Source organism: Macrotis lagotis, chromosome 1, assembly GCF_037893015.1.
Source record: "Macrotis lagotis isolate mMagLag1 chromosome 1, bilby.v1.9.chrom.fasta, whole genome shotgun sequence".
In the NCBI taxonomy this organism is placed as follows: Eukaryota; Metazoa; Chordata; class Mammalia; order Peramelemorphia; family Peramelidae; genus Macrotis; species Macrotis lagotis.
In genome coordinates, this window is record NC_133658.1 from 799628920 (window position 1) to 799765350 (window position 136431).

General features: G+C 39.2%; 1 protein-coding gene and 1 pseudogene across 1 annotated transcript; one reads left to right on the top strand and one right to left on the bottom strand.

Moving 5' to 3' along the window:
• Positions 1 to 22187: 22187 nt before the first annotated feature.
• On the bottom strand, positions 22188 to 118321 carry CHRDL2 (chordin like 2). Its single transcript, XM_074216868.1, has 12 exons — positions 118224 to 118321; positions 117373 to 117471; positions 100902 to 101014; positions 85438 to 85531; positions 83217 to 83359; positions 59128 to 59221; positions 50385 to 50440; positions 44939 to 45107; positions 43001 to 43195; positions 37257 to 37427; positions 28565 to 28657; positions 22188 to 25752 (listed from the first exon to the last, which is right to left on the bottom strand). Exons 2-12 carry the CDS (start codon positions 117452 to 117454, stop codon positions 25673 to 25675), a joined length of 1290 nt encoding a protein of 429 aa, XP_074072969.1. The 5' UTR covers positions 117455 to 117471; positions 118224 to 118321; the 3' UTR covers positions 22188 to 25672.
• LOC141510232 (putative E3 ubiquitin-protein ligase TRIML1 pseudogene) lies at positions 63172 to 69252 on the top strand (annotated as a pseudogene).
• Positions 118322 to 136431: the final 18110 nt, after the last annotated feature.

Below are 136431 nucleotides of genomic sequence, written 5' to 3' on the forward strand. Positions count from 1 at the left end.
ATTAGATTTAGAGTAAAGAGACCTGAGTTAAAACCTTGCCAATGATATTTACTAGTTGTGTGGCCATGTGTAAGTCACATTGTGTCTCTGAGATTCAAATTCCTCATCTATAATGTGGGAATAATAATCCTTGCACAAACTACCTCATATCACTTAGCTTGAGGAAAAAGAATCTTTAAGTTTTCTATAAATAGGATCTGTGGTTATTGTGACCAGGGTCTATAACCTCAGTAGTCTCTATGTGGTCATTGAAATTCACATTGTAAATAAAGAGAAGAGTCCACCTAAAATCACAGCCCACATTTTAAGATTCCATTGTCCTTCTCTACTAGCCTGGGATGTCTATAAAGGCAACTGTCTTCATATTCTAGGCACTCTTAAAGGCTTGTTGAATTAATATTAATAGTTAGCATTTACATGGTGTTTTGAGATTTACAAGTGCTGTACATAGCTTGACAAATGCTAAGTCATTCTTGATTGCACTGTCAATTATTAATGTCAAATAAGGCATAAAACTGTAAGGCATATGCTTGCCAAAGGTGTCTGTTATTGTAATGGAAGATAACTAAAAGAGAATCCAAGTGTAAGTGGAATTCCCTACATATTCATTCATTTATTCAATCCACCCACCCATCCATCCATCCATCATCCATCCATCCATCTATCCATCCATCCATCCATTCATCCATCCATCCATCCATCCATCCACTATCTGCTGAAGCTCCAGGCACTTTGCTATACCAAAACAAAATAAAACAGAACTTGCCCTACAGGGTATGGGTTGGAAAGGGTGCTGGATCTGACATCAGGAAACCAGAGTTAGAATTCTTGTGGTTCCTAGCTGATCAATTCCCAAACAAATCCCTTTCTCCTTTCTGTGCTTCCTCAGCTTTTTTTCCTGCAAAATGGTGGAGATGGGGGGAGGATTTACCCCTCTGTATAACTTCCTAAGTTCCTCCCATCTCTAAATCCTCTGATTCTATAATTTCTCCCCATTCCTCCTGGAGTCAGAACAGGACCCTGAGGAAAAAAGATGGTGCATCCCAGTAATAGAGACTCTAAGGGTTCAGAGAACAAGTCTCATAGGACATTACAGGGTAGGGCCAGATTAGAGCAAGTCTCTAGGCTTGAGATACATCAGTGGCCCCTCCAGCTCTTGATTTAATTCAATCCTCTGTTGAGTACCAGTTTCCAAGTCATTCATGTCTATTTTACAAATAAATTATTGATGTTTGGAGAGCTCTAAGCTAAGAGAAAACAGTTAATATGATCTCCTACACTCAGGGAGTTTTCTTACCCTAGTGATAATTTAAGATTTGAACTTATTTTAAATGCCATAATCATTAAGAAGTGCTTAATGAAGGGAACTCAATAAACTTCTCCAAATACACCTGTTTAGAAATTAAATTATACTGGTTGCATCAAGCCCTGGGACTTTGCAGAGTCTCTTAAATATGCTTAACTATTCACACAGAAAAAAAGTCAAGTAGAGAAAAGAGTGCCTTTGGCCAGGTAATGACATATAGTCATAGACAGCCTGTAGAGGTAGTCCATTAGTGTTTCTACCCTGGACAATCACTTCAGATAGATAATTTGGGGGTCAGAATTGAATAAGAGGAGGTAGTTTAAGCTACATTGACTTTGAAAAATTGCATCATTTCCCTAAAGACCCAAATCTTCTCCTGAAACAAAGATCCATCTTATTAACATTTTCTGGTGATGCTATATGGGAATGAATCATAGAATACCAAACTCTCTGAAAAATAAAAATTGCAGCTCTAAGGCAAGGCTGAGAGATAAGCATGATTAGACATATCAGGAATTAAAAACCAAAAAAAAAAAAACAAAATGAGGGAGAACACCAAAGAGACATGTGATCAGAAAAGGAAATGGTGTTTCAAAAACTATGACCATCAAAAGTAATAATGTAGACAAAGAGCCTTATTAAATGTTAAAGTATTGTACAAATGTGAACTGTTGTAGTTATTTCTTTGTCTGCCCAATGTCTATGTCTCTTCATTAGATTACATATTCCTTGAGGGTAGGGTCATATCCATCTTTATATCTCTGACATTAGACATGAGACCTTGAACACACATACTAGTCATTCTTTAAAGGGCAGTTGCCAGGCTGCCCCTCCAAAGGGATTAATTCTCCATGGCTAAGCTCTATGGGCCAGAAATAAGCTATTCTCAAGCCTCTAGAGTCCTGGGCTATCTATCCCCATCAGCATCTCAAGAGACATGATGGTCAAGGTGGTGGTCATGGTTTGATTTGCCCAGCACATGCTAACTTCTGTCTTTCCCTCATAATGCTCATTCTCTTCTCCATGAGAGTTACTTCTTCAGATGATGACTATGAGGTCATGAATGAAGTCCCCATCCTAGAAGGTCTTCAAGCAGAAGCTAAGTGGTCTTAGTAAGGCATGCTTTAGTAGGGATTTCATCCCTTTCACTGAACAGTGAGTGGCACAGTGGATAGAACCTTGGAATCAGGAAGACTCATCATTCAAATCTGATCCTGGGCAAGTCACTTAATTTTTCTCCACCTTTTCACTCAGCTTCTGACTCTCTTCTAGACTACCTTGCCCCATTTGAGTATCTTCCTCCATCCCTTAGTCACCTTCCAGTTCCCTTGTAGATATTGTTTTCTCCCATTAGACTGTAAGCTCCTAGAGGGCAGGACCCCACTTTATTTCTTTTTAGTTTTTTTTGCAAGGCAGTGGGATTAAGTGACTTGCCCAAGGTCACACAGTTACGGAATTATTAATGTCTGAGGTTGGATTTGAACTCAGATCCTCCTGACTCCGGGCCCAGTGCTCTATCCACTGCACTACCTAGCTGCCCCAAGGACCCCACTTTTTGTTTGTATTTGTATTCCCTGTGCTTGACCATTAAGCATATAGTAAGTGCTTAATGAATATTTTATTTGCTCTAATAATCTGATTTAATCTAAATCTGGTCTAATCTCTTGGTCCCTTAACTATAAAATGAGGAAATTAAACTAGATTGCTTCCAAGGCCCCTTTCAGTTCTAGATCTAAGATCTTATGAACCTTGTTCTACTACACTCAGACAGAGACTCTCTGGGGACAGGGGCCATGTTGTCTCCTCCCACGGGGCCATTCATGGGGTTTGGCATCCCCCAGGGATGCTCATGACCAGGCGGGAGTGGAGGGAATGAGAGACTGGCTGACAGGCTGACAGATGGAGCCCCGTGGGGGAGCAGGGCGGTCCAGTTAGAAGGGCTATTTGTGCCAGGTGGGTATATGGAGCCTGGGCACCTCCAGCCAGGGCTATTTTTAGAAGTTGTGTTTGCAGGTTTGTATTAATAGTGCCTCTGTCCGTGGGCTTGGCTCCCAGAGGCAGAGAGAGAGAGAGAGAGAGAGAGAGAGAGAGAGAGAGAGAGAGAGAGAGAGAGAGACTTTCTTAGCCCTTCCTCTTCAGCACAGGTGGCAAAAATCAGCTCTGTCCTCCATCCTAGACAGAAGGGCCTTGGGTCAGAACCCTAAATTCTATGTGAGTGAGAGGAGGAGGGAAGGAGACAGTTTCCCCACTTCCATGCACCCCCTGCCCGATGGATCAGAATGAACCCTAATCTTGGCCTTGGACCTAGACTGCACTCTGACTTCAGAACTAGACTGAGTCCTAAACCTGACCCTGTCTCTGAACCTAACCCAGACCTTGGCTCAGGGCTGCTGTTTTTTGTTGTTTGTTTGTTTGTTTTTTAGGGTTGAGTTTTGAACCTGGACATAGACTGAGCCTTAGACTGAGCTCTCATCCTAGGCAGAGATCAAGCTCTAACCTATCTCTCTAAATAAAAACCCTAGATTGAGCCCCTGATCTGGACTTTCTAACTCACACCATAGAATATCATGTAAATGTTTATATATATATGATGCAGTGTGACACAAGAAGTATGTATGTGTGATTTCAAACACACTGGATGAGAATAGGAATGACTTGGGAATAATAATAGCTCCACCTTCCTAGGGTTGCTGTGAGGATCAAATGAAATGATATTTGTAAAGTAGTTAGCACAGTGAGGCGTTCTAGAAATATTAGCCATCTTTATTATCCAGGATTCTTACAAAGGATGGTACCTTAATAGAGAAGGTCTGGAAGTATAAGGAAAAGTGGCATCATATTTATTTTTAAAACAGAAAAATCAAGGTCCATAGAAGTTGAACCACTTAGCTAAGGAGTGTGCAACAACTTAAGGTCAGATAGGAACCCAGAATTTCACTGTCTCTCCTGATAGTTTTCAATTTGCCCAGAAAGGACTTCCATAGCCAAGGGCAGACACACCTCACCTTCACCTTTCCAAAATAGAGTTTAAGATCTAAACAAATATACTTAAGGAGCATCTAAGAGGGTGCAGTGGGTAGAGTGCCTTGAAGTCAGGAGAACCTGAGTTCAAATCCTGATTCAGATACTTATTAGCTATGTAACCTTGAGCAAGTTACTTAACCCCGAGAGCCTCACATCAAGGGCCATCTCCAGTCATCCTGACATATCTGACTACTGGACTCAGATGGCTCTGTAGGAGTAAGTGAGGCTGATGACTTAGCATAACTCCTCCTCACTCAAATCCAATTCAGATGCTCCCTGATGTCATGGTCTTCTTTAATAGTGAAGGACAAACATCACTTCCCATTCTTCCTCCAGAACAGCAGACAGACATTATCATCTGTGATGCCCCTATTAGGGAATATAGAATCTCACCCCATCCTAGCTCTACCCCAGGGGCATTACTGTATCAGAGATGACTACTACCCCATCTTAGATCTCTGTCAGTGAGAATGCTAGAATTTCCAAGCTGAAAGGTACCTCAGTCTAGTCTAATATCCTTCTCATTACAGGCATCTTGTCTCCAGCAATCCCAAGAGGATGTCATCCAGTCTTTTGTTGAACACCTCTAGGGACAGGGAGGACACTACCTTGTGAGACATACGTTTCACATTCTGATTGTTAGGAGGTTCCCTGTCATTCCCCATTGATCCTGATTGTTCCCTCTGGGTCTATCAGAACAAGTTCATTTCCCAAACCTTCAAAACATTTGAAGACAACTTTTACTTCTCTTCTTGGGGCTTCAGTTTATTTGTATAAGACTAAAAGGATTTTTAAGGTCTTGTGCAGTTCTAAATCCCATGACTGACAAACACAATGACCATCACCCACCCCCACATCTTCTTTTCCTCAGTTTCTTTGGGCAATTCTTGTTGTTTCTGGGCCACCTGATTGATTTTCTCTGGATTTGTTTCAACTCATTTTCAGAATTTCAGAACATAAAGACCCAAAAGGACCTAGAAGGTCTTCTTGTCCAGTTTTCACATTTTGCACAGAAAGGAACAGAGAGAGGAAATAATTTTTTCAAGCTCCCTAGCAGTGATATTAAAGCCAGGTCTCCCAACTCTAAGCTCAGGGCTCTCTACATTGATCTTCAGGATGGTGTAGTGAATAGAGTGCTGGGCCTGGAGTCAGGAAGACTTGAGTTTAAATTTGGCCTCAGACACCTACCAGCTGTGTGACCCTGGGCAAGTCACTTAAACTTTGTTTTGATTTCTTCAGTTGTAAAATGTGTGTGTGTGTGTGTGTGTGTGTGTGTGTGTATGAAAATCAAATAAGAGAATATTTCTAGGGGCTTATCACAGGGCTATCACATAGTAGGCACTTAATTAAGGCTTGTTTCCTTCTTTCCTAAAATAGTCCTAGAACTGGACCTAATACCCCATGGGGTGGGGAAGGTGTGCAGCCTGGCCAGTGGCCTTACACCCTTGCCAGCCCTCTTACCCTGCCCCCCACACACTCAGCTTTTGCTTTTTGAGTAAAAATAAACAGGTCCAACAAGCTGGCCCTGTTCTCCCCCCTCACAGCCCGCTGCCCCCCGTCAGCGCCCACAGATCCAGTTGCAGGCCCGGCCAGGCTGGCTGGCTGGTGGTAGTGGCGGAGGAGGGGGGTGGAGAGGCTGGGGCGTCTGGGTCCAGGCCATCGATTCCCAGAGCTGCTGTCAAAGCCAGCTTTGTCCCTGGCCTCAGCTCCCCCCCAAGTCCCCGAGGCCCATGCGATTTTAATTAGCGTCTGGTTACAGACTGGGCAGATGTGGAATCCACAGGGCGGGAGAGCCCCAAGCGAATCAAAGCCCCCCTTCTTCCAGGGGGCAGGGAGCAAGAACCTCACAGGGCCCCCCATCTCTCAGTTCCTCACTTTCCTCCTCACCACATGGCTCCCACATATTCCCTATCTCTTTTATCTTTCTCCCCAAGATACCCACCCTGTAATCCCTTAGATCCCCTCATAATCCACTAAACCCACTCCTCACAAAGCCCCTCCATCCCTGACACAAACTCTAGGGAGACCAGTAAACCACTAACATCCCCCAACCATGACTTCTTCCCACACCCCATAATTCCCCACCCTCCTTCTCTCCACAGCCCCTGCATTTCCCCACATCCCCCCAATATCAATCCCTCCTCCACACAGTTCCATGATCCCCCAACATTTCTTCCAGTTCCTTCCCTGTTCTCCCCTATATCTTATAGGTACTATATATATATATATATATATATATATATATATATATATATATATATATTTCATTTTATCTTTATGAAAAACTACTCCCCCTGGGGCCCCCAAGAAGTCCCCATTTCCCTGTCTGCTTCAGATTGTAAAACTGTTTAGGGAATGGGGAACTGTGAAGAGGCTGAAAGAGGGCAAACTTACAGGTAAACTCCAATTGGATGATGAAGTAGTACTCCTGCCCTCGAGGAGCCTTTGGTGTGCCTTGGGAGGGAGAACCAGTGGCTTAAACCCTTGAACAGTTGGGGGAGATTGGTGTACTTCTACCACCCAAAGAACCCAGGCATCCAGGGAAACAGAAATCTGGCAGACACTCAGCATAGGGCAGGGGAGCGGGGGGAGGGATGGAGTTTGTGGTGAGGGACATAAAAATGAAACCCAATCTCCATGTTTCTCCTGGTCTCCATCTCAGCTTCCTGTCTTGCTCTCCTCACCAATCATTCCTCTCAGGGACTGAGAGAAAGAGAGAGTCTCCGTCCTCTTACTAACTCTAATCCTCATCCCCCTCTTTGGGTTCCCATTTTCCCTTAGAGAATCACAGAATCTCAGAGTTAAGGGGACTCTTGAAGGCCGTTTAGTTCTCCCTTTATGACTTATCCTACAAGTGGTCAATCAACCATTTCTTAAAGAGCTGTGTGAGTGAAAAACCTATCACATTCTGAGGAAGCCCAATCCATTTCTGGATATGTCTAATAGCTTATATCTGTCTCCTTGCAACTTCCAGCCATTGTTCCTTCTTCTGAACTCTGGGGTCATGAAGCACAACTAATCTCTTTGCTGTCTTTCAAATATTCAGCGTTAGCCACTACATCTTCCCCGATCTGATCCTGATGTGGAATGTACATGAGGTCTTCAGTCTTCTTGATTTCTCTAGTTTGTCAATGTCCTTCCTAAAATGTGCCATTGAGTTTTCTTTCTTCTGTTTGGATCTGAGTCTTCTCTTACAACATATTCAATATCGATCTATGTTTGGTATGTTATAAATATAGATCCTATATCATACTGGTTTCTGTCAGGGAGAGGGAGGAGGAAAGAAGGGAAGAAGAAAAATTGTAAAACTCAAAACCTTACAAAAAAATTGGTCTAAGCTACCATTGTATGTAGTTGGAAAAACAAATAATGAAATGTTTAAATTAAAAAATAAAAAATGTACCACTGAGGTCTGAATGTGATAACTTTAGGTGATTTGATTAGAATAGACTACAGTGGGATTTTCTAGAGCTATCTAATTGATTTGCCTTAAGACACAACTAAAGATCACATTAGCTGTCTTACTCTTCCCCCATATGAGACTGTTAACTCATGGTGATTTTGCAGTCCACTAAAACCCATAAATATTTTTCATATACATTGCTGTCTAGGTATGCCCCTTCCAACTTGTATTTCTAAATTTACATGAATCTCCATTAAATAATTTTTTATCTTTTTAAAAATAAGTTTTTATTGATTTCTTCTGTTTCTTATGTCACCATGGTTATCATCAATATCCTTTCCCTTTCACATCCCAGAAACCTATCTCACAGAACAAAGAGTATGTTTTTAGAAGAAAAAGTCAGCCCAATTGAATCAATACATTAAAAAAGTCTGAAAACATGTGTGATATGTAACTCCTGAGGACCTCCAACCTCCATGAAGATGTGGGTTTAGGGTATCCTCTTCATATCTCTTCATTTGATTTCATCTTGTACTTTATAATTTTATTAAATTTACTTTCATTATTTTGGTGTGTGATTGTTCTTTCCATTTATGTTGTTGTCATTAGTTTATGTTTCTTTTTTATTATTCTTATTTCATTTTTTTATCAAATCATGTAGAAATTTCCATGATTCTCTATATTCATCTTATATACTACTTCTCAGAGCTTGATAATATTTCATTACATTCATATATCATAATTTGTTTGGCCTTTCTCTAATCAATAGGCATCTTCTTTGTTTCTAATCTTTGATATGATGAAAAATGCTTCTATAAATATTTTACTGTATATGGGAATTTTTCTCCTCATTAGAACTCTCTTGGCATATAAGAATGTGTATTAGGTATATAGTCCTGTCATGGAGTTTCTGTTCATAGGGAATGGACATCTTATCCACTTTGTTTGCATAATTCCAAATTGCCATCCTCAGTAAATGTTGTCTTGACCAATACTCTAGTCTGCCAAGATTTTTTTGGTTCCTGACTGGATCATCCAGTATAGCTATCCCTCTTAGTTTCATGACATCTGCAAACTTTAGACTTCTGAAAATTTGATAAGTACAAGTTGGAAAGGGGATAACTAGACAGCAATAATTATTATGCCAAGGAATTGTGTTAGAGAAACAAAGTCAGAGAAACAAAGACAAAAACAAAGCAGTTTTAGCTCTCAAGATTATATTTTATGAGAAGGAGAGGAAGGACGAATCTACCACATGGATAGGTAAATAACTGCAAAATATATTCATTGCAATCCGAAGTAACTTTTTAAAAAAATAGTGATTGATAGTTTGATTCGACATCACCTACATTTCTCACCATATACCTTCTTCACCCTCCCCCCACCAACCACCCCTTATATTTATAAAAATAAAAACAAAACAAAAGAAAAGCAAGTTAAGAAAAACTAACTAACATTCAGTTAATTAATCAACAAATATTAATGAATGGCTATGGGCCAGGTACTGGGGTTAACACTGGGATATGAAGAAAGGCAAAAATTCAGTCCCTGTTCTCAGTGAGCTCATAGTCTAAATGCTATACAAACATGAATATAGAAATAGACATATACAGAGTAAATGGAAGCTCATCTTAGGCAGAAAAGTCATTAGCAATGGGAGAGGAGTGGAGGGGTGGAGCTCGGAAAGGTCTTGTGAAGAGATAGGATTTCAGCTGAGGCTTGAAGACAAGAGGCAGAGGCATACCATTGTTGATGATCATCCTTCATTCATAAAGAGGACCATGGAAAAGAGTAAAGTGTAAAGAGACTGAAAAGGTAGAAAGGGACAAAGTTGGGAAGAACTTTAAAAGCCAAATAGAGGAATTTATATTTAATTCTAGAGGTGTTAGGCAACCACTGGAGTTTATTGAGTAGATCAGACATGAACTTTAGGAAAATAAATTTGACAACTAAGTGAGAGTGGATGGGAGAGGATGCAGGGGTCCAAGTCAAAGGCTATCCAGGCAAGTGGTTATGGGTTTTACCCAGGGTCAGAACAAGGTGAGTGGAAAGGAGATGTATGCAAAAGATGTTGTGCAGGTAAAAATGACAGATTGGTTATGTGGAATGAATGTGATGAGGAGTTGAGGATGGGATCAAAGTGGGTGACTTTGGTGACTGAGAGGATTATGGTACCCTCAATAGTAGTAATAGGAAAGTTGGTAAGAAAGAAGGGTTTTCAGGGAAATATAAATTGTGTTTTGGACATGTTGAGTTTGGATGTGTTGAGTTGGACAAATAGGAAATACAATTTAAGATGTCCAAAAGGCAGTTGATGATGAGAGACTGAAGCTCAGGTATTGGATATATCAATTTGGGTTGTTACTGTTGTTCTTTGCAATCAAAGAAGATCATGACATATTTAAAAAGGATGATAGTTGAAACTATGTGAGCTGATGAGAAAACCAAGTGAGAACATAGAAAGGGAAAAAAAAATTTGGATTAGTCCAGGGCCTTGGAGAATGCTCATCATTAGTTGGGGAGAACTGGAGGAAGATGTAGCAAAGTAAACTAAGAAGAGTAAATATTAGAGGAGGTCCATGAGATAACAATGTCATGAAAAATCTAGAGAAGAGAGAATAACCTGTATCATCTATCTGTCTAATATATGATTTATCATGGAGATTATTATATCCTGTAGATATTTTAACTCAATATGTCCAAAACTGAATTCATTATAACCATAAGAGAGTCTTCTGTATACATTTTTTTAGGTTTTTTTTTTTTTTGCAAGGCAATGGGGTTAAGCGGCTTGCCCAAGGCCACACAGCTAGGTAATTATTAAGTGTCTGAGGCCAGATTTGAACCCAGGTACTCCTGACTTGAGGGAGGGTGCTCTATCCACTGCTCAACCTAGCCACCCCTTCTGTATACTTTTACCTAAGAAACAATTCATTCTCTTTCCTTGGTTGTCTGATTCTTCAAATTCCAAATGGAAACTGAGATGACCCTTTGGAAACATTGAAGGCCCCCAGTTTATCAGCCAATCAATTAATTAACATGTATTTATTTATTAAGTGTTTACCATGTAACAGGCAATATACATATAAAGAATGAAATTATCCTTATTCTCAATGGATTTACATTTTAATGACTATTAAACTTTGGTCCAAAGTACTATGATTTGGGCAAATGACCCTGTCCCATAGGTAGAATGGCTTAAGCCCCAGGGAAACCTTGGACTTTACCCTAGTGTTTCAAAAGTCTCTCATGTCCTAGGTATACATCTTTAAGTGGCTCAGAGTAACTAGGTGGGATGGTAGCTTTCAAGCATATCCTAAATTTAGGCAGGACAAAAGGTCCCTTATTGCCCCAATCCTTTACATCCTAACAGTGTTACTAACAACGGTCTGATGATCACCTAACTTCTTGTCTATTCCCATGTTTCAAAAAACCACCTCCCCAACTTTTCATGGTCTTGTCCTCTCCTATTCCTACCATCCTTAGAGTGCATATTTGCACAGACAGCTGGATTTGCCTGGATGGCCAATGGAGTTGTCTCAATCTCCCTCTCAAATTTCACTAGTTGGTCTGTACAGTCTTACTATGGTGGGGGAGGCCCATAGAAAAATCCTGACACCATTCAAGTGGGGCTCTGCTGCCTCAACCAGTAACTAATGTTCCTGACACAAGATGGTCATATCACCAGACTGCAGTGGGGACATTACCTCTTTATTCCTGGAATTTATTCCTCTCTAAAATTCAGACCAAGATAATATTAGCTTTCTTAGTTATCACATCATGCTATTGATTTATGTTGAATTTGTAAGTTACTAAAAGTTCCAATATCCTTTTCAGAGAAGCTGCTCTAAATTTGCCCTCCCCTCACCCTTGTACTTGTGAAGGTTACTTTTTGAACCCCGTAAGACTTTTACATTGATTCCTGTTAAATTAGTTGAATTGGACCAGGTATAAACAGAAGAGATCCAAACTGTAGGAAATAAAAATTCTGAAGTCAATGAGGATAAATAACCAAGACCTGGGAAAAACCTTGAACTTCATCAATGTCCATCAGTGGAGGACATGAACAAGAGTCCATGGATGATTCAACATGGATGGGTTGTGATCTAGATCATTATAGGGAATGTTTACATTGAAAAGATCATACGTTGGTTTGAATATTTTCAGTAAAAAAAAACAAACAACTATCTAATGCTTAGTATTATCCAACAAGGGAATGAGCTGCCTCTAATAGAAGATTCCCCCTTGTTGGAGGTTTCCAGGTAAAAGTTAATCACCATCTGTGTGGCATGTTGTAGAGGGGGGTTTCTGATCTAGATTGTGAGTGGAGACTGATATCCCTTCCAACTCAGAAATTTTGGAATTCTTCATATACTTATGGTGCCAGCATCTCTTTCATTGAACCTCCACCTCCATTTTCTCACTGATCCTCTTATCTCCTTAATAGGCTCTCATCCTTTCACTGAGCCTTATCCCCTCACTTATCCTCTTATCACTACTTCCAAAAGATATATTTGTAAACAGCTTAGTACAGTGTTTAGAACAAAGTAGAAGTTTCAAATTCCCACCCCACCCCACTAATAGAAGAAAAGTGCATCTGTTCTCTGGAACCAAGATTGATCATAGAAAAGTAATTTGGGTTTCACTATCTTTCAGTATAGTATTTGTTCACATTGGTGAAATTCTTGTGGATAACATTCTGTGGTTCTTCTCTCTGCATCAGTTCATAAAAGTCTTCCCAAGTTTCTTTTCATTGTTCACATTCAGCATTCCCTCCTTATATGAAGTAATAATTCAATCCATTCACATGCCACAATTTATTCATCCAGTTCTCACTTAATAATAATAGTGAACATTTAAATGACATGTGAGATTTGCTAAATGTATACAGACATCTCATTTTATTCTTATTATAAACCTGAGAGGTAGGTACTATTATTATGCACATTTTATTGATAAGGAAACTGGGGCAGATAGAGGTTATGGGACATAGATAGTAATTCCCAGGTCACAGATAGTAAGTATCTCAGGCTGGAATTGAACTCAAATATTCATAACTCCAGATCATCTTAGCTAGACATGGCTAGACTAGACTTAGATTCAGAAACCTTGGTGTCAAATTCTGTTTCTGATAATTTTCTAATTATGTGATCCTGTTATTACTTAATGTTTTATTTTCTCATAAAAACCATTGCTATGAATATTTTAGTGTGCATGGAATCTTTTTTCCTGTCTTTGACATCGTTGAGGTAGGTGACTTGTAATGATATGGCTAGAGATTTAAAGGTGGAAGGGCCCTTTAAGAGATCACTTAGCTCAATCTTCTCATTTTACCATTGAGGAAACTGGTCAAGAGGGATGAAAATGACTTGCACACTGTTGTAAGCAGTAGATATAGTTATCTGACTCCAAATAGCTTATTGAATTTTTTAATATAATTTCAAGTTGTTTTCCAAATCAAATCAATTCATTCATCTATCAATAGTCACAGATTTAGAGCTGGCAGGTCATCAAGTCATTTTAGAGAAGAAGAAATTGAGGTTAAGAAAAAAAGGTTAAATGATCGCCCAGTGTCACATAGCTAGTAAGTGTCAGAGGTGAGATTCGAATACAGATCTTTCTGACTACAAGTATTATCCATTACTTCAAGCTGTGTCTAATGTATCATACAGATCTTGAAACAGTCTCTCTTCTGTCTTCCTTCTTCCCTTCCTCCTTCCTTAGCTGACCTCAACTGGCTTTTGTTCCCCTGAACATTCTCTGTGGGATAACAGGTGTTGCTTTGATCCCCCAGTGCCAGTTTGACATCATACCCTTGGCTTGAGGGGGCAGAATCAATTTGCCCTGGAGCTTGGGTTAAGGGATAACCCTAAACTGACCAGACCAGAAGCTAGGAATCATACTGTGGCCAGCTGACCTCCTCTCTTCCTTCCCACCCCAATTTTGTAGTCCACAACTTCCCAAGCCTTGTGAGTCTTTCCTAGGAGAAATAGGAAAAAAGCTGCCAGAACTTAAACTACTGACCCTATATCAGACAGAATGGAGGGAAAAGATCATTAATCTAGGAGTCCTGGGTCAACTCCTGACAATTTTATGATCACTTCGCTGAATTCTTCCTGTTTCTTCTTCCATAGTAGAGATAGTAATAATTTTGCTATTTATTTCATAGGGACATTGTAATTAAATAGTTTATAGACTGAGTCTAAGTATTGGAAATATGATTCATGAAATGGTGAGCCCCTGGGAATAGGTTTAATTGGATTCTGTCTCTTAGACATTCTCAAATGCAAAATTCCTGTTCTGGAGAGATAGCATGTCATGGAAGGAAGTTGTGGGCATGAAGAATAAGTCTGGGCTCTAGCTTCCTCATCTGTACCATAAAAGGTTTGAATTAGAGAAGCTATAATGTTCCTTCAGGCTGTAACATAGGATCTAGAACTGAGAGGGATTCTAGAATTTTATGTTCTGGGCTCTAAAGTCCCTTTTCATTCAGTCTTCCAAGGCTAAGAGCTCCTTCCAGTTTTGACATTCTGTGTACATTTGTAATCAATGTGGTGATGCATTACTGGTCTCTAGCTCTTATACAACATTGGAAGCATGGCAGATGGCTCTCAGAAGTTTAGAAGGTCAGTATTAGATGGGATCATAGAACAAAGAATATAGAATGTTAGAAGTGGAAGGAACTTTCAAAGCCAGAATTTTAGGGTTGGTAGAAGCCTTAGAACAGAGTTCATAGAACTTCAGAAGTCAAAAAGGGCTCACACTCAGGGACTTGTTGCAAAGCCTATCTTGACTCTCATCTGTGACTCCATGAAACTTTAATATATGCAATGGCCATACTCTATAAAAAAAACTCAGGAGATGGGCTAAGCCAGGTGTGGGGGGGATTGACAGTTCTCAAACCTGTCATCAAGTTGGGAGGATGTCTATCCCAAACGTGTAAAGACTTTCTCCAGCGGAATGGGCAATGAAAACAGCTTGTTCCAATAGCCACGAAGATAGCTGAACCAGGTATTGTAGAGCAAGTAGAGCTTAATCAGACATTTGAAGACACCAAAGTCATCCACTGCACCCTGGACCATTGACAGTCATCTTGACTTTGGCTTTGACTCTGGGAGAGAATAAAGATGATGACACAACTCTGCCTCACTTAAATACAATTCATGTTCAAGTTGAGACATTACCTTTGATATTGTTAGTTCCTTTCAAAAATGAAGGATAATCAACAACATACTTCTTACTATTCCCCTTTAATATAATGTCTTCCTCATTAGAATGTAAACTCCCTGAAGGGAGGAACTGTCTTGCTTCCTGGGATTGGTATTCCTGGCTTTTGCATTAAATATATATATATATATATATATATATATATATATATTTAATAAATGCTTAATAAATATTCTCTGCCTCTGTCTTCTGTTTTCTTCTTCTTCTTCTTCTTCTTCTTCTTCTCTCTCTCTTTCTTTCTCTTCCTCCTCTTTCTGGGTTTCATCTCTTCATGTCTAAAATGAGACAACTGGCCCAAATGATCTTTAAAATCCCTTCTAATTCTAACATTCTATATTTTGAGATTTATTGTAGAACTGACATGCTAATTTCTAAGGTCCCTTCCATCTCTGACATTCTAGGTTCTTAGATCCAACATAGTGGGGGATTGGATTGGACAGCACTGTGGATTTGAAGTCAGTTTAAATTCTGAGTCAGCATATAGGACTTGAGCTTGAGCAACTTACTGCTCTAGGCTGTCCTCAATTTTCTCAACTGTAAATGAGAGATTTGAGAGAAATTATACCTCAAATCCCTTTCAGCTTTAAATCTATGATGTTATGAGTCTATGAAGAGCTGCTATTGTGTTTGGACTGGGCCCTGGGCATTTCCCTCACCCTAGACTGGCCACAAACCACAGCCGAGGCCTAGGCTTCTTGGAAATGCTGCTGTTCTTCATATCCCTTCTACCCCCAGGGATGTGGGGGACCAGGACAGGGATGTCATTTTGGAAAAGTCCAGGAAGAAAAGGAACACCCTCAAAAGATGAACAGAAGCTATTGATTTGACCTCAGAGTTCTGTTTTAGTAGACAGTCAGGGTAATTTAGAATCTTCTTAGAGAGTGATTGTAAAGGCTGGAGTGATTGATATGAACATTGGAATGATCTGAGTATCAGACTTGAATTTCTCTGTTTCTGGATATCATAGGAATCTAGATTTGGAAGAGAACTTAAAGGGCATTGAATCAAATGTGAGATTTTACCAAAGAAGCAAGTCAACATGTAAGTTTTTGCTTAAATAGTTCTGTGAGGGAGAGCTTGCTATGGCACTCCAGAGGCAATCCATTGCCCTTTGGACAGTTCTCATTGTTAGAATGTTTTTCCTTACACTGATCCCAAACCTGACCTGCCATGACATCTCTTTTATATAACTAGTACTCCTAGCTCTCTTCTTTAGCCAAAATGAGATAGAGACTAGACAAGTGAATTCATTGTTACAGGGAACTCATGGGTGAGTTTCTATTGTAAATTGATAATTTATATTATTTAAACTCTCTATATATGCCTAGAGCAGAAAAACCAAGCTATTTGCTCCTATGTGTCAGAGATAATATCTCAACTAGAGTTCCAACTAAAATCCTATCTCCTATGGGAAGCTTTCCCCAGCCCCTCTTAATTCCAGTGCTTCCCTTCTGTTATTTCCTATTTATTTTGGAATGAGCTGTCTTTGTACATATTTGATTCTTCAGTCTAGTGTTCCCATTGAAAGAGGACATAGAATATTCCTTGTAAAGCCATCATAGATCTTAACAGATAGATAAACTATTTATTAAATGTTTAAATTATTAAATTAAATTATGATTATTATCAAAATATTTATTAAATCCTAAATATTGGGAATATAAATACAAGCAAAAAGAGAGTCCCTGACCTCAAGGAATTTACATTCTAATGGAGGAATACAATATGTAAAATGGAACTAAAAAGAGCATGAGGGGCAAAGTGAAGAAGTCTGGAGTATCACTTGTAAAGTGTTCACAAGCTACTACTTTACTTTAATGTCTTAAAACTTTGCCAGGAATTGAAATCAAACTCCTCAGGCTATGAATTCTACTCTCTTCCCTACTTTTTTTTGAGAATTGAAAAAACATTTGTCATTTTTTAGTCCTGTGATAACTGTCCTATTCTCTTTGATCTTTAAAAAGTCATTGATAATAGCGTACTTGGCAACCACAACTACCAGTTCTTCTAGGATCCTGAGATGCAACTCATCTGAGACAGATAGCTTGAACTCATTGAGTTTTAGATATAGTGCTTTTACCATCTCCTCACAAACTTTGGACTTCAACTGATTATTCAATATTATTTTAACCTATCCTTACCGGCCCAAATATTGTCTTCTTTGATTAAATACAATAAAAAAAATAAAAAAAATAGGGGCTGGGCTCAATCCATCCAATTTCTTTTTCAGATTCTTCTGGTCTTGAGGGGTAGCAACTATTCTCTTGATCAGCTTACTGCCTTTCTCTGAGTCTGAGAAAGTGCAATTAGGGTTAGTTTAAAATCCTCATAATACTATGAATGTTGGATCATAAGCCTCTTAGACTGCCACTTTTCCTTATTGACTGAGAATGGATCTGGAAATGGAATTGAGGACCAATGTTGCTTGTTCAGGGAACCAAGGTAAGCACATCTTAAAATGGGTCTAGTCTTGTATGAAGGAAGAGTGACATTCTCTAGGAACTAGAGGGAAGCAGACACTCTGGATCCAAAGAAAATTTGGATAATCAAATTAGGTTCCAGGGAACCTTAGTCCATGCCAGTCTCCCCAAACTACTTTCTAAAGTTACTTGGATACCGGATCTGATTCACTCAATCCAAACAGAAGCTTTTTTATCCCAGTCTTGATCCTCCTGGGACTCTGTAACATTTCTTACATTTGATCATTTCTATCTATTCCTGATCATTCTACTCCCTTGGATTTGGAGGTACTATACAATCCTGTTTCTCCTCCCACCTCTCTACCTGATTTTTTTTTTTGCTATGAAATGCCCTTTAGAGAGATCTTTTCCCCCCAGGCTAGAAGGAATGGGCTGACTCTTAGCTAAGCTCTCTGAGACCTGGAGTTGTTGCTCAGCTTCCTAGCCAAGGCAACAAGATTGTAGAGCAATTACTCAGCCCAATTACTCAGGCCATGGCTCACAGGCTTAAATGTCAGCAGGCTCTCAGCCCTCCAACACTACCCTGGTCCCTGCCTCATCCCAGACATCTCCATCTCTCCCAAACTTCCCATAGGATTGAGCAATCTCTCTAAAGCTTCAACTTCTTAGCTAGGAAAAGATGAGTGAAAACTCCAAGTCCCCTAGAGCATAGACAAGGGAGCATTCTCCATTGAGAGAAGAAAGATTTGACCCAGAGAGAATATTACATTCATTTCCATTGCTAACAACTCATCCTTCTCCCCTAACCTCTTTTTGTGTTTGTTTGTTTTTTGAAAGGCAATGGGGTTAAGTGACATGTGCAAGGTCACTCAACTAGTGTCTGAGTGTCTGAGACTGGATTGTGAACTCAGGTTCTCCTGACTCCAGGGCCAGTGCTTTATCCACTGTACCACCTAGCTGCCCCTCCCCTAACCTCTTGAAGCATATCCTTCATGACTATCCTCTCTTCTTTCTTCACCTGTCTCTTGGCAATCTTATTCATTCCTACTTCTCTTCTTTAACTATCTACCTCTGTGTACATATACTGATCTTCCTTCTGAGTTTGAGACTCACATCTCTAACTTTCTACAGTACATCCATCTTCACTTGCATGGCTGACAAGGTGATCAAAACCTACCTTTTGCTCTGTACCCTAAATCTGCCCCCTCCATTCTGTTTTTTCCATAAACCACTGGTGACCACATTCATATTAAAAAACTCAAGATGGTTATTGCCTCTTCCTTTGTCTTTTCTGAGTTCTGGTTTCCTCCTCTGTAGAAAGGGAGGGGCTGTGTATATATATTTCAAGAAAATAATCTTAAAGTATGCAGGGTACTTGCATCATCCCTGGGAGAAGGGTATTATAAATGGCATTGTCTTCATTTTGGAGATTTTGAAATTTGGAGAAGTAAGGCAATTTTCTCAGTGTCATATCACTTGTGGTATGCTGAGTCAGAATTCAAAACCATCTCTACTGACTGCAGGTTCAGCATTTACAGATCACAACTCAGCAATCTCATACCTGGAATGCTCTCCCTCCTGTTCTCTAAATCTTGGCTTCCCTGGCTTCCTTCAAGTCCTAGCTCAAACCTTACCTTCTACAGGAAACCTTTGCCAATCCCTCTTCATTCTAATACCTTCTCTCTGTTGATTATTCCAGTTTATCCTTTATAAAACTTGTTTGTATAAAGTTGTTTACTTGTCACCTATAAGACTGTGAGCTTCTTGAGACTGCGACTGTTAGCTTTTCTTTGTATCTTCAGCACTTAACTCTGAGTCTGACACCAAGTAGGCACTTAATAAATGTTTATTGACTGATCAATTGTATTTTAACCCTCTTCAGAGTAAAAAAAATGATTGTTCATTCCATTTTATATCCTCTGAAAAAATGAATGTAGAGAGATGTTCAATAAATATAGAATGATTAGAAATATATATGGTGAGAGGGGGCAGAACCAAGATGGCAGTATGGAGGAATTCCCAGAAACTCTCCTCCAAAATGCTCTAAATATCTTAAAATTATGACTAACCAAATTCTAGAGTGACAGAACCCACAGAAAGGTCAAGTGAAACAATTTTTCAAGACCATTTGGAAGATCTGCAGGAAGACTGTTCCACCTGGATTGGAAGAAGCCACAGCACAACTAGGGCTATTCCACGCTGGAACTCCAGTCTTCCAGGATCAGCCCAAAGGCAAATTGGGTCCCTGGATGCATTGGATTCATGGCAGCAGGAGCAGTTTCCAGACCTTCTAACCCAGGGATCACCAAGAACATCTTGGAAGGTCAGTGGAAAAACTCTGACAGAATGAGTGGGAACCCAGTGCATCTCAGGCCTCAGTGCAGACCCAGCCCTGGAAAACAGAAGCAGGTCTGCAGAAACACCCAGCAGCTGCTTCCAGAGTACTCAGTCCACAGATGGTAAGGGGTGGGTGGAGACTGTCAAGTTCTCTCCCCTATCCCTGAATAAAACTCATATGCTTTGTCCATATTCAGACCCCTGGTTGCAGTCTGAGGTCCCCTATTGCCACAGAGCAGGAACATTCCTCACAGCTCCAGGGAAGAGGGAAGTGTTTGTGGTCTTCCACAGATCAGAGCACAGGTAGGAGAGTAGTCGGAATCTCTCATAAGACCCTGAAGGAATTGAGATGGAGGGATCCCAAAAACACTCAAAAACTTTGAAAGTCATTAAAACTTGGTCATAGGCTGGGGAAATGAGTAAACAGGAAAAAAAAAGAATCTCACCATAGATAATTACTTTGGTTCCATGGAAGATCAAAACACACACTCAGAAGATAACAAAGTCAAAGCTTTTGTATCCAAAGCCTCTAAGAAAAATAAGGATTTTCTCCAGGCTATGGAAGAACTCAAAAAATATTTGAAAATCAAGTAAGGATATAGAGGAAAAATTGGGAAGAGAAATGAGAGCAATGCAGGAAAATCATGAAAATCAAGTTGGCAGCTTGGTGAAGGAGATATAAAAAACGCCAAAGAAAACAACATGTTAAAAACCAGTTTAGGTCAAATGGAAAAGCAGTCCAAAAGGCCAATGAGGAGAAGAATGCCTTAAAAAGGCAGAACTGGCCAGATGGAAAAGGAGATAAGAAAACTCTCTGAAGAAAACAACTCCTTCAAATATAGAATGGAGATAAGGAAAGATGATGAGTTTATGAGAAACCAAGAAACAATAAAACAATGAAAATTTAAAGAAAATGTGAAATATCTCTTTGGAAAAAAAACTGACCTGGAAAATAGATCCAGAAGAGACAATTTAAAAATTATTGATCTACCTGAACATCATGACCAGGAAAATAGCCTTGACTTCATTTTTAAAGAATTTTCCCAGGAAAATTGTCCTGATATCCTAGAAGCAGAGGGAAAAATAGAAAGCTCACCTCCTGAAAAGGATCTCTACCCCCCCCCAAAACAATCCCCAGAATATTATAGCCAAATTCCAGAACTCCCAAGTCAAAGAGAAAATATTACAAGCAACCAGAAAGAAACAATCCAAATATCATGGTACTTCAGTCAGTATTACATAGGACTTAGCAGTGTCTACATTAAGGGCTCACAGGGCTTGGAATATAATTTTCTGAAAGTCAAAAGAGCTTGGATTACAATCAAGAATCAACTACCCAGCAAAACTGAACATCTTCTTTTTGGGGGAAAAGATGGACATTCAATAAAATAGGGGAATTTCAAACTTTCTTGTTGAAACAACTAGAGCTGAGAAGAAAGTTTGATCTCCAAGTACAGGATTCAGGAAAAGCATAGAGAGGGTGGTTGGGAAGGGCAAATTCTGAGGGATTTTATGATGCTGAACTGCTTGTGTTCCTGCATGGGAAGATGAAACTGATAACTCATCTGAACCTTCTCATTTATTAAAGCAGTTAGAAAAAGCATATATAGATAAGGCACAGGAGGGAGTTGAATATAAAGGTATATATTATAAAGATGAAGTCAAAGGAATGTACGGAGAAAGGTAAAAGAGGTAGAATGGGCTAAGATATTTCACATAAAAGAGTCAAGAAAAAGTTTTTTGCAATAGGGTGGAAGGCAAGGGGAATGAGTGAGCCTTCATTCTCATTGAAAATGACAGAGAGGAAACAACATACACACTCAATAGAGCATAGAAATCTATCTTACCCTAGAGGAAAAAGGAGAGGAAGTGGATGGGAGAAAGGGGAAGCTCATGGGAAAGAGTAGTCAGATATAATACACTTTTTTGTTTTCGTTTTTGCAAGATGGGTGGCTTGCCCAGGGTCACATGACTGGGTGTCAGGGGCCAGATTTGGGCTCAGGTTCGCCTGACTCCAGGGCAGGTGCTCAGTCCACTGTACCACTAGGCTTCCCCACAACATACTTTTGAGGAGGGACAAATTGGAAGGAGATAGAGAGAATAGAATAAATGGGAGTAAGGAGGAATAGATGGAGGGAAAGACAGTTAGCAATAGCAACTGTGGGGAAAAAAAAATTGAAGCAGCTTCTCTGACAGACTTATGATAAAGAATGTTATCCATCCCAGGGACAGAACTGATGTTATCTGAACACAGACTGAAGTACAATTTCTTTTCCTTTTTTCTCACTTTATTTTTCATGAGGTTTCTTTGTCTTTATGGGTGGAGAGGTGATTATGTTTGCTTTTACAACAAGACTATTTTAATAATGTATAAATAAATAAGTAAATAAATTTTAAAAATATATATATATACATACATAAATACATATAAAAAAGAAATATGTATGCTGTCTGATTCTTTCTACTTGAAGTTATTTAAAACTAGAATGCTTAAGTGAAGTAATTCCTCAAAGTCTGGCTAGAATGAATCCCTAGACACCAAAGGTCTTCAAATGGATTGGATGACTATTTCTGGGAGATTTTGGAGATGGGAGTCATACTTTGGATGACCTTTGAAGTTCCTTTCAATTCTGAGATTCTATGACTTTATTAACGGCATTGTTTCAGAGCATCTAATCACTAAAATCAGTAATCACTAAAAATCAGCATGGCTTCATCAAGAACAGGTCATGTCTATTCAAGCTATAATTAGGAATTTTTGCATCCAAGGTAAAATCACTGCAAACTGTGATCAGGAAAAGCAGTGCTGGGGATGAAGATGGGGGTAGAGGATAGGGTTTTTGGCTTGGTTTTTTTTCCCGTGTTAAATTTTACCTTCTTAGACTCTTGTTTTAGTCACTGTTCATTTGTTTTTCAGTTGTATCTGAAATAGGGTCTTCAGGACCCCATTTAGGGTTTTCTTAGGAAACATACTGAAGTGGTTTGCCATTTCCTTCTTCAGCACAGTTTACAGATAAGAAACTTGAAACAAACGAGATTAAGTGACTTCTCCAGGGACACAAAACTAGTGTCTGATTCCAGATTTGAATTCAGGAAGACAAGTCTACCTGACTGTAGGTCTGGCACTCTATACACTATGCTACCAGGTTTTAGCCTGCTAACATCTTTTTGGATTTGCACTCTGCCATACAACATATTAGCTATCTCTCATAGGTTTGTGTCATTGATGAACACACTATCTGTACCTTTATCTTGGGCAAATCATTTAACTCTGACTGCCTCACATACAGGGCCATCTCTAGCTTATCCTGATCCATATTTGGCTACTGGACCCAGATAGCTCCAAAGGAGAAAGTGAGGTTGGTGACTTAGTACAGCATTCCTCACTCAAATTCAATTCATATGTATGTCATGGCATTTGATGTCATGGTCTTCTTTTTTTTTTTTGCAAGTCAAATGTTATATATTTTCTTTTTTTTAGGGTTTTTAGGGTTTTTTTTGCAAAGCAAATGGGGTTAAGTGGCTTGCCCAAAGCCACACAGCTAGGTAATTATTAAGTGTCTGAGGCCAGATTTGAACTCAGGTACTCTTGACTCCAGGGCTGGTGCTCTATCCACTGTGCCAGATGTCATGGTCTTCTTCAAGAAGAATAGAAAAACATCATCATCATCATCCTCATCCTCCTCCTCCTCCAAGGTGTAAGAATAGTAATGTGCACAGGCCAGGTAAAATTCCACTTCCCAAAGAACTCTTTCCAAGCTGACTTCTCATCATTAATTGACTAGTCCTTGGGTCCAGATGTTCAATGATTTTTATTTATTTTTAAAAATTTTTAATTAAGCAATGGGGTTAAGGGACTTGCCCAGAGCCACACAACTAGGCAATTTTTAAGTGTCTGAGACTGGATTTGAACTTAGGTCCTCCTGACTCCAGGGCTACTGCTCTATCCAATGCACCACTTAGCTGCCTGTTCAATGAATTTTAAATCTATCTACCAAAGTACATGACTTTCCAGCCCATATCCTTACATCTTGTCCACAAGAGTAAAAAAAGAAAATTTTCAACTACTTTGTTAAAATCTATGCAGAACATATATGTGTGTGTGTGTGTGTGTGTGTGTGTGTGTGTGTGTAGAGAGAGAGTATTCCCTTAATCTACCAGTTTAGTAATCCTATCAAAAAAGGAAATGAAATTAGTCTGGAAGGGAAAGGAGTTCATTAAGAACTCCCGAAATTGATCTTCCCTTACTCTGCCATGACCTACTCTTTTTTTTTTTAGGTTTTTGCAAGGCAATGGGGTTAAGTGGCTTGCTCAAGGCCACACAGCTAGGTAATTATTAAGGATCTGAGGCCGGATTTGAACTCAGGTACTCCTGACTCCAGGGCTGGTGCTCTATTCACTACACCACCTAGTTGCTCCTCATGACTTACTCTTGATGAAAGCAATATGACTCTTTGTGATCACTACTTCCTTATCTATTATTTAAGAAATATATTCTAGACTTTTGCCAGGAATCCCCCTGGCCTAGAGTTTGCTGTCTCCCCCTCCTTCTATAACTGACCAAGAAATTAGACTAGATGATCTTTGAACTTCCTTTCCAGTTCTTAGATTTCATAATTCATCACTACCACTCACTATCACCCAGAACCTAAAAATCTCTAACTTGAGTCACTGATTCTCGGAAGAAGACAATGAAAGGAACTGTATTGGAGAATAACTGATGAAGAGAGTGTCAATTGAGCACATTCCAGCTCTGACAATTCTTTTGTTGGGCTGTGACTTCTGGGAAGAAAGAAGCTAGCTGTCTTCAAGCTTTCACTCTGAAAAAATGATTTGACCTGTTCTTCTTGAACCTAAAGCTAGAGTTGGCAGAAGGCAAATTTCAGCTCTGATAGAAGGAAAATTTTTATGGGTCACCTTGAGAAGGAGTAGGTCTAGGATGTCTTCCCAAAGAGTCTAGATGATAACCAATTGGGGATGTTGGTTGGGGATAATTCTTTTTTAAGGATTATTTGGTATCTTGAGCTTCATTCCAACATTGAGATTGTGACTCTGTAATTGAATGGTCTTTAAGATCTTTCCCATCCTATGTTTTAAGGTTCCTCAGCTCTGACATTCCACATTCTAAGAATCTTCCCACCTGTGACATTCTACATTCTATGTTCTGAAGTTTCTTCTAGCTTCAATATCCTATGTTCCATGCTCTAAAATTCCTCTCGTCTCTGATATATTCTAATTATCTCCCCAGTTCTAACATTCCATATGATCTCTTTCAGATCTCATCATCTTATGTTCCATGACAGCTCTGACATGCCACAAACTTATATTCTACGTTTTTTCCTAGTTCTAACATCCTATACTCCATGTTCTAAGATCCCTCCAGTCCTAACATCCTATATTCCATTTTCTTTTTAAAAATTTTTCTTTTATTTTTTCCAATTACAATTACATGTAAAGATAGTTTTCAACTTTCATTTTTTTTAAGATTTTGAGTTCCATATTTTTCTTCCTCCTTCCCTTCCCACGATAGCAAGTAATCTTATAAAGGTTATGCATGTGTAATCATGTTTAACATATTTCCATATTAGTTATGTTGTGAGAAAAGCTGTTTTTCATTTTCTAATCTTTCCAGTTCTAATATTGTAAATGCATATACCAAGATTTCCCCACCTCTAACATCTTTATATTCCATATTCTAAAGTCTCTCTTAACTGTGGATGTTTTATGTTCTAAGAAACTTCTTAGCTCTGACATGCCATGTTCAGTGTTTCAGGATCCCTTCCAGCTTTGATGACCTACAGTTTTCTCACAATGCATTCAAACAGGGTCTAGGATGAGGCTTTTGAACAAATACTAACTCTCCTTAGTGCCAGTCTCTATGATAATGCAACTTCTTTATTAATATATATATATATAATTATATAGATTTCATATATGCAAATATCTAAGGCTCTATTATAAGGTCTTGGTCTCTTTGTCTGGGCTGGCTGTCACCTTCAGCTCTGCGGCCTGGGCTCGGAAGACATTCCAGTGACCTAGAAGGAAGAAATTGAATACATTTAATTAACTTACTATGGATAGAGCCCTTTGCTTGACCCTGGGGTGGGGGGAGGATTCTGTTCATATAAGTCATGACTTATATGAACTCTTACTCCAAGAGGCTCTGTCTCCAAGAAGCTCAGTCCAGTAGGAAAGAATGGAGAAGAGAGGAGGCTTGGTGGAAGGCTGGTTGGAGGGTAGGATAGAATTTGGGAGTTTGGAGTCCTTTTACATTCCTGGATCCAGATAGTGCCTGTGTGGCTATGGATTCAAACTCTTCTTCAAAGTCATACATGAATTTGAGGCATTATCTGGATTCCAAGATAGTGGGAAAAGGAATGGATTGGTTTTTAGATCTGGTCAGAATGTCCACTAACTGTTTTGGAAAAATCATTTTTTCTCTAAAGCAGAATGGAGTTGTAAAAGGAAAACTGGATTGACAGAGTGCCCAATTTCAAAACCTGGCTCTTTTATATACTATATTGTGAGCTGGGAAATTTCCTGGATTTCTCTGGGCTTCCTCCAGTGTAAAATGGAGCTCATCATTTTTCACCAGACATGGCATGCTCATAGGATGGTTGTGACAATCAGATGAAGAAATGTATGTTGGTTTTCCTGAAAATTCCTCTCTTCTTGTGACATCCCCAGCTTGTCCCTTTAGGTTTGCACTACCTCAGGTATGTTTGCTTCTCTTTAACCAATGAAAAACAACATGAATACATTCCATTGGTATGATTTGAGGACTTCCCTCCTATCTCTCCAAAGGTTTCTGAAGATGTTCCAGAAAGAGGGTTAGCTAGTAGATAAGAGCAGCCCTTGGGGTCAGGAGACATGGATTTATGTTCTAATTGCTTCTGTTAGCCTGTATATCTATAGGTATGTATGTAAATTATATATATATGTATATAGAAATATATTTATGTGTATATGCATATCTATACATACATATTTGTTTAGTTTTATTGATATAGGAATCCCCTGGTATAGAAACTTCCTCCACTTATGTAGATTGGTAATTCATTTATAACTTTTGGTCTTAGAGATCCTTGGGTCATTGAGAGTAATTTGCCAGGGTCATAATCTTAAGCACTAAGCTTCACTACTCTGAATCAGTTTCCCCATCTATTAAATGAGAATAATAGTTCCCTCCCAGGGCTGCTGTGGGTTAAATATTTGTAATGCTTACATGGCCATTTGAATGGGAGTTATTATCATTCCTTTTCATAGGTTCCTCCACTGACTATCTCCTTCCCCCTCTTCTTGGCATTACCGCTTAGCTTCATCAATTCCACATTCCTTTTCTAGGTAGCTAGGTGGTATAGTGGATAGAATCTTACTTCAGACATTTACTAAACGTGTGTGACCCTAGGCTAGTCACTTAACTTCTGTTTGCCTCAGTTTCCTCCAGTTTTGTTGTGAGGATGAAACAAGATAAAATTTATGAATCACTTTACAAACATTAAAGTGCTGGCTTTGATTAGACATCTCCTCATTTCCCACCAGGCTGTATTCGTTCTAGATTTTTTCAACCTCACCATCCTCCTGGGCTGCATATGTGCCCCGTTCTTGTTTTTCAGTTTTCCTTTGTGTGTTTCCCCTATTATATTGTAACTTCCTTGAGAGCAGGGAACTGTCTTTTTTTATATTTGTATTCTCATAGTTAGCATGGTATCTAGCAAAGAGTAGGTGCTTAATAAATGTTTATTAAACTATTATTAATGGTCAACTAGTATTTACTGACTGACTGACTGACTGACTGACTGACTGACTGTCTTCTTATAGGATTTGCAGTTGGGAAAGACCTTAGAGGTTATCTAGTCTAAAACCTCATTTTATAGAAGAGGGATCTGATACTCAATTTAGTGAGTTGCCCAAGGTCATACAAGAACTTATTTATATTTAAAATCTTTTGCTTTCTCCTCTACCAGCCAGAACCCCTCCTCTGGCTATGCCTCAGGGTTAAAACCTTTCTGTCACTTAAAAATGTGGACTCCTTTCATTGAGAAATCCCTGGCTGGGGCCTTCTTCTGGATCTCTGTGTTGAGAACTAATGTCAAGTCCAGTGACCCATTCATCCCTCCAACCTCTTCACCAGCCACCTGGGACTTCTCCAAGAAGAAGGTGTGCTCTCCCCCTTTAGTCCTGCTTATTCTCTCATCCTAACATCCTGCCACCTGGACAGCCCTACTCCCATCCTTGACCAAGAGAATTACAGAGCTCAGCTTCCTCCAGGAAGGCTTCTTTGATTTATCCCATTTGCCTGAGATCCTTTCCTTTGGTTCTCTAAACTGTTTGCATTTTGTGATCATATATGGGTACTGGAGCAGTTAGATAGCATAGTGGATGGAGCACAGAACCTGGAGTCAGGACCACTCATCTTCTTAAGTTCAAATCTAGCCTCAGACACTTACTATCTTTGGGACCTTAGACAAGTCATTACCCTTTTCGTCTCAGTTTTCTCATCTATAAAATGGACTGGAGAAGGAATTGGCAAATCACTCTAGTATTTTTGCCAAGAAAACCTCAAATTAGGTCATGAAGAGTTATACATGACTGAAACAACTCAAAAACAAATAAAAATGGAATGAAGATTACAAAGCTCTAGTTCCCTCAGGGCAGGGGCTAGATATGCCTTCTTAGAGTGGAAGTCCTCTGAGCTAGTGACCTTATCTTCCTTCTCAGACCAAGAGTTCCCCAATGGTAGGTGATTTCTAGAGAGCAGGGGTCCTGTCTCTAGGAGCTTCTTGAGTGTAGGAGTTGTGTTTTTGCCTCGGACTGGGAAGGTCCTAAGACCAGGCACTTGCTCACCTTCATTTGTCCGAGTGATGAGCCGGAAGTTTTGTGCCTCTTCTTTGAATTCTTGCTTCCGAACTTTCTTGATCTGAATCAGATGAAAAATTCCTGGGGACAGAGATGCTACATTCAACCCACCAACAAGAATTAAAGACTATTGTGTGCCAGTCTCCTGTTTCCAGTCATCTATCCATCCATTCAACAAAGATTATTAAGTGAACAGAGCACTGAACAAGTCCCTGAGAGAGATACACAGTTTAGATAAGTTGTGGTTCCTACCTCATGAAGGAATGACATATGAAATGATTAATATACATTAGATGATAAGTGCATTAGAGTTTCAAGAAGCTTGGGAATTTTAAAAGCATTGCACAATTTCCCAAAGGCAATCTAGCCTGCTCTCTTCCTCCTCTTCAATTCTGGACCCAGTTCATTGTCCTTCTGCAGTTTGTCCAAAATATTTGTACTCATGTATAACCTATATCAGATTACTCACTGTCATAGGGAGAGGGAAGAGAAGGGAGGGAGGTAGAAAAATGTGGAATTCAAAAGCTTACAAAAAGATGAATGTTGAAAATGATCTTTGCATGTAATTGAAAAAATAAAATAACTTTAAAAATATTTGTACTCATGGACCATCTCTTTGAATTGTCCATTGATATGCACAGAACTATAAGCATTTTTCATCTATTAATTTGTCATTTATGGATTAGGCTTCTCCCTAAAATAAGGCCCATTTTTAAAAAATCAAGAGTATTTTCATGAAACCATATGGCTAAAAGTCATGGAATATTGCAACCTGGAGAATTAAAATGTCTACTCATCCAAAAGGCAATGAAGAGAAGTAAGTGTATGCAAATATTGCCAAAATATTGCACAAGAGTCAGCAGCCATCTCTCCAGAAAAAAATGGATGCATATATATGTATATTTTATATATCTGTACATAGGTATAAGTTTATTACCAATTTTACTGATATAATGGATTTACCACAAATAAGTCACAAATAATAATAAAATGTATAATTTTTGTTGGTAAGTTCCCATTGATCCTCACAAATGCTTTCACTGATTTCTACTGAACTCTTATAGCCATAGTCCACTTATGGTCGTAACCCACTATGCTTTTCACAAAAGTTTACTGTCATTAAATCTGATCTGTGATCTACTGTTAAACTATTTTTATCTTTGTATAAATCATATTCCTTAAACTAGAACCTCTAAGCATCCATATTACTGATTATAATAGTACTGTATTTTTAGCTTTTAAACATTGTTTAACTGGGCACTATCTAAAAAATGCCCCAAATTGTTCAAATCAGTTTCATGTTTTAAGATTTCACTTAAATGACATCTTTTTTTTCATCAGCCATTCATGGTAAAGTTAATTCTTCATGAGGCCAAATAGATGATGCTAATAAATCAAAATAATTAAAAATTCTTTCATGATTATTTCTGTCCAATAAAAGATATAAGTTCATGGGTTGAATTATATTTTGTAGTTCAATATTCATATGAAGAGCATTAAAGTTACTGTTTTTATTCATTAGAATGTCTTTAATCTTATCTGACAAGTCTTCAATTTGAGATTCATATCAATTTTTAAATTTTTCCAAAGCTCCATACTGTGTTTAATTTTTGTGCCTTTTGAATGTTAGCAGAAACCTCTTGCAATAAATTAATATTAGCTAATCTCTCTGAAGAAGAAATGATGATGAGGATGATGATGATGCACATATGATACAGATTATGTAACTTTTACAAAAGTAGTAACTTGTAAACTATGGGAAGTCTATCTTGACCCCAGTTCTTGACCAACTTTAATAATTTCATTTTCCATTTCTTTAGCTAATTTTCTAGCTTTTATATTGGTGATAAATAGAATAAATATTAGTTAGAAATATTTTAATATGATTAATTTGTTTTATCTCAAATATTGTTTCATCAAGTGATGATATAAACAGAACTATGACTTTAGGATGATTTTCTAGCAACTTTGTAACTGTTCCAGACTTTCTTCCCAGCATTGTGTTAGTGTCATCAGAACAAAATGCAATTAGGTTCACTTTCAAATATTTGTTATTAAAGACACAATCATTTAAAGTAGACAAAAATGTATTAAAATACACTTTGCTTTGGCTGACATCAATCCTTTTAAAGCAAGAAATAACATTACTAGTGCAAGAGCTGACTGAATTGTGCTTTGACTGTGTTTAAGAATTGACTCACAAAATTCTTGAAAATTTAATAATGAGTTTTGCAAGCTGGTATGAACTAACTCCAGTATAACACTGAGCTTAAAGGATGCCATCAGGGAGAACGTAGGACTGGAAAAGAAGGTGGACCAGTTATGGATTGAGAGAGTGAGATCCAGTGAGTGATCTGTTTGATATCCATTGGTATCCATTTAGTATTGGTATCCATTGGTAGCCCATTGGTATCCATTTAGTGTCAATGGTGCTAAAAATGCTCCAATTTATACTGGAATAAGCTCATATTGAGTAGCTAGGTGACCAGACCTGGAGTCAAGAAGACCTGAGTTCAAATATGGCATCAGATACTTACTAGCTGTGTGACTCTGAGCAAGACACTTCACTCTGTTTGACTCAATTTTCTCATTTGCAAAATGAACATTCTAGTACCTTTGTCAAGAAAACTCCAAATGGGGTCATGAAGAGTTGGACACAACTGAAATAAGACTGAATAGTAACAAAAAGCTCATGTCAGCTAAAGGTGCTTATAGATGTCAGATTTGATTCCAGAAATCATAGAGAATCATTAGAATTGACTGAAATAAGAAATGATATATGCTTAAGGAATACCACTTTGGAAATTGCATGGAAGATGAGAGAGACTTGAGTCAGGAGATCAATTAGGGCAGCCCAGTCAAGTTAAAGATCAGGAAACTGAGACTAAGAGAAGGACAATGACTAGGTCTCATAGGTTATAAATGGCAAAAGTAATATCTGGACCCAGTTTAACTCTTCTATTCAATGGATCCTTATATATCATGGTGGCAAATTCTTTACCATCCTGATTATTCCCTTCTGGCTATATATCTATCTGTCAATGTCTGTCCCTATAGGATTCTAGTCCTTTAGTATTGAGGAAGACTACCAACCAACCAAGTGACTGGTGGTATGAATTGCACAATTTTGTTTAAAAAGTGTAGGTATATGCCTGACAAGGCGTCCTGCTCACTTGTCTTTAGCAGAATCATTCCACCCTGTGTCCAGATTTATAGGAAACAGGACAATTGAAGATGGTCTGGCTACTGCAGGAGTCTATTGACCTTAAATAGGTTTCACTTGCTCCTGTCTCAGCGAAACAAAGGATTCAGAAATAGACACAATACTCCTGCTAAGAGTTTACAGGTGGTCTGGGGACCTGCCTTGTTTGAGACAGAGACCCTATTATTTGTCAGCCTCATTTTCTTTACTGAATACAAGGCAGACCTTTAGTAGTTTGTTTAAAACTACTAAATGATGAATAAATGGATGAACTGTGGGTTATCTGCCTCCCTCCTCCCCCACTCTCAGTACTCCAGAGGTCAAACTGAAGGTACCAATGTCAAGTAGGACCTAACTTCTACCCCAGATCCACAACTTTTATATAGCTCCTGTGAGGCATCATACGGCACCTAGAAAAAACAACAGCAACAATTCCTTTTCCTGCAGCTCTATGAGATTTACAAAGTACTTTCCTCATAATGGCTTGATGAAGAAATGAAGGTAAGGATTATTTTCCTCATTTTATAGTTGAGAAAATTAGGGGAAGTGACTGCCAGATGCTTATCATAGGGATGAAACCCCAGTAACTGCTCAATATGGACTGCCTTCATCTCCATTTCACCCTTCTCTTACCCTATCATTTTTCCTTTCTTTGTACTCATCACCTCTTCCTTGAGCCTCATTACCTCTTCATTCTTGTACAAAGTACTTTGTACACCATCTCTTCATTTTCCCTTCTTACTCAACTTCCCCTCCCTTTGTACTCATCATCTCTTCCTTTAGCATCATCATTGTCCTCCCCAGGGCTCAGTTCTTGTAACACTAGTTTTGAAACTCTGCATCCTGTAAGCCAAATATGCAGCCTACAGGCATGTGGTTCTTATCTTAGAATCTGGGGCTAGGACCAGGGACTGACCAGGAGGTAGGTGGGACTTTAGTCAGATTAAGAGATATTCAAAAACCTTGAGTCTAGATTCATGGAAATTATAGGGGATGGAAGTAAAGGAAGAGAAGGCTTAGAAAGGAAGATGAGTGGAGGAGTGAGCCCCGGATTTCAGTGGGGGAGTCCTGGATTCTTATCTGTGAGACATGGGGCTAATTATACCAGTTTAGTTTTCTCATCTCTAAAATGGGATCAAAACAGGTAATGGACATAAACCACTTTGTAAATCTTCAAGATTTTATAGAAAAGCTGCATTAGCTTATCTCTGTCTTCTTAGTGTGTGTGTGTGTGTGTGTGTGTGTGTGTGTGTGTGTGTGTGTTTCCCCCTTTTTAGTTAAAGGGTACCTGTGACTTAGACTATATTTCCAGTTCATCATAGATTCACAGCCCCAGAGACTTTCAAAAGGTATATATCTCACCCAGAGCAGGATTCTATTTTGACTGTGAACTCACTCCTTCTTGTAGTATCCCATTCAATTGTAGGACAGAGCTAATGGTTAAAAGTCTTTCCTTTTATACAGCAAGAAGCTATCTTTCTGAGACTTCCTCTGTTCCCCTGCCTCCACAACTGATTTTGGTTCTGCCTCCAAATGTCACACAGGAGGAAAGGGGATGCAACCATTTCAGTCATACTAATGTAAATCTCTAGGATTCCCTCCTTCCTACACCCTTCCTCCATCCATCCTATGTACACAGCAGCCTGATTCTATCTTCCCAAATTGTCTCTTGCTCTACAGGAACACAGGATTCTTCTGTTTCCAGGGACTCTTGAATCCTTCTAACTCATGTTAACCCTTTAGATATTTGAAGACAGATATTTTGTCTCCCACCCCCCACCAAGATTTCTCTTTTTTCCATTCTTTGAAATAAAGTTTCAAATGTTCTCCTGGTTCACATTTTCTATAGGATGCAAGATGAGCTCCTCAGACTCTATCTCTGTCTCCCCAGCTTTATTTCCTAACTAGCCCAATGTCTCACAGATAAAAAGTGGCAGGAGCAACATCAGCCATATTGTGTCCTGAACAAACCAGACTCACTCCTACATTTCCTCACATCTTCTCTCCCACTTAGAACATCCTCCCCTTTCTTCTCTGCCTCTTCAAAATAACCATATAATCTCATAATTGGGAGGCACTTCAGCAAATGTTTAGACCAGTGTGTCCCTGAATAGGAATTCCCTCTTCTTCATGGACTTCAAGTGATCACCCTCTTCTCTTGGATGCTCTCTCCTCCCCAGGATTCCATGACACTGCTTATCCTACCTGTCTGACCTCTCCTCAGCTTCCTCTAGTAATGCCCTAGCCCCTCATTATGCAGCTATTTCTCTATCTCACTATCTCTCTGTGAAAGATACCCAGATTTTTTTTATCCAACCATGTTGAATTCAATATTCAAAACAAAACACATAATCATTTATTTATTTTTGCAAGGCAATAGGGTTAAGTGGCTTGCCCAAGACCACACAGCTAGGTAATTATTAAGTGTCTAAGGCCGGATTTGAACTCAGGTACTTCTGACTCCAGGGCTGGTGCTCTATCCACTGTGTCACCTAGCTGCCCCAACACATAATCATTTATCTAAAATGCACTTGACTTCTAAACTTCCCTGTTTTTGTTGAGGGTATCATCCTTCCCTCACTCAGGTTTGCAACCTCATTGTCATTGTTGCCTCCTCCTCACTCTCACTCATCCCATAAATCTGATCTGTCATCACATATAGATTCTACTTCACAATAATTCCTCTTTCAGTCCCCTTCTCTCCATTCATACAGTCACCAACCAAATTCATCACTTCTATCTAATTTGTCTCCCTCCTTCAGGTCTCTTCCCACTCCAGTCTGTTCTCCACACAGCTGCCAAGGTGGTTTTCCCTAAAGCAGGTCTGACCATGTCACCTTCCCTTACTCAATGAACTCCAGTGACTTCCTATCAACTTCAAGATTCAACAGACAATCCTTTGGCATTCATAGCCTGGCCTGACTTAGCTTTCTGGTCCATTTATTCTAGAATCCAGCCATGCTGGTCTATATATGGTTCCTCACCCATGACACTATGTCTCTGATCTCTATGTCTTTGTACAACTGTTTGGAATGACTGGAATGTTTTCACTCCTGTCTTCAACTCTCAGCTTCCCCTATCATTAACATTCAACTCAAATGCCATGTTTTGCAAGAAGTCATCTGTCAGAGACCTCCCTTCTAGGGTTACCTTTGATCTGTTCTGTATGCATCTTATATCTTTTCTCCTCTATTAGAATGAAATGTAAGATCCTTGAGGGCAGGAGTTGTTTTTGCCTTCTTTGCCTCCCTAGTACTTAGCATGATGTCTGCCTCATGGAAGCACTTTAACAAATGGTTGTTGATTGATTGGTTTTCCAGTCTGTGCTCTAAGCTCCATCTCCCTAGGGGAACTCAGCACTCCCTAGGGAGCTTATTCTTTGTACATCCCTAATCATTGGGAATCTTTGTGTTAGGTTAAGTTGAAATCTACTTCTCTGCAGTTTCTCTGCCCATTTGCCTTCTGAGATCAAGCTGTGAAAGTAAATCTACATCAAGCCTCCAAAAAAGTTCAATTCCTTGGGCAAGTCATTTAACCCTGATTGCCTCACATCCAGGGCCATCTATAGGCATCCTGATTCCTATCTGGCCACTGGACCCATATTACTCAGCACAGTACCCCCTCACTCAAATCCAATTCATGTGCTTGTCAGGGTATCACCTCCCTGACGTGGTTATCTTCGAGTGAAGGACGAATAACAGCAAAGAATCTCCTCTCCTCCATGAATCCTTCCTTGACTACTTCAACTGACACCAGTTTCTCTCTCTGCTAAGCCCCTATGGTATTCCACTTTCTGTACCCATCATTTATCTCTGGGCATTGATTTTCCCAGATTTTCCTTCTAGTGGCTTTAATCAAATAATGACGGAACATACGTTTTCTGTGTTCTTACTTTTCTAATAACTCACTAACTAGGTGAATGATTTGTTAAAATCTTTGTTCTTTTGTGTTTTTTGCAAGGCAAATGGGGTTAAGTGGCTTGTCCAAGGCCACACAGCTAGGTAATTATTAAGTGTCTTGAGACTGGATTTGAGCCCAGGTACTCCTGACTCCAGAGCCGGTGCTTTATCCACTGCGCCACCTAGCCGCCCCCATTGTTAAAATCTTTGAGTGCAGAATCTATGTCTTACTTTATATTCCTGTTCCCTGAAAGATAAGAAAGGAGGGTTGCCCACAATGAATTCAATTCACTTGCCCCAGAATTATATCCCAGCATCTTAAAGAAATTGGCAGGTGCAATTACTGAGTGACTACTAGATATCAGAGAATGGGAGAATTGTCTGCCAGAGAGATAATGGCTTTAAAATACAAAATGAGGGATGCATTTCTGGATTTGGCCAATGTTGGAATTTGTTGTGCTGGACTAAGCACATTTATCATTAGGAATTTTTTTTTTTACTATTTAATTGACAGGAGATGGGGGGAGAGGGAAGGTAGTAAGAGAAAGATATAAAGTACAAAAAATAAAATAAAATGTTATCCAAAAAAAGAGAGAATGGGAGAAATGCTTTAAGACTGAAAACAATCAAGTCTTGAATTTCAAAACAGGAACATTGGAACCTGCAAACTACAGGTTTATGGGTTTGACTTTGCTCAATATCTTGAGAAATTCTAGAATGTATTTTTAAAGAGATCTTTTGCAAGCACTTAGAAAGGCAAGCAGTAATAACAAAGAGCCAACATGACATTGTCATGGTAGGTCATGGCAGACTAACTTCACTTCTATTTTTGGCAATGTATCAATAGGCCAAGGGAATGGTATAGGATTTCACAAAAGAATCAAAGCCCCTCTTTCCTTATGGATAAAGTGGAGAAATGTGGACTTATTGGTCCAGTTATGTGGATTTAGAATGAGTAGAATAGAAGGACCCCAAAGTAGTCATTAATAGCTCAAAGTCAGCTTGGAAAGAGGTCTAAGGAAAAAAAATAATTCAGGGATCCAATACTTGTCATTTTTATAAATGACATATAAATAGCATAACTGTTATTCTTCTATTTTCAGATGGCACAACACCATATTGAAGATCCAAAGGATTTGATGGCATAGAACTATCTAGGCTGAATTTGTGATAAAATATAACAGGAATAAATGTAAAGGTTACAAAACCAAAGGCTCAAAGAGTTGGAAGGAACTTCGGTGATCTATTCTAAACAATAATTGAATAGCAATCCTCTATACAACATCCTGGACAACAGAGATACAATTTATATTGGATGTTTGATTATAAAGTAAACTTCATAAGATAGCATCACTTTTGACATTTGGATAATAATAATCACCACAGATAAATATTCTAAGTGCCCAGAAAGCATGATGTTACTGGTCCATGGGGAAAAAGAAACTTTCAGTGGGCCTCTTCAAATTCTTTAAGTCTATGATTCTAAAATTATATGATCCCATGTTCCTATGAATCTATGATTTTAAAGTTCTATTATTTTATGAAAGTAGAACTAGGACTACTGACAATAGTTACTCACCTTTTACCAGCTTCCATATATAAATCTCCACATAGTCTGAGGCTTCCTGCTCCAGGGCAATTCTCCGTAAACTTTCAGGGCTTGGAGAAACAAGGGTATGGACAAGTACTTGACTGGGCCCTATTGGGCATCTGGTGGTACTGACCTCATCACTGGGGTTGGTCCTGTCCTCTGGAAGAGTAAAGAATTTGTTAGTTCTCCTGCTCTCTTATCAAGCTTTACCTAGAGGGTTGGTCCTAGACATGATAGGAGAAAGTAATTTCCTTGGAGGTGTGATGACAAGGCTACTACTCAAAAGCCCAGAAATACTTCCTGGGACTGGACAGGCACTCTTAATTGTTTTTTTCTTTTTGGTTAATTTTTTTAAAGTTTTTGCTAGGCAATGGGGTTAAGTGGCTTGCCCAAGGCCACACAGTTAGGTAATTATTAAGTGTCTGAGACCGGATTTGAACCCAGGTACTCCTGACTCCAGGGCCAGTGCTTTATCCACTGCGCCACCTAGCCGCCCCCTCTTAATTGTTTAAAATTGTCTCTTCATTTTCCAAATTGTAATTTTTTTCCTTAAACTTTGGACAAGAAAACCTGAGTTATAAATTATGATACTTGTAATTATAATGATGTAAATTATGATTATTTATGAGAAATAATGATATTTACTGAGAAAGAATATAAAATACATAATGAAAAATAATGATACTTGTACTAAGACCCTCCTCAGTGCCCCACTAAGACATGGAGGTGACCCTGGGATCTACAAGGCAAGGAAAGTCTATAAGTTTTAGCAGATTCTACCTAGTTAAAAAGATCCAAAAAGATGCTGACAAATTAGGATTGTGGTAACAAATTAAAATAGAAATGAATTCCTGCAGATGTATATTGACTTAGAAAGCCATCATCAACATTATCTTTGTTTTATTGTATTTTATTTATAGTATTAAATATTTTTCAGTTGCTTTTTAATATGGTTTGGGCCACACAGCTTCATTGGGTCCATGGGCTGTATCTTTGATATCTCTGAGACAGAGCATTGTAATGAATATAATAATGAAGTTAAATAGGAATAATGTAAACCCAGACTTGGGTTCAAAAAATTGACTTCACAAATATAAGCTGGACAGGCAGGGCTGTAGAGTGTGTTTGAAAAAGATCTGGAAGTGTTAGTGGATCATGTGCTCATTAGGAGACAACAGTGAAAAATATGGTGGTCAGACAAGCTAATGTGATTGAGGGCTACATTGAGAAGCATAGCATGGGGGGGATGATTCACTATACTCAGTCATGGTAAGACTATACCTGGAGTACTGTGTTTTCCTACCCATTAAATTTTAGAAAGGACATTGATAAGCTGGAAAACATCTGAGGGAGGGAAACTAGGGAAACATTGAGTTCATACTATTTGAGGAGTGGTTGAAAGAACTGAAGATATTAACTTAGAAAAGAGAAGATGCAGTATAATAGTGGTCTTCCACTATTTTTTTGTAAGTCAGGTCCAAACATGGAGTATTTCCATAACACTCTCCTCATCAGTGGAGAGAATTATGACTTGACATTACAAGCTTCCACGAAGAGCTAGAGCTTTTGGAAAGAAGATTCTTTTTCATTTGTACTCCAAGGGAAGTCTCTAGGGGAGGTAAGCTGGAAAGATGTTAAGGCTCTAGTTTTCCAAAACCTACATGTCTTCCTTTCAAAATCTATTTTATTTTTCTCAGGGAAAATCTAGAACTGCATATCCTTTCTTGCAGCACAAACTTAGAAGACTGTCTCTCCTCTCCAAAGGATTACCAAGGAAACAAATTATATTAAGATACAGTTATTAAAATATTTTTTAAAAAGAGTCCATGGACCCCAAGTTAAGAACTTCTATACAATAATTCTCTCTATAACACTTCCTTCAGAGAAGAAAGGAGACTAGAAGCAGAGACACCCAGAATTTTATAGATGGACAAAAATCTGAGAAAAGACCCAATGGTAAAGTCCACACAATCTATTGATTATACACAAATATACAAGATTTAGGTAAAAAGAAAGAGGAAATAGATGTCCTAATACAAAAAGACAAACAGGTATCATGTGTACTTGATGGAATGAAACATGTATCTGAAATAAATCTTTGGGTTAATGTTTCTTATCCAAAATAAACAGAGTAGGTGTGTGAAGTAAGATATTACGAAGATGGAATCAAAGTGGGGCAATGAACCATAGGAGGGTAAAATGGTGGAGAAGATTTAGATAATGTTCAAAGTAGGAAGAAATAAAAAATGATTCTATCAGTGGAGTATACTACAGACTTTCTGGAGCAAAAAAAGGAAATAGATGAGATATTTGGGAAACAAGTCCTACAAAATGCTAGTTACCCAAAAGACCATCAAAAATAGTGAATAATGAGCAAATTCATTTGTCCAAGAAGAGAGCAAATAGAAAACAGATTATAGCATATCAGACAATTTATTCATAGTGAATGATTTTTCCTACTGGATGGTCTCACCTGGCACCAATATATGGTATTATAGTGTTGGGGAACTTCAGTTATCCAGATATTTGCTGAAGTTCTAAGAGCAGAGCAATTAATAACTTTGTGATACCTTAATGATAATTTTATCTTTCTTTCTTTTTTTTAAGACTTTTGCTAGGCAATGGGGTTAAGTGGCTTGCCCAAGGCCACAAGACTAGGTAATTATTGTCTGAGGTCGGATTTGAACCCAGGTACTCCTGACTCCAAGGTCGGTGCTCTATTCACTGTGCCACCTAGCTGCCCAGTTTTATCTTCCTTAAGATGGGAGAGTTAACAAAAATGGAATTTTATTCTGAATCTGATGTTAAAGTGAAGATGATAGGAACTTTGAGAGGGAGAAGTAACCCCTTCCTCTTAGAGTTTGCAATAGAGGAAGAAAATAAAGTTAGATGTGTTCTTAGATTTGGGGAGAGCAGATATCAAAGGATTCAGATGAATAAATAAAATGAGATGCCATGGATTTTCCCCCAAAGAGAGAGTCAGCTGAGGAGGGCAGAAATTCAGATGATATAAAAGGAACTGAAAACTGGAAGTTGTCAGAAGAAACCACTGTGGATGTACAGAGAATGCACCATCCAACTTAACTTTTAAAAGTATATATGGAAAATATAGAAGCCATGGGTGGGTAACACAGAATCAAAATTTAGAGTTGGAAGGGACTTCAAGGTCAATGAGTCCAACTTCATTATTTTGATCTGTTTTGTGGAAAAATGCCTAAAACATCCTAGGCACTTAATTGACTTTTGTTGATTGATTTATCGGATGAAAAAAGGAAAGATGTGGTTAAATTACAATATAGATTAGGTGTATCTGTAATGGGGTCAAGGATCAACTTCAGAAAGGAACTATTAATGATAAATTAATAGGAAGTCACAGTGGAGTGTCCTGAGCTGCACTTAGATAAAGAAATGGATTTAGATAAAGAAATGGATAGCATGCTCATAGAATATGCAGGAACTGAGCTGGACTTAGATAAAGACATAGATCACATGCTCATAGAATGTGCAGAAGTCCCAAAGTTGGGATATTAGCAAATGTTTAGTTCTATGTGTCAGAGTTTACCAAGAATATTGATTAGTTGAATGGTATCCCAAGAAGTGTAACCATGATTGCAAAGGGAAGTAACTATCAGCTGGAAGAAGTGGAGGAGACTTGGAAGGGGCATGACAGCTGGCTTCAAGGATGTTACACGGATGAGACTTGGTTGTTGTTTTTCTTCTTTGGCCTCAGAGGGTAGAACCAGGAGCAATTCATGGAAGTTGCAGAGAGACAGAATTGGCTTTGATATCAGGAAAAACTTCCAAATAGAAGTATCCAAAAGTGAAATGAGATGCAGTGGATTCCTTTTGACTGGAGCTCTTTGGGCAATAACTGAATGAAATGACCACTTTTGTTGCATATGGAGATTAGATGAGATGGTCATGGAGGCCCTTTGCATCTGAGAAATTTTGTGATTCTGTGAGAACTGGACATTCAGATACAGATTTTGTTCCAAGTGAGAAATGAGGAATTCCCAACAAGTGATCATCTAATCTTCATTTCAATAATTCCAGGGAGAGGGAGCTCACTTGTTTTGGTTAGCTCTGACTGCTAGGAAATTTTTCCTTAAATTTAAATCAAAATCTGTTTCCTCTAAGTTCAGGGCTGTAGGGTGGCATGGAAAAAATACTGTCCAGAAAGGAAAGAGAAGTTGGTTCTTGTTCTAGCTCTGTCTCTGGTGGTCTCTCCAGGTACACTTGGGTCAATTTCCTTCTCCAATTTTCAGTTTCTCTTTCTGTATAATAGGGGTGATCTTTATTTTCTATTTATTTTTGTTTTGTTATTGGAAGCAATTAGGGTTAAGTGACTTTTCCAGCTTGTAAGTGTCTGAGATTGAATCAGGTTCTGCTGATTACAGGGTCTGTCCTTTATCTACTGCACCACCTAGCTTCCCAGGAGTGATCTTTAAAGTTCTTTCTTGCCCTCACATTATATGTTTGGATCTAAAATGAGTGCCATCTAGCCCATTTTAAAAACATTTTGTTTTTTATTTAAGGCACTGGGGTTAAGTGACTTGCCCAAGGTCACACAGCTAGGCAATTAATTTAAGTGTTTGAGCTATATTTGAACTCAGGCCCTCTTGACTCCAGGGCCTGTGATCTATCCACTGCACCACCTAGCTGCCCCCCATCTAGCCCATTTTGAGAGCCTTTCTCCTCATGCTCCCTGGGACTACAGCCTTTTAGGAAGTGCTTTCTTATATCTGCTGATGTTTCCAATCCATATTCCTTTGTTCTATCCTTGGTGGAAATGGAATATAGTCAGCTACCCTTTTGTCTAGTGTGGGGATCAGAGTAAGATTCCAAGAACCATGCTAAGGGTCAAGAAACCTGGATTTTGCTCCTTGTGATGTCCCTAATTAGCCATATGACTTTGGATAAATCACTTCCCCCTCAATGAGTCTCATTTCCCTCTTTTAGATAATCTTGAATGCTCCTTCCAGCTTTAAGATTCTAATTATTCTAAGATTCTAGAATTTTATTCTCCTAGGAGTTCATAATTTTATTCCTTTAATATATATACACCTGTTTATTTATGTATATTTGCATGGAAGTTGTTGAAGACAGGGGGCTGTCTTTGTCTTTCTTTGTATTCCCTGGGCTTAACACAGTGCTTGGGACAGGTGTTTAATGAATGTTGTTGATTTGAATTCCAAGATTCAGAGGCTCTGTGGTCCTGTGATTCTGAGTCTATGATTCTAGGAGTTTATGACATTTTCATAGCATGGCAAGGTTTTCAAAAGATGTATTACTTCCTTTGATCACATGATATTCTCATCTCATTTGGACCTCACAAGAATCCTGTGAGAAGTGGCGGAGAGCTGGGTGGTGCAATGCATAGGGTACTAGTACTGAAGCCAGGAGTACTTGAGTTCAAATCCAGATTCAGACACGTTTACTAGTTGTATGACCTTGGGCAAGTCACTTAACCACAATTGCCTACCAAAAAACAAAACAAGAAACCCAGCCCTGTGAGGTAGGCACTACAGGTAAGGAAGAAACAACATCTTAGAGAGGAGAACATGACACATAGCCAAAGCAAGCTTTGAACCTCGTTCTCTCCTGGCTGTAGGTAGGTCCAGGTTTCTTTTCCTAGTGTCTATGGCTTTTAGAGTTCTGAGTCTCTGGCAGCCTTAGCTGGTATCTGGGTACCTACATGTCTCCCACCTCCCACCTCCTCCCCCACCCAGTACCTGGGCAGATCTTGCAGCATTTCCCTTCTACCTTCTCTGGGTAGAGGCAGCCATACTCCCTGGGGCAGGTCACCCGCTGGCAGTCTTGACGACCATCTTGACAGGTACAAATGATACAAGGCAGGGGCCCGAAGGAACGGAAGGCCGGGTGCCACACCTCCCCATGGGAATACGTCTTCCCATTGTACATGCAGGCTGGAGGGGAGAGAGGCCTGAAGTCAGAGATGGGCAGCTCAGGGATGGGGAGAAAGAGGGAGGAAGATTTGATTCTGTCTCTGGGGAACTCTTCAGTCTGAATGGGAGAAATCATCTTCAAGTCAGAGATTCCTAATTTCTTTTTGCTTCATGGCCTCCTTTAGCAGTCTATGAAAACTTATAGACTACTTCTCAGAATGTGTCATTTTTTTTTTTTAGGTTTTTGCAAGGCAAATGAGGTTAAGTGATTTGCCCAAGGCCACACAGTTAGGTAAGAATGTGTACTTTTTTTGAATGCATAAAATAAAAAAGTTTTTAAAAATGGATCACAAAAAATTAATTAAAATGAAATATAGTTATATAAATATATGTTTTAAAATATAAATTCAAGGACCCTTATCTGGGTCTCAGTGCTTTTTGGCTTACTTTGTGACTATTTCTTTTGTGGCAGACTTGTTCAGTTTCTAATGCAGATCTGGATTCAGGAAAAGAAAACACTTTTGAAAATCACTATTGTACCATAATGGAACAAGCTACCTTGGAAGAGAGGAAGCTTCCAAGCAGCAATTAGTTAAAGTTCTATCAGGGAAGTTTATGGAGGGCTTTCTGGAACTAGGATGTATCTGACCTCTGAGATATCTCCCAGTCCTAAAAGTCTGTGATTCTGCATCTTCCTTTTAACTCATCATCTAATTTCCTTTGAATCTCCCTGATTTGTCTTAGAACTTAAGGATGATTTCCCCAGATGCTTAAGAGAAACGTCATTGGTTTCTAAGCCCTGAGAAGGTTCATTGTGAAACCAAAAGCCTAAGAAATATCCCTACTTTCTTTATCTATCCTGCTCATAGTTCAGTACCTTGATCCACCATCAATGATTAAAATCAGTCAATGGCAGAATGAGAGGCTGTTGGGAACTTAGAATTACAGCATGACAGAAACGCCAAAACTGAAAATCATAGACTCTTGGATGAATAAAACATCGGAGTAGCACTATGATAATCACAGAATATTGAAATATCAGATTTGCTGAATATTATTATTACAGAATCTCTGAATCTTAAATTCATAGAATCTTAGATTTGTGGATGGGGGCTTGGAGTGTGATATCAACCCTCCCTCCCGGTAAGTGGACCCAGCCCTTCCTTGTAGAAGAATACCCTTCTGTATGGATCAAAGAAGGATTGTGTCATGGAAAAAGTCCCAGAGGTGTCAAGGAGGGCTGGATTCTTATCAGAGATCAAACTTAAAGTGCCAAATAAATTCAAACAAGCTGTGTTCACTTTGGTAGTTTCTACATCTGTGAAATGAGTTAGTTGAACTGAATGATTTTAAGGATTTCTTTTCAGATCTCTCATTCTATGTTCTAAGGTCTCCTCTAGCTCTCACATTCTATATTCTAAAGTCCCTCCCAGCTCTAACATTCTATATTCTAAGGTGCCTCCTAGCTCTGACATTCTGTGTCCTAAAGATCCATCTCAGTTTTGCCATTTGACATTCTAAGGCCCCTCCCAATTCTAGTATTTGGGGTTCTAAAGTTCCTTCTACCTCTGGCATACTATGTTTAAAGTTCTTCCCAGCTCTGACATTCTCTGTTCTAAAGTTACTTCTGTTTCTGACATTCTCTGTTCTAAGACCCCCTTCTGGCTCTGACAGTCTAAGCTCTAAATCCCCTTTCATTCTAACAGTCTAGGACTCTGACTCCCTAATCTGTGTACTTACTCTCAGAGTCATGTTGGATCTTACCTTTCTTATGTTTCTCTTTGAGGACTATCTTGACAGTGGTGCTGCCACTCCCCTTCTGTCCAAAATGTCTGGGAATGAAGCCCAGGGAAGAGCTGAGGCCTGTGGGCGCTGTGGTTCCTGGTGCCCGTCTGCTCCCACTCTGGCTAGCACATGGGTCCTGGGAGTGCCTCTGCAAACAAAAAATACAGGGCAGATTCAAGAGAGGACAAGAGTCTGAGGCCAGATGGAGACCTCAGAAAGGCAGCTAAAATGAGATCCTAAGAAAGGCTTCCCCAATTTGCGAAGAGAACAGCTTCTGGAAAGAGTTGGAAGATCATCTGCCACAAATTCCTGGGCATCTGGAGGGATGAGGTGGGGAGCGGAGGAGAGGAGGGGTAATCTCCTAGTACTATGAGGAATCACCAGGTAAGAACATCACTTTTTTGTAACACTGCAAAGTTCTTCATTTTCCATGACTCCCCTTCTCATATTCTTTGTTCAAGACCACATGAATTTCTCTCTGCTCCCTGAACTAAACCAGTTCACAATCCTCCTCCTACCAAGAACGGATTTATCTCCCATCCCTACTCCTTTCTTGTCTGTTGAAGTCTCTTCTTTCCTTCAGCTCAAGTATTGCTACTCCCACCCCCAATTTGCTAGACCGTCCCAGCTCTGAAGTTCTTTGGGGTTTTTTTCTTTTTTTAAAACAAATTCAATTTTATTTAATTTTCAGTTCCAGTTTCTCTTTCTCCCACCACTCCTTCCTCACCCATTGAGGAAGTAAGAAAAGCAAAAACCATTACAAATACAGTCAAGAAAAACAAATTCCTGAGGGGCGGTTAGGTGGCGCAGTGGATAAAGCACCGGTCCTGGAGTCAGGAGTACCTGGGTTCAAGTCCGGTCTCAGACACTTAATAATTACCTAGCTGTGTGGCCTTGGGCAAGCCACTTAACCCCATTTGCCTTGCAAAAACCTAAATTCCTTCATTAGCGATATATAAGAAAGCTTCAGTCATATTCTGAGTCCATCACCTTTCTCTGGAGGTGTGTAGCATGTTTCATCATGAGTCCTCTGGAACTATGGATAGTTCCATTTTTGATCAGAGTTCCTAAGTCTTTCAAAGTTGTTGGTCTTTACAGGGTTCTTATTTTATAAATTCTTCTCCTGGTTCTGATTGCTTCATTTTATATCAGTTCATACAAATTTTCACAAGTTTTTCTAAAACCATCCCCATTTCTTACAGTACAATAGCATTCCATCACATACATATACTGTAACTTGTTTGGCTATTCCTCAATTGATGAGCATGAAGTTTTTTGTTTTAAGGTAGGTCTTTCTAGCTTTGATATTCTGTGTTCTAAGGGCCCTCCCAGTTCTGACATTCTTTGTTCTAAGGTCTTTCCATTCTGGTAGTCTATGACTCTGATTCCTCAGTCCTTGTACTTAATCCTTTTTTCTTGATCCCCTCACATCTTTCTTTTTTTTTAAGGTTTTTGTAAGGCAAATGGGGTTAAGTGGTTTGCCCAAGGCCACACAGCTAGGTAATTATTAAGTGTCTGAGACCGGACTTGAACCCAGGTACTCCTGACTCCAGGGCCGGTGCTTTATCCACTATGCCACCTAACCGCCCCATCCCCTCACATCTTAACCCAATCATCCTTTGAGTGATCCTTCTCCTCAAATCTTTTTTAGAAATCTGTATAAATTTCTTCCTTGTAGTCTATTTTATTTTGTCCACTTTTTATAATCCCCTATTAGATTGTAAGCTCCTTGAAAGCAGGGACTATGTTCAATTTCATTATTCTATTCAATCTTTACAACAACTTGATGAGGCAGATAGGACTAGTATTATTATCACCATTTTACAGATAAAGCTGAGGTTCAGAGATTTATCAAGTGTTACCTACTTAGAAGATTTCAGAGCTGGATCTAGACTTAAGGCATCTAGCTCCAAATCTGGTCCTCTTTCCAATATACCATCCCATCCCATGGGAGGCAACCAAGGGTTACCACAAAAGCCTCCGTTTGATCCAGGACCTAGAACTAAGAAGGACTTGAGGGGTTAAAGTCTCTGATATTGTTGTTCAGCTGTTTCAGTCATGACCAATTCATTGTCAACCTATTTGGGCTTTTCTTTCTTTTTAAAAAAAAAATAATTAATTTATTTTCCAATTACACACAAAAGTAGCTTTCAACATTCATCCTTTTTCATTTGGGTTTTTTTTTTGGCAAAGTTCCAGGAGTTGTTTGCCATTTCCTCCTCTAGTTCATTTTACAGATGAGAAAACTGAGGCAAAAAGAGTTAAGTGACTTGCTCAGGGTCATATAAACATTAAGTGTTTGACTCTAGCCTTGGGCTCAGGAAGATGAGTCTTTCTGACTCCAGGGTTGGCAATCTACCCATTATTCCACCAAGCTACCCCCCAGTCAATATGGGTCCATCAAGTATGGGCTTGCCCAGATCCCAGTAGAGGGATCAAATGACCTCTGCCCTCCCCAGACAAACTATATATACATATATATATATATATATATATATATATATATGTATGGCATACAGTTTGTACTAATTAAGTGTTTATTTTTTGACTGACTGACCAAGCAGAGGGAGATGTCACTTCAGAACCCTGTACTACATGATCCTGTACTAGATTATACTAGACTTTTCAATGTCAAGCTGAAAGTATGTGTAGTAGATCCAGACTCAGGGAGCTCAAGATAATGTGTTGGAGACAATTTTACTACTGGTTGTCCAGGCACAAGCAGGGTTCATTTCATATAGAGAAGGGGAAGAAGTTGCCCTGGGGCCAAACATGCTCATATTCCTGACTTTTACAGTCATTGAGCTTCAAAGACACGCTATGAAAGGGAGGGAAGGAAGGCAAAGAGAAATGACTAAGGAAATGGAGCTGAGGAGGGGTGGGGAGAAGAGAAGGGACCAGAATGTAAAGTATACTAGAAGTCAACACATTCAGCCCCCTCCCTTTAGCCAACAGGGTCTTTGCATCATTCTAGATTGGAAAGGAATTAGCCATAGAATCTGAATCTTAGACTGTCAGAGATGAAATAGTCCTTGAATCAAAGAAGATGCCATAGACATAGAATACCTTTTCAGATCCGCAGATGATGTGAAGTTGGGAGGGGCATTAATACCATGGAGGACGAAATCTAACCCCAAATAAGTTTGAGAGGCTAGAAAATTGGGCTGACTCCAAGAAGCTGGAATTTAATAAGGTTAAATGTAAAGTCTTAGTCATAGATTCACAAAATTGACTTCATGGGTATAAGATGGAGGAGACGTGTTTAGACGGCAGTATGTCCAGGGGTTGGAACTGGCCAGCTCAAACTGACTCATGAGAGCTGATTGTTAAAGTTTCATTGTGAACCTTTATATATCAGAAAGCTGAGCTTGATTTAAGGTTTTGCTGATTGTCTAGGCATAAGAAAGCAATGGAGGAAAAAATTATACTGATTAAACTTAAAAGTATATGGTGGGGTTTTTTTTGGAGTCCCAGTTGTTAAACGTTTTCCAAAAAAACCCAAAATATATCTGAAAAAGATCTCAGAATTTTTATTGGTTAATATGAGTCAGCAGTATAATATAGCAGGGGAAAAATGAACCTGATCATGGACTGCGTGAAGAAAAACCTAGCTTTGTCCCTCTTTATGCAGTCATGGTCAGTTCGTAATTAAAGTATTGTATTCAGTTCTAGGAGTCACCATCTAAGAAATTAGGATAAGGAAGAATCTATGCCAGATGAGGATCCATTAAAGGAAGTAGGCATATTTACTCTGTTAACAAAAAAGATTAAAGGGAGATATGATAGGTGTCTTCAAGTATATGGATAGGTGTCTTCTCTCTTAGAGAAAAGGAATAGAGCTCTTGAATTACATTTTGACCTCAGAGTTAGCAAAAACAGAAGTGGGTGGACTTTGTAGAGGGACAAATTTAGGTTGAATGTCAGAAAGATTTCCTGACAGGGAGATCCCAAAGTAGAATGAGCTGCCTTGAGGGGCAAAGCACCCCCATTGGGGGTCTTCAAAGATAAGCTGAGTGATAAATGATGGACCGTGTTGTTATAGGGATGGGCTGCTGGCTTCCCTTCCAATTCTGAAGTCATTCTGTGATTCTGTGAATATAAAATGGCAGAATTGGTAGAGTGAGGTGATGGAGTCCAGCTCCTTCATTTACTGAAGAGGAGACTAAGGAGCAGAGAGGGGCAATGACTTGCTCCAGATTGTAAAGCCAATGAATGACAGACACCTGACTGAAACCCAGGAGCCTAGACTTGGGGTGTAGTGATAAATGTTTAGGAACTAGCTCTCTAAAAATGCTGGACATACTTTTAAGTATAGTCAGCACTATTAACAATACCAACAGCTATTATTTATATAGCTCTTACTCTAGACAAAGCACTATTCTAGGTACCTTACAAATACCTCATTTGATTTTAACAACAAGCCTGGGAAGTAGAGGCATTTATTATCATCTTTTTTATAAATGATGAAACTGAGGCAAACAGAGTTAAGTGATGCTGCCCAGAACCACTAAGCTAGGAAGTATCTGAGACTGGATTTGAACTCAGATCTTCCTGGTTGCAGAATCAGCTTTATCCATAGAGCTAACTACTCTACCTCAATTCTTTCATTTTACAGATGAAGATGAGAATAAGTGATTTGCCCAATATAGGTGGGACAGGAAAGTGGAGCAGTGGATAGAGAGCTGGACCTGAATTCAAATCCAGCCTCAGACACTTCCTAGCTATGTGACCCTTAATCCTGTTTGCCTCAGTTTCCTCAGAGTTGGAGAAGGAAATGGCAAACGACTCCAGTAATTTGTCTAAAAGCCTCAAATGGAGTCATAAAGTGTCAGATACTACTAAAATGACTAAATACCAACACACACAGATGATAATAATAATAATAGTAAATAATAATTCCATTTGACTTGAAGCTTTTTTTTTTATAGCAGAGATCATAGTTTTCAGGTTAGTCTTTCCAGAGCCAAACCCTTGTTTGGTTGCTTATATTTTTTCGTCCAGATTTTGCTGCAATTTCATTGGTGTAAGGTACATCCAGTGAGGAAATTGCCTTCACAAATACAGGTCTACAAATGGTAGTCATAAGGGAAACTGAAAATATCCAGGGCATGACTCGAACATGGGTCTTCAATAAACCATGATACCTCTACTTAATCAATGCTTGTTGAATTAAATTGGTTTTAAGCCAAATGAACAGGATTTTGTCTTTTTGTGACTGTGGTTGGACAAAAGAAATGAGGGAAAGGGAAGAGGTAGAGACAGATTCTTAGTGTCTCAGAGGCAGGTGAGAGAGAAGAGCGAAGTGGAAAGAGTAGTGGGTTTTAAAGAGGGTGAGGAACAAGATTGTGCTTAGAAGTGAACTCCTCTCCCTCTTTTCCAGGCAAGACCACATCGGGGATGAGCATAGGAAAGATCAATCACTTACCACTCCCCGGTATAACTGCAGGGTCTCCTCTTCAGCTGATCTCTCATATGAGCCGTCTAGAAAACCAAGGTGAAACAGACTCACTGGTGTTGAGCATACACACTGGATTGTTCCTGGAATACTCTTTAGGCATAATTTTTAAAAGGTTTTTTCTTTTTAAAAAATAAGCAATCTTACCTTTTCAATGGGTAAGGGAGGAGATAGAGAAAGGGAGATAATTTAAAACTTTTCTGAAAATAAAGTTAAAAATAACCATTCTCCCATTGAAGAAAAAAAGAAATGATATCACTGGATCAGATTATGTCCCAAAAGTTTAGTGAATTTTCAGCCTAATTTCTAATTCACAGATCCATCAACACAACATTAGAATTGTTGCTTTTCTGCGGTCTCTCCAATATTTTTGGACATGTATTGTCCCTTCAACTGTCATTTCCTCACAACTCTCACTCAGATCTCATCCACAACCCTCCCTTTTCCCCTGCCTGCTCTGCTGGGCTAGAAAAATTAAGAGTCCTGTGGAGGTTTTCCAAGGCTAAAATTATTCCATCTTTGGGGAATCTAGGTCAATGGAGCACTGGCCCTGGAGTCAGAACAGCCTGAGTTCAAATTTGGCCTTAGACACTTAATAATTACCTTGGGCAAGTCACTTAACCCCACTGCCTTGCAAAAAAAAATTATGCCATCTTCCCCCTTTAGTACTTGAGAACCAAGTTTGAACATGTTTCTACATCTTCCGTTTCTGTCTCTTCCCCTTATCTCTCAGAAAAGACTGTATCTGAGCTGTGGGCAAAATGATAATTTGAAAGAAATGAAAAGGCATAATGAGGTGGTCTTCCAGAGGAGGAGGAAATGATAAAGAGAATTAATTGCTGAAAAAGAGCTGACAAGATTCCTCGGAAGTAACTTCCCTATCTTAAAGTCTATGGGAGATTAGGAGTAAGTGAAATAGAGTCTGACCTGAAAAAACCTAGATTTGGAGATAATACATTTCAAAGTGTTCTGAAGGCATAGAGGCAGGATCCTGTGATTTAAAATACTTCAGGGTCCCAAGAAGGATGGGTAGTTTTCAATAACAAAATTCTGAGAAATGATTCCAATGAAGAGCCATAAGCAGGAACTGTTTAATGAGACCATGTGGGTGCCCAGCTTAGCAACTTGAGATTTAGAAAAGACATGTGCATTTCTCTTGAACTGGAAAATAAAAGAAGTTGTTGTAGCCTATTTTATCATGCATCCAAAGGCAACAAGAACCATCATTTTATGGGCCATCTGGTTGACTTTCATTGCTGTGCTTATGATAGGTTTGCAAAAGGACCAGTATGAAAATAATTTTAATTCAACTAACAAATGCCAACATCTGTTACAGAGATTGAAGAATTAGAGAAAGTCTATGAAGAACTTGGTAATCTCCTTCAAAGTATATCAATATATAGTTTCATGTGGTATAATAACTTGAATGAAAAGTTGGGCACAGAAGAGTATGGCAAGAAAAATTAATGGAAAATAAGGTTCAGGAATAAGAAATGTGATAATCTAAAAGCTTGTAGACTATACAGAGGCTTCATACTTTTGTACCACAAATGCCTTCTCTGGGAAAAAGAAACCCCAGGCATGGTAAGTACCAAATATCACAAAAAGTGAAATTATCTTTTAACAAATAAGAAAAAAAATGATTACTGATGTGGAAATTCTTTCCAAATTAGCTATTTGGCTTATTAGAGCAAATGTCAAATTTTTAGCATCAAATTAAGGAAATAAAAATTGAGATAACTTTTATCTGACCTATTCTTAAAAAATGTTGTTGCCTAAAAATGGGAAATAGATAAAAGAACAAACTTCAATATCTATTCTTATAATTTCTTAATGAAATTTAAGCTGCATACATCACTTCTCATAATGAGATTAAAAAGGCTTCGAAAATCCCTCTGTCAACCAACACTTGAGTTTCTTTCCAAGCAAAGATATATGGCAGCCAAGGGCAACATTGATTTGGAATATAAATTCATTATAAACTCTTATAGGGGAGGATGGTGGAAGATTGTGAGTAGCATAAAATGGTAAGAACAAGGAGAGTGAAAAATATATTTAAATGAAATATGGAGAAACTGAAGCATGCCAAGTCTTTTTGAGGGCATTTGAATATGAAACTGGACCAAGCAAAAACAATCAGAAGAAAAATAGAGTGGTAAGGAGGATACCCTCTGAAAAAATTAAGTTGTGTCACCAGAAAGTCAATTGAGAGGTTGATGGAGTGTGTGAGCCAAATGCAATATATTATAAATTAATTGGAAGAAGAAGTTGACTAATGGATGTCTTCAGAGGGATCTAAGACCAAAAATAAAACAAACTTGTTATGTATGGAGATGGAGGGAGGATTGATGGATGACCTAGCACATCAAGATACCTAGAGAAAAGTCACTAGCTTGTTGAGTTGGACCTCTTTCTTGGAATTTATGAGAGGACATTAACAGGAATCACCCAAAATGGATAGATATAGATTGGTTGTGATTTGGATTTTTTTGAGGGAGTATCCTTATTGAGGAGATCACAGACCCAGAGAAGTTAATCCCAAAGATGGATACACATAGTAAGACAGGTTAACAGAAGATCAATACAAAAGATTAGCACAACTCTATGAGAATAGTGTCAGTAGTAGTAAAGTTCAAAATGAGCTGAGGTTCACAAGAAATGCAAAAGACAATGAAAATGGCTTTGAAAAAAACAAATAACTTTGAACAATTTAAGAAATGTGATCAATGTATTGGGTAACCATGATTCTAGAGAACTGATGATTCACAAAGCGATGCATTAAAGTGACAGAATGAAACATACATTTTTAGGTACAGACTTTGTGTTCCTAGACTTGTAAATAATAAAATGAAAACAGTTAATGGGGAACTGAAATGTAGGGTAAGCCTGGAGTTAGTATGGGAATATCAAACTGCCTTCAGCCAGACCAAATCAGGCCAAGAGAGATGATATCTCATGGCACTGAAAAAACTGGTAGATATGATTGTGGACCAATTTGATGATCTCTGAAAAATTATGGAGAACATGAGAAGACTGGATTCCTCACATATTAGGCACGGAAATGGGCAAAGTTTATCCCTATTTTTACAAGTAGGAAGAAGAAATGGGTTAGTAAGCTTGACTGCCATTCTTGGCAGAATTTCCTAATGTAAAAGGAGGCTCTGTGAAAGGAAGGCTCTTGAAAAGGAAGTGTATGATCCAGCATGAGTTCATTTAAAAAAAATCCTTATCATGTTTTGGTTACTATATTGGTAGTTGAGAAGAATACTATTCAATTCAATGCTATAAGCATTTAAATGCTTTGCTAGGGGTTGAAGATATAAAGACTTGGGAAATAAATCTTCAAGGAGCTTACATTATGTTGGGGACAGACTAGGGATGATGATGGGATGTGGGTAGGTCGATAGATGTTAGGTAGATAGATAGATAGATAGATAGATAGATAGATAGATAGATAGATATAGTATACAGATTAGACTCAGAGAAGGTATAACACAGAGTTGTGGTACACTCAGGTGTATCTCAGGGTCATTGGCTCCAAATTCAATGAAATCCCAGCTTCTACTATATCATAAGCCTCCATAAAATGAAGGGTTTGGACTAGGTGACTCCTGAGTAAATATAATACTATGTGTAGATTAATTTCAAAAGGTGAAGAATACTGACAATTTGGGGGATCAGGAAAGGCCTCATGTAAAAATTGGTATTATACCAAGCTTTGAAGAAAACAAAGGATTCTGCAAAAGGGAGTGAGGACAGAGATCATTCAGACATGGAGGGCAATTTATGTAAAGATGGAATTGGGAATAATCATGGTCTATCTGGATTTCATCAAGGTATTTGATAAACTCTCTCCTTACTGTGAGCATGATAGAGAAATGTATATAAGGTTGGGTGAATTGAAAAGTGATTGAATGAATGACCAGATTAATAGGCCAAGGGATTATGGATCAATTGTTGACCTGGAGGAACCCCCTTGGTTAGATCTCAAAGGATATATCCTTAGCTCTGTTCTAAACAACTTTTTTTTTTATCAATAATTTGCATGAAAACCAAATATCATGCTTGTCAAATTTGAGTATGACATGGGAAAGAAAAAGAAAGAGAAGGGGGGAGCATTTATTTTATCTCATTTGACAAGAAGTTAGGAAGGTTAGCTATATTGGATGCCAAAATTAGGGCCTAAAATAGACAGCTTGAGAAATGGGCTGAATGAATTGCACCATGTACTTGGTTGGACAACACAGTCCATATAAAAGTCTTAGTGGACCTCAGGCTTGGTGATGTCTACATTGACATATGTTAACTGAAAAGGTTAAACCATATAGTCTACAGGTAATTGTTAACCTGAGTATCCCCTGGTCAGAGCATAATTCATATCATTGTATTCTGGGGCCATCTTTTAGGAATGACTTTGATAAGTTAAAGCACATTCAGGGATGGGAGATCAGAATGAGGAAGAGACAAGAGAATGTTAGATAAGGATCAGTTGAAAAAGTTAGAGATGTTTAGTCTGGAAAGGGGACAACTTAATGGGGTGTCTGAGAGCTGTCTTCAAGTAGTGGAAGAAGGTTGAGTCTTCTTCTGAATTATTCCAGGGCAACAGATTTTGGCTCAGTATTAGGAGTTCTGTAATAACCAGACTCATCTAGAAGCAAAATGGGATGTTAGGGAAGATGGTAAAAGCTTTATCCCTGGAGGGTTATGCACAGAGAATTCATGGCTACCTGTGAGTATAATATAAAGGGTATTCCTGCCTGGGAACAGGTGGATTGGTGGCTTTCTCATCTGACTGATAATTTTTGATTCCATAGTCTATGATGTAAGATCTCATTTGGGCTAGGCAAATGTGAGGGGCCCCACAAGATGCATCCATTATCTCAAATAGGCCTATCTCATTAGGATCAGAGCCAGGGACAAATTTATATTACCAACTTAGAGGCAACTAATCATAATGTAGCTCCTAGCTCTGACATTTATATTCTGGGGTTCCCTTTAGCTTTAGTCTATATTTTAAAGTCCTTGCCAGCACTACCATCCTATGATTTAATATCCTGTACTGTCGTACTCCACCTCTCCCATTCTAAGATTCTGCCCTGACAATCCCAATGGCAAATAAAGTCTCAAGGGCAAAAATGGTGAAAAAGTCCCTCTTGAGCACGTGTCAGATAACAGCTCCACACCATCCTCTAGTGGTAGCCCCATGTACTGCAAACTCTGACTTCAGCCCCTCCCTCCTGGGCCACTTCTTGAATCCATCATTATGATGGATCTGAGGAAGCCTATCATTCCGTAGCTAACATGATCTCAAACCTAAGCTTAACCTGGTTTAATAAAAGCATCCATTGAGGCCCAGCTCATGAATAACCTCCTCCAAGAAGTCTTCTCTGATCACCCCTACACACCTGATCTAGGCCAAACAGTTCAGTTAATCTATTTCTAATTGTTCAGGGTGTTGGAATGTACTTATGTGAAAGAGCCAGAGAGTTATATGAAAAGGAGAGTGTTTGTGTGCACGAGATTGGATGCAAGAGAGAGAGAGAGAGAGAGTGAATTGCTTTGGTATGGCATGGAAAGTCTGAGGCTAGATTGGAAAATAGGGATTCTGGGCAAGTCCCTTCATAATATTTCCTCATCTGTAAAATGGGGGTGTTATTTGTACCACTTACCTTCTTGAGATATTATAGCCTGATCTTAATGATGGAGAATTAACTCTCTCTATAATTCAGTTTGATGACCACAGACCACCAAAGGGGATAGAGTGAGGTAAAAAAAGAATATGGTATAGTAGAAATATCCCTAGGCTAGGGAGGATGGGAACAACAGGAGACTTGTGTTCTTTTCTTGGCTATGCCACTGATTTGTCTGAATTTTTGATCATTAAATTGATAACCCTTATTTCTATTGTTCTTTATAGTTAGCAAACTTTGTGAAGTAGATATTAGTATGACTATTTTACAGATGAGGAAACTAAGGCTCAGAGAAAGTATATCATGCAGACTTGTGGACTCAATCTAGGGTACAGTAGCTCCAAATTCAATGAAATCCTAACTTCTATTATATCATGAGCCTCCATAAAATGTTTCTATAAAATGAGGGGTTTGGATTAAGTGACTTCTTCAGGCTCTTCTATCTCTAGTTTGTCCCCATTCTCATCCCTCCTTTAAAAAAGAAAAGAGAATCAAACCTTTAAACTCCCTAATCCTAACATATATCTGAATTCTGTGTTCAGTCCTGGAGCCATACTTTAGTAGTGACTCTAAACTTGAACACATCCAGAGTAGGCTGATCAAAATAGAGAGTAAACTTGACATGATTTCATTTGAGGATCATTTAAAATTCTAGAATTAAGAGGCCCATGAGTTTGTCTTCAATTCTTGGCAACATTGATTAATGGGATGTTGAGTAGAAGAACCATGACTTAACCTAGGACAGATCATTTCAGACTAACCTTTCTTTTCCTGACTATGTACCTCAACTGGTGTATAAATCAGGGGTCAACCATAGACATAGGCTATCTAGATTTTAGCAATGCAATTGAGAAAGTCTCTCACTGTATTATAATAGAAAAGATGGAGAGGCATGACCCAGATGATGATGCAATTAACTGGTTTGCAACTAGTTGAATGAGCAGACCCAAAGAGAGGTTAACAAGGGATCAATGTCAGTTTGGAAGAAGGTTGCTATTGGAGTGCCTTCTATGGATCTGGTCCTATCCTGTTTAACGATTTTATCAATGACTTGGATATAATCTTAGGGGACCTGTTTATCAAAACTGCAGGGAGAAATAACCAGAAGGGTCAGGGTCCAAATACCTGGACAGGCTGGAATATCAAACCTAACCTAAAGATTGAAGATAAAATAAAATAGGAATAAAGGTAAAGTTGCAAGTTGCACTTGGGTTCAAAAAACTCAACTTCCCAAGTATAAGATAGAAGAGGCATAAACCTAAGTTCATCTGAAAAAGATCTAGAGATACAAAAAAGTCACTAAGTTAATAACAGCAAGCATCTATGTGGTGCTTGAAGGTTTGCAAATGCTTTACATGGGTTACCTCTTTTGAATCTCACAAAAACCCTATGAAATTTCTATTATAATCCCCCTTCTACAGATGAGGAAGCTGAGGCTGGAAAAAGGCTAAATGGCTCACTTGTTTTTACATAACTAAATATTTCAAGGAGGATTTGAAGGTCTTCCTGACTCCAAGTCAACACTTTCTGTACTATATCACTTAAGCTACCTAAATTGTTTGTACCAGTGAACAAACTACTAAGCAAGGAAGTGAGGAACCTAAAGTGAAACCAACATTAAAGAATGGCCAAAATCTAACGATCTGTAATGACAAATATCCACCCTAGAAAACTGACAGCATGATCTACCTCACTGCTCTCATTTGAGAGGCAGGTAATGGGGAGAGAATGCTGGCTGGGTTGCCAGATGTGATAGATCTGTCTATTGGATTTATCTAACTTATTCTTAGTTATAGTGAGAGAGTGGATTAATAGAAGTATAACAGGAAAGGACTGTAGTGTAAAAACAGAAGGCACCAATAACACAATCTTAAAAGTCTTGGGTTCAGGGGCGGCTAGGTGGCGCAGTGGATAAAGCACCAGCCCTGGAGTCAGGAGTACCTGGGTTCAAATCCAGTCTCAGACACTTAATAATTATCTAGCTGTGTGGCCTTGGGCAAGCCACTTAACCCCATTTGCCTTGCAAAAACCTAAAAAAAAAGTCTTGGGTTCTTAGTAAACTGCAAACTCTGGATGAATCAACCAGAGTCAAGAAAGCTAAGGCAGAATTCTTTCCTCCTGTATTGAGAGAGACATAGTATCTGAGACTAGGAAGTAAGAGTGCTGCTGTGTTCTGTCCTCATTAGACTGTGGCTGGAGAATGGGGTGTTATATTTAAAGAAGGATATCGATAAGCTGGAGAATATCCAGAGGGTTAACCAGGATGAAATGGGGTCTTGAGATTTTATCATAGGAGGATTGATTCAAGGAACTGGAAATGTTTTGCTTGGAGAAGACTTAGGGGAGACATGAGAGCTGTCATCTTGTAATTAAAGGACCACCACATGGAAGAGTGATTGAATCTTTTCAACTTGAACCCAAAAAGGGCAGAATTAAAATGAAAGGGGGTAAGTTGAAAGAAAGGGAAAATTTGGGTTTGACATGAGAAAATAAACTTTCTAACAATTATCTCTATCCAAAAGTAGCCTTTAGGTTAGCAGACTGCCCCTCACTGGAGATCTTTAAAGGAAAAGGCAGGTATACCTTTGGTAGGTTATAGAAGTGATTCGTATTGAAGAATAGTTGGGATAGACTACTTCTAACTCTGTGATTCTGTAACAATTTATATTTTAAGATCCCTCCTAATTCTAGCATTCTATGTTATAATGTTCTTTCCTTCTCTAACATCCTATGTTCTAAAATTCTTTCTAGCTCTATCATTCTATGTTCTAATGTCCCTTACAACTCTAATACTCTGTGCCGTTTAGGTACTCCTAGCTCTGATATTGTTGGTTCTAAGGTCCCTTCCAACTATGATGTTTTATATTCTGAGATCCTTCCCAGCTCTGACATCATGTGTTTCTAAGGTCTCTCCCAGTATAACACTCTATGTTCTAAGGTCCCTTCAGAATTTTTATTCCATATTCAGAGACTCTTGTAGCACTGATGTTCTGGGGAAACTGCATAGGCAGGCTTTGACTTACCTTTGCAGGTATGACAACAGGAATCCGGCACAGGGACAGGTGTGGGGCAGCTGGTTTCAGGACAAGTCATGAGGCCACAGTAGATTTGACCTTCCTGGGAAAGAGAACAGGGAACAAGTTCAATAATTGGGCTTGTTGCTTTGGAGACTAGGCACAGAATGTCAACCCTGGAATGGATTTTATACATAGAACATAGAATGTTCTCCCATTCTGGAAAGGACCTTTGAACAAAGAATACAGAATGTTGGTGTTGGAAAGGAGACAAGAGCTCCTCTAGGATACTGAGGAAGTCAGAGGAAAGCAGAGGAGGGTAAGTGGCTATAGGGCTAAATTTAAGGTCAGAAAAATCCAAGGTCAAGTTCTATTCATTATTTTTCATTATTTGACTGCAAGTCACAACCTTTGTGATTTTTAGCTTATTTGACTGTAAAGAGTGAGGATGGACTTACCTTCCTACCTTATAGGAGTTATAACAAAGCTCCGATTAATAAGTAGTAACTGTGTAGTTCTTTAATTTTTTAAAATATAGATATTAACACAATTGATCTTCACAACAACCTTGGCAGGAGAATCTCATTATTGACCCCATTTTATAGAAAAGGAAAATGTAAGTAAAGTATCTGGCTCAGAATCAGTGCCTAATGAATGCCTGTTGATTTGACTTCATTCTGGGTTGCTCAGAAATACACATCTAGTTAGCATCTGAGTCCTATTTGTCTTGCCTAGGGTTTAATTTATTAACTAATTATTATTAGTTATTAGTTGATTTATTGAGAGTCAAGATTCAAATTCAGGGCTTCCTGATTCTAAGTCCAATATTCTAGCCAAATCGTCATCTAGTTGCCTTGTGTTATCATCTACCATCGCTCCAATGGGATCATGGGTAGAAAGGACTACATGGGTCAGTTATGAAAATGGGTTTTATAAAAAATTTCTGTCCTGATTGGATTCAGTGACCTTCATGTAAGAAGTCAAGGATGCAGAGAGGTGTCTTATTGAAGAGGGTGGTTAGGAGACCATATCAGAAATCTGGAGACTTGGATACTTAATCTTATTTCTCCCACTAACTTGTTTTATGACCTGGACAAGACATTTCCCTATTAGGGACCTTAAGTCTCTTAAGGAAGGAGAGTGGATGTCATGACCTCTATGGTACCTGCATACTCTGGTGACCTGATATTTCTGTCAAAGTTATGAAGGAATTTTGACTCTTCCCCTAGGAATTAGAATAATTTTAAGCTTAGAAAGTTCTGACTTCTCAGCAACTCTATTGGGTAGGAAGCTTGATTATTTTTTAAGCACCCTATTTTGTAGATGAGAAAATTGAGGTTCAAAGGAGTTATGTGATTTGCTCATGGTCATAGAGCCAATAAATGTCAAAGATAGAATTCAAACCCAGGTCTCCTAACTGCAGACCAAATATACTTTTCAATATACTATGCTATCTCAAAAATAATCTCTGTTTATCTAAAAAATACAAGTAACTTTCATTTACATGTTTAAGTAAAGTTATACATTACTGTCTTTGATTGCCACAAAAGATAACAGGATATGGATTTTGACTTCCATTTCACATAGGGGAAATGAAGACTCAGAACCACAGCTCAAAGCCAGATTTCTCTTTGTCCTACAAGAGACTACCTTCCAATTGTACTCATGTCTAGCTCCCTATTCTGAAATCACATTGAATAAATACATTATATTACACTATGATTCCTTTCATATATTAGAAAGTTGATCCTTGTTGTTCTAGAATCCCTCTGCCTTTACTGTCCCTCCAGGCTCTTCCCAGCTCTGACATTCTGTGTTCTAAGGACTCTCCCAGTTCGGAGATTCTATGTTCTAAAGACCTCCCAATTCTGATTTTCTGTGTTCTAAAGGCCTTTCCAGCTCTGACATTTTGTGTTCTAAGGACCCTCCCAATTCTGACATTTTGTGCTCTAAGATCCTTTCCAGATCTGACATTCTGAGTTCTATGTGTTCTCCAAGATCTGACATTCTGGTGTCTAAGGGCTCTTCTAGGTCTGACATTCTGTGTTCTAAGGGCTATCCCAGGTCTGACATTCTATGTTCTATGGTTTTTTTTCAGATATGACATTCTGTGTTCTATGGGCTCTCCCAGGTCTGACATTCTGTGTACTAAGGGCTCTCCCTAAATCTGACATTGTCTGTACTAAGGGGTCTCCCAGGTCTGACATTCTATATACTAAGGACTCTCCCAGGTCTGACATTCTGTGTTCTATGAGTTCTCCTAGATATGACATTCTGTGTTCTTTGGGCTCTCCCAGGTCTGACATTCCATGTTCTAAGGGCTTCCCCAGGTCTGACATTCCATGTTCTAAGGGTTATCCCAGGTTTGACATTCTGTGTACTAAGTACCCTCCCAAACTGACATTCTGTTGTTCTAAAGGCCCTCCCAATGCTGACATCTATGTTCTATGTTCTGAAGTCCATTCTAACTCTGCTATTTTCTATTCTAAGGTACCTTCAAGCTGATATTTTTTGTTCTAGATATTAAGGTCCTTTCCAGCTCTGATATTCTATGGGCTAAATTAAAAAAAATCACCAAGTGCCCTCATCCAAATCTGTGGTTTCTTCTCATCTGAGGGGCAGCTTACAGGTGTGAAATTATGGTGTGTGTGGGCATGAGTTGTGTGTATACAAAGTGATCTATTTCACCAGCCTGGGACGTGCTGAGCAGGGCAGAACCAGGGAATATTTAGATTGGTAAGGTTTCCGAGGCCAGGAGAGACCATACTCAGCAGTTTTCACCTCTCTCCTTTCCCAAGGCGCTGGAACAGCTCTCTAAGCAAAGCCACCACAGTCTCCTCATCCAGCCGCCTTCCTGGCCCCACAGACCCTCCAGATCTGGGGAGACTCAGCACAACAGTAGGTTGTGTGTGTGTGCCAGTGGGCTGCCCATTCTGGAAGGGCAGAACTATGGCACTGCTAGGTCCTCAGGCTCTGGTGGACTCAGGGGGTCTGAAAGTAGGTCACTCCTAGAGGCTGCCCCTGCTCCCGGTTCAGTGAGCATTTGGGGACATTTGAAGAAAACAGACAGCAGGATATGGTGGAAAAAATCACTGGATCAGGAATCAGAAGAGCTGGGTTTGAATCCCAGGGCCTGTTTGCCTCCTCTTCCCATTCCAACCAACCCCAGTAAATAGCTGTCAAAGAGAAGGGCCAATGTCCTGAAGTAGACAAAGCCTTAGGCTATGGCTTCTGATATCTGGGGGACTTATTTCATCACTGATTTGCTGTGTGTCTTTCCTTCTTAAAGGAATCCTTAATAGGGAATTGGAAGGAAAGAAAGAAAGAAGAAAGGGAAGGAAGGAGATATGGAAGGAGGGAGAAAAAGAAGGAAGAAAGGAAAGAAGGAAGAAAGGGAAATAAGGAGAGAGGGAAAGAGGAGGAAGGAAGGAAGGAAGGGAAGAAGGAAGAAAGGAAGGGAGGAAGGAAATATTTATTAAGTGCCTACCATGGGCTAGGTACTGCTAAACACTTTACAAATAATATCTCAGTTAATTCTCACTATACCAATGGGAGATAGGTATTATTATTATTATTATCCCCATTTTACAATTGAGGAAACTGAGGCAGAGAACAGATAAGTGGCTTGTGCAGAGTCACTAATAAGTTTCTGAAGCTGGATTTGAATTCAGGTTTTCCTGCCTCCAAGCATAGTGGCTCTCTCCCATTGTTTCATTCAACTTTACCTAAGGGGAGACCAGGTGGAGATGACAGTTACTGTCAAGTATGTGTAAAGCCACATTTCCTCAATTGAAAAATGACTGGGCTAGATCAGATGAACTCAAGGGTGCTTTTTAGCTTCAAATCTTGGATCCTTGGATCTTTAGAAATCATTCACTGCTTTATGCAAAACTGTACTAGGTGCTAACAGAAGCACTGGGTTTGAATCTTGCCTCACATTACTAAGATACTCTCAGTGCAGTGTGAGAGGCAGCCTCAGAGATATGAGCTTGAACCTCACTTTTGGGCATAACTGTGTGTGAGCATGTGCCTCCTCCCCTAGCCCCCTTGAGCATGAAGGTGAGAACCATAGGGGTTCAAAACCTGGAGTCTGTCTGTTTTTAAAAAAAAATAGTTTGGGGGAGTAGAGCCAAGATGATGGTGAGAAGGCAGGAATTTCCCTGAGTTTTTCCCTTGGAAAAATGTTAATCAAACATCTAAATGAATTCTAGAGTAACAGAAAGCACAAAAAGACAGAGTGGACCAATTTTCCATTTTACAATATCTTGGAAAGATTTCAGGAAAGGTCTGTCTCACTTGGGTAAGGGGGGAGCATGATCCAGTGCAGGTGGGTTCTCAGAAAGCAGTGGGAGACTCAGCCTCAGCACAGATCAGCAATTACTGCCCCTAGGTCTTGTTTCAGCAGACCAGCAGCACAGTAAGCCAAGTGAGAGGCCTCCAGGTCCAATGTAGAAGAGTTATGGGTCCTGGAGCCCTAGCTCAATAAGCGTGATTAGGCCAGGCAATATCACTAACAGCTGATGACCCAGCATGAAAAAAGTCAGAGAGCAGGCCTCTGACTTCCAGCCTAAAAAGCTTGGGACAGTTCCTCCTGTGGCACAGGAGCAAAGCTCAACTTTAAAAACCACAAATTAAAATAAATAGGAATAAGAAAAAAATCCCTAACCATAGAAAACTATGGTGATCAAGAAAGATCAAAACATTATCTGAGAAGAGGACATTGGAAAAAGACCTAAAAGTGAAGCCCCAGAGGGGAATATGAATTGGTCTCAATCTCAAAAAGTCCACAGGGAAGAGCTCAAAAAGGATTTTAAAAATAATGTAGAAATATGAGAAAAAGAAATGAGAGGTATACAAGAGAGTCAGCAGCTTGGAAGAGGAAGCATAAAAATTGACAGAAAATAACTCCTACAAAAACAAAATTGGTCAAATGAAAAAAGAAAAAACTCTTTAAAAAATAGAATTGTGCAAATGGAAAAGGAGATGCAAAAGCTATCTAATGAAAATAATTCCTTAAAAATTAGAGTTGGACAAATGGAAGCTAATGACTTTATGAGACATCAATAATCAGTTAAGCAAAATTTTTTTTAAAAAGGGAAAACAGAAGAAAATGTAAAATACCTCATCGATTAAAAACATCTGACTTGGAAAATAGATTCAGATAATTTAAGACTTTTTGGACTACCTGAAAGCCATGATCAAAAAAAAAAAGAACCTAGTCAACATCTTTCAAGAAATCCTCAAGGAAAACTACTCTGATATCTTAGAAACAGAGGGTAAAATGGTAATTGAAAGAATCCACCAATCACTTCCCCAAACTAAGGAAATTCCAGAATTATCAGGTCAAGGAGAAAATACTGTAGACAGCTAGAAAGAAACAATTCAAATATCAGGTAGCCAGGATTATGAAGGACTAGATAGTTTCAACATTAAAGGATCTGAAGGCCTGGAATATGATACTCCAAAGAGCAAAGGAGCTTGGATTACAACCAAGAATCAACTACATTGAAAAACTAAGCATACTATTTCAGAGGGAAAGATGGATATTCAACAAAATAGGGGACTTTGAAACATTCCAGATAAAAAAATCAGAGCTAAATAAAAAATGAAACCTTCAAGTAAAAGACTCAAGAGTGGCTAGGTGGCACAGTGGATAGAGCACCAGCCCTGGAGTCAGGAGGACCTGAGTTCAAATCCGACCTCAGACACTTAATAATTACCTAGCTGTGTCATAAGAGGAATTTGGTAGAACTCCTTCGCTATTCTTCCAAATAGTTCATATAGTATTAGAATTAATGTTCTTTAAATGAATTCATTTGTGTATCCATCTGGCTCTAAGATATTTTCTTAGATAATTCATTGATGACTTGTTCAACTTCTTTTTTTTTTTTAAATGGGGTTAAGTATTTTTTTTCTTCTTCTGTTAATTTGGGCACAAGCCACTTAACTCCATTTCCTAGCTGTTCTGGCAGTATCTATTTAAAACCATCAGAAAGCATTATATATAATGGGGATAAACTAAAAGCATTCTCAATAAGTTTAGGGGTAAAAACAAGGATGCCCATTTTCACCACTACTATTCAATATTGTGTTAGAAATGTTGACTTTAGGAATGAGAGAAGAAATTGAAATTGAAGGAATTAGAATAGACAAAAAGGGAAATAAAACTCTCATTCTTTGCAGATGATATGATGTTATACTTAAACAATTAACAAATTTACCAAAATTGCTGGATATAAAATAAATCATTAGAATTTCTATATATTATCTAGCAGCAAGAGAGAGAAATAGTAGTTTCATTAAAAGTAGTATAGACAAGGAGTGGCTAGGTGGCACAGTGGATAGAGCACCGGCCCTGGAATCAGGAGTACCTGAGTTCAAATTTGACCTCAGACACTTAATAATTACCTAACTGTGTGGCCTTGGACAAAACACTTAACCCCATTGCCTTGCAAAAAAATTTAAAAAATATCAATGGAATTAATGAAAAAAATTGCAAAGGAAAGTGATTTAGCAGTCCCAGAGCTAAGATTATATTATAAAGCAACAGTCATCAAAACTATTTGGTAATGCTTTAGAGATGAAGTGGTGCATCAGTGGAACAGATCAGGTACAAGAAAAATAGTAGTAAATGACTACAGTAATCTACTGTTAGATAAACCTAAAGACTCCAAGCTTCTAGGCTAAGAATGCACTATTTGACAAAAACTACTGGGACAGCTGGAAAATAGTCTGGCAGAAACTAGGCATAGACCAATATCTCTTGTCATTTACCAAAATAAAGTCAGAAATGGATAGATGATCTAGGCATAAAGGGTGATACCATCAACCAATTAGGAGAACAAGGAATAATTAACCTGTCAGATCTGTGGAGAGGGGAGAAGTTTATGACTAAACAAGAGTTAGAAAACATCAAGCAAAATGGATAATTTTGATAACATTAAATTTAAAAGTTTTCACACAAATAAAAGCAATGTAACCAAGATTAGAAAGAATGTGGGAAACTGAGAAACATTTTTTACAACTAGTATTTCTGATAAAGGACTCTTTTCTAAAATATATCAAGAACTGAGAAAAAATTATAAGATTACAAGTCATTCCCCAATTAATAAAATGATCGAAGTATGGACAGGCAGTTTTCAGATGAAGAAATTAAAGCTATTTATAGTCATATGAAAAAATCCTCCAAATCATTATTGATTTGAGAAATGTAAATTAAAACAACTCTGAGGTACCACCTCATACCTGTCTGATTGGCTAAACTGAAAGAAAAGAAAAGTGATTAATGTTAGAGAGGATGTAGGAAAACTGATTACCAATGTACTAATGAAGTGTGAACTAATCCAGCCATTATGGAAAGCAATTTGGAACTATGCCCAAATGGCAATAAAACTGCATATACACTTTAATTAATAGTACTTCTAGGTCTGAAATCCCAAGGAGATCATTAAGGAAGGAAAAAAGACTCATATGTACAAAAATATGCATAGCACCTCTTGGATGAACAATGTGGTATATGAATGGGATGAATACTATTGTTCTATAAGAAATCAGGAGCAGGGGGATTTCAGAAAAATATGGAAAGACTTACAGAAACTAATGCTGAGTGAAATGAGCAGAACCAGGAGAACATTGCTCATAGTACTGTGTGATGATAAACAATGATAGACTTAGCTCTTCTCAGCAATACAGTAATCAAAGACAATTCTAAAAGACTTTGTAATGGATGATGCCTTCCATATCCAGGGGAAAAACTATGGCATCTGAATGCAGAATAAAACATACAATTTTCCCTTTTAAAATTTTTTTGTTTTTTTCTTTCTCATGGGTTTCCTCCCTCTTTTGATTCTTCTTTTACAACATGGCTAATATGGAAATATGTTAAACATGAATTTATAGATATAATCCATATCAGATTACTTGCCATCATGGGGAGGGGTGGGGGAAGGAAGGGGGTAGGAAAATGTGGAACTCAAAATCTTAAAAAAAATCAATGTTGAAAACTATCTTTACATGTAATTGGATAAAATGAAATAAAATAAAAACTTAGGACATCAGGGGAAAAATGTCTATAGTGAAACTCGAATCTTTGTACACTCATACTGAACTGATGACTTAAGGGGCAAGACAACTCTGACTTGAAATGCCTAGGTAATTCACCACTGTGAATTATTATATAACCCATTACTGTGGCCCAAAACAGGAAAAAAGAGGAACCATTATGTGGTCATAAAATTCTCATCTTTTGTAGGCAGAGTAAAGTGAAAGGCAAAACTCTTTAAATGATCCCAATAATTCAATCCTAAAAAGATTTAGCATGCTCTATCCTAAGAAGAATATCTGAGAAATAAGGAATCAAAGAAAAAATTATAATTCAAGAATAAGATAATTCTGGCCTAAAGGACCAAGGTGTGAACACCATTGTTGAGTTGCAGCACATTGGTATACAAAAACATGAGAACTCAGCCCTATACCAGAGATAGGAAGCACTATCGAGAAAAAGGAGTTTTCACCTTTTGTGGGTGGTATAAAGGGAGGGGCTAACCAAAGAAAGACATATAAAAAAAGAGCCCAACAACTCAGTCCAAAAATCTTTTGCTGTGAGAGCTCAAGAGAAAGAGCTAGTGCTATTTATCCTGAGAGGAATATTGGAGAACAGAGGCTGAGGACTAGGAACATGGATGTCAAAAGCTTACTTGAAAGCCTCAAGGCAGATCTCATGTGCTCCATCTGCTTGGGCTACCTCACTGACCCAGTGACTGTCAAATGTGGCCACAGCTTTTGCAGAGAGTGTCTTCTTCAGTGCAAGATGGGAGCTGATGCAACATTAATCTGTCCAGAGTGCAGAGGAGTTACAATATCCAACCATTTGATACCCAACAAGGGTCTGCAGAATCTTTCTATCACTGGCAAAATAATCATATCTCATTTACTTCAGAGTGTGGTGGGCCTGACCACCTGTGATCAACATGGGGAAAAAGAGAAATTCTTCTGTGAGGAAGACCAGAGAGCTCTCTGTGAATCTTGTTCATTAGCCCCAGAGCACAAGGAACACCGTGTCCTCCTCTTGGAAAAGGCTGCCAGTGAGTGCAAGGCCAAGCTTCAAGAGACATTGGAAATTTTATCTCATAAAAAGAAAGATTTTCTGTATGAATTGAATTATGAGAGAATGAAGGAAATACAATGTAAGGAGGATGTAGAGGTTTTGAAACAATCAGTTTTATCTGAATATGAGAAAATGTATCATTTCTTATGGGATGAAGAAAAGCTACAAATGAGAAAACTGGACCAGGAAAGGATAGTCAACTTGATCAAATTCAAGAAGAGCAAGGCCGAACTATCACAACAAATCCAAGCTCTGCAACAAATGGCATTAGAAATAAAGAAGAATTTGACCAAGGGGCCCTTGGAAATGCTCCAGGATATGAAGGACATCTTGAAAAGGACTGAAGCCCTGCTACTTCCAGATCCAGACTGTGCTTTCCCAAACTGGCTAACTTGCCGAATCACTGGTTTGGGGGAAATCCTTATGAATTTCCAAAGGGATCTGACTCTGGATCCTGAAACAGCTGATCCCCATCTCATTCTGTCTGAAGATTTGAAGAGTGTCAAATATGATGTCTCACAGGACCAAAAAGGCAAACAAAAGAGATTTGACTATGCTCTTACAGTTTTAGGTGCCCAGAGATTTACCTCAGGGAAACACTACTGGGAAGTAGAAGTGGTAGATAAGACAGGATGGGAAGTGGGACTCTGTAAAGAATCAGTCAAAGGGAAGCGGAAATTCTCCAACTTACCTGGGGATGCTTGTACCTTATTATGCTTCAAATCTGGAAACTATTTCTGTCACTGGACCTCATGCAAGGTCTTTCATTTAAAACAACCTGTACATAAAGTGGGCATTTTTTTGGATTATGAAAAGGGACATATAGCATTTTATGATGCCAAAGATAGATCCTGTATCTATAGTCCCCCAAACATAGTCTTTCAAGAACCTCTTCGCCCTTGCTTTTCTCCTTGCCTTCCTAATGAAGAAATTACTCCTGGATCACTCACTATTTGCCCTAGGAGCAAGCAGTAGAACCACATCAATGATAATAATTACTACAGGAGACTCAATGATGAGTGACTGAAAACCACACTTAAAAATGACTTTGTATTCATTTATATCCATGTTGAACTAGACAATAAAGTTTTATGTGATTATCAAAACCAATGAGAATGAATTCTTTGTATACATATACATACATATATATATATATATACATATATATATAATCTTTTTATTCAGAAAAAAAGGAAAAAATACTTTGTTAACCGCAAATTTCTGTGTATTTGGTTTCCTATACCAATCCCAGGTAGTTTATTTTATGCATTTAAAAACATTCTTCTGAGATGGAATTCTCCAGATGGACAAAAGGACCCTGGACACAAAAAAGTTAAGGACTTTTGTGGAGAAAACAATGTACCAAGAGTAGAGAACCCCAGGTTTCACAACCAGTTCAGCAGCTACTAGACATATATCTCAGTTTCCTCATCTGTAAACTTCAGATATTAATACCTGCCTTCCCTACTTGTGGTTCTTTTAAAGAGAAAACCTTTGAGTGCTATAAACTTGAGTTGACATTATTAGAGCTAATGAAAGAAAGTAAGAGTCCTCTATCTGAAAAAAAGGGTAGAAGGCAGAAAGGATGAACTATATGACCTTCAGGGGGTAATGTGAGTTTTTTTGATAGTGGAGACTGATCATTGTTTTCAGTATTCTGAGATGGGCTTGAAATGATAGCATAAAGTATCCTGGATAGCTAGAAGGCAGAACTCCCTCACCTCTTAATTTAGCAGTACGTAATTTTTGGTGTCCTGGCTCCCTTTAGGAATCTAGGAAAGTCTATGCACCCCTTTGAAATCATGCTTTTATATAACTGAAGGAAATGCTGAATTTCAGTTAGAGGCAAGTGCTATTAAAATGTCATTTCTCCTCTCCATTCAAGGTCATGATCCACCTTCAGTATCTCTTCATGGATCCCAGGTTAAGAACTGCTGATCTAGAGGTTAAAAAAGCTCCTTGTAAAGAGGAAATTTTCATTTTTGTCTTAGAATCTCCTGTACAGAGCTTGGGGTATGGTATATATGTCAAGTGTTATAAAATTAAAATGAACAAGGAGAATTGTGCCCTCATGTTCTCTGAAACTTTTGTTAAATGGGTTAGGGGGTTGGGTTTGGGCAGGGAATTCCATTGGTTTGGAACTGAATTACAGTTAGAGGGATGTCTGAATGAAAACCATAGCCAGGTCATAACCTATAAATTTTCATTTGGTTTTAAAGAGGAAGGTTATTTGGGAAAAACTTCTGCCTTCCTTATAGCCAAGGTGGCTCACTGAGAGGAGGTGTCTTTCTGGAGGTCATTCAGACTTTGGATCAGCATACTTTGATTAAGCACCAGTCATGTACCTTGGCCCTGGGCTAAGGGCTAGGGATGCAAAGAAAAGCCAAAACATGGTCTCTTCCCTCAAGAAGCTCATACTTTAATGGAGGAATATGTAAATATGTAAATAATATACAAGATATATACAGAATAAATGGAAGGTAATTCTAGAGGGTGGGGGTGAGGGGGTTGGGGAACTGGGAAAGCCCTCCTAGGAAGTGAGATGAAGCTAGGGAAATCAGTTGGCAGAGGTGGGAAGGGAGAGCTTTCCAGGTATGAGGGTGCTAAGTCATGCAATGGTTAAATAGAATATTGTGTTCAAGGAACAACAAGAAGACTAGGGAGCCTGGATCAGAAGAATATATTGCTGCTGGAGCAGTTGGAGTGGAGAGATCAGAGAGAGAGACAGCTGTGGTTCATTTGGGTGATGAAATCATCAGACTCTGACTCAAGAGAGTAAGAAAAGACAAAACTTAATTCACAGATGGCACAATTTACTACAAAAGTTTCACAGGTTACTACATGAGTTCACAAATTACCAAAAAAGTTCACAAGTTAGGTTCTTTAAAAAAGTAAAGAAGGTGAATTTTTAAGAAGACAGTAAAGTTAATCAAAAGTTACAAGCTGGACTGAGGAAGAAAAGCAAAGACAGTTTAAGAAAGAGAAACGAGAAAGAGCCAAAATATTAACTTGGCTTAGATCATCATGGATATAGCCTCATGGAGCTGGGATCACATGGGGAAAGGAAGGAGAAAAGAATGCTGCCCACTCAAGTGGGAGGAAAGGTGTTTAAGGAGCGGTTAACATGTGAAGTAGAATCTACTGCACATACTCTAAGGGTGATCCTTAATTAACACCTGGTGTGAGGCAGCATCCTCTAAATAGGAGGCTATTTAACCTGAGAGGAATATTGGAGAACAGAGGCCGAGGACTAGGAACATGGATGTCAAAAGCTTACTTGAAAACCTCAAGGCAGATCTCATGTGCTCCATCTGCTTGGGCTACCTCACTGACCCAGTGACTGTCAAATGTGGCCACAGCTTTTGCAGAGAGTGTCTTCTTCAGTGCAAGATGGGAGCTGATGCAACATTAATCTGTCCAGAGTGCAGAGGAGTTACAATATCCAGCCATTTGATACCCAACAAGGGTCTGCAGAATCTTTCTATCACTGGCAAAATAATCATATCTCATTTACTTCAGAGTGTGGTGGGCCTGACCACCTGTGATCAACATGGGGAAAAAGAGAAATTCTTCTGTGAGGAAGACCAGAGAGCTCTCTGTGAATCTTGTTCATTAGCCCCAGAGCACAAGGATCACCATGTCCTCCTCTTGGAAAAGACTGCCAGTGAGTGCAAGGCCAAGCTTCAGGGGGCATGGAAAATTTTATCTCATGAAAAGAAAGATTTTCTATATGAATTGAATAATGAGAGAATGAAGGAAATACAATGTAAGGAGGATGTAGAGGTTTTGAAACCAAGGTCAGGCATATGAGCAATTATAGTTAAGTCCAGAATGTTTTAGGATTAAAGACATAGGGATCTAAATAGGGTTAACAAAAGCCAATACAGAAGGGTAAAACACTTTACCTGTACAGAAAAAAATGATAAGATTTGTTTACAATATAAAAAGAAAATTATACTATTTTTTCTGTGATGAATTACCTTGCTTCAGTAAGAAGGGGTATAAAGTGGGAGTAAAGAGGAAAAAGGGGTAGCTAGTGGTACAGTAGATAAAATATGGGGCCTGGAGTCAGGGAGACTTGAATTCAAATTTGCCTTGTATACTTACTAGTTATATGACCCTGAGCAAGTCCCTTCACCCTGTTTGCCTCAGTTTCCTTCTGTAAAATGAGCTGGAGAAGGAAATGACAAACCACTTTAGGATCTCTGCCAATAAAACGCCAAATGGTGTCATGAATAATTAGATGTGACTGAAAAACAACTGAACAATAAAGCATAGGAAAACTAAAAAGGTGGAAGCTGGGCAAGGATTCTTCTTTGCTCAGAAAAGGTGCTCCTTAAGGGCAGGAGCTACATCCCCACCTCAGAGATCTCTGAAGTTAAGGGCTATCTATGTCTCTGTAATTACTTGTGTTTTGTCCCCAGTGACTGTTTGCTTAACTGGTATTTGGGGGGTTCACTTTTGAATGCTTCCCTTCTGCTCAGCTAAGAAAGTTACTAAATACCTACCTGCCTTTGGAAGAATTAGAGCTAGAATCCAGACAGTCTGCAGAGAAACATGCTGGGTTGGCAGAAAAGTTCTCATCCAGCTCTTGGCCCTGGGCTCTCAGCTGAGGATGTCTGTGAATGGCTATTGTATGTATGTTACAAGTACTGGAAGGAAATTTTGAGCACTGATCCATGGGGGAAAAGGCAGGATGCAAAGGGCTTGGCTGGCAAGGGAAAGGGAGCAGGCAGGCACCAGAGGAGGAAGGGCTTGTGGGGCCAACTGAACAATGGAGAATAATAATGATGATGATGATCATTGCTGACATTTCTACAGTGATTTAAAGTTCCCCAAGTATTTTCATCTCTTTTCTCTTTTTGATCCTCACAACAGTCCTGCTGAGGTGGGTAGTAGCATTAGGATTGTTACTCCTATTTCATTGATGAGGAGACTGAGGGACAGAGGGGTGTCTTGCTTAGGGTCATATGGTCAGTCAAGCAATAGAGCTGGAGTTCAAGCCTGGAACATAAAGATGCAGAAGTGGGAAGCTGAGACTCACAGCAGTTAAATGATGGGTCCATAGACACTTAGGTGGCAGGAAGCAAAGATAGGTTTCAGACTCAAGCCTCAGGGCTCCTACTCCATGGACCTAACCTGGTCAAATCAATCCTGATTGTGTAATTAATAGTAGCACCTGCTTTATTATAGGCACTATGCTAAAGGCTTAACAAATATGATTTCATTTTATCCTCACAACAACTCTAGTAGGTAGGTACCATTAATATCTCTATTTTGCAGTTGAGAAAACTGAGGTGAAGTGATTTGTCCATGGTCACACAGTAGCAAGTGACTGAGGCAGCTAGGTAGACTATAGATGGAGTGCAGGGTCTAGAGTCAGGAAGACTTGAGTTCAAATTTTGTCTCAGACACTATTATCTGTGTGACCCTGGCTAGCCATTTAACTCTTTTTGTCTCAGTTTTCTCATCTGTAAAATGAGCTGGAGAAGGAAATGGCAGACCATTCCAGTGTCTTTTCCAAGAAAACCCCAATTATCACCATAAAGAATTGGACATGACTGAAAGTAACCAAAGCAAGTAATTGAGGCTGGATTTGAATTTAGATCTTTTTGATTGCAGATCTAATGATTTATCCATTGAGTTACTAGACACCTTGGCCTATCAAAGCCTATTTCTGTGCATGATGTTTGATACTGTGGCTGCACAATCTGTGGGAAAGAGGAGACTCCACTAGATAATTCTGTCTCTTCTGTTCATCCTTCAACACAGAGTTAATTTGGTCTTACTCCTCTAAGAGGGATGAGAATGTGAGGGCAGTGGGTGGGACAGAATAAAATAAGCACATGTCCTTGTTAATATACTTGGTAAATGAAAATTATCTTCTTTTATCAACTGTTTGGGATAGTTGCTTTTAAGGTTATCTCCTTTTTGTAAAGAAGGAAACCAAAGCCCAGAGAGGTTAAATGATTTAACTAGGGTCACACAGCTTACAATGGTCAGACCTAAGTCTAGTGTTCTCTTCAATATGCCATAATGCTGGGGGTAAAGCCAAGATGGTGAAGAGAAGTCTAGAAGTTGCCTGAGCTCTTCCCAATTTCCCTCAGAAACAACATTTAATCAAGTCCCTCAATAAACTTTAGAGCGAAAGATCCTACAAACAGATGAAGTGAATTTCTAGCTTAAGATAATTTAGAAGAATTTTAGGAAATGTCTGTCTCACTTAGATAAAAGTGGAACAATGCCCAGTGCAGATGGTGTTTGCAAGCCAGTGCAAGTCTCTTAGCCATAGCACTGATCAGCAACCAAGGTCCCTCAGTCTTGGATCACCTGGCCAGTGGTAGAGCAGGCCAGCTGTGAGGCCTCCAACCCCAGCACAAAAGGCAAACTGCCAGCCCAGAACACTAGCAGAACAGGTATGACTAAACTGGGTCACCTCAGCACAATAGGCAAGCTGTGAACCCTGAAGGCTCTGGTGCAGAAAACCATTGACCAGGCCCCTGGATCCTAGCAAAAGAAGCTTGGGACTGTGGCCCCTTGCCCTAGGTTATAGAACTCAAAAATGCAAAAATGAGCAAAAAACAAGAAAAGAGCTCTGTACATAGAATGTTACTACGGTGATAGGAAAGCTCAAAACACAAACTCATGAACACAACAATGTCAATACAACAATATCTCCATGGAAAGTATCAAAGAGGAATGTGAATAGATCTTAAACCCCAAACGTCTTTTTAGAGGAGCTCAAAAAGGAATTTTAAAAATCAAATAAGAGAGGTAGAAGAAAATTTGGGAAATGAGAATTATGTAAGAGAGAGTCAGCAACCTAGAAAAGGAAGGACAAAAATTGATTAAACAAAACAATTCATTAAGGCATACAATTGTTCAAATGAAAAAGGAGGTACAAAAGCTAACTGGAAGGGGCAGCTAGGTGGTGCAGTGGGTAGAGCACCAGCCCTGGAGTCAGGAGTACCTGAGTTCAAATACAGCCTAGGACACTTAATAATTAACCTAGCTGTGTGGCCTTGGGCAAGCCACTTAACCCCATTGCCTTGCCAAAAAAAACAAACAAAAAAAGATTTATTGAATAAGCTCAAAATTATGAAAAAATAAGAGCCTGGAGAGTATTTTTGAAGAAATCAAAGAAAACTGCTTTAATAGCCTAAAACCAGAAGGCAAAAATAGTGGTTGAAAGAATTCATTGATTACCTCCTAAAATAATAATAAAATGAATATTCTAAGAATATTCAAACCAAATCCCAAAATTATCAAATCAAGGAGAAAATATTATAAGTAGACAGAAAGAAACATTACCCACATATCAAAGAGTCACAGTTAAGATTACACAAGATTTAGCAGTTTCTACATTAAAGGAGTGGAAGGCTTAAAATAGATATTCTGAAAGGCAAAGGAGCTTGGATTGCAACCAAGCGTCAACTACAGTAAATGTCAGCATAATCTTTCAGCAGGGGAAAAATGGACATTCAATGCAGCTTTCAAACTATCCTGATGAAAAGTCCAGAGATGAACAAAAATATAGTCTTCAAATACAAGCCTGAAGAAAAACATTAAAAGGTAAATAAGAAAGAAAAAATAGGGGGCAGCTAGGTGGCACAGTGAATAGAACACCAGCCTTGGAGTCAGGAGTACCTGGGTTCAAATCTGACCTCAGACACTTAATAATTACCTAGATGTGTGGCCTTGGGCAAGCCACTTAACCTCATTGCCTTGAAAAATCTAAAAAAAATGCTTTTCAATAAGGCTAAGCTGTTTACATCTCTACAAAGGAAGATGATACCTGTAACTCTTCAGAACTGTATCTCTATTAGAGCAGTCCGAAGAAATAGACATAGACAGAGGATATGAGCATAAGTTTACATTGAAAGATATAAAAAAGGATTGTACTGGGAGAAAAGGAGAGAGACAGAATAGGTTAAATTACATCATATGGAGAGGCTCAAGAGACCTATTGCAGTAGAGAGAAAGAACAGAAGGGATGAGCATTGTTTGAACCTTACTCCATCAGTAGTGACTCCAAGAGGGGATAACATACATACACATGGGTTGGGTATAGAAATTTATCTTGCCCTTTAGGGAAGTAGGTGGAAAAAGGAAATGGGGGGAGGGTACTGATAGAAGGGAGGGCAGATTGAGGGAGGTGGTGGTCAGAAACAAAACACTTATTAGGAGGGATAAGGAGAAAGAGGAAAGTATAAGGTGAGAAATAGGATAAAGGAAAATACACAGTAAATATAACTATGAATGTAAATGAGATGAACTCTTCCATAAAACAAGCAGATAACAGAGTGGGTTAAAAACTAAAATCCTATGAGAAACACATTTGAAGCAAAGAGATATACACAGAAAAAATGATAAGAGACTGGAGCATTATTTATTATACTTCAGCTGAAGTAAAAAAAGCAGCAGTAGCCATCAAGATCTCAGATAAAGCAAAAGCAAAAATAAGTCTAATTAAAAGCAACAAAGAAGGAAACTACATATTGCTAAAAGGAATCATAGACAATGAAGTATTATGAATACTAAACATATATGTACCAAGTGATATAACATTCAAATTTTTAGAGGAAAAAGTTAAGTGAGTAATAGGAAGAAATAATAAGCAAAACTGGCATCAGCCTTCCCCTCTCAGAACTAGATAAATCTAACCACAAAATAAACAAGAAAGAAGTTAGGATGTGAATATAATTTTTCAAAGTAAGATATGATAGACCTTTAGAGAAGACTGAATAGGAATAGAAAAGAATAAAACTTTTTCTCAGCAATACATGGCATCTACCCAAAAACTGATCACATATCAGGGCATCAAAATCTCATAATCAAATGCAGAAAGGAAGAAATATTAAAAGTATCATTTTCAGATCAAGATGCAATAAAATTATATGTATTAAAGGGAAATGAGAAGATAGAATAAAATTAAATGGAAATTAAATAATTCCAAAGAACGAGTGGGTCAAACTACAAATCATGAAAGCAATCAATAATTTCATTAAAGAGAACAATAATGAAGCAACATGCCAAAATTGATAGGATGCAGCCAAATAAGTTCTTAGGGGAAATTTTATATCTCTAAATGCATATATGAATAAAATAGAGAAACAGGAAATCAATTAATTCAGCATGTAACCAAAAAAGCTAGAAAAAGAACAAATTAACCTCCCCAATTAAATACCAAATTAGAAATTCTGAAAATAAAAAAAGGATAAATTTGAAAGCACGAAAACTTTTGAACTAATAAATGAAAAAATGATAAAGTAATAAAGTGAAAAAATCCAACAATAACCATAAAAAAGACAAACCTTTGGTTAATTACCAAGTGTCAAAAAAGAAAAGGATGAATTCAACACCAATTAAGAGGAAATTAAAGCAATAATTAGGAACTATTTTGCCTAAAAGTATGTCAATAAATCTGACAATTTAAGTTAAATGGATGAATATTTTAAAAATATAAATTGTCCAAATTAACAGAAGAAAAAAAATACTCAACCCCATTTTAAAAAAAGAAGTTGAATAAGTCATCAATTAATTGGTCTTAGATAAGAAAATATCTTAGAGCCAGATGGATACACAAATGAATTCATTTAAAGAACAATTAATTATAATACTATATAAACTATTTGGAAGAATAGTGAAGGAATTCTACCAAATTCCTCTTATGACACAAATATGTTTGAAATAGAGAAAGAAAATTATAGACCAATTTCCCTATTGAATATTGATGCAAAATTTTTACAAAATTAGCAGTGATTACAGAAATTTACCAGTAGGATAATTTGCTATTATCAGATAGAATTAGACCATTATACTATTTATACTATTAGGTCAGATACCAGAAACTGAGGTCTTCTCTTGAGCTATACTGCCAAGCATTCAAATGTTACTACTAAGAGTGTATCCAAGATGGGCTGGTCATGTAGTTAAAATGTCAAACATACACTTACCTAAAAGACTATTTTATGAAGAACTCACACAGGACAAGTGCTCACAAGTGGGTCAGAAGAAGTGACACAAGGACACTCTAAAGATCTCTCTTAAGAACTTTAGAACTGATTAGGCAGCATGGGAAACACTGACACAGGACCACCCAACATGGTGTGCCCACTTCAGAGATAGTACTGTGCTCTATGAGCCAGGCAGAATTGAAGCAGCTCAAAGGAAATGTGAGATATCTATGTTTAGAGTAAGCATCCCAGGTGTCACATGGACCATTTGTGGCTGATCTGTGGTAGAGCATTCTGAGATCATATTGGTTTGATCAGCCACAGTCGGACTGTTGGACACATGGCAATTTGTCTCTAACATGGTCAGTTAGATGGTGATATTACTTTGATAACAAAAGACAAGAACCTAATACCAGGAATATAGGGCTTGTTCAATATTAGTAAAACTCAGCATAATTGACTATAACAAGAACAACAAAACTAACAAATCAAATGATTATCTCAATAGATTCAGAAAAATCTTTTGATAAAATATAGCACCTATTCCTATTAAAAACACTAGAGAGCACAGGATAAATGGAATTTTCCTAAAATGATAAGTAATATAAAAACCATCAGTAAGCAATTCACGTAACAGGGATAAACTAGAATTTTTCCCCAATAAGAGCAGTGGTGAAACAAAGATGCCCATTATCAACACTGTTATTCAATATTATACTAAAAATATTAGCTTTGGTAATAAGAGAACAAAAAAATTGAAAGAATTAAAATAGGTGATGAAGAAACAAGACTAACACTTTTTGCAGATGATATAATGGTATACTTAGAAAATCCTAGAGAATCAACTAAAACAACTACTTGAAACAATTAACAACTTTAACAAAGTTGCCACATAAATCATCATCATTTCTGTTTATTACCAACAAAGTCCAGCAGCAAGGAATAGAGAAAGAAACTCCATTTAAAATCTAACAGTAGATAATGTAAAATATTTTGGAGTATACCTGCCAGGACACACTCAGGAACTATATGAACACAATTACAAAACACATTTCCTAAAAATAAAAACAGATTTAAACAATTGGAAAAATAGCAATTGTTCACAAGAAGCTTGAACTAATATAATAAAAATGACATTCTACCTAAATTAATCTGCTTATTCAGTGCCATTCCAATTAAACAACCAAAAAATTATTTTTTAAAACAACCAAAAAATTATTTTTAAAACTAGAAAAAATAATAATAAAATTCACCTGGAAGAACAAACGATAGAGAATATCAAGGGAATTAATAAAAAATGCAAAGGAAGGTGGTCTGGCCACTTCAGATATAAAACTTTATTATGAAATGGAAGTCATGGAAATTATTTAGTAATAGCTAAGAAATAAAGTAGTAGATAAATGGAATAGGTTAGGTTCAGAAGATATAGTAGTAAATGGCCATAATAATTTACTATTTGCTAAAACCAAAGACTAGTTTAAGAATTCACTTTTTGACAAAAACTGCTGGGAAAACTGGCAAATAGGTGACAGAAACTAGGCATAGAACAACTATAGATATGTGTACATATATACATACACACATATATATATATATATGTGTGTGTGTGTGTGTGTGTATCAAGACAAAGGCAAAATGGTACATGATTTAAACATAAAGGGTGATAACCTAAGAGAATTATGAAAGCAAAGAATAGTTTACCTGTCAGATCTAAAGAGAAGGGAAGAATTTATGACCAAATAAGAGAAAGAGAGAACATTATCAAATGCAAAATGGATAATTTTGATTACATTAAAGTAAAAATGTTTTACACAAACAAAGGCAATGCAACCAAGATTAAAAGGAAAGCAGAAAGATGGTAAATAATTTTTTTTCAGTCAGCATTTCTAATTAAGGCCTTATTTCTCAAATATTTAGACAACTGAATCAAAATTATAAGAATACAAATATTTCCCAACTGATAGATGGTCAAAGAATATGAAAAGTTTTCAAATTAAGAAATGAAGCTATCTACAGTTCTATGAAAAATACTCAAAATCACTATTGATGAGAAAAATACAAATTTAAAAAATGATGAGGTACCATCTCACACCTATCAGATTGGATTAAATGACAAAAAAAGAAAATGAAAAATGTTGGTGAAGATGTGGAAAAATTGGAACACTAATGCATTGTTAGTGGAGTTGTAAACTGATCCAACTATTCTGGAAAGCAATTTATAGACCAAAGATGTATAACACTGGGCACACCCAAAGACATATAAAACTGGGCACACCCTTTGATACAGCAATATCACTACTAGATTTGTATCATAAAAAAGGGAAAAGGACAAACATATACAAAAATATTCATAACAGCTCTTTTTGTTGTGGCAAAGAAATGGAAATTGAGGCATGTCCATCAATTAGGGAATGACTGAATAAGTTGTGGTATATGAATGCAATGGAATACTATTGTGCTATAAGAAATGATAAGCAGACAGATTTCAGAAAAACCTGGAAAGACTTACATGAACTGATAATGAGTGAAGGGAGCAGAACTAGGAAAACATTATACACAGTAACAGCAACATTTTAAGGTGATCAACTATGATAGACTTAGCTCTCCTCAGCAATACAATGATCCAGGACAATTCCAAAAGATTCATGATGGAAAACACTATCCACATCCAGAGAAAGATCTCTGAATGAAGATTGAAGCATACTATTTTTACTTGTTTTTTTCTTTCTTGTGGTTTTTTTCTTTTTGTTCTGATTCTTCTTTTTCAACATGATTAATGTGAAAATATGCTTAACTCAATTGTACATGTAGAATCTATATCAGATTGCTTGCTGTCTTGCGGAGGGGGGGAAGAAGGAAGGGATGGAAAAATTTTGAACTCTAAATATTACAATTGTAATTGGAAAAAATAAAGTATTATTAAATGGGGAAAATATATACTGTGAGAGATGGTCTTCAATGAAGTTTCATATAGTATCAGGATTTCACCTTAGGAGGCAGATTCCCAAGTACTTAATGTTACCTTAACAGTTACTTTTTTATCTCTTTCCATGGCCTTTGTGTTCATATATAGAAAGAAAACATTCTTATGCAGGTGTTAACCTTCAAGTGAAGCTCCCTCTTATCACTGGGTCACTGAGAAAGTACAAAGAAAAATATATCTGGTTTCCATAGCACTGTGCTTCTTGGAAAATGAAGTAATTTTAAGTAAAATTAAATTGACTCTTTTTTTGATCGGATATCTCTGAATTTGGTCAGAGGAAATGTATAATGAGTAAAACATCACTTTTAATAGTGTAAGGATTAGCTATCAATAATTATGGTAATAAGGAATTGAAAATTATAACTTTCCTATAGGATAAAGATCAGTTATGAATAATTTGGATAATGAGGATTGAATTTGCTTTGCACCCATTGGGTAATAGTACAAAGATTGTGAGCTTGTCTTATCAGACAATGGTAAGAATTTAGACAGAATAATTTAGAGATAGGATTATTATTACTATAAAAACGAGCTGCAAGTTTTTATTTTGGGACACTCCCTGGTCAATGCTGCTTTAGCAGCAGGGGACTGGGTCCCTCTTCTCATGAGAAGAAATAAAGACCTTTCCTGCTTCCTGACTCAGACTCCAAACTCTTGATTCCTATGGGAGTCTTTATCTCATACATATTCCATACTGCTTTTCCAATGAATAATAATAATAACTGTGGTAGAGTATTCCAAGTTCATATTGGTTTGTTCAGTCACAATCAGACACATTGTAATTTCTTTTTTTTTTTAAGGTTTTTGCAAGGCAATGGGGTTAAGTGGCTTGCCCAAGGACACACAGCAGTTAGGTAATTATTAAGTGTCTGAGGCTGGATTTGAACTCAGGTACTCCTGACTCCAGGGCTGGTGCTCTATCCACTGTGCCACCTAGCCACCCCTGTAATTTATTTCTAAAACAGTGATGTCCACTCGTACAAAAATATTTATAGCAGCCCTTTTTGTGGGGGCAAAGAATTGAAAATTAAGTGAATGCCCTTCAGTTGGGGAATGGCTTAACAAATTGTGGTATAGGTGTGTCATGGAACACTATTGTGTGATTAGAAACCAGGAGGGATGGGAATTCAGGGAAGCCTGGAAGGGTTTGCATGAACTGATGCTGAGTGAGATGAGCAAAACCAGAAAAACACCGTACATCCTAACAGCAACATGGGAGTGATGATCAACCTTAATGGACTTGCTCATTCCATCAGTGCACAATCAGGCACAATTTTGGGACATCTGCAATGGAGAATACCATCTGTATTTAGAAAAAGAATTGTAGGGTTCAAACAAATACCAAAGACTATTACCTTTAATTTTAAAAAATCCATTATCTTATTATGTAATCTTGCTATCTCTTTTATTTTTTTCTTCTTAAAGATATGATTTCTCTCTCAACACATTCAATTTAGATTAATGTATAGCATGGAAAAAAAGGTAAAGAGTAAGACTGCCTTCTGTGGGAGGGGTAGGGGAGGGAAGCAAGATTAGGGGAAAAATTATAAAATTCAAAATAAATAAAATCTTTTTAAAAATTAAAAAAGAATTAAAAATAGTGATGCCATTTTGGTCTTTGATAATGAAGGACAAGAATCAGATAGTGCTTTAAGGTCTTATTCATCAGTAATCTCATTTGATCCTTATTAAAAACTCTAGGAGACAGGTGCTATTATCAATTCCATTTTTACAAATGAGCAAACTGAGGCTGAGAGAAAAAAGTGATTTACTCAGAGTCACCTACAGCTAGGAAGTGTCTGAGGTTAGACTGAAACTCAGGTGGTGTCAACATCTCCTTCCTTTTACATCATCCCTGGCAATTGTATCTTCTCCTCCCTCTTGCCCTTATTGGAAGAGTATAGTCTTCCCCATTATATTATAAGTTCCTTTAGGGTATGGACTGCCTTTTTACCTTTATCTATATCACCTGTGCTAAGCACAGTAACTGATACATAGTAGATAATTTATAAATATTTATTACTTGATTGGAAGGTATCAAGGAAAAACTTACTGAGCAGCTGCAAAAGACACATTGGTTGGTCTGACGGGAGGGAAAGAGCTCTTGGGTAGTGAATGTATCCCCTTGTTGGTAGGTGGTCCCATTGTATTGACATGACTTCAGGGGAGCCCGGAGACCCGAAGGTGTGTGAGGTTCTTCAGAGATATAACAGAAAAGAAGGGAAAGAAAAGGCAAATGAAAATTCCTTCCAATTTGAGACATTAACCAGTCATCCCAGAGAGCCTCCAGCTTTGATGAACCAGCATCTCCTTCCTTTCCAGTGTTCCAGCAAGCTCCTTTTGTCCCCCATCTTCCAGGATAACCAGCTTCACCAGGATTGGCCCTTCCCTGTCCCACCTTGCTTGACTCCAGAGTCAATCTGGCTGTGCTTACTCCCTTGCAGAAATGAAACTTCCCACCATGATGCTGACTTCTATGTATAAATTTTAGCAACCAGTACTAGATGAGAAGTTCCATGAGGATGGGAAGTGTTTTATTTAAATCTTCTATCTCCTTTAGGATCAAGTTTTCTGCACACAGAAAGCACTTACTGTTTGTTGAATATAATAAGTTTGAATAGTAGGACCACTGATCTGAAGGGTGAACACAAGATATTCCATGTTCCAAGGTCCCATCTTTCAGGGGTCTTTCTTCTTCCTCAACCTAGGCAGCCTGCAGAACCCCCACCCTCCACCCCCCAGGAAATGATGATGATTTGAAAAAAAGGCAATTAGTGTTTTGTTTTACTCCTGTGTCTAGACATGACCAAGGGGAGACCTTAGAGAGTATCAGATTCTACCCCTTACTTTACAAATGATAGATTAAGACACAGAGAGTTCAAATGATTTTTTTCAAGGTCTCACATGTAACAGGGTCAGAATTTGAGCTCAGTTCCCCTGACTCTAAACTCAACTCTCTTTTACATTGTATCAGTGGCTTCTGTTACTATATCATTTTAATATTTACAAGATAGTTTTCTCACCAAAATATTGAGAGGGAGGTATTGTACACATTATTATTGCTCTCCTATTTTACAGATAAGGAAACTGAGGTTTGGGTGAAGGTTACATGATTTCCCCGTATCAGAGCCATGACTTGGACCCAAGTTTCTCCAGGGTCCAAGTCCATCACCCTTCCCGTGATAACACATGGTCATTACAAAAAGTAGTCCCATACATACATTTCTCTTCTTCCCTCCCCATGTCCTTCAAATACTTGAAAAAAACTCATATCATCAATTTTTTTTCAGTGCCTAAACATTCCCAGTTTCCCAATCCCAACCTGGTCTCCAGTCTCCTCCTTATCATATCTGATCCCTTCTGGACATGCTCCATATTATCAATGTCCTTCCTAAAATGGATCCAAAAATGACATTAAAATGTGGTCTGATCATGGCACAGAACAACAAGACCACCACTCTTCTGTCCTGAATGCTATGACTCTCTGGATAGAGCCAAAGCACATGTTAGTTTTGGGGGTCTGCCACATCATGTTACTGACTCATATTAGACTTGTGATTTAATTATACCCCTCCAGATCCTTTTCATAGGTTTTGTTCTTAAATTACACTTCCAGCTATCTAATTCTAAGACAGTGGATTACTCTACATGATGGATTTTAGTGTCGCCTCTTCTCTGATCCCTGCCATCTCTTAGAATCTATGTCTAGAAGGACCTAAATATGTACCCCTAACACAGGAATTCCTTTAATCGTCTAAAGAGAACATTATCCAGTCTCTGTTTTGATATTTTCAATGTCAGGGATTTCTCTCCTTGTTGAAGGAGACCATTCTATTGGTGGATAACTTTTATTGTCAGGTCATTTTTCCTTATGGTGAACTGAAATTGCCCTCTCTGAAACTGTTTTTCCCATGCTGTTGTGCTGTGTTCTGCCCTCTGAGGTCACACAGGGAGGCCAGTTGGAGGAAGAGAAGTGAGCTGAGGAATTAAGAGGAAAGAGAGGTGCAGAGGGGTGGGGGGGGAAGAGAAGTGAAATTAGGAGAGTGGTGGGATTGGAAGAATTTGAGAGAGGAGACTATGGGTTGAGGGAGAAGAAACTGGAATACAGAAAGGGAAAGACATGGACTAGGTTAAGAAGCATAAGATTAGAGGGAGAGGAGATGAGTAAGAGGCTGGCTAGAGAGAATTAGAAGGAAGGGAGGAAGGAAGGGGGATGGATTTGGGGAAGAGAAAGCCTAGAGCCAGCAGGGAAGGGGAAATGTGAAGCTACTTACCCACACACCGGGGACAGCATTGCTGAGGCTCCGTCACAGGCTGAGGACAGTGCACCGGTGGGCAGTGAAGGCGATAACAGCTCACATGGGCACTCTATGGAAAGGAAAGAGCGGGCTCAGGAGGTTGGTACCTCACAGAGCTCTGGACAGGGTAGGAGAGAATTTGGGTTGGCATTGTGTTCAGAATTATGACAGAAGAAAATCTTAAGGTTAAGAAGTCTCAAGAATTAGAGAGTGTTAAATTGTCAGAGTTAGGAGAGGCCTTAGGTCACAGAATGTTAACATGGAGAATGACTTTGGGATGTACAATGTCAGAATTGGAAGAAGCCTTGGCCAATGCCCCACTCTGCTTCAACTCACAATATCCTCCCTAGAAATTATTCTTTCCTCCCCCCAAAACCTACAACCTGCAGCCAAATGTTAATTCATCCAAAACATTTGCTCCAGGAGCCCTGGGTTCTAGTCTAAAATTTAAATGATAGCATTTAAATTTGAGCAAGTCATTCCCTTTCTCTGAATTTATGATTTCCTTTACTGAGTAAATTGGATTAGAAGAATTTTAAATTAGTTTTACATCCTATCTCTGGAAATCCTTTCCCAATGACATTCGAGTACTCTGTGTTCTAAGGCTTCTGGAATCCCCATTCATTCACATTCATAGAAGTACAAATTTGTTCACAATGTCATTCAACTTCAATCAGTTCCTGATAGAAGCAATGCTGTCTTTTTATTCTTCCTTAATTGATTCCTTAGGAGGAGGCAGTAAGGTGTCTTGATGAACTGTGCCTGAATTAGGAAGACCTGAGTTCAAATTTGACTTCAGATTCTCACTAGCTGTGTGACCCTGGGCAGGTTACAGGTTACTTAACTTCTATTTGCCTTAATACACTAGACAAGGAAATGTTAAACCACTCCAGTATCTTTGCCAAGAAAAATCCATGGACAGTATTGATGTGTTATAGTCCACAGGGTCACAAAGAGTTGGATGTGACTGAACAATAACAATTGATTACCAATCTTATTCCTCACAGAAGCTATTCTCAAACTTCTCTTCTTTCTACAAGTCTTCCGCACCTCTCCTTTCTCCTTCTCTTTCATCTATGGGTTACTTACTCTACTGAGAAAATTGGAGCTTTTGGATATGAGCACCCTCTTTTTCCGTTCTCTCTCTTTTTTTTTAAGTTTTTGCAAGGCAAATGGGTTAAGTGGCTTGCCCAAGGCCACACAGCTAGGTAATTATTAAGTGTCTGAGGCTGGATCTAAACTCAGGTACTCCTGACTCCAAGGCTGGTGCTCTATACTCTGTGCCACCTAGCTACCCCTCCATTCTCTTAATCTTAAAATTCCTGGGTAGCATTCTTTATTCCTTCTTCTTTTCCTCTCAGGCTCTAAAAAGAAGTCCTTCTCCATGCAGCTCCTCTACCTGTACACTTAATCCAATCTCCTACTATCAACTGCAGCAGAATTCCTCAATTATCTGCTCTTATATCTTCAACTTTTCTCTATTATCTAGTTCTTTTCCTACTGGCTTCAAACATGCTCAAGTCTTCTGAATCCTTAAAAATCCTTCCCTACACCCTCCCATCCCTTCAAACTATCATCCAATACCTCTTCTTCCATTCTCAGTCAAATCCCTAGAAAAAAATTATCTAAACTCCTTGGAATCTGACTTCCATCTTCATCATTGAACTGAAACTGTTCTCTTCAAAGTTAGTAATGATCTGTTAATTTCTCAATCCTCATCCGTTATGACTGAATTTGACTTTTTTGGTTTTCAGCTCTTCTCTCCTGATTGTTCTTTTATCTTTATGACCAATATTTCTTTTTTGTTTATAAAAGAAAGATTTTATTTATTTTGAATTTTACAGTTTTCCTCCTAATCTTTCTTCCCTCCCTCCACTCCCCACAGAAGGCAGTCTGTTACATTGTTTCCATGGTATACGTTGATCTAAGTTTAGTATGATGAGAGAGAAATTCATATCCCTAAGGAAGAAAAACAATGTATAAAAGATAGAAAAATTACATAATAAGATAATGTTTTTTCTTAAATTAAAGGTAATAGTCTTTGGTATGACCAATATTTCTAATACTCCTTTGCTGATCATGTCCCCTAGGTTCTGTCTTAAACTTACATCCTTCCAAAGTTCTGTCTTAAACTTACTTCTCTCTCTCTCTCTCTCTCTCTCTCTCTCTCTGTCTCTCTTACCCCCTCTCTTTCCCCAAGGATTCATATCAGTTCCCATGGGTTTAGGTATTACTCCTTTGCAGATGACTTCCAGATTTATATATTCAGCTCCAGTCTCACCCTTGAGTTTAATTTCCATGTCACCAATTAACCATCAGACATTTATAACTGTATATCCCAGAGATATCTCAAGCTCACCATGCCCCAAGCTGAATTCATTAACTTCCTCCAAAAGAACCCTACCCTCTTCCAAACCTCTTTTTTTTGAAGGCACCACCATCCTTCCAGTCTCCATGTCTGTAACCTCAGCATTACTTTGTACTCTTTTTTCCTCACCAACCTATCCAATCAATGCCAAATACTATCATTTCTTCCTCCTCAACATTTCTTTTACCTGATTCCTCATCTCCACTCACATAGCTACCAGATACTTACTTGTTGTGTGACCTTAGGCAAGTCACTTAAACCTATTTGCCTCAGTTTCCTCATGTGTAAAATGAGCTGGAAAAGGAAATAACAGACCACTCCAGTATCTTTGTCAAAAAAAAATTAAACTAAAGGCAGTCACAAAGAGACATGATTGAAATGACTGAACAACATAAGTATTGAGTAACTGTTGGAACTCTTTAAATGAGATCTTTTCAGAGACAGGTAGGTAGCCTCTCAGGAAGACCTGAGTTCCATGCTAGCCTCAGACACCTACTAGCTGTGAGATCCTGGGCAAGTCACTTAGCTTCTGTTTAAAGGGGATAATAATAGCGCTTACCTCCTATAGTTTTTGTGAGGATCAAATGATATAATAGTTATAAAACACACAATACAGTGACAGGCACATAATAATTTCTATGTAAATGCTAGCTATTATTATGATTATTTGTCCAACAACCCACAATTAACAAACTGAGAACATGATGCATGGCAACACTGACATTTCCTCTTTAAAGGAAAACATAAGACATAAAAAATTGCAGTTAAATGGAGGGATAGTTCTAGGTTGATCCTGGAGCATCAAATAAAGTCCCTGGTGGGACTGGTTTCATTCAACACCAAAGGGCAGAAGGAAATATCCTTTCATGGAAATGGAGTCCTTAGGCATCTTGTTTTGAAGTGCTTGAAATAGGCATGAGCAAAAAGATCACCATGAAGACAAGTAAGCATGCTTTATTGAAGAAATAGAGAAAATCTAGGAAGACTGTAAGATCATCAATGTCAAGTCAACATTCATATTCATACTCTGTAACATCAACTTAAAGATGGATACAAGTAAGGAAAATGAAAAATATATTGAAAGATGAGATTTGGGATTAAGAAATCAAAATTATGAAAGATCTATTTAATTCTCAGTAGGTACCTACATAGAGATCTTGAATATTTTCTTTTAGAAATCTTTCCTCTTCAGATTTTGTGACACTTTACTGGTTCTCCTCCTACCCAACTGGTCACTCCTTCTTAATCCCCCCTTTTCCCTGGCTCTTCAGGTCATATCTACTAATTATGGATGTCCCCCTATAGATCTATCCTTGGGTCCTCTCTTCTCCCTCTATATTGTCTCTATATACCCTCTGATCTAGTTCTACATCAGCTACATAGTGGGGGAAACAGGAGGAAAGGTTAACTCGAGTACCTGATGAAGTTGTCCAAAATCATTAATTGCTCATTATTAATATGAACTCTTAAAACTGTTGATCATCATCTGAGAAGTAGTTATGTGGAGCAGTGGATAAGAGAGTCAGACCTGAAGTCAGAAAGACCCAGTTCAAATCTGATCTCAGACTTACTATATACATATATTTTTCCTTCTTTCTCAAAGACCATAACATCAGGGGAGGTGATACTGTAAGTACATGAATTAGATTAAAGTGGGGGGAGTGCTGTGCCAAGTCACTAGTTGTGAGATCTTAGATAAGTCACTCAAATCTGTTTGCCTCAATTTCCTCATCTGTAAAATAAGCTAGAGAAGGAAAAGATACTACAGTATCTTTGCCAAGAAAACCCTAAAAAGGGTCACAAAGAGTCGTACACAACTAAACAACAAAAAAGGTAAGATCATCATCCTGAATGTATTTGTGAGTGATTATAGAGTTAGAAAAATGGAATGGGGATGTACAAGAAAGAATGAGTATAGGCAGTTATTGAATTTGAGAGTAGAACACTAGTGAGAGTAAGAGAGGAAAGACATTCATCTGCAAATCACAGGAGCTGATTCTTGGGAATAGAATATGAGGGAATGAATGAAAGATAGGAAGAATGTATAGTTATAGACCCTTGAAATTGGAGTTAATTTTGTATTTAGAGTGACTGAATAAAATTTGAGTTTTGAGGACCTTGGATTCTAGGGCTAGGTAGAGGCAGGATAATATCCTCTCTGGTTTACTGACTTATGATGGACATGGGTCCTGGTGACTATCCATGTTAAGTGATTCTAGCCCTAAAAAGTGCTGAGTTAACTAAGGCGCATTTGTTTTTGTCTCTTATGAGAAAAGATTGTGCTGGGAAGAAGCCAGTTAGACCAGGTCAAGCCTAAGTGCCATTAGTGGCAAGTAGTAAAGTGCTTATGGCTACACAGGAGTAAGTTTGTGCCACTGTGAGCTCCAGTGCTCATAGAGGCTGGAAATTTGTCAGCCAGATGTAATCTGACCTTCAAAGAGGTCAAGAAGATTGTTATCTTCCTCCTCCTGGACAATATGCTGTCAGAGTCTCTCAACCTCTCCTATAGGTCCACCCAAAATAATAGGAAAGTGTTCAGAAAGTGTTGTTAAGCAAAACTATAGCCAACCTTGATTTTGTAACTCAGAACCATCATCATTTAGACCTATTAGTGATGATTCTGTTCCCAAGAACTTGGGCATCTTCCACTACAACCCAACATAGAATACCCCTCCAGAAACATATGACAGAACAGAACAGAACAAGTCCAGGTAAGCAGACTTCCCAGAACTGCCCTGCTTTTCCCCATTTTCTTTCCAACTCACACAGTTTTGCAGTCGTGGCATATTGGTTAGATTAGCGACCACCAGCTTAGAGACCTGGGATATTTCTGGCACTACTTGTGACCTGCAACAAGCCTCAAAAGGTTGATGCTTGATTTAGATATATTAGCAACAACTTTTGCTTCTCTCGTCCCAAAACAAAGATGTTCTATAGACAGTTAGGACATACAGTGGATAAAGTGCCAGGCCTGAAGTCAGGAAAACCTGAGTTCAAAACTGACCTCAGGATTTTTTTTTTACTCACTGTGTGACCCTAGAGAAGTTACCCTATTTCTGTTTGCCTCAGTTTCCTTAATTATAAAACGAGGATAATACAGCACTTACTTAATAAGGTTGTGAGGATCAAATGAGATGTTATTTGCAAAGTTCCGAGCATATAAGTACAATATAAATGTTTTTTCCCTCCCCTTTCCTGGTCTAACATGCACTTCTATTAAGGTGTACTAAGACTGCCTCAGTTCTCTTAGCAGTGGTATAATGTTTCTCGCTTATCCATACACCTTGCCCTAGTTAGGTAAATCTAAGCACCACTTTCATCTTCTTCAGTTCCCCTCTTCTCTTGCTCCCAGGTCTGGGACAACTGACCTTTTCCCCTTCCCACTAATTAAGACCTATCTCTATGCCTTGGCAGCATGGATCAGCATGTGGATGTCCCACTTATTAAAAAAGGGGGAAAAGAAAGATTCTTCATATTATAGACTGGTGCTTTGATTTTCTTTTTGAAATTCAAGGACACATTTTTAAAGGGGTGACTTGTGTGTTTTCAGAAAAGGAAGCAGTAATCAGTAAGAAACAGCATGGTTTCATCAAGAAGAGATTATACCAGACTGAGCTCATGTCCTTTTCTGATAGAGTTATTAAACTGATATGTTGGTTGGTTTCTTGACCTTCATTACTGAAGAAGACCAAAATGTCATCACTATGTTAGAGATGAGTTACAGTGTGTCGACTGTGGCTGATCAAGACCGATATGAGCTTAGAATGTTCTACCACAGATAGGGCACAAATAGTCCCTGTGAACACCTGGGATGGTTATTCCAAACTTATATATCTCATGTTTCCTTTGAGCTGCTTCAATTCTGCCTGGCTCATAGAGCATAGAACTCTCTCTGAAGTGGACACACTATGGTGGCCCTGTGCCAATGTTTCCCATGCTACACAATCAATTCCAAATGTCTTCTTTTTTTTGTTTTTTGCAAGACAATGAGGTAAAGTGACTTGCCCAAGGTCACACAACTAAGCAATTATTAAGTGTCTGAAGCTGGATTTAAACTCGGAATCTCCTGACTCCAGGACCCATGCTCTATCAACTGCATCACCTAGCTACCCCCAATCTAAACTTCTTAAGAGACCTTCAGGGTGTCCCTGTATCATTTCTTCTGACCCCCTCTGTGAACATTTTCCCTGTGTGAGTTCTCCATAAAACTGATATGTAGACTAATAGGGGTAGTCGGGTAGCATAGTGAATAGAAAGCTGAGCTTGGAGTCAGAAAGATATCTTCCTGAGTTCCAATACAGACTCAGATATTTCCTACTTATGTGACCCTGGGCAAGTCACTTAACCCTATTTGCCTTACTTCCTCATCAGTGAAATGAGCTGAAGAAGGAAATGGAAAACTACTTCAGTATCTTTGCCAAGAAAACCCTCCAAAATGGGATCACAAAGAGTCAGACATGACTAAAATTACTCAACAACAATAGATTAATGCCAGATTGTACTAGAGAGTGAATGCTGTAAGCATAATAGTTTTAGATTTCATCAAGGACAAAGTCTCATGATGCTCTCATAGATAAGATGTAAAAACAGAGCTAGATGATAGTACAATTAACTTCTGAATTTATTTTATGACTGGATTCAAAGACATTGATCCATTAATTTATCCATATCAATTTGATGGGAGCTCTCTAGTGTAATGTCAAAGGGCTCTGAACTTCATATTATGTTGTTGCTCAATATTTTTATCAATATTTCTGCTGAAGGTGTAGATCCCATACCTGTATCCCACCTGGGTCTTCAATTTCATCTTAAAATTCACGCCCTCCAGAAAGCATTCTAAGGTGAATTCTCTAATCTACCTGCTCTGTTTAGTGGGGAACTGGAGAGGGAAAACTAAGGCCTAGCACTATAACCAAAGCACAGGGGGAAAAACCTAGAAATAAGACACTTAGAACCACTTCCTATTTTTCCAAATACACCAGAAATCTTTCAGTTGCCAAATCTGATGACCTTGTCTCAATCCTTATCCTTCTTGACTCCTCTAAAGCCTTTGACCCTGTCAATCATTCTCTTCTGAATAATCTCTCCTCTATTGTTTTTTTTGTGACACTTTTCTCCTTTAGTTCTCCTCCAGTCTCACTGACCACTCCTTCTTAGTCGCTTTGATGGTTTCTTCATCCAGGTCATGTTCACTAACTGTGAATGACCCCTATCAGTATGTCTTAGAACCCTCTTCTCTTCTCTATAATCTCCTCTGGTAATCCAACCAGCTTCCAAAGGTTCAATTATTTTCTCTTTTTTTGTTGGTTCTTCAATCTTTCAGTCATGTCCAACTCTTCCTGATACATTTGAATTTTCTTGGCAAAGAGAGTGGAATGATTTGCCATTTCCTTCTCTAGGTCATTATGCTGATGAGGAAGTGAAGTATATGGGGTTAAGTGACTTGCCCACATGATACAGCTTATTAAGTGTCTGAGGCCAAATTTGAACTCAGGAAGATGAGTTTTTCTGATATCAGATTTGGTATTCTATCCACTGTGCCATTTAGCTGTCCACTGTTCATTCCACCTACCTCTATGGTGATTTCCAGATCTTATTCTAATTCTCATCTTTCTCCTGAACTAGTCATGTCTCTAATTACTTCTTAGACATCTAAAATTGTATGTCCTATAGGCATCTCAAATTCAACATGTTCAAATCAGAACTCAATATTCTTTCCCCAAACCCTCTCCTCTCTCAAACGTCCCTATTACTATCACCATCTTTTCAGTTCTCCAGGTTTACAGCCTTGAAGTCATCCTCAATCCCTCTCCCATTCATTCCATATAGCTGATTCTTTCCCAATTCTTCTTGTTTATATTTTACATTGTCTCATATATATCCTTTCATCTTCACTCACATAGCCACCAGTCTGATGCTAGATCTCATCACCTCACACCCAGGATGTTTCAATAACTTTCTGATTTATTTCCCTGCCTTAAGACTCTCCTCACTCCAAAGTGTTCTCCTTATAGTTAGATCATATCGCTTCCTTATTAAACAAGTTCCTCAGACTTACCTCTAGTATCAAACACAAAATTCCCTATATGGTATCTAAAACCATTTTCAACCTGTCCTTTCCTCTTGTACTTTACTCCCCCATTTTCTAAGATTCTGTGGCTCTGGTGGTCTTCTTGCTATTACTTACAGAACTCTATGAGCAAGGCAGAATTGAAACAGCTCAAAGAAAATATGAGATATGTAAGTTTAGATCACCATCCCAGGTGTTCACAGGGACTATTTGTCCCCACCTGTGGCAGAGTAATCCAAGCTCGTGTTGGTCTAATCATTCACAGTCAGACACAATGCAATTTATCTCTAACAGAGTGATGCCAATTTGGTGGTCTTTGATAATGAAGGACAAGAACCAACCAACCAACTTACAGAGCAGGATACTCCAACTCCTGACTTGGTGCCTCTTCACTACCCAGTGTCTCCCATACCTAAAATGTTCTCCCTTCTCACTGCTATCTTCTACCTTCCCTGGCCTCCTTCAAGAATCATCTCAGATACTACCTTCAGTTCAAGTCCTCTGCTACTGCTCCCCCCCCCACTAGTGCCTTCTCTCTGAGATTACCTTCCATCTTTCCATCTTGTTTAGATCTCATATATAAAAATTGACTGCATTTTGCTCTCTCATTGGAGGGCAGGAAGCTTGCCTCTGCTTTTCTTTCTTTCCTTAGTACTTACCACTGTGCCTGGTTACCACTTACCTTACCACTAAGCCTTTTATAAATGCTTGATAACTAATTGACTGGTACAAGATGATGGGGAGGATTCAAACTGAGCAATTTAGGAACAGGGAGATTCCTAGATCTTATCATTTCCCTGACTAAAGAAAAAGGGGATGGAGTAGGGAGGTTGGGGGAATGATTCTGGAACATGTTCCTTCTTGGCCTGACAAAAATAGAGTGGGAGATAAGTGGGATTCTCTAAGATTCTGTCTCTTATGCAAATTAAACAGAAAGTTGCACCAAGAGGAAGAGAGGGGTGTGTCTCAGGGGACCAGCTCCAGCTGAGATACAGCCCCAGATGTCCAAAGCTAAGGAACACCTGCTGTTTGTCTCAAGAGCTGACGTCAGCACCCCCCACCCTCCATTCACCCACCCATCCATCCACCCACTCCCTCCTCTCTGAGAACAGAGACAGCAGGGCCTATTACACCATCAAGAATTATGTCACAAATGGGTTTGGCTTATGGCCAAGAGACATTTCAAGCATTGGTACAGCAGCCCTCCTGCAGGGGGCCAAAGAATTCGGGCTGCAAGGGGTGGGGGTGGGGTCTTGTTAGATCATCACATCCATTCCCCTTACCTCTCAGCAAGTCGTAACTAAAGTCAGTAAAGTAGTAAAGTCAGAGCATTTCATAGAATCATAGATTTGAAACTGGAAGGGGCCACTGAGACCATCATTAGGTTGGAGAAGAACCAGGAGAGAGCAGTGTCACAAAAACAGTAGAAGAGAGAATATCCAGGAGAAGGGGATGATTGAAAGTGTCAGATGTTGAGAAGAGGTCAAGAAAGCTTAAGACTGAGAAAAAGTCATCAGATCTGGGCAACTGAAAGAAGGGATCTCTGGTCCAATCTTCTCATTTCATAGACAAAGAAACTAAAGATAAGATAAGAAGAAGGGATTTGCCCATAATTCTATAGGCAGTAAGTAGCAGAGCCAGGATTTTAACCCCTATCTTCTGATTCCAAATATTTGTTATACTATAGTTTCCTCTAAATGAAGGGAGGCCAAGCAAAACAAATCCCACCAATGGCTGTACACAAATTTTGGTTTTCGGTCATAACTAACTCTTTGTGACTCAATAAGGGATTTTCTTGGCAAAGATATTGGAGTAGATTACCATTTCCTTATTCAGCTCATTTTACAGAGGAGGAAACTGAGGCAAACAGGATTAAGTGACTTGACTGGAATTACATAGCTTGTAAGTGTCTGACACAGAATTCCAGACCTGTCTAGCAGACTCCAGCCAATGCATGCCACAGACACACACGCGTGCGCACGCACACACACACACACACACACACACATTCAATCCATTACCAATTAATTTATCATTGGTTCTCTAAGGTGGGAAATGGAAAGGAGAGAAAATAGATTTCCATTGTGTTTTTTTTCAATGGAGAGCAAGGGGGTGCTGCAGATGTGAAATATTATATAAACTTTCAGAAAAAATCATTATATTTTTAATTTTACTTAACTGTTTTACTTAGTTCAAGAGATCTTTCATGAAGCAGAAGCAATTTGTTTATAATGCAAAAACTAAACCCCTCAATAAACCTGAAAGTGGAAATAGGAAAAAAAATGAGGGGGTGGTTGGGTATCCAAGTCTAATTCCTATGATTTTGTCTGCCATGGTACAAAAGGTATCCTCAGTTCCTTAAAGGTGGGGAACCTCATCTTTATCTTCATCTCCCCTGAACCTTGCCATTACGGTATCAAGTCAGAGAAGAGAGAACTTGTACCTGGCTTCAGACCTTGTTTCTGACACTTAGCAACTAGCTGACCATGGGTTAAGTTCATTTAGTCACTCCAGCCTAAAGAATCTTCATCCTTAAAATGGGAAAATGAGGATAACAACTGAAAAACATCCTCACTGGATTGTTGGGAGGATGATATGAGATGATGTGCTTGGCCAGCTTCAAGGCATTATATAAATGTCAGCTATTATTTGCCTTGAGCATTTGAAGAGCTTAATTAATGCTTGTTGATATTTTAGAACAGACTGTATCATTACTGTCAGACACTTCTGACAGAAAGACACTGAGACTGCAAGGTCCCACTGTGCTCATTGTTCATGGACTATTAGGAAAAAAACCAAACATTTGATCAGGGGAGCAAGATGTAGCCTTAAAGACTCTCTCCTATCTGCAGGATGGAGGCATTTATGAAATTATAAAAAATCCTTGAGAGAGAGGCACCTTCATATAGCAGATCAAAAGCCAGTCTTCTTTCTAATCAGGAAGAGCTGGAGTTAAGTCGCACCTTTGACAAATACTGGCTGAGTGACTTTGGGCAAGTCCCTTAACTTCTCAGGAAATTTTCTAAGACTGTAAGATGTAAAGGAGTTGTGAAACTGCATTGGTAGAGGGCATTTCCTCCCCAGGTTATACTTTGAAGTCTGAATTCTTCCCCCTTTGTCTCTCCCCCCCCCAAATTCCTTAAAAAAACTAAAGAAATTGTTTTGTTTGATGATTCTCTGATAATAGCAAGGAAGAGATATCAAAGGGATACAGAGGAACCAAAAGTGGTTAATGGAGATCACAAGGAGTCCAAAAGAAAAAGGGAAGATGGCTTTTAGTTGTTCTTGTTTGAACATTATTCTGATGTCTCAAAAGATCAGAGAATTTCCTAATTGGGGTATTTAATGACTCACCAGAATTCTTCCCAGTGCCTACATGAAGTAATAATGTTTGTTCTCCATTCTAGAAGAAGACCATGACATCAGGGAGGTGATGCACATGACTTGGATTTGAGTGAGGGAGTGCTGTGCTAAGTTATCAGCCTCACTTTCTCTTCCAGAGCCATCTGCACCCAGTGGCCAGATATGAATCAGAATGACAGGAGATGGCCATTGGTGTGAGGCAATCAGTGTTAAGTTATTTGCCCAAGGTCACATGGCTAGTAAGTGGCAAGTATCTAGAGATGGCCTTGGATTCGAGGTGATCAGGAGCTTAAGAAATACTTTTTGGATAGGCCTGGATTGGCTTAACCAGTCACACAGAAAAAAAGTGCATGAAAAATGCCTATTGTCTAGACCATATCATGTCTATGATTCAAAGTAGTTATGTGTACTAGAGAACTAGAACACTAAACTTGGGAGTCAGGAAGCTCTAGGTTCTAATCTTGCCCAAGACTCTTCTTGCTAATTCACTTGACCTTTCTGAGGTGGTTTCCTTGTCTGTAAAATGGGTTGTTGTGAGGATAAAATGATGTGAAATGTTTTGAAAGCCCTAAGATGCTATATAAAAATGGGTTATAATTAGAAAGGAAGAAAGAAAAAGAAATAAAGATGTAATCAGAAAAAGAAGTGAATTGGCCATTTCATATGGGAAATGAATAACCACCAGACAATATTTGTACACGATTATCCACAAAGAATATTGGTTCTAGAATCAGAGAATCTGGGTTCAAACTAATCTGACCTCTGATGCTTTATGTGATCTTAGGTAAGTCTTTTAACTTCCCTGAACCTTGGTTTCCTCATCTATAACATAATGAAATTGGATACAATGGCCTCTGGGATCCCTCTCAGCTCTAAAATTCATTATGAAGTAAAGGAAGACCTCTCTTTTCCTCCTCCCCAACCTCAGCACACTGGAGGGACTCCCTTGGTGGATTTATGGTAAGTTATGGGCAAAATTGAGCAGCTATGCATTGCACTGGATAGAGTGCTGGAAGACCTTAGTTCAAATCTGGACTCAAACATTTACTACCTATGTGACCCTGAGCAAATCACTTAACCCTGTTTGCCTCAATTTCCTCATATGTAAAATGAGCTAGAAAAGGAAATGACAAATCACTCCAATGTCTTTGCCAAGAAAATCCCAAATGAGGTCATGAAGAGTTGGATATGACTGAAACAACTGAACAACAAATAGACAAATGTGGTGCCAAATGAGCAGGTGTGGAAGGATTGTGATTTACGCATTTGGAGGAAGTATCCACGTTGATGTTGTAAATATCCAGTAAAATGTTAAAGTGTGATGAGATTTAATTTGATTTGACTTTCTACCAAATTCTTGAATAAAAAATGCCTCCATCAGAAGCAAAGAGCTCAGTCACTAATAAGCTGTATGAGTTCCTGAAGCTCAAGAACCACATTGGTCTTTCTGTGGATCTCAATGTTTAGAGCTGAGTCTGGCACATAGTAAATGCTTATTGATTGGATAACTCACTTAATCCCTTGGAATCTCAGTTAACTCATAGAATCCTAAATTTAGAGCTGAAAGGGACCTCAGAGCCCATCTGGTCTCTCAATTTAGAGACTAAGAGTCAAGGAGATTTGTTGCTTATCCAAGATCACAGAGGTACAGTAGTAGTGAGCATCAAATTATTGATTTGCTCAAGGTCACACAGATCCAGCAGTAAGTAAAGAATTTGAACCCAGGTCCTCTGACTCCCAAGTCAGTGATCTTTCCACCATTTCATGCTGCTTCTCAGTGGGAATCCAAATGCATGAACTTTAGATTATGAAACTCATCTATAAAATGAGCTTGATAATCCCTGACCTGCCTCCCACACAGGATTACTGAGGAATTCAATGATTGAATGCTCTTAAAAGTACCAAGCTTTTTTCCCTAACTTTAGAATTGACTGTACAGCTTGGGAGACACTGGCACAGGACCACCCAACATGGCATGCCCTCATCAGTGAGGGTATCACACTCCATGAGGAAGGCAGAATTGAAGCAACTCAAAGGGAACATGACATACATAAGTTTAGAGTACCCACCCCAGGTGTTCACATGGACTATTTGTGTTCAACTTGTGGTAGAGCATTCCAAGCTCATATTGGTCTGATCAGCCACAGTGGGGCACACTGTAATTTATCTCAAACATGGTGATGTCATTTTGGTCTTCTTCAATAATGAAGGACAAGAACCTACCAGGTTTCTACACAAATGGAACAGAATAATTAATATTATCACCACAACCATCATAACAGCTAACATTTATACAATGCTTTAAAGTATGCAAAGCATTTTACAAATGTTAGCTCATTTTATTCTTACAACAACCCTTAAAGCAGATGCTATTCTCTCTATTTTAAAACTGAGAAAACTTGAGAGGTTAAGTGAGTAGCCCTGGATCACTCAACTATTAAGTAACTGAGGCTAGATTCTTCCTAATTCCAAGTCCAAGGCTTTCTCCACTGTGCCACCTAGCTGTCTAAACAGCATCTTCAACATCAGGTGTAATTAATAGACATGTGAGGCAGTTGGTAGAACAGATAGAGTACTGAACATTGTGACGTCAAGGAGACATGGTTCATGGCTTAGCTTTGAAACTTGCCAATTGAGTATTTTTAACCAAGTCATTCATAGATCTCTAAGCTTTTCTCATGTTCCTTGCTCCCTGCTGGTACTTTCCTTGGGGATCATTCCTCAACTCTCAACTTTTAATAATCTTTTTTTTGAAGACCATACAAACTCTTTGTAATATGCTCTCCTGTACTTGCTGCAGTCACACCCTGGTCTCCAGGTCATTCTCTTAATGCTCTCAATGCCATACCTGACTCATGATCATACTTTTCACTATAACCAGGGATTTCAATATTCATATCAACAACTGACCTAACCCTCTGATCTTATAATTCCTCAACCCTCAAGTTTAGCAACCTCCTTCTCCACCCTCCATTATGGCCACATACCAATATTGCCACATCTGACACTTCACCATCTCTTAAAATTTCACCCTTTGAAATGTTCATTGCCATTCACAACTTCCCACCCTTTTGCTTTCTAGCTCTCATTAAAAAAAACCTATTTGGGGTTTTTATCATAGCTTTTACCCCCCTGGACCCAGTGTTCCTATTCTTCCAATTCATCTTCCCCACTCTGGCTTCTCTCTTTCCATATTCATCCTTGATCCCAATAGTGTTTCACTAGCCACAAGCCTCAACTAGTTGTCCTGATTTAAAGTTGCATCCTCCTTATTATCCAGAAGAGGAAATTCAGTCCTGGAGTAGGGAGTGGACTTACAAGGTCACTCAAATACTAAGTGGCAGAAGAGGACAGTGCTCTTTCCATTATAGCACACTGCCCTCATCAAATGAAGTAATATAAATAAAGCACTTTGTAAATTATATTCATTTCAGTTAGCAACCTCCTGTGATCCATTGGAAGAAATCACTTTGTAAACTTTCAAGGGTGAGAAGAGCAAGAGTCTCCGCTGTGAGACTGGCACAGATGGGGACCATGCAATGTCTCAGGATCTTTAGAGGTCCCTGCTTTGTGGGAATTTTTAGGTATGTCTCCATGGCCATTTTTTCAGGCCCAGTGGAGATGGATGGACCAACCTACCTCAGAACAGGTGCAACGCAGACAGTACATCAGCCCCTGTGGCTCCAAGTAGGGATGCCAGCTCTCCCCTAGGGCATATCGCTTCCCGTGGAAAAGGCAAAACATGTCAGGGCCTGGAAAGACCAACCAGCCACACATTAGTAGTCCCCAGGATGATGTCTTCACCCTGCCTCTTGGAATGCTTCATTTACTTCAAAACTGAGCTAAAACTCAGTTTTCTATTTGAAACTTTTCCTGATCTCACCTCCCCCAACAAAAAAAGCACTTTGTATCTATATCATATATGTTTTGCATATATTTCTTTGCATGTCTCCTTAATAGAATAAACTCCCTGAGGGCAAGGATTATTTTATTTCTGACTTTGTGTACCTAGAGCCCATCATATAATAAGCACTTAATAAATGCTTGTTAATTGATCTGTTCATCCTTGAGGTCTCCATCTTGAGACTCATGTCTTCTGGGGAGCCCTCCCTGATTGATCGGCCTATGCTGAGCTTTATCACAAAATGAAGGAGCTTCTGGAAGGGCCCTTAGGGATTAAGATTTGACCTTTGATTTTTTTTTTTTAGTTTTGCAAGGCAGTGAGGTTAAGTGGCTTGCCCAAGACCACACAGCTAGGTAATTATCAAGTGTCTGAGGTCATATTTGAACTCAGGTACTCCTGACTCCAGGGCTGGTGCTGTATCTACTGCGCCATCTAGCTGCCCCTTGACCCTTGATTTCAAGGGACTCCCAGCTGAAGGTATACTCTTTATCTATGTAAGTAAACACTTCTCCAATCTGTAATCTGAGAGCTGTTTAGAGTATGGAATGGTAAAGTGACTTGCATAGGGTCACATAACCATTAGATATTGGGGCAGGGCTCCAAACCAAGCTTTCCTGCCTCCAATATCAACTCTTTATCCACTCTGCCATCCTGGACCTCATTGGAGGATCCCTTTGAAATAATAAAATTCTAGAATCCCAGAGTTGGAAGGGATCTCACAGATCAGCTAATGCTGATACTGGAACAAAAATACATGAATAAAAATTCTCTCTTAAAGTTATATAATTAATCAACCAACATGCATTTATTTACTGATTCAGTTTCAAAATTGTAAAGTGGACACAATAATGGCACCTACTTTGTGGGGTTGTTGTGAGAATCCAATAAGATTATATTTGTGAAGTGCTTAGCACATAGTAAGTAATTAATAAACTTTTGCTTTTTTTCACTTTCCCTTCCACCATTATGTGCTTGTTGCTATTCCAAAGCTACATAGATGAAAAAGAAATAGTATCTTCCTTCTATCAGGAGAGACAATATGTACCCATAAAAGAATATGGAAAGTAAATACAAAGTAATTTCAAAGGGGAAAGAGCTCTAGTTTAGAGGAGTCCTTAAAGTCAAGTCATTTTAAGACTGGCTTTACTCATTGCAATAGAAGAGGGTTAGAATAGATACTCTCTAAAGTCTTTTCCATTGTTTGGAGTTCTTTATTTCTCTAAATCAGACTGTGCTAAGTTCTCTCTCTCTCTCTCTCTCTCTCTCTCTCTCTCTCTCTCTCTCTCTCTGTGTGTGTGTGTGTGTGTGTGTGTGTATCTGTCTGTCTCTGTCTCTGTCTCTCTCCACCCCACTCCCCAGTCTATTCCACTGGTAGATATCTCTGACTGCTAGATTTTTCCTTTGAACTAAACCTAAAATTGCCTCCCTTAAGTTTCTAACTTTGGCTCTAAGTTCTGCTCTCTGGGACCAAAAGAGTTGCTTCACTTTATGTGAAAGCATCTAACCCAACCCTCTCGATTTATTGCTGAGGTAGATCCAGGTGAGAGGTGAAATGACTTGCCTAAGGTCCTGCAGTTGAAATTCACTGGTTGAGTCCTTACTCAAATTCAAGTTTCCAGGCTCCTAGGTCAGAGTCTTCTCCTACTTGGAACTCCCACAGCCTGTTCCTAGTACTTGTTTGGTCCTTCCACCATAGAGGATGTAATTCCTCGTGTAGTCACTTATCATTCTACATATAAGAAGAAGATCTTTGTATCTATACAAAGAAGATCTTTGCTCTCAATGGAATTCTGTCTGCTTTTAATGTAATTGAAGTTATTTAGGTATTCAATGAATTTGAGAAAGTTCATGGACTCATTGACATAGAGCTAGAAAGGACCTTAGAGTTAATGTAGTCAAATCCCTTCATTTTACAGATATGGAAACTGAGACCCAGAGAGGTTAAGTGATTTTTCCCTAGGTAACTTGAGGAGAGTGAGGGACAGAGCCAGAGCCAGAGAACTTACAAATGAGGAGACCAGAAGCTTTGAGAAGGAGGTGAACTAAGTTCTGATAGAAACCAGGGATTCAAAGAAGTAAAAATGAGGAGTACTAAATGTTTTCTGAATTGAATTTTAAGGTCCCTTCTGGCTCTGACATTGTGTATTATAAGGTCAGTCAATCAATCAACAAATATTTATTAAAGGATTATTACATCCTTATATACTTTCCAGCTTTGACATTCTATATTCTGTGGTCCCTTTCAGTTTTGGTACACAGTGCTCTTAAATCCTTGGGGGACAGGGTGAGGTGACATTTTTGGATTTCAAGTTCTTTCCAGTTCTAATGTTCTAAACTCTCATTAAGCTATGCCTTCTCTGTTTCATGACTCCACACAGACCAAGATCTTTTTTTTAGGTTTTTTCAAGGCAAATGGGGTTAAGTGGCTTGCCCAAGGCCACACAGGCAATTATTAAGTGTCTGAGGTTGGATTTGAACTGAGGTCCTCCTGACTCCAGGGCTGGTGCTCTATCCGCTGTGCCACCTAGCCACCCTTTAACAAGATCTTCTTGTGAGGGTTCTTGAGTCAGTATAAGGCATAAGCAGTCTAGGGGAGGTATGACTAGACATTAATTTATGAGAAAAGGATCTGATGGTCAGAAAGAGGTAATGAAACCTTCCAGTTCTTGTCAACCCAAAATGCTAATCAACCAATAAGTCTTTTTAAGTGCCTACTATGTGCCAGGAACATGAAAAAGGCATCCTTGAAGACCAGGGGAGGGAATATTCCTATTGTCTTCTGCCCTAGTCAGAACTCATCTAGAATCACATTTAGAAAGCTCACTGTTAGACTAAATGTTAAACAGGAGCAATTAGCACTCTGGCTAGAGCAACTAGGCTTACAGCCAAGATTTGAGTTCAAATCTAAACTCAGACTAGTTGTGTGGACCTGGACAAGTCACTTAACCTCTGTTTGCCTCAGTTTCCTTATCTCTAAAATGAAAATAATAATGCCTATCTCTTAGGGTTGTTCTGTGGATGCAATGAAATAATAATTATAAAGGGCTTAGTAAGTAAAAACTATATGTCAGCTGTTATTATTATTATTACTGTTATTGCTCACAGGAGAGAGACCAGAATGGTGATGGGAATGAAGACCATGCCTCAGGATGGAAGGCTCAACTTAAAGTGCCAGGCTCAGAAGAGACACAGCCCAGGCCAAGTATTCCAAGGGTTTTCTTGTGGAAAAGGGATTTAACCTATTTTACCTTGTCCCCCTCAGCAGAATGAGGAAAACTGAATGGAAGGTACAGAGAAGCAGATTTCAGCTAGAAATACGACATGTCTCAGTAATTAAAGTGACTCCAAAGTAGATTGAAGTGCCTTGGGAGCAATGAGCTCTGGTAGCTTGTTGGGGAATTGGAGAGAAGATTCCTAATTGGATATGATTTGGAATAAATGATCTCCCAAGGTTCCTTCCAATTCTGAGTATCATTTGATCCTCATTTAGAACAGTCATCCTTCACAAGATATGAAGAATGAGGCATGCTGGAACCCAATAGATTCTGGAGAGCTGATTGTTAAATTTTCAGTGTGAGTATTTACTTCTCCCTGAGAATCTGAGCTTTATTTATTGGTTTATTAATTGTATAGCCTTAGGAAAGTGATGGAAAATGTGAGTAATGCTGATTATAATTAAAAGCATGTCATGTGTACTACTGGGGGGTGCTAGTTATCAAACATTTACTAGCACTTGGCTGAGCACAGGTTTACTAACTCCTAACCCCTAATCAATTAAGATTTCTATTTCACCTCCAACTTAAGTATAATCACATACCACTTGACAAGGATGAAGAATTCAGTTCTCCTTTTTGATAAAGAGACACCACCTCTCTATGGTATCAAATGGGCCTTCAATTGAACATCCCAAATTATAGGAATCTCACTTCCTCTTTAAGCATACCATTTTTCTGTAAGATAGTTTTTTTTCTGTCTCTGTGTCTCTGTTTCTGTGTCTTTGTCTCTATATCTGTTCCTGTCTCTGTTTCTCTGTTTTTTTGCTGTCATAGCTTGGAAGTCTTTCCTTATATCTGGATACTTTAAGGGATCCATGCTCCCTTTCATCAGTTCCCTCAAAAGATACTGATTATAATCTATCCATGTGCTCTCATCTTATATAAATCTAATCTGGATCCTCCCATAAATCTTCTAGTGGTGTTGGGGTAGGAGTAAGGCATTCCTCCAGACCTCACACAGACATCAATGGAGAACTTCCTTATACTGAGCTCAAAGTGACTTCTTTTTAAATTCCCTTTCTTGGGTCCCAGTTCAGCCTTGGGTGGGTGGGGGGAATGGAGAGGGGAGAGAGAATATATAAACAGAATCACAAAACGTCAGTAAGAGAGGATTAGAGGTCCTCTAATCCAACCCCCTTATTTTTACAGATGGGATACATGACTTCTAGAGAGGATAAGTGAGTTGTCCAAGGTCACATAACAGTAAATTTGTGGTGGAGCTGGGTCTAGTACTCAAATTTCCTGATTGCATTTAGTGGACTGTTAATAAAGACTCAAGCTAGAAGGATCTAGGGAGCTTGTCTCATCTTCCTCATCCCTCCTCCCAGTTAACAGACACGATTCTTCAGAAAGAATGCTAGATTTTGAGACAGGAGGCCTGGGTTCACATTTTTTTTTTAGGTTTTTGCAAGGCAAATGGGGCTAAGTGGCTTGCCCAGAGCTAGGTCATTATTAAGTGTCTGAGGACAGATTTGAACTCAGGTCCTCCTGATTCCAGGGCCGGTGCTCTATCCACTGCACCACCTAGACACTCCCTGGGTTCACATTTTGACTCTGTCCTTTACAAACGATGACTCAGGCAAATTCTTTAACCTCTGGTGGTCCATTTTCTTATCTTTAAAATGATAGGGTTAGATTGGACAATATGTTTGAATCTATTTGGACTTTGAGTGAGGTTTAACAAAGATTGAGTGCCTAAAGCTAAGCACTTTACAAATATTATCTGTAAACTAGAAAAGTGATCTTTTCTTTCTTAAGTTTTTAAAACCACTTTGTCTGAGTCTTTCCACTGCCTCCAATATTCTTTATCGTGAATCACACTTATCTCTATACATATTATCTGTTCGCTCTTCAATAGAGTATAAAGTCCTGTGGGCAAGGACTGGGTCATTTTTTCTTTGCATTCCTGGCACCTTGCATTTAGTGGACTGTTAATAATGATGATGCTTTCCTTTGTTCTCAAAGAAGACCATGACATCAGAGAGGTGATGTCATGAGAAGCATATGAATTGGATTTGAGTGAGGTGGTGCTGTGCTAAGTCACCAGCCCCACTTTCTCTTCTGGAGATATCTGAGCCCAGTGACCAGCTATGAATCAGTATGATTGGAGATGGACCTGGATGAGAGGCAATTAGGATTAAGTGACTTGCCCAAGGTCACACAACTAATGGATCCTTAATAAAGAGTTATTAAATTGATTAGGAAAATGGTACCACTTGCCCAAGGTCACATGCATTTGGAAGCTGAGTAACTGGGACTCAGACTCCTGCTAATTCAAAGTTTAGTGCACTTTCCACTAACTAGTCCATGTTTGCTCCAAGTGGGCCATTTGGAGCTCTGGAGACTATGTCATTTGCCTTGAATCTGTTTTCTTCTAGACAAGTGAGGGGACTTGCAGGTTCACCCCTTTGGCCCATGGGAGGAGGCCCAGGCTGAGGCAGTGGATCCTGTTTCCAGTGAGGCTGTATCAAATTTGCTGTGTTTATCTCTGCCCCGCTGTTGGCAGGGAAGGGGCCGCCTGCTGGGCCTGAGGTTCACATGTTTAAAGCCAGACCAACTCTCTAAGGAGTGAATAATGTCTTTATTTCTCTGGGCCTTCCCCCCTTTGGGCGGGGGATGGAGGAGGGAGCTGTTGCAACACATCAGAGGACTCAGCCTGGGCCTGAACACAGTCCCACCTTCGTCTGGGACAGCCCCTATTCGGCCCAAGGCCTCTGCCCCTAGTGCCAACTGGCATGGCCCTCTTGACTGGACCCCCCCCCCTCCCCACTCCAAACTCCTTCATAAAAGTGAAGACAGAGGGAGTGCCTCAATCAATGTCTAAGCCAGGCCACCCCCCGCCCCTGGGGTAGGGAGGAGAGAAGGAACTAGTAGAAACCAAGGAAGGAGGTGGGGCTGGGGGACAAACCTCACCCTTGGGAGGCCTCTCCACTGCCACAATTTTTGTCTCCTTCCTCTCCCTTCCCTCCCCAAGCTATCTAAGCAGGAAAGCATTGAGTTGGGGGGTGGGGGGTGGGAGGGGAGATTTGCTCAGGACAAAATCTTCTCTTCTCAAAGAGGCCAGTGACCCAAGTTGGTGCCAGGGCTGGGAAAGGGAAAGTTAACTGATGGACATGACATCTTTAATGTTGCCCCTACTTTGGGATTAACACAACTGTAATTCTCTTATAGATTTATCAGGAACACATTTATAAAAAATAATAATAGCAGGAATATACATTGGAGAAGTATGAACTATTAGAGTTCCTGGGGTGGAAGTAGGGGTAGGGTATAAGTCATTTCCGAAAATGTTTCCTAAAAGAGATAGCATTTGAATAAGGTTTTAAAGGCGGGAGAATAATTAGACAGTCAAAGGGTGAGAATGAGGCACGTTCAAGCTTAGGAAACAAAAACAGCAGAGAAATGGAAGAAGGAGCTTGCAAGACTGAGAACAGTCCAGTTTGCTTACAATTTATGGAACAGAATGTAGGGAGGGACTCAGTTATGAGTATGTCCCTGTTTGATGTTGCCTTACTCAGGACAAGGACTGGGTCATATTCATCTATTAAAGACTCTATGGTAGAGTAAGAAAAACTGGTCCAGAGGATGGAATGCTGAGCCTGAAGTCAGAGGAGACCCATCTTCCTAAATTCAAATATTGCCTCAGAAAATATTGCCTGGGCAAATCATTTATCCCTGTTTGCCTCAGTTTCTTCATCTATAAAATAAGCTGGAGAAGGAAATGACAAACCACTCCAGTATCTTTGCCAAGAGCACCCCAAATGGGGTCAGGAAGCCTCGGACATTATGCAAACAATTGAACAACAAAACAAAATACTCAGAACTTTTCCTCCATCCCCAAACCTAACCTGGAAACTATTTGCCTCTTTCCAGAGCACATAAGATTCATTCTCCTCTACTCCACTCCTCTTCCTTCTTTTGTTCCTCCATATCTCTTCCTTCTCTTCTTCATCTTTTTATAATCTCTTTCTCCTCCATCTCTTCTTCCTCCATTTTCTCCTCTTCCTTCTCTAGTTTCCTCTCCTCTTTCCACTTTATCCTCACTGTGTTTCTCTCCTCTTCCTCCTCCTCCTTTCCTAAGCCATGGAGGATTTGGGATAAATCAAATTAAAAGTTATAACATCTCATTTCTATAACATTTATAGGTAAATGAAGTACTTTCCTCTAAAAAGTCCTATGAGGTAGTTGGTAAAAATAGTATCCTCATTTTGTGTCCAATAAACTATTTATCAGGACCCCAATCAAAAAGCTTCACATCCCTACCCCCTTCTAACCAAAGGTGTAACCCTCTAGTCCTGTGGTCTCCACTGAAAACCCAAGCAGTATGTTTTGGTGACTATTCCCCAAGTTCTCACCTGGATCAAAGGATTTAACCCTGAAAGAGGGGCATTAGCAATCATCTAATGAAATGAGTCACAATTTTACAGGTGAGAATCCTAGAAAGGTGAAGTGACTTGCTTTGTCAAACAGGGTTAATTAGAAGCCTAGTCTTCTGGCTCAAAAGATAGCACTCTTCACAGGTTCTCATACTCATTCCTTCAAGTTTCAGTCCAACACATCTACTCTGGGAGCTCACCCTGAAAACCCAGCCAGTAGTCTTCCCTTCTCTGATGATCTTGAGTTTTTACTGTGTAATTAGCACAATCTCATGATTATACTCCCATGCCTCCCCAGTCAGCCTGGGAGGAAGCTCCCTGAAGGCAAAGGCATACTCACTTCCTTTTCCTGGCTGCCCCAAGGCCTACAGTCAGCATGGGAAACTAGTTCCACTGAAAGCAAGCCCAGGCTAAAAACAGAAATGGGGTAAAAAGATTCAGTTTACAGACAGGGTCCTAAACAGAACCAATTATACTGGAAAGACTGTATACCTTCATCCCCTGCCTCACCTCACCCCAAACTCCCATGAGCCCATTCTCTTTCCCTATTATTTCTCTTGCCACTTTTTCCATTGTCACCCAGAATTCTCTATTGCTCTCCCCTTTTCTTCCCAACTCCTCCTCCTTCCCTTTCCCAGTATCTCTGCTCACTTTTTGCTCCTCATTCCTACTCCTTTTTCTTGCCCTTCCTCTCTCCATTGTTTCCCTGTCTTTACCCATCTGTCCTCCCTTTTTTCCTCCATTCTCCATCTCTCCCTACTCCCTTTCCTTCCATCTTCCCTTCTTTCTCTTCTGCCCCCTACTTCTCTCCCATGTCCCCTTTCCCCCTCCTATTTTCAATTCTTCCATCTTTTCTGCCCTCATTCCTTCTCTCACTCTTATCTTCACTCTTCCATTCCTTTCTCTCCTCTCCAACCCTCATTCCAATATTCCTCTCCTATTATTTTCTCATTTTTTCCTTTTGTTTTCTACAATTTTTTCATTTATTCCTTTTCCCCTTACTAGAGGTCATCTAACTTCACTCATACCTGAACAAGGATGCCCCAGGCAGTAGTCCAGCTCCCTTGGAAGATGACCTCCTCTCTCCTCATTGCTCCTCCTTCTCTCTCTCCCCTTCTTTTTCTCCACCTTTCCCTAGCAAAGTTTCAGAAACAACCCAACACAAATGTTTTCTGAGACAGTCAAAGTAGATAGAGTTCCACTCAGAGACATGAGAACATCTAATATCAGGGCTGGAAAGAGGACTTTAGTAGAAAGAACACAGAATTTCAGAGTTGAAAAGGAACCTCAGAGACCATTTGGTCAACTCTTATTTTACTAGGCAAACTGAGCCCCAGAGAAAGAAAAAACTTGGCCCAGGTCTTAGATCATTCCAAATGCATAAATTCCCACAAACACCTGGTTGAGCCCTAATCCTAATCTTTAAATCTGGAAGTTTTTCCTCTCATTCTCCTGAGAATGGGAGGGCATGAAAGCACTTTACAGATACAGGTGAATCCAAAGGAAATACTTCCTTCTAACATATAGAAAAGAAGGAAAGACCATAAAAGAACCCTTTTTTGGGGGGGGAGAGTTTTAGTTATGGAGCAGTTTTTCAGTTGAAGAGACTGATTTGGGTGGTGTCTTTCCTGGTGAGAAAGAAATGACTGAAATGATTTCTGGCCTCATGTCCCCGACCCTCTGAGTGGCAACCCCCTCCCCCCCTGCCTTTTCCTGAGCTTCTCCCCCCCTCAGAGCAGCAGTCCTTCTCCAACTAGCCCAGGCGGGCGCCAGTGCGGCTGGCTGGGGGAACTTGAGAGCCCAGGCAGCTGGGAACAGGTGCAACAGCTGGAACAGCTGGCGCCTGCTCTGCACATTTTGGAGAGTGTGTAATGGAGACCTCTACTGGCCAGAGAAAAGAGAGGCTGATGCTGGACCTGGGAAGGACATTAGGGAAGTCAGGCTTAGAGTAGAAAGATTTCTAAGATTCAGTCAGCCCTACCCCCACCCAACTGCTTCATGAAGACATCTGGGGGCTGAAATGGGTCAACCAGTAGTGTTATCCCTAGGAAACCTGATGGAAAGGGTCAACTGGGCAGTAATTGGGTTCCAAGCCTCCTCTACACTGAGACTTCTCTTGATTTCTTGCTGTCCATCTTCAGGTTTAGGCTGTCCAATTTTTATTACAACCCCTGTCTATTCTATCCTTCTGTGAGATTCAACTCATGAGTTGGAAATCTGGTCTCCTTTTATCCCTACTCTCCAATCAAACCAATATTCCTATGGATCTGTGATCTCATCAACGAGAGTATTCCCTCCAACACTACAAATCACAATCATACTTCCTGTACCACTCTTGATTCTTGCCTCCTATAAGTTTACCATAGGGTACACTCAAAATGCTTGGATCTTCCTCTCATTCTTCTCATGCTGGGGGAGATATATCACTGGTATTTTCCATTGTACTTCACTACTACTTATCATTTTTTTTCCAGTCATACATTCCTCTGACATCCTTTGTTAAATTTCTGCTTGATCCATGCTCACTCATTTTAGACTTTTCCACTGCCCTTTGGTTATATTCTGTGACTAATAACATCACAAGAAAAATGCTGATCTTAAAAAAAGATGGGATCACTTGATTTACAAAAAAGGAGGAAAATGAAGACCAGAGAAGGGAAGTGGCACCTCAGGTCTCACATCTGATTAGTGGCAGAGTTATAACTGGAATCTAGGTCTCCAGACTCTGAAACTTGGGTCTTGCTGCTATAGATGCCCCTAGTGTGAATTGAGGCCTTACACCAATCCAGTCCACAAAAAAATTTCCCCAAGTACTTCACTATTGGTTAAAAAAGACAAAAGCTTTTATTTCACAATGAGAGCTAGGATTTAAACATCTTAGCTCCCTGGAGAGAGACACCAGTGACTGACATTCACAATACATTATCCAGAGAGGACATGAAATCTCTGGGAAAGAAACACTGGGTTCCTTGTGGAGGTGGGGGTGGGTTTCTTGTGGAGGTGGGGGGTGGGGAGAAAAGATACCAGAGAGGGGAACAAGGGCATAATGTTCTTTCAAAGGTGTGGAAATAGGGGCGGCTAGGTGGTGCAGTGGATAAAGCACCGTCCCTGGAGTCAGGAGTACCTGGGTTCAAATCCGGTCTTAGACACTTAATGATTACCTAGCCGTGTGGCCTTGGGCAAGCCACTTAACTCCATCTGCCTTGCAAAAACCTAAAAAAAGGTATGGAAATAAATGAGAATCATATAATTGGGGCATGAGGACTTTAAGCTAGATGTTAGGAAAGCTTAACATCACTTGAGATTGTCCTCTCCTCACTGAGCCTTAGAGAGGTCATAATGGTCAGCCTTTGTATGATATTCATAGATAGAATCTTAGACTTGGAAGGAGCCTCATCAGTCATCTGGGCCAGTCCATACCTAAAGGAGAAGGCATCTACCACATGTTTGACAAGGGTTTTCTCAATGACCTCATAAAATCCTTCTGAGGTAGTCCCCTAAATGTTTCATTCTCTAGGCTTAACATTCCCTCTTCCATCAAGGAACAATCACCAAAATAGCTACCCAAGAATCAGTGAGCTTATTTCCCCAAGTCTTTTACACATTTCACAAGGGACCCATTCCTAAATGGGGCAACTGAGATCTCCTGTCCAGTCATATCTCCCTTTACAGAATAAAGCTTCTTTCCTTATGCTCTAGTAAAAAAAATGATACAGAAACATGACTCCAACTCCCTCAACAGTGTTACTCTGCTCCATGCTGCTTCTCCAATTGCATAGGGTTGCATTAATCTATTCATTCAATCAACAAGCATTAAGTACTTTCTTTTTATCACTATGTCATGTTAGAGATACCAAGAAAGACATACGAAAGATTCCTGCCCTCAAGAAGATCATATTCAAATAGGAGACAACATTTACAATCTTCTGCCTGGCTCCCTAATGTGAACCTAATATGTACAAATTGGTAGGGCCTCTAATGGGATTTGAGGATTGATCTCAGTCTTAGAGGGAAGGGAATGCTGGGATAGATTGTAGGTAAGGGATGAAGCAGGTAGGTCCAGTATCAGTGCTTGATCTGGGACTTGTTAAGGTTTGTCTCTGAAATGACAGAGAGAGATGATACACACCACATTCTAACCAGGGGTTGGAAAAAAAAAAACTTAACAAAAACCTAACAAAAGGGGCAGCTAGGTGGCATAGTGGATAAAGTACCGGCCTTGGAGTCAGGAGTACCTGGGTTCAAATCTGGTCTCAGACACTTAATAATTACCTAGCTGTGTGGCCTTGGGCAAGCCACTTAACCCCATTTGCCTTGCCAAAAACCTAAAAAACAAAACAAAACAAAACAAAACAAAAACTAACAAAAAACCTTGAAGTATCACCCCCAAAGCACAAGATTCTTGACCATCCATTGCTATAACATTTGAAGGTTACAGGGGTCCTATACCTGAAGTGTAAGCAGATGGTTTCTAGGAGAGCTAAAAAAGTCCTTGGAGAATATCACGATCACAACCTTCATTTTACAGGTAAGCCAAATGAGAGAAAGGACTAGCCTATGAACATTTGCAAACTAGTTTCAGAGCATAGGACTGATTCCAAGTCAAGGATTCTTCCCATTGCCATTTGGTAAGAATGACATGTTAAGGGTGATGAGGGTCTTTAATTAAGACCAAAGAATAAAAAAAACTCCCTGACTTCTAAAGAGGTTCTCCCCTGTATCACCAAACTGTCTTTCCCTCCATCATAACAGGGACCTTGTCTTACTTATACTTTTTTTTTAGGTTTTTGCAAGGCAAATGGGGTTAAGTGACTTGCCCAAGGTCACACATCTAGGTAATTTTTAAGTGTCTGAGTACAGATTTGAACTCAGGTACTCCTGACTCCAGGGTCGGTGCTCTATCCACTGCACCACCTAGCTGCCCCTGTCTTACTTATACTTCATGTCTCCTCTGGGCTCTGAACACAAGGGGCACTTTACAAATTTATGTGGAACTGAATTGAACTGACCTGGAATTGAATTCAATCTGTGATCTATCTTGCAACTTTATTCCATTCCTTATACCCATGCCACAAATGGAAATACTGATTCACTCATGGTGATCAAATCCTCCTCACTCAAATGAACCTAAGACTATGAAGCAAAAGATCAGTGCTCTGCAGTGTGACTCAGAGGCCAGAGCCTCTCTGAGCCTTGTTTTCTCCAGGATGTTGTCAGCATGTTGTACCATTGGCATCCTGTGACAGTGAACTCTGTACAATCAAAGACCAATATACTCATTTAAGTAGTTGGTGGCCTAAGACAGAAAAAGGAAAAACCTTCCTGCCTAAAATTATTTCCACAATCACCTTGTCAAACAATGTCTGAAATTTCACCATTAAAGGTTTGATTATTTGAGCTTTATTAGCCTGACAGGTGTTGGAGGACCTTAGAAGATAGAATGAATACCAGAGCTAGAAAGAATTTTAGAACAAAAAAATGTTAGAACTGGGAGGGACCTTAGAGCACAATGTTAAAGCATCAAGAGAACTTAGAACATGGAATGTAAGAAAAGTCAATTTAAGAGCTAGATAGAGCTCTCATTGAATAGTTGGAGTATTCAGAATAAAGTAAGGGAAACGACTTGTCCAAGGTCATACAGGGAATTTGTAGAAGAATCAGGATTAGAATTCAGGTCTCCTGATTCCTAGTCCAAGGTTTTCTCCACTATAGCACATTGCCAGATATAGATGATGAAATTATAGCAAATGTTACAGTTCTCTGAAATGAGATGACAAGAAAGAAGAGGTGGTCCTAAATTATAATATTGGTAGGCAATCAGAGAGGGCTTCATAGAGAGATAAGAATTGGGCTGAGTTTTGAAGGGAGACAATCCTGGTGCAGTGGAACCCAAGAAATCTCTGTTCTGATTCAGAATCTGCCACTAATCTGAGTAATCAACTTGGGCAAGTCACTCTCCTAATCTCTCTCTATATATAAAATGAGAGTAAGCATTGATCCTAAATGTTCTTTTTAGTTCTGATATTCTTAAACACCAACTGAATTACTCTTGAGTAGGTTGAGAGGAGGTGGGCATTTCATAATAGGCACATCCTAAGGGATGTATCTACATACTATAAGGCCAAGCCAAAGCATATCTTGGGTGCTAATACCCAGCTTACTACAAGGCTTCTGGCAAAACCACCTTGAAAATGCCTTTGTGAAAGTCAGGTCACTGTGACTAGTCTAGGACAAGTCTATGGCTGTGTCTCTGTCTCCATCTCCCCCCCTCCACTTCCCCCCCCATCTCTCTCTGTCACTCTGATTCTGTCTCTTTGTCTCTGTCTCTTTTTCCTCTCCTGACCTCCCCTCTCCCCATTTAAGGAGAAAAGAACACATGCCAAGAGGAAGCCCAGAGGGTCTGGAGAAGTTACCTGAACCAGCTCCCTGCCTTTAGGCCAATCATCATAAAAGTCATAGAATCAGAGATTTAAAGCTGGAAGAGACCTCAAATGTTCAACTCTGAGGAAACTGAGCCCTTAGAAGATTAAATGACTTGCCCAAAGTCCTATAGCTATGTAAATATTCTAGGCACAAGTCAAACCAAAGCCCTCCTGACTTCAAATGCAAAGCACTCTTTACAAAGCCACCCTGTCTCTCTGGTATGTCTGAGGTCACACAGGGAGGCATTGGTAGGGCCCTTGGATAATAAAATTCTGGAAGTTTAATGTGGGAAGGTCTCTAGGATAAACCCTCTTCCAGATTGAGGTCCAGAAAAATTGCCCAAGTGAGTCAGCTACAGAGTTAACCTTAAGTGGAGAATGAAGGGAAATACAGAGTAAGTCCTGGCCCCTGTCCTCAGGAAGCTGTCTAGTGGGAGAGCCTAAACTTTGTTCTTAAAAATATCAGTAAGTTGGGGCAGCTAGATGGTGCAGTTGATACAGTACCAGCCCTGGAGTCAGGAGAACCTAAGTTCAAAACCAGCTTCAAGACACTTAATTGCCTAACTGTGTGACCTTGGGCACATAAAAAATTTTTAAATATATCAATAAGCTTGACTTTCATTTTTGTCTTTGTATCACACAATTTCTGGTGCATAGTAGGAGCTTCTTAACTGACTGGTTGACTGATATATGCTAAGCACTGTCTGAGTGTTACTGACTATTAGGGCTAAAAAGAAGTTTAGAAAAAGGAGAGAATTTATTTAATAAAAATGGTTGGGGTTTCTGAAGTCCCAACCAGAGTCTCTCCAGCCTTCTTTTTCAACTCCTATGACTGACCTCTTTTCCCTGTCTCACAAAGTCAGGAAGTCCTTCTTTAGTTCTAACTTATATAATAAAAGTTATGAACCTTCTTTTTTCCCATTTTTGATCCAGGCAGTTAAACTGTCTGCCTTGGATGGATTTAGGGAAACTCTCCAAACCAATTTAATTTCGTTAGGATTCTAAGATTTAGATCATTGAAAAGGACCTTAGAGTTAGTTCATGTTATCTAAGCCTCTTTCACTTTTCAGGTGTGAAAACTGAGGCACAGGGAGGCATATGGCTTGGTCAAGATCATAGAAGTGGTAAAAAGCAGAGCCAATCCTTGAACATAGATTCTTTGACTCAACATTCTCATGCCTTTTCTATAACTGGAGACAGTGGTCTCTTTTTCTCTTCTCCAACATAAACTCTCTTCTCCACTGATGTCCCTAGTACCTCTCTTCAAGCTTAGTTTCTGCCCTCAAGAAAGGGGGCAGGGCTGTGGAGAGAAAAGAAGTCTGCAAATGCAGACTTGAGTCAAGTGTTAGTTCTACCACTACAAACTGCTTGTGTGTGGGCAAGTCACTGAGCTTTATTTTCCTGATCTGTAAAATGGAACTAATAATGGTTATATTGACTTATCTCACATGGCATTTAGAGAAAAGTGTTTTGGAAACATTAGTGTGCTAAATAAATGGGAACTATTACCATTACTGTATCTAATTTGTGTCAATCAAAACCCAGGGTCCTAGCCCACTTCTTCCAGGAAGCCTTCCTTGATCAACTAAGCCTACAGTGGTTACTTAATTCCTGCTCAAGGCTTTCAGGCCATTCCTCTGTCTCTGAGCTTTGGAGTGGCCCTCCTGCTGAATGGTTTCTTCTACACTCTGTATTCTCATTCTCTCTCTCTCTCTCTCTCTCTCTCTCTCTCTCTCTCTCTCTCTCTCTCTCTCTCTCTCTCCCTCTCCCTCTCTCTCTCTCTCCTTTCACTCTCTTTCTCTTCTTTTAGTCCCTTTTCTTCCTCTACTTTTTTCTTCTGCTTCTCTCTGTATCTCTGACTCTCATTGTGTCTCTATCTCTTTGTCTCTTCTTTCTGTCTCTGTGTCTGTCTGTCTATCTCCTCTCTCACACACACATTCATAAGTATACTCCTGTCCATCGTTTGATCCCCTTTTTCCTCCCAACATTGGATAACAGAAAAGGGCTTAGAGAGTGCATTCTGGTCTTTCCATCCCTTTAAAGTATCTGGGGCTGAAGGGACTGTCCCCCAGATCAGTCTACGCTCTCAGCCCCCAAGCCTCTTCTCTTCTTGCCGTGCCCCTCTCTACTCACGGGTCCGGGGATGAGTGTCCGAGGGAAACCAGAGAAGGACAAATCCGAGCAAGGAAGAGAGGACTCTGACTTCAGGAACCATTCTTCCACCTCCAGACCCTAGGCAGAGCAGGAAAAAGGAGGAAAGAGCAAGGGCTAACCAGGAATACCAAGAGGTGAGGAGGGAGAGAGAGAGAGAGAGAGAGAGAGAGAGAGAGAGAGAGAGAGAGAGAGAGAGAGAGAGACTGAAAGGATCTCGGAGGACCCTTCTACTTCTCAAATTCTATGATACAGAAAGGGAGAGGGGAGAACAAGATGAGGGAGATCTAAGAAGCGTGGGAGAGGGGTTGTGGGGAGAGATAAAAGAAAAGGCAAAGCTCTGCAGGGAAGGAGAGACGGTGCAAAGAGGAGAGGGAAAGAGAAAAAAGGGGAGACGCGAGAGAATGAGAAAGCAAGGAGGGACTTTCTAAGTCGATCTCTCAGGTCCGTTCTAGTTCTCAAGAATGAGACTTAGATGGTATCTGAGGTCTCTCTGAGCTTGGAGCCAGGGGCAGAGAGTGACAGGGAGTCGGGGGGCGGAAGCGGGGGAGCTCTCGGGAGAAGAGATGGAGGGATAAGGGGAGGGATGGAGGGAAGGAGAGATGGAGAGAGGAGGGCAGAGAGAAGAAAACGGAGGAGAGAACGTGCACAAGAAAGGGAGAGGGAGTGGAGCCCCAGGAGAGAGCCAGGGAGCAGGGGGAGGCTGTCCTGGGCAGGGGGGTTCTTCGCGAGCCGGGCAGAGCCGTGGCAGCGGCGGCTGCAGCGGGAGCTCGGAGCGCGCACGGAGTCCGCCTGCCAAGGGCGGCCGGCGCGGGGCTCGGCCTCATTTGTACCTTGCCGCGGGGAGCTCCCTCCCGGCCGCCTGGCGCGGTCTCAGCTCAAGCGCCTCCTTCAGGGAAAGTGAAGAAACTCTGGGGACTGGTCGCCCGCAAAGCCGGCCCCTGGGCGTGCGTGTCTGTGTATGAGTGTGTGTGTGTGGGGGGAGTGCGTGTGTGTGTGTGTGTGTGTGTGTGTGTGTGTATGTATGAGTGTGTGTGGGGGAGAGTGCGTGCGTGTGTGTGTGTGTGTGTGAGTGTGTGGGGGGAGTGCGTGCGTGTGTGTGTGTGTGTGTGTGTGTGTGTGTGTGTGTGAGTGTGTGGGGGGAGAGTGCGTGCGTGTGTGTGTGTGTGTATGAGTGTGTGGGGGGAGTGCGTGCGTGTGTGTGTGTGTGTGTGTGTGTGTGTGTGAGTGTGTGGGGGGAGAGTGCGTGCGTGTGTGTGCGTGTGAGTGTGTGTGGGGAGTGCGTGTGTGAGTGTGTGTGTATGAGTGTGTGTGTGGGGAGAGTGTGTGTATGTGTGTGAGTGTGTGTGTGTGTTTGAGTGTGTGGGGGGGAGTGCCTGCGTGTGTGTGTGAGTGTGTGTGTATGAGTGTGTGTGGGGGAGAGTGTGTGTATGTGTGTGAGTGTGTGTGTGTATGAGTGTGTGGGGGGAGAGTGTGTGTGTATGTGTGTGTGAGTGTCTGTGTGTGTGAGTGTGAGTGTGGGGTGAGTGTGTGGGAGAGTGTGTGCGTGTGTGTGTATGAGTGTGTGGGGGAGAGTGTGTGTGTGTGTATGTGTGGGGGGGAGAGTGTGTGTGTGTTTGAGTGTGTGTGTGGGGAGAGTGTGTGCGTGTGTGTGTGTATGAGTGTGTGTGTGGGGAGAGTGCGTGCGTGTGTGTGTGTGTGTATGAGTGTGTGTGTGGGGAGAGTGCGTGCGTGCGTGTGTGTGTATGACTGTGTGGGGGAGAGTGTGTGCATGTGTGTGTGTGTTGGGGGAGTGTGTGTGTATGAGTGTGTGTGTGGGAGAGTGTGTGCGTGTGTGTGTATGAGTGTGTGTGGGAGAGTGTGTGTGTGTGTATGAGTGGGAGAGTGTGTGTATGAGTGTGGGGGGGGAGTGTGTGTCTGTGTATGGGGGGAGTGTGCATGCGTGCGTGCATGTGTGTATGAGTGTGTATGAGAGTGTGTGCATGTGTGCGTGTGTGTGTGTATGAGTGTGGGGGGAGTGTGTGTAAGTGTGTGTATGAGTGTGGGGGAGAGTGTGTGTGTGAGTGTGTTGGGGGAGTGTGTGTGTGTCTGTGTATGTGGGGGGAGTGTGTGTGTGTCTGTGTATGAGTGGGTGTGTGGGAGTGTGTGTGTGCATGTCTGTGTATGAGTGTGTGTGGGAGTGTGTGTGCGTGTGTGTATGAGTGTGTGTGTGGGGAGTGTGTTATGAGTGTGTGTGGGAGAGTGTGTGCATGCGTGCTTGTGTGTGTATGAGTGTGTGTGTGGGAGAGTGTGTGCGTGTGTGTGTGTGAGTGTGTTGGGGGAGTGTGTGTGTCTGTGTATGTGTGTGGGGAGTATGTGTGTATGAGTGTGGGGGGGGGGAGTGTGTGTGTCTGTGTATGTGGGGGGGAGTGTGTGTGTCTGTGTATGAGTGTGTGTGTGGGAGTGTGTGTGTACATGTCTGTGTATGAGTGGGTGTGTGGGAGTGTGTATGTGTCTGCGTCTGTGCATGAGTGTGTGTGGGGGGAGTGTGTGTCTGTGTATGAGTGTGTGTGTGTGGGAGCATGTGTGTGTGCGTGTCTGTGTATGAGTGTGTGTGTGGGAGTGTGTGTGCGCATGTGTGTGTATGAGTGTGTGTGGGGGGAGTGTGTATGTGTGTGTGTGTCTGTGTATGAGTGGGGGGGAGTGTGTGTGTGTGTGTGTCTGTGTATGAGTGTGTGTGGGGAGTGTGTCTGTGTGTGTCTGTGTATGAGTGTGTGTGTGTGTGTGTGTGTATGAGTGTGTGTGTGGGGAGTGTGTATGTGTGTGTGTCTGTGTATGAATGTGTAGGGGGGAGTGTGGTGTGAGTGAGTGTGTGTGGAGTGACAGCGGGGCGCCACAGCCCCGCCGAGGCTAACCCTTTCGTACCCACACTCCGAAGACAGGAGGAAGGAAGGTCTTCGAGGGAGCTGGCCCATCACCAGATAGACTTCGAGTAGATCTTCAATGAGGAAGGTTGGGAGGGATGCCCTCGGGACAGGGTTGATGGGTTGGTTAATTTTCTTTCCATCTTTCTTCCCTTTCTCTCTTTCCCTTCTCTTCCTTTTCCCCTTTCTCATTCATTCTCTTTCTCATTCCTTTCTTTCCTTTTATTGATTTCCCCTTTCCTTTTACTTTTTCTCTCATTCCTTTTTTCTTTTTCCTTTCTTTTCCCCTCCCTTTCTCACAAATTCTTTTTTTAACTTTCCTTCTCTTTCCTTCTTTGTTTTCTCTCCCTTTCTCTCATTCTTTCTTTTTCTTTCTCCCTTTCTTTCTCTATCCTTTCTTTCCCTCTTTCCTTTCTCCCATTCTTTCTTTTTCTTTCTCCCTTTCTCTATCCTTTCTTTCCCTCTTTCCTTTCTCCCATTTTCTTTCCTTCCTTCTTTTGCCTTTTCTCTTTTCTTTATTTCCCTCTTTTTTCTTTCTCTTTCCCGTCTTTCTTTTTTCCTTTTTTCTCTTCCTTTCTTTCTTCCCTTCTCTTGTTCTTTCCTTCCTCTTTCTCATCTCTTCCCTTTCTTTTTTCTCTCTCTTTTTCTAATCTCTCTCTCTCTCTCTCTCTCTCTCTCTCTCTCTCTCTCTCTCTGTCTCTGTCTCTGTCTCTGTCTCTCCAAATATCCATTTATAGGAACTCTACAGATTACACAATACCAGAAAATACACAAGGTAATGAGCCCTCCTGTCTCTTTTTAAATCATTTCTACAAAGGATCACTACACTAGCTGAGTAGGAGAGAAAGAGAAAGGTATCTATTTGGGACTGGGGAAAACACTAGAAGAAAGAAGAGGGGTTATTTTTGGCTAAAAGATAATGCTAGTTGTTCTACCATATTTCCTCTTGTATAAGATGCTCCCATGTATAAGGAAGGGGGCTTGAAATAAAGATATTGAACTCAAGTTTTATTCATCATGAAATTCAATGAATTCATCACTGTCAAAATTCCCATCCATTAGCTTGTCCTCATCTGTGTTTGATGATGAATCACTGTCTTAGGAAAGATTCTGACTGCTCTCCTGCCTGTGCTCTGGTCTGGGATTGACCACAAACACTCCCTAGGCAAGTCTGGTGCATGGATGCATGCTTAGTCCATTCTATTTCATGAACCTGAAGCACCAGTTGTATCCTTCTTTGAAATCAGTCACTTCTTTTTCATCAGCAATTCTTCTTGCCTCATGCTGAACTATCTTTGTGGACACAGGAATTCCTATGTCCCTTTGCTCTTCAATCCAAATCTTCAGTTCCCTCTCTACATCAGGCCATTTGTCTGCCTGGCCTCTCATGGCCTTCTTCTGCCTCAGTGTTTTCAGTAGGGTTTCTTCTTCCTGTAGCTAGTCTTCGATTGTTTTCTCAATTGGAGGAGAACCAAACTGATGGTCAGCTGCACAATTTCATTCACTTTTACAAACTGGATCACTTTGAACTTGAATTCAGCACTGTACAAAAATCTTTTCTGAGCCATTTCTGAGCAAAACATGGCAAAACATAACCTAACATAGCAGTAGCAGATGTGAAACAATGAGCCCAAGGACAACAAGCATGGAAACAGCAGGAAATGCAAGTAAAAAATTCTACAACCTTTGTATAAGATGTTCCCCAGATTTTTTGGAAAAGGGTATGTCTTATATATGAGGAAATATGGTATCTGAAAGTAAAGGGATAGTCTACATAATCTACATTTGTTTGTTTTTTAGCTTTGGATGTCTTGGAAACTAACAACAGAGAAAATAAGAACACTAAGCAAATCACTCTATGGGTCTGTTTCGTTCTTCTTAACAATAGTATCATAGGGGCAGCTAGGTGGTGCAGTAGATAAAGCATCTGCCCTGGAATCAGGAGGACAGGAGTTCAAAGCTGGCCTCAGACACTTAATTACCTAGCTGTGTGGCCTTGGGCAAGCCACTTAACCCCACTGCCTTAAATTTAAAAAAAAAACAAGCAAAAACAGTATCATAGACTGAGAGCTCTTAGATCTTAGAATTCAACACTCTATTTGACAGATGGGAAAATTAAGGCCCAAGGGTGAATAACTTGTGGAAAGTCATATCCCTAAGTACCAGCTCCTTTTAGTCTACTTCAATGGTCTGATATAACTTACATTTCCATAGTGTTTTAAGTTTTGCTTTCCTCATAAGAAAGGTAGAGTTAATAATTATTCCTAGTTTAGAGATGAGAAAACTGAGTCATATGATGACTGAATGGCTTCTCTAGGATAATAGAAAATTAATGTCTTGGAGCCAAGGATAGAATCAAAAGCGTCCCAACTCTGAGGCCAAAGTTATTTTAAAAACAAAACAAAACAAAACAAACAAAACAAAACAAAACAAAACATAATGCCTTGGTAGAATAAAGGAGTCAACTTTGTGGTTTCTATGGCCTTTCTTAACATTAACAATTTCTGTTTTTTATTCTAAGATCCCTTCCAGCTCTGATATTCTGAGTTCTGTTTCTTAGGTTTTATTGAGCCTGGGAAATTAGAGCTATGCTCAAGGAATCTCACCATTAGGGCCCACCTTACTCAAAATAGCCTTAAGGGTACACAGAAAGCATTGTTGCAGGGGACCCAGACCTTCCTAACTCTCTGAAGTCATACATTTAGAGACACCCCAGTGAAAATGCAAACCTGTTCATTCAATTCAATTCAACAAATATTTATTAAAAGCCTACAAAAGAAAAGTACCTGGTGAAAGAGGGGCAGATTTAGAGTCTGAAGAGCTAGGTTCAAATCTAAATTGGGACATTTTCTATCTATAAGTAAAATATGAGTTGAGAGACAGTGTGGTATAGTGGATAGAGTGTGGAGCTTGGATTCAGGAAAACCTGGTTCTTATCTTGCCTTTGGCACTAGCTTTGTGACCATAAGCTTGCATTTAACATGTAGTCTCAGTTTTCCCATCTATAAAATGAGGAAAACAATTTCTATAGAATGTCAATATGGCATAGCCACAGAGTCAGAGAATCCTGGATTTAAGACCCACTTATGACACATTCTGTCTATATGTCCCTGGAAAAGTCAGTTAACCTCTTAGTGACCCGGGCAACTATAAATTATAGAGCATAGGAGAATTTATTTGCTGGAAGTTTCAAGGTGCAACTGGGAAGCCTTTCAGAAACTTAACAGCATTCTATAAGTGTTAGATTATAATTTGGGGATTTATGCTCTTCAGAGAGAATCTACTCAATGGGTTTCCTCTCAGCCCTTTCATATTTCATGGGTGCTGGTGAACATCTGTTAGTTATGCCTAGCTTCTTTCTTTTGCCAGTCTTTCATAAATCATAGATTTAGAGCTGGAAGAGACATAAGAGGTCATTAAGCATAGTCTCTTCATTTTACATATAAAGAAACTGAGGCTCAAAGTGGTTAAGTGACTTGCTTAGGGTCACTTAGCTTATATGTACCTGAGACAAAATTTGATATTGAGTCTTCCTGATTCCAATTTCAGCATTCTATCCAATTACTTCTTATTAAGTATGTGATATAGACCAACAAATTGGTCCTAGGTAATAGTGAAGTTGGCAAAAATTTGTCTTTCACATACTTCATTCCTTTTTTTGTGTTTGTTCCTCCCTTCCATCACCCAACTCCAAGAAAGCAATGTCCTCAATCAGTCAATGATAAATTTAAATATTCAATGCCCTTGAGATATCCAGTGACTCACTTTCAAAATGTGTTCAAGAGTACATACTATATAGTATCAGTCAACTATCCCAAGTGGTACCCCATTTTTTGACTTTTTCTTTCTCTATTTCATCATCATAACTTGCTTGTCCTATATGTCAATCCTTTAGGGGTTGGATGAATAAGGGATCAGAGAAACTAACATTAATGTCTAACACTTTTATGATATCCATGCAATATCAAAAGACCCAGAAGACTATCTGTAGTATTTGAGTAGAGGTCCTCCTTTATGGAGGACTTCCAGAAAGACATGGAGAAAGGAGTATAAGTAGGTCATAATCATGTTCTTAAATGAATTTTTCATGCCACTTTTTGTTGGTGAAAAATCATTTCTGGCAATTGCATAACCACTAAGAGCTTCTCCATTCACCTCTAGGTCACATGAAAGTATGATTCTTCAAGGACCATGATATTCCCATTGTCCAAAGTCATACAACATCATTGGAAGAATATTGGTATTAGAAAGTTGGTCTTTTGTAGTCAAGAACAGCATGGAACCATTAAAACAGTTATACAGTTTCTCAGACCTAATACAATCCATTTCCTTTCTTCTATTCCACTTTGACACAGGTTAATTCTGTAATACTGGCCCCAGATGTGTGTGTGTGTGTGACTAGACTCAGTGATCTGCCTATCCAAAAACAATTAATTTTCAAATACTCAAATGGAACTATGCTCTCATTGAGATGAATATCCCCCCAATGGTATTGTTTGTGCTCTGTCTATACTCATTCATTCTTTATCAGGTCTGCCCAAAGTGCTGGAAGCCCTTCTCAGTTCTTGAAACTGTCTATCTGTCATTCCTTGCCCTTATCATATGACCAGTCCCTTTTTCTATCTTCTTTGTCTATCATAATTTTTTTTTCTGATAACATCCTTTGCTGCTGTTCTTTGGAGTTCCTCATTGGTTTCTGTTGCAATCTGTTTAACATTCTATTGTATTAAGGGCCTCTCCATTGTCTCTTGTATAATACTCATTTTCAGGTCATCAGGGCTATTATATTCTGTATCTCTTTCCATAAATGCTACTCATGCCTTCTCATTCCTGCGACCCTTAAATGTACCAATGAGTAGCTCTTCAAGTTGTGGGAGGCTCAGAATTTTTTATATTTCACAGATACTTTGTCTTATTCCTTACTTTCACGTGAGTTCCACATCTTTTTTAGTTGTAAAAATCTCTAATGATTACTTTTAATATTATAATTTGCACTGTATTTATTTGAGTCTACATATTGTCCCCTTTATTATTAGATTATAAGTTGCTTGTGAGGGTTCAGTATCATTTTTCATCTTTGTATCACTCCTCATATTAACTATTTCCCCAACATGCCTCACATCTCCCAGCCTCAAGGTCTTTATTCATTCTATTTCTTTTGCCTAGAGTGCCTGGTCTTCCATTTCTACATGGCAATATTCCAATAGTTTTCAAGGTTAGAGTTGAAAGGTACTCTAGTCCAACTTCCTCATTCTATAAATGAGGAAACTGAAAACCAGAAAGGTTATATATCTTGATCAAGGTGGTTCTTGAAGGTAGCAAGTGAAAGAACCTGTATTCAAACTTAGATATTCTGGCTTCAAATATGCTATTTAGAAAATGTTCCTTGAATGGAGTTGTTTTGAATTAAGTAACACACATTTTTCTGCTTGGCACTGAAATGTGTTTTAGTATTTCTGTTCCAACTTGAGCATGTCTGATGTCTGAGGATTTACAATACTTACCATCAAATAATAAAGGCACATTGCCCAGGGCTAGAGCTGAGAGGCAGTCCAATGACTCCCTTCAGCTCCAAACATTTCCTCTTTTCTAGTTCATGTTGGGAGATAGAATCCTACCTTGAAAATGAATGTAATGGAGCAGCCAATGGCTCTTTGGACTAATGGAAAGCTCCCCTGTTAAATGTCAGAGGAACAATTATAAGATAGGCACATTAGTATATTGTTAGCAGAGCTATGGATTGATTAAACTTTTATGTAAAACAATTTGGAATGAATACTAGAACAATCATTAAATTAAATAAGCTCCTTTGATCCAGAGATATTACTACTAGGCACCATAGAGGTCAAGACAAGAGAGAAAAGTACCATATATACAAAAGCAGTTAACACTTTTGTGTTAGCAGAGAAATAGAAGCTATGTTATCCTGGTACCTTAGTATTACTGAACAAACTGTGGTATGGAATCATCACCATAGGAAAGGATAGAAATGAAGAATTAAGAGAAAGTTGGACAGATTTGTTTGAACAAATAGAATAAATAGAACCAACAAAACCATTCACCCAATAACCACAATAATATAAAGGAAAACAATGTTGAAAGATGTCAGAACTCTGCTGAAAGCAACAACCAATTCTGACTTCAGAGGCTTGATAGTGAAGGATAATTTGATCCTTTAGGCAGAGAAGGGGTGAACTAAAGGTAGAGAATGAGACATCCATTTTCAGCCAAGGTCAATGTATTAATTTTGTTTTGCTTGACTGTGTTTCTTTGTTATGAAGGTTTCTTTTAAGGGTTGAGGCATAGTCTTTGGGAAGCGATAGTGATATTTTTTAAAGTAGAAAAAAAATAAAGATCATTGAATGGAGAATAAGGAGACCTGGAATCCTCAACTCTGTTCTGAGCACCTATTATGAAATACTATAGGGAATGCAAAGAAAAATAATGTAATGCTCTGCAGGGTATAAAGCATTATTTTCATTATATTCTTATGTAATCCCTGTCCCAAAGTCTATTGGCAAGAGACTCTCCTCACTGGTAGAGATGATTGCCCTGCCCTGTATAAGGACCATGGCAGAACTGATGAGAGTTTCAGCCTTCATCAGTACCCTTTGAGCTTCATGTCTTCTTTAGGACTCTGCCATCTTTGAATCATTTGGGGCATTTCTGGCTTTTGTCTTCAAGATAGAAAATGGAAGAGGCCAATCCCATTTCAGATTGCTGAAGGAAAAGACTCCAAGAAGACTTGAGACAACTGGACAATTTTCTTCATGTCCCTATCCCCAGCTTGCTACAGGAAAGATTTAGGGGAATTTCCCCTGGGACAAGATGAAGAATTCTCTTGGTTGAGCTGAGTTACCTCTAAGCCAATGGGAGAGTTTCTTCACTCTATTATTGTAAATATATTCTCCTCTGTATACTTTTTCCAATTTCTCTTTTGCTATGATTTGGATAAATGAGTTCTCTTGGCTAAGTTCTATGTGTATTCATGGAACTAGAATTTAGTAGGAAAGGCAAACTTTGGATATAAAGTTCCCAATAATGTCAGAGCAACCAGAAGTTGGATTGAACTTGATCATATTCCTTAGACTGACAATATTTAAGGGAGCATATAGATAAAATCTTAACATGATGCCCCCTTTCTCTGAGGAGAGCAGTTACCTCCAGCTACAAAGCCTACTTTCCTTTGTAATAGGAGTCAAAATCTCTCTTGAAGAAGAGACTAGAGATTTCATTTCAGTTTGCCTTTGAGCTATACAAGGATACCCCTAATTTGGGGTCTCACTATACAAATAACATAATTCTATGGGAGTGGCAGGGATAGCATTTGATTACTGCCTTCAAAGACTTACATATAACCTATTTCCTCAAAACTCCAAAGTGGAATGGGCTATTCCAGGAGCAAATGGGTTCTCTTATTCCTAGAAAGAATTCCTGAACTAGATGAATTAGGCCAGTGGTGCAACCTCAAATAGAAAAAGATGCCTGCTATGGCTTGTTGACTTAGGAAAACATAAATTAATATTATCTAGATTTTATTGTACTTTTATTTATTTTGTTAAACATTTTCCAATTACATCTTAATAAGGTTCAGGCTACACTCTGAAATGTTAGGGACCGGGAGGAATACAGCCCTCTAGGAGTTTGACAGGGATTTGGACACCTGTAGACTAGAAGAACTCCATCTCCAATCTGGGCTAGATTCTTATGATATTGATAATACATACAGTCTTACAAAAATCTTAGTTCAGTTTTCTCTCACTAAAAGCTTTTTGGACACCTCTTATGTGACTTTTTAAACCTCCCATTTTATACAGTACTTCTCACCAAACAGAATCTCACCTGGTGACTCATTTACACTATGTGAAAATGAATGGTCTTCTGGAAGATGTAATCTAGAGCACATAAGATTAACACAGACTTGTTAAATTGAAATGAATTTCTACCACAAAATTTTCACAAAGCATCACGTATTAGGATCAGACAGAGATATACTGCACATTTCCCACTTGAGTTGTAGGAGACATGGAAGCTAGATGTCTGACAGGGGGCAACATAACCTCTTGAGTCCAGGAACCTGGATTTGAATCTTGACTGCCACTTTTACCCTGTGTAATTTTGGACAAGTCAGAAACGCATATGGCTTCAGTGTTCTTATCTTTAGATGATCACTGAATATTCCCCACCCCATCTAAATCCCATTATCAAAGAGATCCAAACCCCTGTGGAACCTAGAACCAGTGATCTGGTATAGTTATAAAGATGTCACCACCTCTCACGCCATCACACTCAGGTCCTTCTGGCTGGTGTTCCAGGTTTTAGAATAATAAAAATATTAGAACTGTAAGGGCCATTGAATTATAGATTGTCAGAGAACAGAGCAAGTCGGAGTGTTTAGGAGGTTCAGAGAACAGAAAGTAAGACCACAGACAATAGAATTTAGATCTAGAAGGTGCTTGGAGATCACCTAATCTTTTACCCTCAATTAGAAAGAATCTGATTCTCAGAGAAGGGAAAATGATTTGTCTCTGGTTGAATAGCTAGTTATTGGCTATCAGAAAGAGCCTAGGTCTTTCTGTTCTCAGAATTTTATTTTCTCTATTCTGTATTTATTTGAAAAGATGACCCCTCAAGGTAGCACCTGTGGGCAGGCTTTGCAGGTAGGAAGGGCTTGGGGATGTCAAAAGCATTTGACTGGCAGTTGAGGGTGTGTGATGGGGGAAAAGGGAAAAGTAGACAAGATAGATGGAAGTGCTGGAAAAAGAAAATCACTGATGGAATGAGAGAGATTTAGTTCAACAGAGACACCTGCTGGTTCCAGAAGATACCACTGTTGCTCATTTCAGGTTTTTCAGGCAAATTATCTTTTTTCCCCAGTATCAGATTTTGAGGCGTATATTCTGACCTTTTAAAATTAACTTTTAAAAATCATCTCAGAATGCAAGCAGTTGAAAACATACCCCTTGAATGTATTTCCCTTTCCCTCTGCCCCCACTACTTACCTGTCCAAAGATCAAAATCAGAAAGATCCAGATTTAAATTTCATCCCCCCCCAACATTTGTTGGCTATGTGACTATAGGAAGCCACCTAATCTCTTTGTGTCTCTGGTAACTCTCAAAGACAAGAGTTCTTAACTTGAAATTTGTAAAAACAATTTTTTAAAATTTGTAATTGCATTTTAATATAATTGATTTCTTTAGTATTCCTATTTTTTATATATTTTATTGTAAGCATTTAAAAACATCATTCTGAGAAGGGATTCACAGGCTTCCCCAGACTGACTACCAAAGGAATCCATCACAAAAAAAGATTAGGAACTCTTGAGCCAGGGTTTATCTATTAAATTATACCTGGTCGCCATGGTTGTATTGATGGATCCATACCAGGGGATCCTGTCAAAATGACATCTCTTAAAGAGCTTCATCTTCTCTCAGTCGGGGAAACAGACCTGATTGACCATTTAAATAAATCTAATTTTAAAACATGCAGAGGGACTAGAGGAAGACTGAGGTCTGATTTTTGGGAAACTGGAGGGGGTTGAGTTAAGAAAATCTATGGCATCAGGAGTGGGAAAGCCTGAGGTTTCCATCTGCCCCCTGGTGGCAGTACATCTATATCACAGTCTCAGGAGGAACCCCAGGAGAAACTTCAGGGCTTCAGATTGGTTGCTGTTGGTCCTTCTTTAAAAGGACATTGGCATCAAGAGGGCAACATCTTGACATGTAAATGAACTGTATTTAACTGAGGCAAAACTGTGCAAAGTCACTGGTCTCACTCTCTCCTCCAGGGTCATTAGAGTTCAGTGGCAAGACCTAGGTTAAGATAACTGGACAGGGCCCTGACGAAGTGAATGACCCCCTTTTAATCTAAGCCCTTTCCTCAGTTTATTTGAGGCTGAGTGTGTGTGTGTGTGTGTGTGTGTGTGTGTGTGTGTGTGTGTGTGTGTGTATGAGTGTATGTGTGTGTGTGTTTCAGAAGAGAAAAGCAATTTAAGTCTACACATTTAGAAACCAATAAGGTCCTGGTAGATAGACCTAGATAACAGTATATTTGTGACAAAGAAGTGCTTCTATTGGTTGGACTGTTTTTTTGTTCTTTTCATATTAGAATGTTTCTGTTTGGTGGCAGCTAGGTGGTACAGTAGATACAGCACCGGCCCTGGAGTCAGGAGGACCTGAGTTCAAATCCAACCTCAGATACTTAATAATTGCTGTGTGACCTTGGACAAGTTAGTCTTAACCCCATTGCCTTAAATAAATAAAACTAAAAAAAAAGAATGTGTTTGTTGATAATTACCAAGTTTTTGGTCAAGTTTGGTCAATTACAATTTTTAAAAAATTCTTTAAAGATGCAGAGTAGGGTATTGGAGAACAATTCTAGGAAATATGGGTTTAAAGTCCCATTTGGGATCCTAGCAACTCTGTTACCTAAGGTAATCATAGAATCATTGCTTTGGAAGTCATGTCATCTAACTTCTTCATTTTGCTCAGAAGGAAACTGAGACACAGAGACCAGTCTTGAGTTATCAGAATCATACAACTAGTCAGCAGGAGAGTAGAGCTTTGAATCCAACTCCCTTGAGGTCAGATTAAATGTTCTGTGTAATAAACTGAATTATTATTTCCCTTTACCCGCTGCATAGAATAAGGATAATAATTTACATTCTAGTGATTTCATAGGGCTGTTGTGATAAAAGCATTTTTTAAACATTAAAGTGTTATGTAGATGTAATTTATTAGTAGTATTATCATTCCAGAGAGAGAGAGAGAGAGAGAGAGAGAGAGAGAGAGAGAGCATGGTAGAGTGGTTAAAGAGATACCCTTGGAGTCAGGAAGTCTGGTTTCAAACTCTGCTCCTGACTGGGTGATCTTGGACAAGATTTATGCTTAAATTAATTCATCTGTCTAAATTATCATCATTTTTCAGTTTTTCCCTCTGCTTTTTTTTGGAGCCTTGGATCTCTTTGGAAGTCTGAGGAAAGCTACAAACCCTTTCTAAGAATAGGGTTTTCTTTTTTGATTTTTGCAAGGCAATGGGGTTAAGTGGCTTGCCCAAGGCCACACAGCTAGGTAATTATTAAGTGTCTGAGGCCAGATTTGAACTCAGGTACTCCTGACTCCAGGACTGGTGCTCTATCTGCTGCACCACCTAGCCACCCCTTAAGAATAGTTTTTAAATGCATCCCCCCCCCCCCCATTTTGAAGAGGGCCTTTCTTTTTCCATTTTCTGGACTTCACCTTTCCTCCCCTGACCTCCATTTGCCCTTTTTACCTTTCTCTGGACATGCAAACCATCTTTACTCATTAGAAGGTCAGAGACTCTTTTCTGCTTGAAGTATTTGAATTCAAGCTGCTTATATATACAGTGCCCTGTATATAGTATGGACTTAATTATGTTTGTTGATTTGATTAAGCACCATTCTTCTTTTCTCCATTCAATCTCATTCACTTTTTTTCTTGTGCTGCAGTAATTCATTTGAACACCATTCTGTTTTTTTTTTTAACTTTGCACCATTTAGGAAAATCTTTCTAGATTTCTATGCTTTTCTCATACTTAATTGCAGTACTCTATTACAATAATAGGACAGCTAGGTGATTATATTATTGCAGCAAAATTTATTTAAATATTCATCTGTTCCCAGATGTACTTTTATAACTTTCACACTGCCCTTTGCTGAATTGCATTCCTCATTTAAGTCTTATTTTTCCAATAAGACTATAAGTCTCTCAAGAGAAAGTTCTTCCTTGTCTCATGCTCAGCATAGCTGAATGCTAAGTTTGGTACATGGTAGGTTTTCTCTTTCTCTCTCTCTGTCTCTGTCTGCCTTTGTTTCTCTGTGTCTCTGTCTCTATGTCTCTCTGTCAATCTCTCTCTCTGTCTCTGTCTTTATCATCTGTTTGGAGAACTTCAGATCCCAAGTCTATGCTGTGTAGTATTATAGGAAGACAAGGTGCTTGCCTTCACTTAAGTCTTCACTTAATATCTAGTCCCACTGTGTAGTGGAAGTTGGTCAAGAGCTGTTAGTTATGTTGTATACTTTACACATAGGATAGTATTATAGAGCACAGTCAACCCTGAAGCCAGGAAGATTTGAATTAAAGTCTAGCCTCAGACACTTACTATGTGTGTGACCCTAGACAAGTCAATTAACTTCTCTTTATCTCAGTTCTCTCACCTGTAAAATAGGGATAATAACAGCATCTACCTTCCAGAGTGATGACAATCAAATGTGATAATTACTGTAAAGTGCTTAGCACAATTCATGATGCAAGGAAAGTGCTGTATAAATATCATCATCATCATCATCATCATTATTGCACATTTACCTGATCACAGAAATAAGTCTGTGAGGGACTTAGCAAATGAAGCTGTGTCTCCTCAATGTGATTTCTTTGCTTATTTCTCTGGTATTTCTCATCAGCCTTTGTTACTGTTGATCACCTTGGATCTTGGATATTCTCTCCTCTCCAGGTTTTTGGTTTTGCTCTTTCCTTACTCTTGTATACCTAACTTGTACCATAATAGGGTTCTATTCTGGATCTTTGGGTCAAATCCATTAAGCACGGGTATATGTCCTGGGGCCTTTTCTCTTTTCTCTCTATGCTATTTCACCCAGGAATCTAATTATCATCTCTATGCTGATGATTCTCAAATCTACTCATGCAACTCAACCTCTCTTCTGACATCCAATATCACATATTATAACTGCCTTTTAGATATCTTGAATCCAGCATGTCAGAAACAAAACTCATTATTTTTGTTATCAAATCCATCCCTTTTCTGAAATTTCCTATTACTCTCAAGGGAACTGACTTCTGGATTATAACCTGAGGGCAGACTAGACATTTTCTATTATGCACTAAAGATAAAGCAATCTCACTTAGAATCCAAAAGGAAATTTTAAAAAATACTCAAAACTCGGGAACAACCTCTGAAATCACTAAGTACCCCTTTCCCATCTCTCACACTACTGGTTTTGAGGTTGACCTAGCAGACCCAGGGACATTACACAAACTAATATCAAAACCCACTTCTATACCCAATTCTCCATTCTCTTTCCAGTGTCATAGAAATATCAGCTTCCAAGTGTGGAGGTTTTCTCAGAGCCTCAACTCACATCTTGGCCATAGTCCTTCAGAAGTAAAAGCCTACTAAGAGCCACATTTCAGAAGCACTAGTGCTGATAGCTTTGAACTGGAAGTGCCAGGTCAGAGACTTGAGGAAGAGAGGTAATGAAACAGGGTACCATGCACATGGGGAGCTGTGCAGCACTCCATGAAGCATGGAGGAAAGAGCCTAGGGTGAATTTTGATCATCCAAAAGTTAGATCAGAGACATAGACTGGTGAACCAAGAATTGTCCAATGTAGGAGGAGGCTGAGTTTCTTTGAGATCCAGCTCCTAGGGAAACCACAATCAGAGAAGAAAGAGTCAAGAAGTGAATAATAATGAAAATGGTGTGTGTGTGTGTGTGTGTGTGTGTGTGTGTGTGTGTGTGTGTGTGTGTGTACTGAAAGTACCAAAGATTTCAGGAAGAGACATTTCAAAGACCTTGAATATAAACAGAAAAACCAACAGGAAAAACTGTAACAACAGTAAATAAACAAGTTTTGCCATCTTTAAATAAATATTGGAAAATAAAGGAAAATGATCCAATATTTAATAAACCTTATGGAATTTGAGAACTTCAACACACTATTCCTGAGTGGTTTTAAAAAGTCATGAGAATTATGAAAACAGAATTTATATCCTGCATAGGAAAAAATGAGCAGAATAGAAAAAGTTGAAACTAATGGCAAGGCTTACCAAAGAAATAAAAGAGAAAGCAATAGATTGGGAATGCAAATATACAAAAATGAAAAAACAACCTAGAAGAAGAGAAAAAAACCCAAGAATAACAAAAGAAAGTATGCTTACTATACATGGATCCTGAAGACATGATGTATACATACAACTTAAGGATCATCACAGAAAAAGACAGTAGGATAAAGAACTTTTGCACTATAATAAAGGACACAATAGAAAATAAGTACAGAACTTCTGAACATAGAACATGAAGTTCTAATTGAAAGAATTCTTAAATCATCTTCAGAAGGAAAAAAAAAACGAACAAGTCTACATCCCCAAGAAACATAGTGGTTAAATTTAACAATTCAATTCAGAAACAAGTTCTACAAACTATCAAGAGAAAGCCCTTTAAATACATTGGAAAGAACATGTGAATAACAGAAGATTATTCCACACCCATTAAAAATGGAGGCTTGGGGATGAAATACAGTTATTCCTTCTATATTTCAGAAGTTAGGGACAACACTCCTTACCCCCATGATTTGGAAAATCTACATGAAGTTTTTTGTCCCTCCATTTGTACCAGAAAAGAAGTCTGGGTTTTTTTGTTTTTTTGTTTTGTTTTTTAGTTTTTGCAAGGCAATGGGGTTAAGTGACTTGCCCAAGGCCACACAGCTAGGTGATTATTAAATGTCTGAGGTCGGATTTGAACTCAGGTACTCCTGACTCCTGGGCCAGTGCTCTATCCACTACACCACCTAGCTGCCCTGTTTTTTTTCTTCTATTGAGTATTCATAGTACCTCATCATACAATTTGAGTTAAGTATTTGTCCATAAACTCTGTGTCATCTGTTGTTCTTCACATGTCCTCTGTGGCTTCTGCAAAACTCTCAAAGAATTTCAATTTAATTTCTTATGCTGACCCATAAATCAAAAACCACAGAGGGGAAAGTTGTGAGGTAGGAGGAATAACTATATGTTCTGAAGAGTACTGAAACTCAGGATGAAGCCCATGGTGATCTGTCCCACAGATCTGAGCTTAATCACACAGACAAAAGATGAATGTTCAATAATAAAGAAGAGTTTGGAACATTTTTCAGAAAGAGATTCAGAAATGAAAAGATTATTTGCTTCTTGAATACCCCAAATAACAGAAATGTAGGAGGAGTGAATAAACACAGATAATAACAGCAACAGAGCGACAACAAAAAGATCAGTAAGAGTCAAAGAGACAGGGATGAAAGCAAAACTCTAGTAGAGGTAATAGTGAAGAGGCAGACCAAAATAGATTATGTATAGAAGCCAGAGATCCCTGACTACAGGTAAATGCTTCTTTTCTCAGAATATATTATAATATGGAAATGTATTTGGAAGGGGAGGGGAGAATAGAGAGAATCGAATAATGCACTGAGGTCAAATTGAGAACTGACAATGAGGGGAAAGGAACTTCTGAGGTCCCCAAAGGAGAAGATTCTATAGGAGAGTGGATAAAGAGGAGGGGGAAAAGGTTGAAAAATTAGGGTAAGGAAGACCTCGTTTTGAATGTGGGAAGGGTCCTCTGATAAATTCTAATATGGGTAAGGGGAGATGAGAACCTTACACTGAATGAGGCCTGAGGATTTGGTGATTGAAAAGTCTACTTGTCTTTGGAGGAGCAGAGTTGGAACCCTTAAGGGGCAACTAAATTCTGAAGGAATAGGTGAACATGGACACAGGAAGATTTCCAGGAAAAATGCAAAAAGAAAAAGGTCAGTAAGAGAGGATATAGATCAATGGGGAAAGGGCAGTGCCCTGTTATGGATAGTGTTCTCTCTGACACCTATAATCATTGGCGTTGTTCTGAAAGTGAGGCACACCAGAAGAAGGGAATCTGTGGGGGTAAGCCCTACAGATCACTGATAGAAAACTCCTAGAGGGTGGAGCTTAGGATGGATACCTTAGACATTTTGTATGAAGGATACAGAGAAAATATTGAGACCATTTGGTTGTAGGGGTCATGAATAAGAAAATTAAGGTTAAAGAAGATGGATAATGATAAGAGTAAGAGGAGACCTTTTTGGAAAAAAAAGGTGTAAAAGTTTAAATAAAACAAAAACCTAATGAACTAGTTGAAGTGGAGGAGAGGAAGGGACAATCTACATGATGCTGATAATTATGAATATAGGATGTTGTTAAAATTTGTTAATGCTCTGTCTGCTCCTGAGATGTAAACTGACTTCTACTGTTTCATTAAATGTAAAATTTGTACTCCCTCCTCATTCTTCCTTCACTCAACTTCCTGTTTGACTTAGAGGTCAACCACCTTGGGACAGGAAGGACCATTATGTAGCTTGCCTCTGGAAGATAACTG

Coding starts and splice junctions, on each gene's coding strand:
- CHRDL2 (XM_074216868.1), bottom strand. CDS start 117,454: ATGGTTCCTGAAGTCAGAGTCCTCTCTTCCTTGCTCGGATTTGTCCTT. Junction 50,441..59,127: donor CTGTTGTCATACCTGCAAAG/GTAAGTCAAAGC, acceptor TTGGTTTTCTAG/ACGGCTCATATGAGAGATCA. Junction 37,428..43,000: donor ATGCTGCAAGATCTGCCCAG/GTACTGGGTGGG, acceptor TTACTCTTCCAG/AGGACAGGACCAACCCCAGT.